Below are 107,814 nucleotides of genomic sequence, written 5' to 3' on the forward strand. Positions count from 1 at the left end.
AAAATATTAGCAACATCGATTCTTCGCGAGCACAATGGTTTAAATTCGAGTTTGAAGTTCGTCCATGAGCGATCGTTGGTTACCCACTCGTTAAGCCAACTACGAGCGTCCCCTTTCAAACAGTTAGCTATTCTAGAAAGGCACTCATTGTCATCCCAACGATTGATATCCCGAGCTCTCTCAACCTCTTCACACCAAGAATCGATGTCATGTAAACTTGGATCAAAATTTGAAATATAATAATGGTTGGATCTTACTTTTGTCAATGCGGTAAGGGCCCCAATGAGCCGGTCAGTAGCATCAGGTGCGCCGATAGAACTCGCATTTGGTTCGCCGACGGTGCTAGCGCTTGATCCGGGTGGTACCGAAGGAGCCTGCGAGCTGGATCCAGGAGTAACGATGTCGAGGCTGCTGACCGCGTCCACGCGGCTGGCGTCCTGCTCCACGTGGTTGGTGGCGCCATTGGCCGGGCTCGGGACCACCGGCGCGCTGTCTTCAAGTGCGTGAAGGCGCGCTAATATATCGCCAAGCTGCTCCTGGAGGCTGTCCGTTCTTGGAACTGATTGATTATTCTGCCTACTCCTACCCCTATTACGAGTGAATCTTTCGGCCATTGTTCTTTTATTTAATTTTTTTTTTTTGACGTGAATAAATGTTCGCTGCTTATCAAAAACTACGATAGGCGATAGGCACTATCCCAATTCTGATTTTAGCGATGGCCAGGATTTAAATAAAAATATTAAGAACAAATCGACTTAATTTATTTCAATTTTCACAATTTTGATTTTTAACACTAAGTAGTAAACTAATCAACTAATCGCAATAATTAATAACTAAAAATAGACAAAATCTAACTGCACAGAATGGACAAGATGCTTCCTTATACAACCCTTACTCCTCGTTGCTGGTGCAGAAAAGAGACCGGTTTGAGGCGTACTCGCGCTTATAAAGGCTTCTGAGGGGGGCGGCGGTTGTGACGTAGCATGACGTCGTACTCAATCGTCATCTATCTCTTTTTAATATTATTTACCGGCACTTGTTTGTGGAGGACTAAAAACCTCATCAATATTCAACTACTACAGTGGCTCTGATGTGAGCTGTATTAACACTTTCGCAAGCGGACAAAATTTTGAACAATACCCCAGAAACCGGTCGTCTATAGCTCGTCGGCAGGGTCGCCATGTGACGTGGGAGACGTGTTAGGGAAACACAAGTAGTAGTGGGTATGGTGTGTAATACTGTCTAATTAAGTGGTGTATATGCTTATATAGTAACGTAACGAACAGTAAGAGGGGAACATACTCCAACATACTCTACACTACACTGTAGACCTCGCAAATCCCCATGGTTCCGACATTTTGAAAAAAAAAAACGAAAAATAATGTTTAATTTTTGAACCTGCTTACAAATTTAGAATTATATTTCTCAAGCTTCATTCTTCAGATATAAAAACCAGGTAGTCCTTTAACCTACTAGGCAACTCATCGCATGTTTAAAGTAGGTAGCAAAAACTTTAACTCAAACAGGTCTATCCCTACTTTTCCTTGTTGGGGCGCGCGGCTTGCCGCCATTGCTCATTCTTTATTCTTGCGAGGCAACGAACGCACGTAAAATCATAATTTTGTTTCAAAGTCGTTTAAAATGCGATTTATACGAGAATACGAGATGTAAGCTGTGGGATTATTCGTTTCGTATTCGTTGTGCAATATAAAATATATTTGTTATTAAAATTGTTCATCATCCTGGAGGTTAGTCGAGAACTAACACGAAGGAATAAATCATCCTGGGGGTTGGTCGTGAATCAACACGAAGGAATAAATCATCCTGGGGGTTGGTCGTGAATCAACACGAAGGAAAAAATTATCTTGGGGGTTGGTCGTGAACCAACACGATGGAAAGTTTGTTCGTACTTCGAACACCGATTGCGCCCGGGGGTTGGTCGTGAACCAACCAAAGGTTTAATTAAGATCGGACAGCGCGCAACGAAACAAAGGGCCCTAAATAATCATATTGTCTTGTGTTAAAGGGACGAAGGAGGCTTTCTTTTTATTTGGTTTTAGATGGCCCAATAGAAGAAACTCAAGCAAAATTGCCGAGTGATAATAGATTCTTCAGATCCTGAAGAAAAATCAGATACTTACTTAAGTGTAACTATTTTAACTATTTTTGTAAAAAACTTACACTTTGTGATCAAATACCTTGCATTTACTTTGTACCGCGCGGGCCGTGAGTCCACGACTGGTAACTATAAACCTGGGGGGCGGCCTAGAGTCGTCACGAAGATAGAACTTGCTTGGGGTTGGCCGTGAGTCAACACGATAGCAATGCATAACACAATTTAATAAATCTATAGCGGTTCTCGATCAAAACCACGCACATTTTAAAACACCAAGTTCAAGTTTTTCTATGTGCAATAAAGAATTATGTTTTAAGTTCAAGTTCAAATATACTTTATTCATGTAGGCCTATTTATGTAATCTAATACCTTACGGGTTTTATTTTGAAAAACATTCAAAGTCTACCCTCGAATTAAAAATATTTCTTTTAAATTTTTTCACCAGCGCTCCGCGATTCAGTTTTGATTTGTGCGTGTCAGAGACACGTCGGTCTAGCTGCCGAAATGTTTGGTACAAGACTACATTGCCTTTTAAAATAAATCCTTACATATAAAATATATTTGGATTTTTAATATCCAATTATATGTGACAGAATAAATTTTACTCACACCTAACCCATAGTACGGTATTTTTATCCGCCCAGAGGTTGAATTTGAATAAACACGAGACTACCTCGTAAATTTATAATTGAAACAATACAATAGTACCTATATTGTTTTTATATTACCCACATAAGTATAACTAAAAAAAAAAAAAAAAATGGCGGCACGGAGAACACCGTCTCCGTTTAATCCGTCCTCGGAAAATAAGTTTGGACGAAAATAACTCTGTGGCTATAAGTGAATACTACGCTTAAGTGCCTTACTAACCTGTGGTGTTAGTTGACTTTCATTAAGTCCCTAGTGTGAAGCAAAACAGTGTATTTTTGTGTGGCGGGTCATAGTGCATAACAAACATTTTCAACCACAAACTAGTTCGCATCACAAACACTTTTGAAACTGGATCGGATACTTTATCACGGCGCGACGTCAACGCATATAATTATTATAATAACTACTGGCGAGACGTTATATAATCGAGTTAGTACTGAAGTGCAGTGCAGGTACAATCGGGTTTTTTTTTGTGCTAACTGGCGGGTGGGTTTACAACTTATGCGTCAAGAACCCGTCATTACTGCAAATACTGCAACCTATCTCCTATCTACTGGAAGCGTATTTCGGCATGCTGTACAACAGCCGTAGTGGTCCCGCGGAGACAACGGCCGGTGATATTCTTCAAAGACGCTAGCGTTCCGGGTTCCAGTCTTCGAGGCGGCGATAATTTATTTTTAAATAATTTCTTTTCGTGTTTTGTTTTTGTCTAAACTTTGGCCTTTGTATATTTTTTTTTGTTTCTTTGTTGTTTTTTTTAATGCTTTTTGTCGTAATGTACAATGTAACAATTTCCTTTGAAATAATGTGTAATTAATTATATATAAGAGGGATTCTTGTTTTTATTGTAAACAATTTTAAATTATTATTCTTTTTCATTTCTCATGCTCTGAAAGAGGGTCATTGTTGTTCTAAAAGGTGCGCAGAAAATGATACGTGTCTGCACTAGAGCATTTTACGTTCGAAGTACGACTTTTTTAATTTTTTTACGATACGCAATTGAAATTTGAGTTTAAATGGATTTGTAATAAATTTTTCATTTTGATATTTGACTCTCCATTCCATAAATAACGATACTTTTGTCTGAATTGTTAATTGAAAGTACCCTCAAGAAATACTATAAAAATGTATACTTAGTCATGTTTAAAAAAAAATACATGCATTTTACTTTCCTCGTATTCGAAATGAAAAGTAGAGTGTTTAACTCGGGTGAAAGGCATCATTTCTGCCTCGGACTATTGGCGCTCTCACTGCATTCGAGCGCCAAAATACCTCGGCAGAAATGAGTGCCTTTCGTCCCTTGGTTAACAATCTACTATTATTTATTTTTATTATGTGTGATTAATGATAAATTGAAACTTAATCTTGTTTGTGTTTTGGAAGTGCATGACACTCTTTTCTAGGTTGAGAATTTCCATTTTGTGACATAGTAAATTTTGATATTTAGTTTTTGTTATGACATGTTCGTTGTTTCTAATTAATTTATTCTCAGTAGTTTACAATACTGTTTTTGCAAGTTTATGTTTTTATGTAAGAATTCAAATTGACATACTGTTTTTATATGACATTTTGCTTTATTGTTTGTGTTTTGGATGTGCATGACACTCTTTTCTAGGTTGAGAATTTCCATTTTGTGACATAGTAAATTTTGATATTTAGTTTTTGTTATGACATATTCGTTGTTTCTAATTAATTTATTCTCATTAGTTTACAGTACTGTTTTTGCAAATTTATGTTTTTATGTAAGAATTCAAATTGACATACTGTTTTTATATGACATTTTGCTTTAATTTTTTTTTTTACTGTTTGTATTGTGTTTAGTAACTGTAACTTTTCCAATGTCACTACAAAATCCCATGAATGCCGCCCCCGACACGTCGCCCACCGTAGTTCCACTCTTTTGTCCATACTGCCCCCAAGGCCCCCAAGTCCGCCAATTTAAGGGTCAACGAGGTCTGAACGTGCATATCACCAAAGTCCATGGCGATCAGGTCGCCAGAGGCACGTCGCCGGTGCGCCCTCCCCCAGCGCTCAATCATTTACAAGCGCCACAGGCAGCGACGCCTTTCGTGCCCGCTTCTAATTCGAGTCCCAATAACATTACTTTACAGAGTCTCCCAGGGCTAAAGAAAAGCGTACGTGTCTTAAAACATATCCCTAAAGGTGCAAGAAACCTCGCTGCGGGCAAATTGTCTGCTTTAATTGAAGCTTGTTTGCGATCGAACGACGTTGATGATTGGTTTCCGCTTCTTGCATTCTCTTTTACAGCTTTGAGGGTTCCTGAGAGTGGGGCGTCCCAGTCTTTAACTTCGAAAGTCAAGCAAAACGTCGTTGATTTAAATGTATATTTCCCCGAGGAACCGAACCAAAAGCCTAGGTCGGTCTACCGCACGATTGAGGCCAAAGTCCATGATGGGGACTTGAGGGGCGCAGTCCGTATACTATTGTCCGATTCATCCCTTGCCCCGTCGAACGCTGATACATTGGGAGCTCTGAGGGACAAACACCCTTCGCCATCTAGGCAACTTACTTACCCACCAGAACCGGACCTTTCAAGTCAATTTCTTACGGTTTCGGTTTCGGATGTGGCGAATGCAATTGATTCTTTTTACAACGGTTCGGCGTCAGGTCTGGATGGTTTGCGCCCTCAGCACTTGAAGGAACTCATCTCTTCCAAAGCAGGAGATAATGGTTCAAAATTGCTAGAATCATTAACAAAGCTGTGCAATTTCCTTCTGCGCGGGATGCTCAATCCCTTGGTTTGCCCTTACCTTTATGGCGCGTCATTGTGCGCTTTAGCGAAGAAAGATGGGGGAATCAGACCGATTGCTATTGGCACTACTTTTAGACGTCTTGTTGCCAAATTGGGTTGCCGTTACGTCAGAGACGAGATGGCGGCCTACCTCCAGCCTTGCCAGGTCGGTTTTGGTACCCCTTTGGGGTGCGAGGCGGCAATCCACGCGACAAGACATTTTTCAATGGGGCATGAGAACAGCGATACTGTTATCGTTAAACTGGATTTGAAGAATGCTTTTAATTCTGTTGAAAGGGATGCAATTCTGCAGCAAGTGAAACTTCGTGCCCCCGCGCTGTACCCATTCCTCTACCAGTGCTACGCCTTTCCCAGTAACCTTTTTTACGAAGACAGTTTAATCACCTCACAGGTCGGTGCGCAACAGGGTGATCCATTGGGACCCCTCGTATTTTGTCTGGCAACCCAAAATCTTATTGCGGCATTGGAGTCACCTCTGAATGTCTGGTACTTGGACGATGGGACCATAGGAGGTGATTCCAATGTCGTACTCAATGACGTCGCCAAGCTTTTGCCAGCACTACAAGCTATTGGTTTAGAGGTGAGTTCCTCAAAGTGTGAGTTGTATGGCTGCAGTCCCCTGGCGATAAGCTCCTTGTCCAGATTCGAGTCTTTGCTGCCGGGCGTTAGGGTCCTTAATAAGTCATCTTTTAGTCTGCTTGGTGCGCCTATTTTCCCTGAGGGCGTGAGTTCGATGCTTCAGGCAAAGACATCCGCCTTGGAGTCTTCCTACGAACGCTTGAAGCATCTATCAGCGCATGTATCACTCACGCTACTGCGTAATTGTTTCTCGATGCCACGCATAACTTACGCTCTGCGGACGGCGCCCACTTGGATGTTTAAGCAAGACACAGAAGACTATGATACCGTTCTCAAACAGGGTCTGGAAAGTCTATTAAACATTCAACTGGTCGAAGAGCAGTGGCGCCAGGCGACACTCCCCGTCCGGTATGGGGGTCTGGGGATCCGTCGTATGCATGACATTGGAATTGTGTCATTCCTTGCTTCCTCTCATGCTTCGGCGGGTCTTGTCGCGAAAATTCTTTCCGTGGACGGTGGCAACGTCTGCCTTCCTTTCAGGCAGGAGGCTCTTGACGAGTGGTCGACTCGGTCGTCTGGAGGGGCGCAACCGGACAACCCCGCTTTGCAGAGACTTTGGGATGACACCTTGTGTGAGCGATCATATGCACAATTACTAGCTCAGGCGGCTAGGGTGGAGGACGCGGCCCGGCTTAAAGCGGTAAGGCAACCCGAGTCGGGGGCCTGGTTACAGGCACTGCCTTCGCCACATTTGGGGACCCTACTAGACAACGATACCCTGAGAGTAGGTGTCGCCCTAAGGCTGGGTTCCAAGGTGTGTGAGCCCCATCGCTGTATATGTGGAGTGTTGGTTGAAGCGAATGGGCACCACGGCCTGAGCTGCTCCCGGTCTGCGGGGCGGTTCCCGAGACACCATGCGATCAATGAGTTAATACGTCGTAACATGGTCTCGGCGAACGTGCCTTGCATTCTGGAGCCTCAAGGCTTAAGTCGTACAGACGGCAAGCGCCCAGACGGCTTGACGCTGGTTCCGTGGGCCAGAGGCCGCTGCCTGCTGTGGGACGCTACGTGCGTGAGTACATTTGCACCTACTCACCTAGCTCCCGCCAGTAGGCTAGCAGGCGCGGCCGCTGAAAATGCCGCGAGGCTAAAGCACTCCAAATACGCCAATCTGGAACCGGCGTACGACTTTGTCCCGGTCGCGGTGGAGACGGCTGGGCCGTGGTGCTTGGAAGCGAAGAAGTTGGTAAGGGACTTGGGGCGGCGTTTGCGTGATAGAGGTTGCGATCCCCGTTCAGGCTCCTACTTGGTCCAACAAATATCGCTTGCTATCCAGCGGGGCAATGCCGCAAGTATTTTTGGCACTTTTGGACAGGGTGGGGGTCGGAATGGGGTTTATGTTTAGTAAAGATAATGTGTATTTTCTAGTTAGTTTTAGTGTTTTTCTTTAGTTTTATTATGTAGTGTTAAGTTACTTTTACGCGATTAAGTCCCGTCGTTGTGAATAATAACCATTTAAAATGTAAACAACTTTATAGGGTTGACACTGATATGAAAAAGTCAATTCTACCAGCTAACATAAGGACACAAAATTTTTTTTTATCTCTTAGGTTATTAAGTATAACTTGTCTCTAAAAGTGGGAATTGTTAACGTACCTACATCACGTCACGTGATGTGAATCTGATCGAAATTCCTTAACTTAAGCTGGATAAAATCTCTTTTACCACAAATGAAATGTAATAAACTAAGTGGTAATACCCTGCACAATGTATATATTTTGGTGACCATTTTTGAATGTTTATATATGCATATAACCATACAAATTATCGGGATACGTACGCCAATATTGTTATGGGATACATGAAAATATAAATATATTTATAATACCGTGATCGCTTAAAGGGCGATGTCAGTATCTAAGTACCTTGTGTCTGTTTAAAAATATGATTTTACTTTTTTAAGTGATATTGAATAATTAAATGATTTGAATCATCCAATTGTAACAAAGACACCTAACTGAATTGAATTACAGGAAAATGGGTTTATTCATCATTATCTATCTAATAAACCCAATGAAACAATTTGTGAGTACTGAATATGAAAGAAAGAAAGAAAATAACTTTATTTTGCATGAAATATGGTACAAAAGGTGGTCAGACAATATTATACATAAGTAACACATATTTCACCAGCATCTGGCAAAAAACTAAACTTACAACTGAAGCTAAGAAACAAACGCAAACACGTTTTATACGTTCATGCCGAAGCCTGACAAAGTGACCATTAGAGTATCATCTAACTGAGTTAATGATAAAGCGGTTTCGGTACAATTTGGCTAAATACACACACGAATATATTTGTTCGCATCTCTCACAGATATTTAATATTTATTTTTATGGTCGTAAATAATGGGTAACTAGGTAAATACCTATTAACCTGTATCAAAACTACAAAACGATTACCTTCCGATTATCTTTTAAAGGATCACCCTCAGATTATGCACATAAAAATATATAGGTAAATACATAATTAAGAAGCTAATAGAAACCGTAAAAAATTAATAAATGACGAATGCACCTATGGTTCAACTCTCATGTGTCGGTCGCGATACTCTTTCAGCCATCATCAATACGATGATACCATGCAATACGTTTTTGCCAAGTTTAAAATATATGTACCTTGATATTATAAGTTTAGTAACTGTAGTTGGTGGGGACCCACCACTTGCAATACCGTTATGTCATTAATATAGCACATTCATGACATAAGTCATGGATTAAAATATTAAGATGAATCCACTTAATATAATATTTGTTTTCTGAACTCTCAATACAACCATAGTAGCAATACAGCAAAGGCAATTTTTTATTATTATTCCGGCTTTAATGTTTACATTTTATAAATATACAACATTACGTCGCACAGTCTTTCGTTCCTTGCAGAGCGAATACTTGAATGGAGGGCATAAGTTTTTAGATTTGATGCTTAATATCTGAATTTCTGTTGATTGATATTCATTTCATTTCATTGATTTTGGTTGGTGGTTGATTGCTGTGCTGTCCTGTTCGCGCTGCGAGAATAGAAGCCGCTACACCAATATTTGTGAAAATATGGTCAATCGCGCCTTGCGGTCAATAATAGTAATTTAAATAAAATAAAAAAGGTTCATATCATTTATATATTCTATTTAAAGGTACTCGTCACATGCAGCCATTTATAAATGTATACTAAATTAATTCCTAATGATGTTTGTTAAACGCTGATTTTACCTACTCAGGTTTAACTGGATATTATTATGCATTTTAATAGCTCGAATATATGTACATTAGGTACGTATATATAATTAAATGATAAATAAATATTCTGTTACCATTAATGGACCTTGGCCCATTCATTATATGTAATATGAGCGCAATAATAAACATTTGAGTGTGAGTAAATTACAATCTTATTTGAAAGATTACTTCGAAAGCTGAGTAGACTGCTAGTCTTATAAATTATTTTTGTTTAGAATACCTTTGGTGATGCCACACATATGACATGCTTTATGCTTAATAACTGAACAGAAAGCATAATTTATGCACGTTCATATATTTTTTAGATTTCAGGAACGTGGTGGATTTTTTAATTTGATAAAAATCAAAATATAATTCTTCTTGGGTAAATCAAAGGACTTAAAAACGACGTTAGACATGTTTCGAGCAAAGACATGGTTTTTGTTAAGTTAAAGCTCGAAAACGCGCTAGGCCGCGTGAGTCTTTGTCCATTGCACGTCGTGTCACTATTCGTTGATCAGGAGCTGCTGTTAGCCGATTTGCGCGTGCACGCGCCTAATAACTGAATTTTCTCATTGTCGTCGTCTGCTCAGAGATCATCGTAAACAGAATGAGTCGTCGTGAGACAGACGTCACACGGCCTACGCGTCATAAGCGTCAAGACGCGGGAAAAGACATCACAGCCACAGCGTATCTCACCCTGTATGGAGGTAACGCTGGGTTGTATCGTTAGCCTAAATTACGTCTTATCTGCGTAGATAATTACACTTAGACGAGCCTGAATCTTGTTATCAATAGTGTACTGTTCTGAGCCTTCAAAAATTCCGTATCGCGGACAAGAACTGCTAGTGAATTTTAATACATTTCACAAAAGGACATATGTCTTATGAGTTTACTCGTATTAAACTTTTTCAAATCGAATTAAACTTAATGCAAAGTTGACCACAAATTGTATGGAATCTTAGTCAATTAGGTTTTATGAAGAACAAATTAGATTTTGTTTAAATATCCTAATACGTAAAAGTATATATATATATATATATATACAACCTGGCTATACCTAATATATGTATACCTTTTTGAACCTGCATTGCTAAACTTTCCCGTGCTTCTTAACAATACCTTATAACTCAATTGGAACAGTAAACTTGTGTATAACATACACATATGTACATGGTAGATAATTATTCCTACAAATATGTTTTCAGAAATAAATATGCTATGATAATATTGATAATGGGAAAGAATGCAGCAAAACTTTCAACTCTTAACATCTACCTGGTTTTTATATCTGAAGAATGAAGCTTGAGAAATATAATACATGATCAAACGAACTTCAAAGTGAAGTTCGATCAGTATTATATGAGTAAGCTTCATTCGAAGATATAACTACCCTCCCTCCCCTATACCCGGAAAGAAAGTTTTGCTTTAGAAAGTAAAGTCTCTAAAAATAATGAGCAATGGCGGCAAGCCGCGCGCCCCAACAAGGAAAAGTAGGGATAGACCTGTTTGAGTTAAAGTTTTTGCTACCTACTTTAAACATGCGATGAGTTGCCTAGTAGGTTAAAGGACTACCTGGTTTTTATATCTTCGAATGAAGCTTACTCATATAATACTGATCGAACTTCACTTTGAAGTTCGTTTGATCATGTAGTTTAACTTATTTTATTTTATTTTTATTTTATTTATTTAAGGATCACCAACGGATAATACATCTACACTAGTACATTAGAACAAGGATAATTAACATTACTGATGTTTAGCCACTTTTAGGTGACCACTTCGCTCAAAAGTTACGTTTCTTTTTTGTTTTTTCTCTCTGTGCACCCACCTTGACGCGTTTCTGTTTAGCCCTATTGACTGGTAGAGAATGCCTATAATGGCATTAAGTCCGCCTGTTGTACACTTTTTATGTGCAATAAAGTTTAAAATAAATAAATAATAAATTTCACGAGAATCGGTTTAGAAATGCGATCTGTACAAGAGAACATCCGGATATACGAAACCATTTGTGTCCAAGATGAACCGGAGATCTTCGCTAACGCTCGGTCAATATAATCAGAAACAAAAAGATGGTTCTTGTACTTTTAGAGTATGTTTTATAATGAGTGTATTTTTCTTAAATTAAATACCAACTCATTTTACAATTCACATTAATATTGTGCCTACATCCCTATGTACTTGGTTGTACAGGTTTTCTCATCGTTGAGACATTGTTGTTATAATGATTTCATCCGAACTGCCAGGATAAACTAGGTACCCCAACAGTAATGGTTGCTGAGGCTGTGAAACTTTAACACCCAATTTTACATTATCTATTTAATTTTTAAGTGTAATTTTGAAATCAAACTTAATTTCACAAAAAAAAATACATTATCTAAACCGTCTTCTGGAATCCAATTAATAGTATCTCAAAACCGGCCAGTCGGCGAGTCGGACTCGCGTTCCAAGGGTTCAGTACATTACACAATATTTACAATGTATTTTGTATTAGCTATTATTGATTGATGAACAACAATTACAATTACCAATTTAGAATTAAATTTACATCAAATACAATCGATCAAAAGGTACATTAAAAAAAATTACATTAAAATTATCTATAAACTAAATTAAAACTAAACAAAGCCACAACCTAGTCAAACAACTCGTCCCGCGCCCTTTCAGACGCAAAGGTGCCCATCACGCTCGCCGCATTTCCGCGCTGAACCGCGATAGACAGCCTCTGCATCAGGAATGACCCGGAACGAGGGTCATGACCTCTCTCCCTCAAACGCCGCCCGAATTCGCTCAAGAATATTTTGGCCTCGGCACACCAACACCCGGACGTCTCCACTACTAACGGGACAAAAATATACCTAGGAAGGAGCGCCGAGTACTTATCGCGCTTCCGAAATGCCGCTAATTCCGCCGCCGCTCCTGCCGTCCGGACAGTTCTGCCAATGTGCGAGGCGGCAAAAGTACTGACACACGTGGCATCCCAAAGCAGACACTTACCCTTTTCCCATGGAATAAGTGTCAGCCCGTCAGGTCTTTGCCATCGGACCGGCTTAGGCCTGGAGGTTCCAGTAAGCACGGCACATTTGCAGACAAAAGTGCCCTCCTCACAATGTCATTTAAGGCATGGTGGTGTGGAAACCTCCCCACACACCGACAACAACTCAACGCATGATGACCATTACTCTCAACCATAGTGCCGCAGATGCATATGTGAGGTTCGCAAACATCGCAGCCCAGGCGAAGAGCGACAGCCACCGCATAGAGTTGTTGTCGAGAAGGGTGCCCATGTGTGGAGAAGGAAGTGCATGTAACCATGCCCCAGCCTCAGGCCTAGACACCGCCATAAGCCTAGCCTTGTCCGCACCCCCAGCGCTTTCAAACAGGCCATCAAAAATCCGCCCCACACCTATGTCGTCCCACAACCTTTGACGGTCCAGTTTATCTGGCATCGGCGCGCTCGGGTTGAGAGCCCTCCAGGCCGCCACAGCATCAGACGCAAAAGGAATTGTCGCCCTGTTACCATCCAAAGATAAAATTTTAGTGGCTAGGCCCACAACCCCCTCTGACGACGCCAAGAAGGCCGGCAGACTGATATCTCGCGCCCGCCGTATGCCCAAACCACCATTCCGTATAGGCAAAGATGCCAGAGCCCACTGATCTGGATTGAGGGAGACATTAGGTAACCGTTCCACCGACTCCTTTAACACAAAATCGAAGGAGTCGATATGACCGGGGTGCAACCAGGCTGGTACAGTCCGCAGAAAATATATATAAAATTTTGAAACGTGTGTGAAATGTCTTTAAAAAACCCGTAGGGGTCGGATCAAAAACTAAGTAATTAAGTCCGACTCACGCTTGACTGCACATTTCTAATAGGTTTTATTGTCATCTACATGTAAAGAATTAATTTAAATAATCATTAAATTAATTTGTGTATTTTTTTATATTTTAGACCCAGTAATTTCGGAGATAAAGGGGCGGGGGGATGGTCATTTTTTGCCTATTGTCGAGGTGTATTTTGTGCTTTGTACTTAACTACTAAGTATGAGGATAATAAATAGTCTGTATGATTTCTTATATACTTACAAATCATTTATTCGAATAAAATGGAAAAAAAATTTTTATTTAGTAGTACTTGGAACAACCGCAGCTGACGATTTTGGAGCCAGAGTTGATGTTGGCGTTGGAGCCGCTCGGGTTGCCGAGCTCCTGTGTGATGGCGACGCAGTCGCCGCAGCCGTACGAGACCGCCGCCGAGCCGCGGGTGTCGAACTGGCCCTGGAACTCTACCGCGCTCAGGTACGGCAGCTCACCGGACAGCTTCAGGTCTCCAGCCAAGCCCAGCTCGGTGGCGACGGCGATGCCGGACGGCGAGATGGGGCCGAGAGCGGTGATGAGCATCTCGCCACCGCTGTTGGAGATGGCGATGGACTGGCAGCCACCGGAGGAGTAGCTAGAGGAGCTAGCTAGCTTGGGGGAGATAGCTTTGTAGCAGCTCGGCCTGCTGATAACCTGTAATTAGAAATTTTAGAATAGAATTGTTTTATTCGTAAGCACAAACAAACGAGACATTACATAATATAAAAAACATAGACAAAAGTGCTTCGAAATGGCCTTATCTCAGCACGTTGCTGGTGGCTTCTAGGCCTTCCAGCACTGATCTTCCGATGAGACCATCAAGTGAGAAGAATCACGGAAGGTAACAGACAAAAATTACATTGAGAAAACCATACCTACTAGCTAAAACTATGAGTAACTATGACCTACTCGTAATTTTCGAATATTCGGCACTCTGACATAGTAAATATGAATTGACGTCGACCGGAATTCAGCTCTCTCTCGCATTAACTAGAATTTTTATGAAATATATGCCTCCATAACCCATAACTATACTATTTTCATGAAAAATATTTAGAATGTTTTTTTCAGGACACTATAATGGTTATGGCCATTATGGCAATTATTTTAAGTTTTGAGGGATCTTATTTTAACATGCAACATGTTTTATAAGTGTAAACAGCACTCTTGTTTAGCTAAGGTAAATAAAACTTTAGGACCTTTCGGCTCAATTTGTTTAGGCGAAATCTAATTCTAGTAAGGTCTTAAGGTTTAAATTCAAATCACTACATAGTTAGTATAAAACAAATTAAGTCGCTTCCTGCTGTCCCTATGTATGCTTAGATCTTTAAAAATTCGAAACGGATTTTGATGTGTTTTTTTTTAAATAGATAAAGTGGCTCAAGAGGAAGGTTTATATGTATGCAGCATTGCACTCGTGTGAAGCCGGGGCGGGTCGCTAGTTTATAATATAATAACATACCTGTCCTATGAAGGCAAGGGTGCAGATGATGACGGCCTTGGAAACCATTTTAGGTGTATTCGTTGTACGTTAACTGTCTTGTAAGCAAACACAGAATAACTGTCAGAACCTGTCATCAGCTTTTATATCCCTCGTAAGCTCTTGCCTCACCATAAAGTAAATAACTATGCAAAAACCATTTGCCCCGATAAATACGTACGTGTCTCTCATTAGGGCGAACCAAATGTCTCTGATTAGGGTGAACCAGGTGTCTCTGATTAGGGCGAACCATTATCTTTGACCTATTTCCACATTTCTCCTACGATAATTTAAACGTATAAATGTGTCAATGGAACTAGAACAATCATTCTGACTTCTATTGCCGAAGAAAGAACATTCAAAATGTCTTGCTACGCAGTACTAGTGTTGTGCGCCGTGGCTTTCCTGGTCCAGGTAAATATAGTAGGGTAAATGGGGTAAGACTAACATAGTTTATTTTGCTTGGGGCAAGACAAACAGTATGAGGATTCTATACAAGTGTTTGTCTTGGCCCAGTGATAGTCTTACTCCACCTTACATTACCAATTTTTTGTTTACTAAAATAAAATACAATGTAAGTAATACCGTTTTACCGTTTTGTCGCCTAAATGTAGTGTTTAGTTTTTGAGTTTATAAAATGCATATATATGTTAGTCTGTAAGGTATTTGTAATATGGGCCCTGTTGCCTGATTTAAATTTTTAAATAAATTATAATTAAACAAATAAATAATCCCTCTAAGCATAATTAGTGATAACTTTGCTCTAAAACAATAATATAGGTCCACTTTTAGCTAGCTAGGCCACGATCACATATGTTAATTTTATGCTACAGAAAATATTCCTACTACATAGTATAAAATATGTATGTTTAGATAGATGAATATTCGGGATAGGACTCTGTTACTCAGTCACGCAAAAGTAAGCTACCTAAGAGTGAATTAAGTTTGGTAGGTACATATGTAGATATTTATTGAATATAAAGGATAATATTATATCGTAATGAATGCTTTCGAGATCAGAAGTGAGGGTTTAAACATGGACAACTAAAGAGAAGGTGTTTAAAAGTCGAATGAAGACGTGGGAAGAGGCGAGTATTAAGTATATTAAACTTTTATGTTTTATTGTCACAGGCTGTGCTTAGCCAGCAGTGCGGTTGCAACCAAATCTCTTACGGCAAGTCCGGAGTCATTCTCAACGGGATCAGATCGAGCTCGTCCAGCAGCTCCAGCAAGAGCGGGTCCAGCTACGCCTCCTCCGCGTCGTACGGCGGCTCGGGCACCGGGCAGGTCGGCGTGTCCGGCGACATCGACGCGTGCGGCACCACCGCCGTCGCCGGCTCCGTGCCCGTGCTCGGCTCGGTCAAGTTCGGCGGCAAAGTGCCCGCGTCCGGCGCCGTGTCCATTTCCGGACAGTGCGGATGCGGATGCAAAGCTTAACCCTTCGCTTGGCAAATAATAACAGCGGGACATATATATTTGAATTTTTATTAATTGACAGAAAGTTTTATGATTTTTGAGATAATCGAAATTTTCTTTATAATAGCACCATACTTCGCTTTATATACCATCTAAGCCATAGGTATGTAAATAATCTAAATAAATAAAATTCCCTTACTAGTTCGAACCCAGGATTTTTTCTTCGTATTATAGGTTCACTACCAAATAGGCTAAGAGGATTTTAAAATCATTTTTCATATTTTATATGTACAAAGTGTCCCATAAATGACACGTCACAGTAACACTGTAGGTAGACCAGGCCAAGAGGACCCATACCAACTTAACATGACCCCAGTAAAAGTGGCACGGTTTTCAAGTTATTGCCAAATTAAGGTTGTTCATGAATTTGGACCGTTTTTAAAATTGTTAGTGCCAGTGTGCACTCGGAAAGGTCTGGAAGTTAGTTTTTTTATGTGTACGGCGTCATGAATAGTTAGTTAACACGTTCACGGACGCTCAGTCACACCAGTTGGACACTTAAATTTTGTATGGAGATTTTGGGACTGTTATAGCATTCCCGTCACTACAGACCTATCAATTAGGTTGCTATATGATGCATTATTCTATGCAAGTCGAATGCTATGCAATCCGCGTCAATATGAAGTATATTTTTTATATGCTATGTGACATCAAATGCTATACAATTTGGATGCTAGTCAAGATGTAATTCTATGTGACACCGCATGTTTAGCATTCATTAATTGTTCTCAACGGCTGATACTTTTGACTTCTAGAGGCGAGATTATTGCTCTAAAGACTCATTACTTACTCCTACAAATACTTTTATACTTTCTTTCTTGTTCCCTCATTGCATATCATCGTAAATATGTGTCCATCTCATACGTGCGCCATTCCAAATACCTTCGACGTTCATTCGACTTAAACTTATGCGATTCCACAACATCATGCGTTAGAGACCGCATAATATATCTAAAGAATCAAAGGGTCTGCTCATGGCATGCCGTGGAGAGCCAAGTTGCAATGTTGAGCTCTCTTAGTATAGAGAAGTTTGTTCTTCTAGCTGTCCAAGGTATACGCCAACCCAACTTCTCGAAAGCGTCAATCTTTGCCACATTTCACTTTTAGAGTCCTCTGTGCGGCATCGCCACGTTAAGTCCTGGAATTAAAGTGTCTACCGCTTTTCCTGCCAGGCTGATTGATGATGATGATTTACCCAAATTTATATTCTTTTTCGGATGCATCTGCACCAAACACAAGACGTGAAATATACACAAAAGTATGCCATAATGCTTGTCATAAGGGGCTTACCTTGTAAGAGGTGATCATCGAGCGCTATAAGGCTATAATTTCACAATTATATCACCAAAACTATGACTACTAACGTAATTACTTGAATAATAGGTATACACATTCATGCCTCACTTTTTTATGTTAACCGTTATCAAAATTTGGTTGTGGTGCAATAACGAGCAAGTACATATGTTTGTTCATTAAAACACAATCAAAAACTTGAAGAAATTGGAAGAAAAACATTAATTACGATATTACAAAAATCCATCAAAATAGCGACCGCGCGCGAAATTCGCCCAAATTGCACGTGTCCACTCCCAGACGCACCTGCTGGGCTACTAAGAGAATCCCGTACAAAGGCGAATGCTATAGCATCCGCGTCACGAAAAGGGGGGCACAATTGCAGACGTCACAGCATAATTTTTAACTGCGATAAAACTATATAATATGACAGTATGCCTTGTGACTCTGGTAACTGGTAGAGGAAAATGTTGGTGAATAATATTATACTGTGACAAAGCGGATTGGTAAGCATATCAAATATCAACCCAGAATTTTAAACCGAAAAACGGATTCAATAGCATCCGCGTCACCAGGAGTAGTACAAAAACGGATGCTATGCAAACCGCGTCCGCGAACGTGTTAAGATAACGGAAGAGGTATTTTATCGATAAACAATGTAAAATGCAAAAAAGGACTAGTTTAATCTTGAATTAAATTCACAGCGAAGCATTAATTTCGACTTTATATTAAGCATGTTATGCAGATTCAAAAATGGTATGATACATGTACCTATTTGTAATAAAATAGGAATTATTATCATCTTTCGAATGCCTCATAAAAAATAAGTTAAAACTGGGAAATCTGCAATCCGTTGCTATGCTTAGTAAAAATAACGTATTTTCTAATGGAGTATCAAAAATTTTACACTTGTAAAGGTAAAAGGTCAATGGAAAGTACCCTATAAATTGAAATAAAACTATGAAAACGGATTATATCGCGTATATTGAATTTATAATACATCCCGACGTTTCGAACTTTTTACAGCGTTCGTGGTCAACGGGTGACTAAGGAAAACTACAAAATGCAAAAATATCCACATACTAAAAATAATGAACCATCATAGACTATAAACTTTAAGGCTGGTTGTACATCCAAAATCGGTTCATAAGTTATACACTACAATTATTTTCAAGTAAAGATATATCTAAACGCGATAAAAAACAACGCCGGCTCCAACCCTACAGCTCGGACCCGAGAAGATTTAATTCCCTCCTAAATTGTAGGAGGGTATCCCAATATGGGACCGGCAACAAACTCGGCGGGACACATCTTTTCAAAACATATTATACTCAGAATGTCCAACAACATCCAACACTAAGGTCTCACAGCCTATGTCTCGCTTGCTCCTTTATCAGATGGACTACAGGACCCCAAGCTGGTGGTAGAGAAAAGCCATCTTCCCTATTAAAGTTTGGATATTTCTTAATCTCAATGGCCTCGCGCAGCATTCTGGGTATGTATCGCTTCTCCTTGCCAAGAACCAGAGGCTTATCAAACTTGATTGAGTGATTGGCTTTACCCGGAAAAAGGACTCCAAGAAATCTCTTCGTGGCTAAATTTAAACCTTCTCACACTTAATGTGGCCAAGACAAACTATATTTGCTTCACAAAATACAAAAGTACACAACCACCTCCTACTTTAAGTTTAAGAATACATGATTGTCGTCAAATAGATTTATCAAACTGCAATTGTAAGAAAATTGCTAAGGTTGCTTTCACAAAATACCTTGGGATAATTGTCGACCAGCGACTATCATGGCACAATCATATTGAGTACATTAATAATAGAATCAGAAAGTTAATATGGATTTTTAAAATATTAAAGCACATTACCACTAAAAATCTATTAAAACAACTATATATTACGTTAGCTCAATCCGTCATGACATACTGTATTCCAGTTTGGGGTGGAGCAAATAAATCTAAGTTTATTGATACCGAAAGGGGACAAAGATGTTTACTTAAAGTTATGTTCTCTAAATCATATAGATACCCAACAGATGAACTATACAACGAGTGTAAACTGCTTAGCGTAAGAAAATTATATATTTTGAACACGACCTTAAAGTTACATAGGACTCTAACCTATAAACCACCTACGTCAACACAAAGAAGAAAAGATAAAGTAGTTGTCCTCTCTAACACAAAGTCTCTTTTCGCCAAAAGGCAATTTGTTTACCATTCTGCCTACTTGTATAATAATATAAATAATATTATCTCGATTTATTCACTGCAATCGTATAATTTTAAGAAAACACTTTTAGAATGGTTAATTAACCTAAGTTACAAAGAAACTGAAAACCTAATATATCACGTATCTTAAATATTGCAACAATAATAAAATAAAAATAAAAAAACAACTTTTTCAAACATATTCATATCAATCAAAATTAAACTATCGTTAGACATATTTCAAAATATTTAAATCACTACGGTTATTATATAAACACATTCACACATATGCACACACATTCACTCACACACACACACACACACACACACACACACACACACACACACACACACACACACACACACACACACACACACACACACACACACACACACACACACACACACACACACACACACACACACAGGTTTTATCTCAATTTTGTAAATTCAATTGTTTTGAGTGCACTAAATTTTACTTAATTGTAATAAATTATATGTTAAACTTTACTTTAGCTAAAGTTCATACTAATTATATAATATCTTCACCTAAATATTACTTCAAATGATATGTTCGGTTACTATTTATAAACCCTTAATAGTTAGTAGCGGGGTCTTCTGCCACAAGTATTTACAATACTTACAAGGAGATTCCAAGCATAACTAAATTGTAAATTGTGAAATGTTTTAACCAAAATAAACAATTTTTCATTTTTTTTCATTTTTTCATTTTCATTTTCATTTTCACCCATGACATGCTAACAGACTGCAGACCTAGGTCGACGGTGCTTGACATCAGCTATGTGTTCCTTAAGAAATATCCAGAGAAGTGGGTAAGGTTTGGTTAGAACTACGACCCTCAATATAACGAATCGTTGCTAGAAAAGTGCGTTAGATTAGAACTGCGACCCTCAAGCAAACGAACTGTCGCCAGGAAAGTGGGTTAGGTTAGGTTATAACGGCGACCCCCCACAGACAGGTCCCTGCTTACAGAAAATGGGTATGACAAAATGATATGGTCAAATCCATACTAGGCTACCTTATTACTAATGTTTAAAGCGCATAATTGTGTAGAAAAATGGTGTTTGTGAGTGTCCATACTGTCCATCTATTATATTATGTAAAATAGGAAATATTAAAAGGTATTTCTGCTTACTTTAACGACGTACATAGGTACCTTCATGTATTTAACAATAAATTCGGAATATCGTTATTCGGAAATTTAAATATTGGGATATTTAAAATAGGAATAATGTTAATTCGGAATAAAAAAATTCGGAATAATGGCAATTCGGAATTCGTGATTTCAAAAATCGTAGATGTTTAAATTCGGCGTTTTCACTGTCGGAATTGTTATAATCGGAATTATGTGGTTCGGAATTTAAAATTTCGGAATAATGGCAATTCGGAATTCGTGATTTCAAAAATCGTAATTGTTAAATTCGGTGTTTGTCACCATGGGAATTGTTATAATCGGAATTATGTGGTTCGGAATTTACAAAATTCGGCTTTTCGGAAATATAAATCTTCGAGATTTTCATCATTCGTAATTACGACAGTCGGAATTTTGATAGGTCGATCATTTAAAAATCGGAATAATAAAATTCGGCATTCTGAAATTCGGCATAACATTTTTCGGAATTATGTAGCGTACCCGACCTGAGTATATGGTTTCCATTTCAACTCGATGCCTCCACGCGTTCCCGAGATAAAGGCAGACAGACGGACGGATGAACAACAAAGTGATCCTGTAAGGGTTCCGTTTTTTTTTGTTTGAGGCACCCTAAAAACGGTCTGTCTAGACATAACCAGTAGACATGTCATCCTCTGTAATGTTCGTAGTAAAAAAAAATATTGTTTTACGGGGTTTCCGTACCTATAGAAACCGTACCGAAAAATTGAAATGTTCTAATTCAATTAACAAATACCACTGCTATCGTTGAGGTATCGTCAGTGAACGTATTTATAAACAAATATCCCACGTATTATGTGTATACCTATTACCTACTCGTAATTGTAACTGTGGAATTGGCTTTTCTATCTAATCTGATGACTTGGCAATAGTTTTATTCTTCTGTATTCAGAAAAGTATTAAACATGCATATATATATGACAAATGAGAACTAAACTTCAATAAAACGTATTTTAATGCATCTTCTTATTATTCATTAATGAAATTAATTGCATCCGCATCCACACTGTCCCTGGATGGACACAGAACCGCAGGCGGGCACGCATCCACCGAAGTCCACGGAGCCGAGCACGGGCACGGAGCCGACGACGCAGGTTTGCCCGCACGCGTCGATGTTGCCGGACACGCCCACCTGGCCGGTGCCGGTACCGCCGTACGAGCCGCAGCTCTGTGAGCTCAGTCCGGACGTACCATATGAGTATTGGTTACAACCGCATGACTGGCTTAGAACGGCCTGTAAACAATCAAACACAAAGCTTGTTAGTAGTTATTTACGTAAGACCCTCGGTGCAAAACTGCGTGCGTCATACTAGGTCAGGATTTGTTGGAGGTACAAACATATTAACTCGCTTGTAACTCGAGAACTAATGAAACTATTTAAAGAGAAAGCTTTTTTTTTGTATATTGACATTTATTGAATAAATAAGTTTGAAGTTTAAAGAGAAACCTATTTTTAATATATACATAATTGTTAGTTATTCCCTTTCCTTTGCTGACAAGATATTCAAAATAAAATTATTAAGTGTCTGTACCCTTATTAGATGCTTATAGGTAATTTTAAAAATTGTTTCATACACTTGTAATGTTTTGCTAAAGGAACTAGAAAAAGCACCCTAATTACGAGTAATTTTCACGCTAATTTATAGTGACATCAAGTTACAGCCTCCTGGCACAACATATTAGTTATCGAGTTAATAACTTAATAGTGACGATCATTAGGACAAGGCAGAATTGTAAGGTTCCTTTGTGATGTAAATAAAAAAGGAATGTTTCTCACCTGAATCAGGAGAGCCTGAACACAGAAGACTAGGACTGCGAAACGAGACATTTTATAAATATTCTTTCGGTAATGACATCAGAATGCTTGAAAAAATCTTTTATAGTAGCAGTTATAAGTATATTTAGAAATAGGTCTGTGATGTGCAATGCGCTTCTAGTGTCTTTCAAAATACCTACATAATTGATTTAACATATCGTTCGCGCCACATCACGTCTGTCTAAATATGCAATCATTCACTTACTCAAAAGTTATAAATAAATGTATATTGGTTTCCTTTACCATGAAGCAAGCGCTGAAGAAGGGTGTATAAAACACGGCGGCTGAAGCTGATAGTTCATTCTCTGTTGGAAAACCAGTGGAATATATCAAAAATGGCATTCAAAACTGTTGTCCTATACGCATTATCTGTCTTGGTCCAGGTAACTATTTTTTTCTGCTTGGTGCAATATTGTGTTCTGTGTTTTGTACAACAAAGATTTTATACATACATACATATTTACAATTACGATTATTTAATGTATAAATCATAAAAAAAGTTTAGTGCACAGTAAATAAGTAAATTATTTTTTAGTTTGGATAAATTTGTCATGTCATTCCTTTGATTGCGCAAGGTCATTTCAATAAGCAGGTAGATATAGTAAAAGTAGCTTTGATTGAGTCGACCAGTTAATAAGCAATGATTATTTATATCTTTTAGAGCATCGCTGCTCAGAGAAGCTGTGGCTGCAGCTGCCAGTCCATCGAGGTGTGCAACAACGGCGGAGCTCTGACCGTGACCAGCGCCGGCCCCATCGCGCCGTCCGGCATCGCCGTCGCCACTGACCTGGGCCTGTCCGGGGACCTGGACCTGTCCGGTACGCTCCCGTACCTGAGCGCGGTGGCGTTCGAGGGCAAGTTCGACACCAGCGGCTCGGCGCCTGTGTCGTACGGCTGCGGGGACTGCGTCGCCATCACCGAGCAGATTGGTGGCTCCAGCAGCCGTTCCAGCTCTGGCTACTATGGCTGCGGTTGTGGTGGACGTTAATTTCTAATCCACTTTTGTACTTATACTAAACTTTTGTATAATAAATAAAATAATTTTGTATAAAAAATCTGTGTTTATGATTAAAAGTAGTCATCATACGATGACTGTTAATTCTCCTCTCTGTTTATGATTCCTAAGTCATGCATATCAGTCATGTAAGTATACCCGGATAAGATCGGATGGAGGGTAAGATCGTATGATCGCAATTGCTACCAAAATAATAGTTACTTTACATCACTAGCAATACAATGTGTAACGCGATTACATCCCGCCCCTCCTGCCGCATTGTAGTAACCGTTCAGTCGTGTCAGTTGTGAGTTACGATCGTTTAAAAAAAAGTGTCTTTTTTACAAATTTTAAGAGATCCGGTCTTCAACCTACAATTTTAAACCATTTTTTTTGATTAGCATTTGGTCTAATATTATAATGGAAATCAAATAATGGGAAGTTTAGGTACACGATGGCATGGCTTGTTTCTCTAAAGTTATGGCAACTTTACGAAGGCTGTAAACTGAGATCCGATCTTTCACCTGTAGGTAAAAGATCGGATTATACCGGATAAAGGATGACTCATGTTAGACCGGGCCGTGTCCGGGCCGGAGCTTCCGGCGCTTCGTTTTCTATGGAAAGCATCACGTATCACCTGTCGTGTCATAGAAAAGTAAGCGCCGGAAGCTCCGACCCGGACACGGCCCGGTCTAACGTGAGTCATCCTTAAGGCCACTGGTTGTCAATCTTTTCTCAGTGACATATTATCAGGCATCGTAAACTGCGAGCGAGTACTATATTCTGTTTTTTTATTCCGTAGACTAAAATGACATTTCATGTGGTACTAAGAAATGTCATGTCTTACACATGAAACGTCATTTTAGTCTACGGAATAAAAAAACAGACTTTAGGGTTGTTACTTAGTCAAGTCAAGTCAAAGTACGTCATTTCAATGGATTTCGCTCGCAGTTTACAATGCCTGCATATTATACTGTTTTGTGACAATTCTATAAATAAAATAAAATAAACAGTTAACGAAGTGAATACTTAGACTGATAATATAATAAAAGTTGATTATTAAAAACAAATTTATTAATACACTACGAACAAAACGGTGCGGTAGTCTGTTACGGCTTTAAGGCATATTTCTGCATTCCCATTCCCACATACCTACTCTAATACTTTAAGACATACAATAGGTAACACTGTAGGATCCGGTCTTACACCCTTTATCAAGAAAATTTTGAAAACCACAAAATCTCCTCAATTTGTTGTGAAGGCTAAGATCTGATTAAAAAACGACAAAAAAAAAAACAAGTTAGTTTCCGCCACAATTTTAGGAAAATAAACCTTATTCTTATAAAATATTATTATTGACAAAAGACCGGACGTTTTCAACGTATGCAACATCCTTGCTTTAGAATTAGAATTAGCTATTAGTCCGATCTTAGCCCGAAAAGGTTTTCGGTTTGGTGTCATAAAAAAATGTAATTCAACTTTGAGTGTAGATTACTCCTAAACTATTTTATTAAGAAGCATTAAGAAAATTAATAATAAACGCTAGTTATCTTTTTTATCATTTGCATTATCTGCCAACAAACCACTGTGTGGTTTGGCAGAAGAACATATGTATGTAGTTGTAAGTAAGATCTTTGAATAAACGTTTTATTTATTATTATATTATTTTTAAATTCAGGTAAAAGTTTCTGAGAATTGTGTAATTTTTTTTGTGGCGTCCTTCTTACTCGCCGAAGAATAGTCCGGTCTTACCCGGGTATAATAAATAATAATAATAATAGCCCGCAGGGCAGCTTGTGGCGAGCTGTTGGGGAGTGACGACCCCACGGACCCGAGTGCTCCAGAGAGTCGGTCTCCGTCTTCGTTCTTAGGGTCTCCGTCTCCGGCGTGTCTTCGTCGGTCGGAGTGGACCCCAAAGGGACCCGCAGGACTCTCAGCTCTGGCTTGCCTTCATTGGCCGTCCAGAGGGGAGTCGTAAGAGCTATATGCTCCAGAGGTGGAAGTGAAAGATGCATAAGACGCGAGTTGGCACAGTGGCTGGTAACAGCCACTGGGTAGAAAGCGGCGCACACTTCTCGACACCCCTGAACCGCTCACACCGGTGTTGCTCCTGGTCGTCTTTACGACGGCAGTTTCAGGGGCCCATCTAGTCGGCGGCGAGTCACCGCCTGCCTCGATAACGTGTACAGACATTGTTATGGCAGGTGTCCGGACCTCTCAGCAATAGCCCAATCTTTTGACCAGCCAAACTTCAATCCATAAACCGGTATACTGTTCACTTTTTCTACAATAGTCCCAATGCCTGCTGCGACCGGTTCATGGGTGTCTATTGTTGCACCTGTGAACGGGTTCCAGCAGGCATTCTACATGACATTAAAGCTCTCCAAGGGGCCTCTACGTGTTGGATCTATATCCCCACGCAAGCCTATCAAAAGACCGGGATTTATAGGCCCGTGAAATCCAGGAGATACTAATAATAATAAAAAGCCTTTTTATTTTCTTATCAACTACTTAAAAACTTGGTAACACTTAATATTGTTAATTTATTTTAATTAATATATATATGTTTACTTTTTAAAACTTATTTTACTCGGTTAGTATAATTATTTTACTTATTTTTATGTTTATGTATTTAAAACTAAAAGTTGACAGAAACCCCACTTTATTGGGTAAAGGCCTCCTCCAATTTGTTTTTTTTTTTGTTACCCGGGTATACATGCATAATATTTGTTGTAAAGTTCTAAATATCTTACTAAATCAAGTGCCTGATTTCCTCTCTTAAATGCGTAACAAAAAATTCTCAATTATATATATATATATATATTTTTTTTTAAAGGCACACTAAACAGACAACATTCAACATAGTTACAAAGAGTACATGAGTGGTAGGTATTGCATAAGAATGCCATCCAAAGCAAGCATGCACAGCAAGAAAGAAATATAAGGAGCAAAAACTATCCTAAAACTACTCAAAATTATACTAAATTACAAATTACAACATTTCGCAAATACTTAATAATTACATTTCAAATTGCGTACTATTATTGAGAAGTGTGATGATTCTATTGATGATGATTAACTAGCTGTGCCCGCGGCTCCGCCCGCGTGGAATTCGGTCTGTGTCAGTAAGCTGCTAATTCACCCCTAATTTCTCTCACTCTCCCCTGGAGGCGGAACTTAAAGTAAAGTTGACAGATTTATACGCTAGAGGATTGTAGTCCAAATAAAATATTTTTACAATTAGGTAAATAAAAGTACACTCCAACATTCGCCCTTATTCAAAACTAGCTGTGCCCGCGGCTTCGCCTGCGTGGAATTCGGTCTGTGTCAGTAAGCGGCTAATTCACCCCTAATTTATCTCCCTGTCCCCTGGAGACAGAACTTAGAAGTAAAGTTGACAGATGGATACGCTAGTATTCAAAATTAAATTGATTCAGCGGTTTAAGCGTGAAGGGGAATTCAAAAAAAGTATTTTTTTCAGTTTTTTGGGTTTATACTTCGGAATGGTATCATTTTGATATCATAAATAAATTCGGCATCCCTGATTTATTCGAAAACGATACCTAACTTGGCCTAGTAGCTTAAATGATATAGATATCAAGATAAAGTTGAGACCCCCCCCACCCCTCTACATATTTACATCACAAAATCTTGGTGGCTTGGTGAAATATTTTGTTCACGCAACACCGTATTTTAGGACCTGCACCTTCGACTAACTCGAGTGTAGTGACTACCCCCCTTTTAGGGGTTGAATTATGATATGGCCGGAGATTTTCTCGACAGATTAGTAAAGTTTGCATCAAAATCCGAGTAAGTAATGACTGAGAAGAGGTTCTAAAAATAAAGATTGTAATGTTAATAAATTTTATTGTGATAAATATTACACCTTAAGCTTTGCACCCACATCCGCACTGTCCGGAAATAGACACGGAACCGGCCGCCGGCACTTTGCCGCTGAAGTCGACAGAGCCGAGCACGGGCACGGAGCCGACGACGACGGTCTGGCCGCTCGCACCGATGTCGCCGGATACGCCGACCTGGCCAGTGCCCACGCCGCCGTACGACGCGGATGCGTAGCCGGGTGTGTTCAGACTGATGCTAGGTGCACTGTAGCTAATGCTGGCACTGGGTGCGCTTAGGCTTATTTTCTCGATGCCGCCGAGATCGATGAGGCCGGGCGATCCATAAGAGATTTGATTACAACCACACTGTTGACTGAAAACCGCCTGTAAAAGGAAAACCAACTGTTATTACTGTTAATTGCTAAGTGCGCTCAAAATGCGCACCGACCCGACCCAAATAGTCTGGAGGATTTCTGCAATTTACGTTTTTTTAATATTAGTGTACTCTAATAATAATGATACTAGCTTCTGCCCGCGATTTCTACTGCGTAGATCTTCGTGAAAGAAAAAAAAATTGTGCCCTTTTTCCATACATCTAAATCGGTTCAGAGATTTAAACGTGAAGACTTGAAGAGGTAACAGGCAGACAGAGATACCAAGTTACTTTCGCAATTATATAAAACTAGCGACCCGCCCTGGCTTCGCACGGGTAGTTTGACTAATTTACACAAAACCTTTACAAATTATACATATAAACCTTCCACTTGAATCACTCTATTTATTAAAAACATCGCATCAAAATCCGTTGCGTAGTTTTAAAGATCTAAGCATAGGTACATAGGGACAGACATACATACAGAGCGGAAAGCGACTTTGTTTTATACTATGTAGTGATTAGGTATAGCAGATTATTTTAAGTCATCAACAGCGATGCCAAGAAAATGAAATGAAATTACCGATTAGGTATTAGTGAAATAAAAGCACAATGTGTTAAATATTTTACAATTTAGTTGTGTTTGCAGATGAATTATAGAGTTTTTTACCTGTATCAGACAAGCCTGGGCACACAAGGCGAGGACGACGAAGCGTGACATGGTGGATGTGTTACTTTTCCTTGTCAAAAGAAATGTAATGTTTTAACCAACCTTTCTGTTACTTTTATACTAACCATTTCAAATGAGGAAATTAGGTCAGTGATAACAAGTCCTGTTGTTCTTACAGTGCAAGGTGATATGCACGTGACAAAATTAAATTACTTAATAACTTTTTACAAAAATATGGCGCAATAATAAGGAAGCAATAGATAACGAGTTAAATAAAAGTAGGTGGCAGTATCCCAGTCATAGTTACTTACATACAAGTATCATTAAAAATGGCATTCAAGTCTGTGGTCTTCTGCATGTTTGCAGTTTTAGTTCAGCAGGTATTATAAATTCTATTTCACAGCATTAAGGATGACTCACGCTAGAACGGCTCCGGCCCGGGCCAAGGCGTCGGATACTTCAGTTTTCTGTAGAAAGCTAGAAAGCACCAAATTATCATCCGTCCCGGCCCATTCTAGCCTAGCGTGAGTCATCCTTTAGTATTTCAATCTAAGTATATAAAGTGACGTCAGGCAGTCGGCTAGCTGTATATACTTTATCATTTCATGAAAAACAGTTTGTTTCAAGGAAATCGAAGAAAATATGTGGTATTTTCTATAAAAAGAGACCTTATTGTCGATGGCGCTTACGCCATTATTAACGATGCTCCGAACAAATACAACGCCGCGCGTCGCTTCTAAGCGCCATCGACAATAAGGTGCCTTTTCATAGAAAATGCCCCATATAGTTTCAGTATATAGAGTGTATTCAAGCTCTATTAATTTTGTGTCATTTTTATAGGACGGTATTTGACGTTTATAATGTTTACATTGGTCTAAGTTGGTGCATAATTAGATTGGTTTGACTCTAGTTAATTAGATAAACTAGGTACCCGAGGTTTCCAATGTTATAGTGTAAATTACTTTTAATAATTAATGGTTTAAGATATAACAGTTGTTTATTTATTTAAACAGTCATGCCTTTTACTAAAGAAAATATTATATTTCAGTCTCTAGCTGGGCCGTATTACCTCCCAAAATCATCAAGCTGCGGCTGCAGCTCTGGGAAAGTGATTGTCAAAGGAGTCGATGTAATCGAAGATATATGTTATAAGCCCATCCAAAGCTACTCAAGCAATTGCGTGTCTATCGATATCCCGAACAATGGAGGGGCACTGGCTATTACCAGCATTGGCCCCATCGCACCCTCCGGCATCGCTGTAGCCACGGACCTGGATCTTGCAGGAGACCTGGTGCTCTCCGGCGAGCTGCCTTACCTGAGCGCGGTGGCGTTCGAGGGCAAGTTCGACACCAGTGGCGCCGTGCCGGTGGCGTACGGCTGCGGCGACTGCGTTGCCATCACACAGGAGCTCGGCAACCCGAGCGGCGTCAACGCCAACATCAACTCTGGCTCGTCCAAGATCATCAGCTGCGGTTGCGGCAAATACTAAAAAAACATTTGTATCATCATGTCAGCCGATAGACGTCCACTGCTGGACATAGGCCTCCCCCAAGGCTCGCCACTCCGACCGATTCTGTGCCGCTCGCATCCACCGAATTCTCGCGACCTTAATCGCACTTAAACTATCGTGAGACATATTTCAAAATATTTATCAGTACGGTTTTTACTCACTATTATTTTTAGTCGCTTTAGTGCCTGAGGATGGATTCCCAAAGAATCCGAAACATGTCGCCAAAAGCGACTAAAAATAATAGTGAGTAAAAACCGTACTGATAAATATCTCGCGACCTTCACCAAAAACAAAAAACATTTACAAAAAACATGTAAAAAAACATTTATATAGAATGTTTTAATAAATTGATATTTATATACGAATTTCTTGTCATTATTTGTTCCCGAGAACATTAGGCACTATGCTATTAGGCACAATGATTTAAGTCTTAACTTTGTTGCATTGAGACACAACCAACTGGTCAGCTAAGTATAATTACTATTACCAACGTAAACTTTTTTTATTAAAATACATAATATTATACATAATATAATACATAATAATGTCTTCGGTTACCGCGATAATTACTCATGAAATAAAACTAATCGGGTCCGTGGTGTAGGGTTGGAGCCGGCGTAGTTTTTATTGCGTAGGTATATAAGAATAAGAATAAGAATAAGAATTGTTTATTGCCACATTATCAAGTACAAAAGAAAATGAAATAAAAGTACAAAAGAAAAATAAAATAAAATTACATAAAACAAGAATAAGAAAAACAATTATTAATTTATAAGTAAGTACAAACAATTGGGCAAAGGGTTTCCAGTCTCAGCGTGTGCCGGGCCGAGATGCCCGGCGCTGGTTTTCAGACCGGTCCCAGACTAGGACGGCCGGAGGGTAGATTAATTATTAACTATATTAATTACAATGATAACATCTGTGCTCGTAATTAAGTACAATTGATGCTATGGTCATTAAAATAGGAACAATGAAAGATAATAATCTTTATTTGAAAAATAGTTGTTTAACTAGCCTTATGAACTGATTTTGCATGTACAACCAGCCTTAAAGTTTATAGTCTATGATGGTTCATAATTTTTAGTATGTGGGTATTTTTGCACTTTGTAGTTTTTCCTCAATCACCCGTTGACCACGAACTCTGTAAAGGGTTCGAAACGTCGGGATGTATTATAAATTCAATATACGCGATATAATCCGTTTTCATAGTTTTATTTCAAAATATAATACAATTAAAAACTAAACTAAAATAAGACTAAATAAATCTAAAATAAAACTATATTAAATTCAAAAAAACTGGCCAAGTGCGAGTCGGACTCGCGCACGAAGGGTTCCGTAAAACTATAAAAACGGCAAAAAAAAATCACCCCCCTTAAATATTTATTTTATTCTGTTTTTAGTATTTGTTGTTATAGCGGCAACAGAAATACATAATCTGTGAAAATTTCAACTGTCTAGCTGTCACGGTTCATGAGATACAGCCTGGTGGCAGACAGACAGACAGCGAAGTTTTAATAATAAGGTCCCGTTTTTACCCTTTGGGTACGGAACCCTAAAAAGGCCCCTGCGGCATAGTACCGAAAACGCTGGCAGCATTTCCTCGCTGGATTGTTAAACTAATACGCTGAGTGATAAAGCTGCTAGCTTTTCGGTCTCCTGTGGCGTCTGAGGCTCTTCGACAGGTCTTTGAAGAGACTCAGAGCGCCAGGGACGCCGGGTCATAACGCCGAATGGAACGCTTTGTCATGAAACTCTGTAGACGGGTACCTACAGCAAAATACCTAATTGTTTGGCACGGCATGCAACTAATATAGGTAATTTCAAATTATGAAGAATAGTTATTTGTTACTTCTCGTGTGTTGAAACACTTGCTACGCTCAGGATTCTATTTTAGAACCACTCGCTTCGCTCGTGGTTCAACTATAGAATCCTTTTGCTTGCTCGTGTTTCAATTCCACACTCGCGGGTAAAATACAACTTTGCACCCTTGTATAACACAAAACTTTTCCCCTCACTATAGCGAGGAAAGTGCAACATCCACAGGCGTTAGATCATCTTCATCACTGGAATCACTAATTTTTTTACGATATTATGACAGAAAACACTAGAAATTCTGATTTTTACGTGAGTCGGTGAGAAGAACAGTAAAAATTTTGTTGACAATGTTGACATTTCTGTTCTGACGTATGAAATGTCTACGATGCGTTTTGAAATTGCATCGACTCAACTTGTGCGTTCAGAATTATATTTAACATCATTACAAAAAATCTAACGTTTCTTATGGAATTTTAAGGTTTATGACTTAAAATTATTAAATAAAGCTAAATTTGGTATTTTTTATTAGATTCTCAAACCATTTATTTAATGATAATTAATATCGAACGAACCATTATCATGAGCGTTTTACGTTTTGTTATCTGTCAAGCTACTTAAACACGCTCCATCCAAGGTCAAATTACTTTCCCCACTAGTGGATAAAATGCGTTTTTCCCCGCTTGTTTTAAAGGATAATAGAGTTGAGATAAGGGTTGGGTAGGGCTGCACCGACATTGAAACCGAAGAAATGTTGGATGGATTTGAATCTGTGCCTAGATGATTAATTAATTATAAAATAAAACTATGAAAACGGATTATATCGCGTATATTGAATTAATTAATTATAATTTATAATTATGTTTTATAATTTCAGTGGACTATTTGTAGTCCAGGATTCAAATGTTGAGTTGAGCTTCTGTATGAACGTCATAATTTTATTTAACTACAACGGGACTTTATCCCGTGCGATTACTATTATATTTGTCCTATATACAGCTACCACCAGAGACCACTTAGACACTGCTAAGGCAGTCGTGGTAAGGCTACTGACATTATGGAAGTTAGTTTAAATCAATGTATGAACGTTGGTGAATCCATAGTTTGAAATTCGCTCAGAAATAAGTTTAAAGATATAAATATACTAACTGTATACTGCCAATACATTTATGCAAATATTGTGTATGTTCATAAACACATTAATAACTTTAAGAGAAATTGTGACGTACATAATATTAACACAAGAAACAAGGACAAGTTAGCAGTGCCAGCCACACGGCTGCAAAAAATTAAAAATTCCTTTGTAGGTAATTGTGTACGGTTTTACAATAAACTGCCAAGTAGTATAGTAACTAAGCTTCCAATGAATAGATTTAAGACATACATTAAAAGTAAATTAATTTGTAAAGCTTATTTTACTTCTCGTGTGTTGAAACACTCGCGGGTAAAATACAACTTTGCACCCTTGTATAACAAATAACTATTGTAAAGCTTATTATAGTACCAAAGATTACATTAATGACAAAACTGCATGGGACATGATATTTATGTTTATTTCTTGTGCTGACAGTTCATTCCATTTTTTGTAAGTATGTAATTTTAATATTGATTTTCTATTAATTTATTAATTGTTACCAATTGTCTGACATTTTATTTTCTTCTTGTATGTAAATTCTCTATTAATTTATTAATTGTTACCAATTGTATTTATTTATTTCTTGTTGAAAATTTTATTTAATTCAATGAATGTTTGTTATATTTTATTTTTTCTTGATTATGACTGTATTGACTTGTCAAAAGTGCTTATTTTTAAGCCTATTTGAAATAAATAATTTTTGAGTTTGAGTTTGAGTAAAATCAAAAAGACAACAGTTTAGTCAAATGTCGGTCACGTCAATCAAAAAGTACCTCCGAACCAAAGGTTAAACCGCTAGCTCACAAAATTACCGAATCAGTTCACTTGTCAGCAATATAATAAATATGGTACAGCCGAGGTGCTCAAAATATCTGAACACATACTCTAACGCCTTGACAATAGAGGCGTGTTCAGATATTTGTGAGCACCTAGGCTGCTCCGATATGGCGGTGGTGACTGTACCTAATAGTTTTGGTAAAGATAATTCTAAAAATAAACAAACATGTCACTGATATCTTACTTTTATTGTGATAATAAATAAAATTTACTTTAAGCGTTGCAACCGCATCCGCACTGTCCGGAAATAGACACGGAACCGGACGCCGGCACTTTGCCGCCGAAATCGACGGAGCCGAGCACGGGCACGGAGCCGACGACGACGGTCTGGCCGCTCGCACCGATGTCGCCGGACACGCCGACCTGGCCGGTGCCCACGCCGCCGTACGACGCGGATGCGTAGCCGGGTGTGTTCAGACTGATGCTAGGTGCACTGTAGCTAATGCTGGCACTGGGTGCGCTTAGGCTTATTTTCTCGATGCCGCCGAGATCGATGAGGCCGGACGGTCCATAAGTGATTTGATTACAACCACACTGTTGACTGTAAACCGCCTGTAAAAGGAAAACCAAGTGTTATTACTGTTAATTGCTAAGTGCGCTCAAAACGCGCACCGACCCGACCCAAATTGTCTGGAGGATTTCTGCAATTTTCCTTTTTCTAATATTAGTGGTCTCTAATAATAAAGCTTCTGCCCGCGATTTCTATTGTGTAGAAAACGATCTCCGTGAAAAAAAAAGGTGCCCTATTTCCATACATCTAAATCGGTTCAGAGATTTAAACGTGAAGACTTGAAGAGGTAACAGGCAGACAGAGATACCACGTTAGCGACCCGCCCTGGCTTCGCACGGGTAGTTTGACTAATTTACACAAAACCTTTACAAATTATACATTTAAACCTTCCTCTTGAATGTATTAAAAACCTCGCATCAAAATCCGTTGCGTAGTTTTAAAGATCTAAGCATAGGTACATAGGGACACACGTACATACAGAGCGGAAAGCGTTTTTGTTTTATACTATGTAGTGATTATGTTAAATATAATTATGTACTTAGATTAATTACTCGTTATGGTAATAAAGAGGCTTATTATTATTATTATTAGTGGTATTTTCTATAAAAAGGGACCTTATTGTCTTTTGACGACCGGTCTGGCCTAGTGGGTAGTGACCCTGCCTGTGAAGCCGATGGTCCTGGGTTCGAATCCCGGTAAGGGCATTTATTTGTGTGATGAGCACAGATATTTGCTCCTGAGTCATGGGTGTTTTCTATGTATTTAAGTATTTATATATTATATATATCCTTGTCTGAGTGCCCATAACACAAGCCTCCTTGGGCTTACCGTGGGACTTAGTCAATCTGTGTAAGAATGTCCTATAATATTTATTTATTTATTATTTATTTTATTATTGTCGATGGCGCTTACGCCATTATTAACGATGCTCCGATATAAAAACAATGCCGCGCGACGCTGTGCTGCGTAAGCGCCATCGACAATAAAAATGGTCCCTTTTCATAGAAAATGCCCCATTTTAATTCATCAACAGCGATGCCAAGAAAATGAAATGAAATTACCGATTAGGTATTCGTGAAATAAAAGATTTAGTTGTTTGCAGATGAATTATAGAGTTTTTTACCTGTATCAGACAAGCCTGGGCACACAAGGCGAGGACGACGAAGCGTGACATGGTGTGATGTGTTACTTTTCCTTGTCAAAAGAAATGTAATGTTTTAACCAACTTTTCTGTTACTTTTATACTAACCATTTCAAATGAGGAAATTAGGTCAGTGATAACAAGTCCTGTTGTTCTTACAGTGCAAGGTGATATGCACGTGACAAAATGAAATTACTTAATAATTTTTTACAAAAATATGGCGCAATAATAAGGAAGCAATAGATAACAAGAGTTAAATAAAAGTAGGTGGCAGTATCCCAGTCATAGTTACTTACATACAAGTATCATTAAAAATGGCATTCAAGTCTGTGGTCTTCTGCATGTTTGCAGTTTTAGTTCAGCAGGTATTATAAATTCTATTTCACAGCATTAAGGACGACTCACGCTAGAACGGCCCGCGTCCGGGCCGAGGCGTCGGATACGGATACTTCAGTTTTCTGTAGAAAACATCAAATTATCATCCGTCCTGTTCCGTTCTAGCCTAGCGTGAGTCATCCTTTAGTATTTCAATCTAAGTATGTAAAGTGACGTCAGGCAGTCGGCTAGTTGTATATACTTTATCATTTCATGAAAAACAGTTTGTTTCAAGGAAATCGAAGAAAATATAGTTTCAGTATATAGAGTGTATTCAAGCTCTATTTATTTAATCGTATGGCAAATATACATTGAGGGCAATCAGAGTGTAGCTTTGAGGTTGCCAAGCCAATCAACCAAGTCAGGTGTCACGGTGCTCAGATCCTCAGCAGGCCCAGGGTATGAGTGGAGTGGGCAGCGTTTAAAAATGTGTTCTGTGGTCTGCTCTTCCTCTCCGCATTCGCAAAGTGGGGAAGCCTTCCATCCCCATTTGTGTGTGGCTGAATTGCAGCGGCCGTGTCCGGTTCTCAGCCTGTTCAGGCGGCACCAGATTTCACAAATCTATTAATTTTGTTAAAGGACGGTATTTGACGTTTATAATGTTTATATTGGTCTTGCTAAGTTGGTGCATAGTTAGCTTGGTTTGACTCTAGTTAATTAGATAAACAAGGTACCCGAGGTTTCCAACGTTAGGTGTAGACTATAATTTAAATTACTTTTAGTTAAGGAATGGGTTACGATATGACAGTTGTTTATTTATTTAAACAGTCATGTCTTTTACTAAAGAAAATATTATATTTCAGTCTCTAGCTGGGCCGTATTACCTCCCAAAATCATCAAGCTGCGGCTGCAGCTCTGGGAACGTGATTGTCAAAGGAATCGATGTAATCGAAGATATATGTTATAAGCCCATCAAAAGCTACTCAAGCAATTGCGTGTCTATCGATATCCCGAACAATGGAGGGGCACTGGCTATTACCAGCATTGGCCCCATCGCACCCTCCGGCATCGCTGTAGCCACGGACCTGGATCTGGCGGGAGACCTGGTGCTCTCCGGCGAGCTGCCTTACTTAAGCGCGGTGGCGTTCGAGGGCAAGTTCGACACCAGTGGCGCCGTGCCGGTGGCGTACGGCTGCGGCGACTGCGTTGCCATCACACAGGAGCTCGGCAACCCGAGCGGCGTCAACGCCAACATCAACTCTGGCTCGTCCAAGATCATCAGCTGCGGTTGCGGCAAATACTAAAAAAATATTTGTATCATCATGTCAGCCGATAGACGTCCACTGCTGGACATAGGCCTCCCCCAAGGCTCGTCACTCCGACCGATCCTGTGCCGCTCGCATCCACCGAATTCCCGCGACCTTCACCAAAAACAAAAAACATTTACCAAAAACATGTAAAAAAACATTTGTATAGAATGTTTTAATAAATTGATATTTATATACGAATTTCTTGTCATTATTTGTTCCCGAGAACATTAAGCACTATGCTAGGCACAATGTTCTAAGGTCAGCTAAGTATAATTACTATTACCAACGTAAACTTTTTTATTAAAAGCTTTTTATAACAAATAAAATACAATTAAAAACTAAACTAAAATAAGACTTAATAAATCTAAAATAAAACTATATTAAATTTAGAAAAACTGGCCAAGTGAGAGTCGGACTCGTGCACGAAGGGTTCCGTACCATTATCTATAAAAACGGCAAAAAAAATCACCCCCCTTAAATGTTTATTTTATTCTGTTTTTAGTATTTGTTGTTATAGCGGCAACAGAAATACATTATCTGTGAAAATTTCAAATGTCTCTATCACGGTTCATGAGATATGAGATACATGGTGACAGACGGACAGACAGACAGACAGACAGCGAAGTCTTACTATACCCCCTATACTACACCCTATTACTATAGGGTCCCGTTTTTACCCTTTGGGTACGGAACCCTAAAAATGCCCCGCGGCATAGTACCGAAAACGCTGGCAGCATTTCCTCGCTGGATTGTTAAACTAATACGCTGAGCGGTAAAGCTGCTAGCTCTTCGATCTCCTGTGGCGTCTGAGTCTCTTCGACAGGTCTTTGAAGAGACTCAGAGCGCCAGGGCCCCACGCCGGGTCTCAACGCCGAATAGAACGCTTTGTCATTAAACTCGGTAGACGGGTACCTACAGCAAAATACCTAATTGTTTTGCACGGCATGCAACTAATATACCTATAGATAATTTCAAATTATGAAGAAAATATTATAACTTGCATAGTCACATGTAGGTAATTAATTTTCTTATGACCAATGTACTTAATGTACTTATAAATTATGAATTATCTCTATGAATTATGTCTGTTTTATAAATTTAATCAATAATGAATTTCAATTTACATAAACTATGATTATGTCTTGCAATTTTTACTTGCATCTGGATTTATGACTATAACTACTGTATTTGAAATGTTTATTATTGTATTGTTCCTTTATTTTAATTGTAATTAATTCCTAGCTTTTACCTGAATGTTTAACTATGTATTTATTTTAGTACCTAATTAGTTTTTAGAATTGTGTTGCTATGCCCTGACAGGGTAACCATGCATGCACTTAATACATGATAACACCTTAATGTAACCATGGTTCTGCAATAAATAAAATGAGATGAAAACCATGTAAAATAATCCGGTATTTGGCTATTTTTGGTCAGCCATAGATTTTCGCTTTTGACATACATTTTAGTCTCAACTAGCTTCTGATAAGAAATATTTCATCGGATAATTTGAAACTGAGTATAGGTTACATATTATATTGATACTATTATATAAGACGATAAAGTTTCAGGCGTTGCTCTTTACGATCTAAGGGCCAAAGGGGGTAGGGATAAAAGAGTTTCTACTTCTTGTTCTGCTGTGATACAATTTCATACTTATTTTTTTCGAATATGAACGATTACAACAAAAAAATGGAAATGCAATCTTGATTGAGACGTTATTATTGTGAATTTCCATCCATAGAAATACCCTTCCCGTCAAAAAAATTTGCTTACTTGATGAAAAAAGAACCATCACCAAATTGCCAAGTTTGCGGTTCTGTTGAAGATGTGCAACATATTTTGACGGAATGTGCACGGAATGAAAGTGATAGACAATCGTTACTAACTACCCTCAAGGTAAATCGATTAGATATAGGTGCTTTTCAGAGCATCTTAGCTGTACCGACCTCAGAAGAGGCTAAACATATATTTTTATATATTATAGATTTTTTCAAACAGTACAATACTATCCCATAAGTAGACATTTAAGAATACTAGTATAAGGTACAATGGGGCTGGCATAATCATGTAACTGGTTTAAGTCCCTAAATAATAAATAGAAAAAAAAAAGAAATACCCTTAACTTGCTACTGTAGGCCTCCCTTCCCTAGTTAAGTTTTATTTATTTAATTGAAGAACGAGTTTTTAAACAATGATAACTATAATATAAGTAAAATGAAAAAAACAACAGTTTAGTCAAATGTCGATCACGTCAATCAAAAAGTACCTCCGAACCAAAGGTTAAACCGCTAGCTCACAAAATGACCCAATCAGTTCACTTGTCAGCAATATAATATTTCATTTCATTTATTTCATTCACAAGCAATATTTACATCGCATTGGAAATTATACATTAAAATACTAAGGCTAACACAAAAAAAATACACAATAACATACAAGGAATAAACGTTAATTTGGTCAAATATAACAAAAATGATTTACTAATGAAAAAAAAAACAATTACAATTATAAAATGTCAGTCTTAACTTGTACCTACAACTACAACAAAAAAAAATTAAAAAAATCAAAATATGTCAATTACGCATAATTCTATATTTATATTGTATATGTATGAATAATTCTAATTTGAGTGTATATAATGTAAATTCAATAAATAATTTTAATTAGTAGGCTGACAAAATTCTTTCACTGAGTAAAAACACTTGCTTAGCAAAAAAGTTGAGCTTAGTTTTAAACCTGTTTACATTGACGATCATCTTCAGTTCAACCGGTAATCTATTAAAGAGAATAATGGCCTGATAGCTTGCTGAGTGCTTAACTATGTTAAGCTTAGCCAAGATTGTTTGTGGCAAGTCTGTTCTCCTAGTAGCTAGACGGAGTTCTCTGTCTTCTGGTGTTTCTATATTAGAAATAGACTTAACTAAATCTGTTAGAAATAGACTTAAATAAATATGGTACAGTCGTCATCAAATATATCGGAACGGCCGAGGTGCTCAAAAATATCTGAACACACACTCTAACTGCTTGAAAAACAAAAAACAGGGATACCATACGGCTTTTTAGTTGCTGATTTCAGGATCTAATCGGTATTGCTAAGAGATCTTGTACCGAACCTTTCGCGCTTTCTCACTCTTATTTTATGGCCACTTCTATTTTTATTTCTATGTTTATGCTTATTTGTTGTTTTATTTATGTATTTTATTTCAGAACTTTCTAACACCACTCAACGACACACTTTTTACAGTACCGTATACTTATCACCGTCATATTTACCCAACTGTAACGTGATCTAGGTTCCGGCAGAATATCAGTGCTTCGCTCAATAGAGTGGAGCGTATAGCTGAGTCGGAACCCTTTTGTTGTTGCTGCAATGCACACAGCGTACAGCTAACCACTAAAAACAAATTTTTCGTTTTTAAGTAAAAAAAATTTTGTTAATTTTTTTTTTCATTTTTTTTTGTAAAGGCACATATACATAATCAATTTCAAAATTACTCGCCAAACTGCGTATGCAGTTTGTTGGCGAGAAAGCGCTCTTTTTTACAATTTTATGCACCTACTTAAGTTGCTATCTTACAATGCTTACCCTAAGTTTAACATTAAAGTTAGTCTTAGAAAAAATATACCTATATAATAAAGTATCCTTTTACAAATAAAATTTAATTTAGTACATAAGTTTTGTTCTGACTGCAATGTATCTACTTATAAAATTGTGTGTTTTTGCAGCATCCAAATAAACGTTTTATCTATCTATCTATCTATCAATCTATCTAACGCCTTGATAATAGAGGCGTGTTCAGATATTTGTGAGCACCTAGGCCGCTCCGATATGGCGATGGCGACTGTACCTAATAGTTTTGGTAAGGATAATTCTAAAAATAAACAAACATGTCACTGATATCTTACTTTTATTGTGATAATACATTTACTTTAAGCGTTGCAACCGCATCCGCACTGTCCGGAAATAGACACAGAACCGGACGCCGGCACTCTACCGCTGAACTCGACTGAGCCGAGCACGGGCACGGAGCCGACGACGGCGGTCTGGCCGCTCGCACCGATGTCGCCGGACACGCCGACCTGCCCGGTGCCCGAGCCGCCGTACGACGCGCTGTAGCCTTGCGAGTAGCTAGGTGCACTTACACTGATGCTAGGTGAACTGTAGCTAACGCTGGCACTGGGTGCGCTCAGGCTTATTTTCTCGAGTTCAAAAAGTCCGGGGGATCCGTAAGAGATTTGATTACACCCACACTGTTGGCTCAGAGCCATCTGTAAGAGACAAATAGTACATTATGATACAAGTGTGCTAAGTTGGTCTTTACACACGAGGCGATATTGTGCGCGCGAGCTGTAAGCGAGCGCCCAATAAGAAAGCCGATGTGTGTAATGACCAATGCACACGCGTTTCATACGACGTTTTTCAACACACTTGCGAGAAAAAAAAAAACTTTCATATTAATCAAATTTTAATAGTTAAAACAGTTAGTATTGTGTGTTTCATCTGTCATACTCGTACTGCCGGCCGGGCCACGCACTGCGCAGCCTGTCGGGCGCGCCCGTGCCCGCCAGTCCGACCAATTAAAGAAGGCTCAATTTCCATGCATAATATTAGCAATCAGTTAGCTTCTTAACTCAGTCGGATAATATAATGAAAAAGCACGAGTGCCACTCGTGCTTTTTCTTTCAATGTACTATTCCACTCGTCGAGTGGAATAGTACATTGAAAGAGCACGCGTGTTTAATATCTATAGGATTATGAGCCAAAAATCGGTGGAATAAAAACGTCGTTTTGAGCAAGTGTGTTGAAAAATATATTATTACCGTTTGTTGCATTATCGTAAATGTGATCAATAATTTTATTTCAAGGAAGATCTATCCTCGTAAGTCCTGGCACTCCTGACGTACTTGTACAAGTAGGTATAAATTTGAGATTTTTAAACTTATAAATATAAAAGGATGTTTAAAAAACGCAAAAATTTGTCTGGGTGTGACGAGGCTACATGGACCTTCATTGATCATCACCCTTAAAATTGCTTTTACCTATTCCTTTCTTTAAGCTGCTATGAAACTAAAACAAATCACTATTAAGGTAAGTAACGCAAACAAAAATCTTGTCTAATGTAATGTTTTTAAGTTTTTACCTGAATGAGGCAAGCCTGGGCGAGGGCGAGGATGGCAAAGCGAGACATGGTGTAATGTGTTACTTTTCCTTGTTAAAAGAAATGTATTGATTTTACCAACATATGAACCATATTTATACAAACCATTTCGTACAACATTAGGAAATTGGGTTAGTGATAACAACTATGTTGCTTTTTCTTTACAGTGAAAGGTGATAATGCATGTGACAAAACATAATTAGTTAATAACAATTGGCATGTACATATATTATTAGTTGAGCAATAGATAACAAATTTACGTAACAAGGGTTAAATAAAACCAGGCGACAGAATTCCTCAGTCACAGTTACCTACATACAAGTAAGATTAAAATGGCGTCCAAGGCTGTCGTCTTCTGTGCGTTTGCAATTTTGGTTCAGCAGGTTAGTGAATTCTATTTTGATTGTCAAAGAGATTTGGATATGTAAAGTCATGCTCGTAAAGTCGTGCGTAGATGACATAAAGTTGCTTATTATGTTCTAGAGCATAAAATAAAATCTATTGCGACCCTTATTGACTTAGCAATAAAGTCCAAATTCTGCCATACAAACTGCCAGCCCTGTCGGCGCACCCCCGACCGGCGCGCTCCCGACCGGGGCGCGTATTTACAAAAGCTAAACTATTTCAGTCACGCCTCAGATTATAAACGGGGAGCTTTTGTTTATGCATATAGTTAACAATATCTATACCATTTCGGTAAAAAGTAGTCACTCAAATGGATTAGCTTTTTGCTTGCATATTTTCAAATATTATTCACGACAAAACCTAGTCGAGTTTAGTAACGTCAGTTATTATATGATATCTAAATTTTAATAATACTTATTTACTCAAATGGATTATTCCTAGCCACGGTTGGCAAATGTTTTGTACCTGTCTACAAAATGGGAATCCAAAATTACACTAAATCAGTAGGTAGGTTAGGTTCGTTAGGTAGCTTTAAATGCCCGAAGGGCAAACCGCCCAGAAATAGGAACCCCGCGAAGCGGGGCTCTGTCTAGTTAGCTGGAGTTCGTCGGACTGTTTCTTTAAAAAAAAAAATACTTCACAACGTAACTAGAGCTCCTATTTCTGGGCGGTTTGCCCTTCGGGCATTTGAAGCTACCTAACGAACCTAACCTACCTACCTATTGATTTAATGTAATTTTGGATTCCCATTTTGTAGCCAGTTACAAAACTTATTTACCAAACAATTCCACTCTGGCCCAATTCGTAACTGGCTACATACAAGGAATTTTAAATTCCTGTTTTGTAGCTAGTTACCAAATTTAGTTATCAAGCGGTAACACGCTGGCTCAATACATAACCGGCTTCAAATTAACTGGGAATCTTGATTCCTATTCTGTAGCTGGTTACGAAATTTTGGTTACCAAACGATACTAAAGGGAGTACTCGTACCTATGAACTGAAATAATTCTAAAACTAAAAAAAAATCTTAGGCATTGTTAAGTAATTTGCATGAACGGTAATTTATTTAATACAATCGGAGTCGGTACTAAAATATGATTCAAATTTTAAATCGCAACAGACTAGCATTTGTAGTAACAATATCCGTATGAATTTAGTTAATAAAGTCTATACGATTTCAGTAAATTTCTATACTATAATAGATATTAGGGTTTTGTTAAGTTTTGTCCAAACAAAAGCTAATCTAGTTCAGTTCGCATCTGAACCATATCAGTATAGCCTTTGTAAATACGCGACCGGGGCGTGCCCCCCGCCTCCGACCGGCCCGAGTACAGTTTATTTCTTTAGTCTTGAATAAATACGGTAAAATAACCTACATACCTATCTACCTATATTACCTACATACCGATATTAGATATTTTTGTATATTTTACTCACACAATCTAGTAGTGTATAACTCAGGCATAAATATCCATTTTTATCCTCGCTGCGCTTGGACCAATAAATTGCCTTGTTGTACAATCTACTATTTTGTGTTCCCTATTTTTCATTACATTTACTGGCAATGAGCATAACACGTGCGTTTTATTTGTGATTTAAAGTGTAAGGAAATCGTGGAATAATATACTTCCTTTCTAGAATTATTAGGTACTTTAAATGTGGAAGTATTACTACTTTGTAGTTTTTACTTAATTTTACGATTTGACAGCATTTTTTTGTTTACAGTCCCTAGCTGGGCCCTATTACCTCCCAAAATCATCAAGCTGCGGCTGCAGCTCTGGTAAAGTGGTTGTCAAAGAAATCGAAGACCGATCGAACCGATTGCTAATTGCACCGAAAAGCTATTCAAGCAACTGCGTGTCCATTGAAATCCCCAACAACGGAGGGTCTCTGGCTATTTCCAGCATCGGGCCGATCGCACCCTCCGGCATCGCCGTGGCTACCGAGCTGGGCCTGGCTGGAGACCTGGTGCTCTCCGGCGAGCTCCCGTACCTGAGCGCGGTGGCGTTCGAGGGCAAGTTCGACACTAGTAGCGCCGTGCCGGTGGCGTATGGTTGTGGCGATTGCGTCGCCATCACTGAACAAATCGGAAGCAATGTTGGCTCTGGCTCCTACAGTCTCTCCACTCTCGGTGGATGTGGGTGCAAATACTAATAAGAATTTTTTTAAATAAATCCTTAAACATGAAATGATTATTTTTATTTCCTAGAACATTATAACAGAATACGAGCCATCTGACAAGCGGTCACCGTCACCCATGGACATAAGCGACGTCGTATAGGCCACCTATGCGTTGCCGACTTGCACCTTGCTTGAGATTCACACGCTTCTGTAGTAAGCGTAGCTCAGTTGGTTAAGACGGTCACTACGAAGTGGTGCCAGTTTGTTGGTGCACAAATAGCGTTTGCACATGTTCTTTGGTGAACACATGTTCGCTCGGCATTATAATAATGAACAGGCCTATCTTTACTTTTGAAATCTTTAGTTAAGAGCGATTAAACCAGTGTTCTAAAAGGTCGCAAATTAGAATCTTGCCAGAAGCGATGCAGTTTTTAGGGTTCCGTATCCAAAGGGTAAAAACGGGACCCTATTACTAAGACTCCGCTGTCCGTCTGTCCGTCTGTCTGTCTGTCTGTCACCAGGCTGTATCTCATGAACCGTGATAGCTAGACATTTGAAATTTTTACAGATGATGTATTTCTGTTGCCGCTATAACAACAAATACTAAAAACAGAATAGTATTAAGTAGGGCTCCCATACAACAAACGTGATTTTATTGCTGTTTTTTTTTCCGTAATGGTACGGAACCCTATGTGCGCGAGTCCGACTCGCACTAGGCCGGTTTTTCATTTTTCCTTCAATTTAAAAATTTGTCTTAATTTTTGTAACGTATCTACTTGATAAAAATGTGTTTAGCCTTCTGAACAGAAAACATTTCGTGTATGGCTTATTATCTTCAAACTACAAACTATGTCCTGGGTTTGAGCTCTTTCCTAAGCCACTGTGTTCACGTACCCATTCAGAATGGCTGAATCTTATTATCATTGTGAGCCCCAGATTCTGTTTTGTTATACTCGTAAATGCGAATGAAAGTATATTTACCGAAATCAAACTATCGTGAGAAATATTTCAAAATTTTTAGATTACTACGGTTTTACTCACTCGCCAAAAGCCCAAGAGCTCGGTCGCCAAAGCGACTAAAAATAATAGTGAGTGAAACCGTAGTAATCTATATAAAGTATTTACCTACTGTTTATCATTAATTGCACTAATTCTACATTTTGATGACTCAATGTCGGTGTTAAAGTATAAAAGTCACATATTACGTGTTTCTGGGTCATTGACGTGACAATGTGTGGTAAACACGTTTTATGTAGACGTCTGTCATTTTATTTCTCGCACTAAAGGTGGTTATTTGCTTTGTCATGGTTTCGAGTATGGATGGTATAGAATGGATGCCAATCTCTTATGGCAAAATTGTTGCAAAAGTCCTCTACCTTACAGAAAACCGCAACCAAATAACACTAGACCCTATTCATAGTGTTGTGTTCCTGCCGGTGAGTAAAGTTGCCAGAGTTCAACGAGGGAGAGGAGTGTTAGGGTCGGCAACGCGCATGTAACTCCTCTGGAGTTGCAAGCGTACATAGGCTACGGAGACTGCTTAACATCAAGTGGGCCGTATGCTTGTTTGCCACCGACGTAGTATAAAAAAATAAAAATAAAAAGTGACCGCTTTTAGCTTTAAATAATAGTTCCTAATCTCTCCGGTGGCGCTAGGTGGGCTCTGAGACCAAAGAGTATTGTAATTTAAAGGAGACTCTATGACATGAACCATAGAGGTATAATAATGTAGAGATGAAATGCGGGAGGGACAGCAAATAACCAGACTAAATTAGTACGTTGTTTCTGGTACGTTGTCAGAAATGTCAAAACGTGCTTTTAATTTTGTGGCATTGCGTATGTTCCGTCCCTCACGGTCGCACGGGTGCACATCTATATAAAATACTAGGTGTATGGTTTTTATTTACTGTTTTTCGGTCACTTTTTGATACATGAAGATTCATTTCCTTACCTCTACCTACCTCTACCTTTCCATAGTTTCGAGTTTTTGATGGCGAATAGTTTTTACAAACAAAGGTTTTTGAGATAGTTAAAGTGGTTAAATAAAATAAATTAATTAAAAAATTAAAAACACGACTGCTGAATTATAAGCGAACTGAAAAGCTAAAAATAATTTTGATTTAAGTTATAGTTACATAACTTTATGAATTTAAATTGGAATATAAATGTACACTTACGGTCATTTACACTAAATACAAAGGTTTATGCACATTTATGACGTGACTGTACTTGTGTATTTTATATCGATTGCAGTCGGGGGACCTTGATGTAGTGCATATTCCCATTCAGAAGGTCCCCCGAGTGCAATCGATATAAAATACACAAGTACAGTCACGTCATAAATGTGCATAAACCTTTGTATTTAGTGTAAATGACCGTAAGTGTACATTTATATTCCAATTTAAATTCATAAAGTTATGTAACTATAACTTAAATCAAAATTATTTTTAGCTTTTCAGTTCGCTTATAATTCAGCAGTCGTGTTTTTAATTTTTTAATTAATTTATTTTATTTTATTCATTTTAGTGACAAAACGAAAGAACCAAAAGTATGATTTATAAAAAAATCCAGACAATTTTTAATGTGGATATTAAATTTGACCTTTTAATTAGCTCAACGTTCCGGAATCGAAATGCGGCCATCTTTTCTGTGGGCAATATACCTATACACGGTTTGGGACATTTCACATCTATATCTTTACATTGGTACAGCTTTTAAGAGGTATTAGTAGTTTTGAATGTTTGAGGCTCAGGAAAGACTCGTAAGTCTCATAATTTAAATTTTTACTTTAAAAGATTTTCATTAAATTATCTTTGACGCGACTTTGGTACGTCCCACGCATGGCCTTCGGCAAAATAGCAGGTTAATAGAGTTAGACAAACTAGACAAAGATAAGTCTGCAGCGATTGTGATTGTCCAGACTGTGCAAGTAAATTTTTAAATGGGAAATTTCTATGAAATTATGACGTAAGTATAATTAACACTTTCACATGCGAGAAGCTCAGCGTAGTGCCGAAGGCCCAAAACGTGCTAGAGAGACGCCCTTCTATGAAAAGCCTAAGGCCAAGCTGCGGGAGGTTAGTGCTGAAACACAAAACCATTGTACAAGTATCGAATTGCGTAGGACGAAAGCCGAGCTCCGCGTAGGGCGGCAGGGCCGGGGCATACGCACTTCCTGCAATATCTTCAAATATTATAACTATGCAAAGGCCGAAGGCCGAGCTGCACGAGTCCCGCAGCTCGGTCTTTAAGCGCGCCTTCGTTATTAAGATACTAGGGGAAATTGCAGGAAGCGCGTACCTGTTGGACACTCCGGGCCTTCGGCCCTAGCTAGGTGGAGCGCGGCCTACGGCCCTCGCATTTAGACACTTGTAACATTTGTTCTGTGTTTGAATACTAAAAGCGCGCTACTCTCAAACTCGAATGCTTCGGGCCTGCGGCCTTCGCATAAATACTTGTACTATTGTTATATGTCTGAATACTAGAGAAAGGCGCGTCTTTATCGGACTCTTTGGGCCTTCGGCTATGTGCGTAGCACTTGACGGTACTTGTCGGACGCACCCGGCCTTCGGCACTTTTACTATTGTTGTGTTTGAGCACTACACCTTGCTCTTCGACTTTTGCAATTAAGATACTAGGGGGAAGTTGCGGAAAACGCGCACTCCAGGCCTCCGGCCCTACGCGGAATTCAGACTTTGGCCTTTGAATTTAGACATTTATACCTACTATCGTTCTGTGTCTGAACACCAAATTATTAAAGGCGCTCCTCTCTCACGCTTTGAGCCTTCTATTATTTAGTCCTTAGATTAATACATACAGTCGACTTTATGTCGCGAGCTTTCTACAATACATTATTAAATCAACGTATACATAGTATAAATAAACTATGTGACTTAAACACTTTTCACAATCATGAAAATTCGTTTAGTAGGTACTAAAGCTAATAAGAAATGGAGTTAGTAGGTACCTATGCAAGAGTTCAAACAAAACCTGTTTTTTTTTTCCTTTACAACCGGGTTAAATCAGTAGGCAAGTAGGTACATTAGCAATACGAATATCATCGCTTAAATCGAAGTTCACATACATTTTAGATTTTAAATATTTCAATAGCGCTATTTTAAAATGTTTGTCTTTAGTTTCAAAATTTACACTATACCATATTATTTTTTTGTATATATTTTTCTGATCTGCAGTAAAATTCTTTTATTTGAGACGTCACTAAATAAGATAGAAGGATTTATTTTTCTTAGCATATTTTGTAAATCCTTATTCTACCAAAGTAAGAATCAAACGCATATGTTGCATATATATTTTGAATCGTCTTTCAAAGCTCTTCATTTTGATACCCCACTCGATAAGTTTGCAAGATTTTTTTTTCCAACTGTCGCGCATTATTGTGTATTACGTCCGCCATATTGATTTTATTATGACGTCACATAGCCTATGTCACCCGGGATGACGTAAGCATTCTAATGATATATCATACTTCTAAATCGGTTAAGGCATTTAGAAGTTATGGTGGAATAAAGAAACTCACATACATATATATACATATATACATACAAACATGAACGCTGAAAACATTACACTCTTTTTTTTGGGCAGTCGTGTAAAAAGTTAAAAATGTTTACGAAATATTTCAATCTAATCTCAAAAAGATTTAGACTACAGGACTAGGCAACGATATATAAATATTAGGACCAGCCGAATAAAGAATCTTAAACTTCACGTTTAAGTCATATGACTATTTAGCTTCTCAAGGAAAAAATATTACAAACATTTAAGAAGTAATGAGCCGTTTAATAAAAAATGAATTACATTATACAGCAGCATATTTTAATTGCATCCGCATCCGCACTGTCCGGAGATGGACACGGAGCCGCAGGCGGGCACGCAGCCGCCGAAGTCCACGGAGCCGAGCACGGGCACGGAGCCGACGACGCAGGTTTGGCCGCACGCGTCGATGTTGCCGGACACGTCCACCTGGCCGGTGCCGGTGCCGCCGTACGAGCCGCAGCTCTGTGAGCTCAGTCCGAGTCCGGACGAACCGTATGAGTACTGGTTACAACCGCATGACTGGCTCAGAACCATCTGTGATAAACAAGCAAATAAGCCATTAATACAAAGTTATGTATATTAATTATACTTACTATATTTTACAGCAAACAAAATGTAACGTAACCTACGTTAATCATTTTACGTATTTAAAATAATGACGGTTGTTAGTCAAAATAATTAGAGGCCTTGTATTTTGAGCTATGGTTCTGAGGTGGTACGATATTATAAATGCTTATTAATGGCATAAAAAAAATTTCAACGGTTACAATATACAAAAGGATCAAATGGAAAGGTAACAATCCTCAATACCAGTATAGTCCGACAAATAATTGAAGAAAATTATTGAAGGCACCAAAACATGGCGACAATATAGTATGGATTTTTTAGTTCCCTTTAATTTAATTTCTACTATTTTATATCGCACTATTACCAATTCAATCGCTTGCGCTACGATAACGATACGCTTTGTCTCTCTATCGCTCTTCCATATTAGTGCGATAGTGACAGTTGCGTTTCGTTCGCTACGGAGCGTAAACGATTGGCATGTTGGCTACGCACGCACCCTTGTCACTAAACAGGTTCAAAACACCATACGGTGTTTCTTTATAGAAAACCATTCATGAATAGAATCAGGCGGTACTTTGCGATAATCCGTAATTAATTATTACCAAAAATATTATTTTGCTAATCCGCGAAGATATAACGTGCACGTGCCTCTCTACGAGGCGTCCTCAGGACTCTCAGATGTTGAGGGTCTGGCGCCCGGCAACAGAAGCCAGACCCCGTTACATGTTTCCGTTGCCGCGCGTCAGACCGTCAACATCTCTTGAGGATGCCTCGTAGAGAGGCGAAACATGTGTATTGTTTTTTTTTTTGTGATGGTTTGTTATATTTATTTGCGTATTTATTTTTGCGGTGGGAGGGCATGTAAAAAATACGCAAGTAAGTATAACGGGTTAGCACTAATTGAGTAGCGCGTTATTTTTTCGCGGATTAGCAAAGTAATATTTTTTTATTTTATTTATTTAAGGTTTACCAACAATTGTTGACATCAATACATTAATAACGTACTAAGCTAATACATGTAAGGAGTGGTGTTACAATTACTTATATTTTTGATATTAATTGGATAACAATTAGTCAGGAATAATATAAAATAAAACACTTATATACAAATGTACAGATTTGTTTACCTGGAGCAGGCAGGCCTGGATGAAGATAGCGAGGACTACGAAGCGAGACATTTTAGAAAAAACGCTAATATTCTTTTAACAAAGAGATTGTAATGATTTCCCTGTATTTTGAAGCCTATTTTATACTGACTTTATATGCATAATGAAGAAATAGGCCAGCGATAACACTGAACTGACTTGCTCCCTTACTAAATGATTCTGTGTCAAAACATCGTTACTGAAATATTTGCGATAAAATACAATTTAGTAACATTATTAATAAAAAAATAACATTATTAATTGTTTTCTTAGTGAGGCAAGAAGGATAAATTTGTAGTATAAAATAGGGATGCTTTAACCTAATTATTCATTCTTATTTTGTGAACAGACTTAGGAAGAAACAAAAATGGTTTTCAAGTTTACCATCATTTGCGCTTTTGCCTTTTTGGTACAGGTATGTATATATCAAGTTCCTCCTACGTCTAATGATCTGACATATTTCGGAATTTGAATATGATATATTTCGGAATTTGAATATTAGAGTAGAAAAAAAGCATAAATGGGTTGTATGCCTAACTACTTAGTAACGAAAGTAACGAAACCAACTTGATTTGTATAATGAAATGAAATGAAGCATTTTATTTCAGATACAAATGGTACAAAATTGCAAATACATCCATATTATGTTAGTAATAAATAAGTTATTAATTAGGTGTACTCTAAGAACAAATTGAATTATTTTCCCGTGAAAATATTTTAATTCGTGCTTCTATAAGTAGTCATACTACTGTAATATTTACATGTGTATTCAGACAAATACATTTCCATAACATAAAAAATTGTATAGGATTTAATTATTCTAGACGAATTAATCTAGATTCACTCTTGAGTAGCCAAACCTGTAAAATGCCAACCTAGTAAAATCTGATTTTTATGAGCGTTCAATTCCTTTGTGTAATGTTAGAATGGGGAAATACATTTCATGGGATATGTTTCTGACTAGCCAAATATTTTCAGAGTATCGCTGGCCAGAACTGCGGGTGTAGCTGCAAATCGATCAGCATTCCTTGCAGCGGCGGCGCCCTAAACATACAGGCTATCGGTCCGGCGACCTGGACCTGTCCGGCGTGCTGCCGTACCTGAGCGCGGTGGCGTTCGAGGGCCAGTTCGACACCAGCGGCTCGGCGCCGGTGTGCTACGGCTGCGGGGACTGTGTCGCCATCACGGAGCAGATCGGCGGCTCCAGCGGATGCGGATGCGGCAGACGTTAATAAGTCTACAACCCAGGATTTATATGACACAATAATAAAGTTCCTATAGCTTGAAAATTATTTTGTTAATTAACATACCTACTCGTTATTTAGCACAAATGTACCTAACAATCGATGCTTTGCGAGTCACAATCCATTTTGTTTGATACTTATTTAATTTTATTTTTGAAGGTGGTTAGGTACAAATGTGTTTGCATGTGCATATAAAAGTTCAGTATCTACAGATGAATAATTAAATTTAAAACATAAATGTTAAACATTAAAAACATAAAGTTGCCTGGGGCATCGTCCTCATGACGCTTGCTGTTGTTGTCCTCGCTGCTAAGCGAAATATTAGCCCGTTCGAAAGTCGCCAGACACCCAGACAAGTTTATTTGGAATTCTTTCTTCAGTATCTTGGCTACATAAATAATTGGGGTATTTTCTATGAAAAGGGACCTTATTGTCGATGGCGCTTACGCCGCACAGGGTCGCGCGGCATTGTATTTATATCGGAGCATCGTTAATAATGGCGTAAGCGCCATCGACAATAAGGTCCCTTTTCATAGAAAATACCACAATTATGAACATGAGTATTCTAGAATTGATAACGAAGTATAAACCAGGTTTTTCGAAGAGACTAGCAATGTGTCAAAGAGAATTTTCAAAAACTGCAGTTCCCATGAAATGTCTCGGCATTTTTTCAGCGCGTTTGACCTTATTATTTAGGTACGTTATTTTCGATTTCTATGACACTTGAAATAGTCACCAATGAGTGACGTAAATGTTAAATGAAACAGTCGTCAACAGTTAAGAACATTGAGTAATAATCCCTAATCTGAACGAGAACTTCCTAAGTGGAGACTTGCGTGAGAATTTTCTTAAGAAAATATCCAGAAATGCACATTGCTAGTTGGTAATACAACTCGATACCTCTGCGTGTTCCCGAGATAAAGGGTCTTGACAAACAGACGGACGGATGGACAACAAAGTGATATAAGGGTTCCATTTTTTCCTTTTGGGGTGCGGAACCCTAAAAAGAGCTACTTTAACGTTACTATTGCAACGTGATACAAGAAAAATAGGTAATTATTTACTGAATTGGACAAACATTTATAATGGCATAATGCACCGACATTGACATCTTTTTAAAAGTAGTTATGAAATTGTTTTTCATTTCTCATGCTCTGAAAGAGGGTCGTTGTTGTTTTAAAAAGTGTGCAGAAAATGATACGTTTCTGCTGTAGAGCACTGTACTTCTATGTACGCTTTTTTCTTTATTTTTACGATAAGCAATTAAAATTTCGTTTTTAAATTGATTTTCTGTTTCAGTTTATAACATTAAAGTACCTAAATATCAGAATGGTAATAGTACAAAATCAATCCAAAACCAAATTTGAATTGCTTATCATAAAACAAAGAAAAAATGTAATACGAAAGTAAAATGCTCTTAGTGCAGAAACGTATCATTTTCTGTACACTTCTTAGAACAACAACGACCCACTTTCAGAGCATGAGAAATGAAAAGTATTTTGTGTTTTACAGTAACACTGGTATGTATATGAGTTTTTAGGCAAATAAGTATCGTCGCAGTTTCGTGGAAGGCCTAAGCATTGCGATTTCTTCTTCAAAGATCGTCTTGGTGTATATCCGAGAGAATAAAATATTAGATATTTAATTTACTGTATTTTGTATTTAAGTACCTTCTGAATACATTATAATAGTTTTTACGTTGCTGGATTCGGCAATCTATGCTTTGAAAGTTAAATTGGCCGTTTTTGGTTTGGGTTCATAGATCGACGTATAAGTATAATAGAGTGATTCTTGAGGAATATTTAAGTGTATAATTGTTACGTTCTCAATCAAAAGGTACCAGTTTGTTGCTTACCATAAAGACGAAATTGGCTTGTATCTTTATACGAATAACCTGTCAGTGTCCTTATGGAAAGCGACAATGTGGTACCTTTTGATTTGAGAACGTCACAATTTGTTGAGGTTTACCCGTACAAAGCCGAGGCAGGTCGCTAGTTCAAGTAGGTATAAGTTTATTGTTATTTATATGACTTATATTGTTTTCGGTACCGGCTAGGTATAAAGGAAAAAAATAGTTATCAGTGAAGAATTAAAACCAAAGACCTATTCAATGAATATTCATATTTAATTCTCTCAAACCTCAATTGCAATCGCACTCGCACTTTCCATTAATAGTGACAGTGCCACAAATCGGTGAACATCCGCTGAATTCCACGGAACCGAGCACGGGCACGGCGCCTTCCACGCAGGTAACGCCGCACGCGTCGAAGTCGCCGGACACGCCCGCCTGTCCGGTGCCGGAACCCCCGTATCCGGCTCCACTGTCCAAGCTGATACTAGGCTTACTCAAGCTGGCTCTTGAACTTCCGCTGAATCCCACGGAACCGCGCACGGCGCCTTCCACGCAGGTAGCGCCGCACACGTCGATGTCGCCAGACACGCCCACCTGTCCGGTGCCGGTACTCCTGTATCCGGATCCACTGTTCAAGCTGATACTAGGCTTCCTCACGCTGGCTCTTGGCTTACTCAAGCTGGCTCTTGAACTTCCGCTGAATCCCACGGAACCGCGCACGGGCGCGACGCCTTCCACGCAGGTAGCACCGCACGCGTCGATGTCGCCGGACACGCTCACCTGTCCGGTGCCAGTACCCCTGTATCCGGATCCACTGTTCAAGCTGATACTAGGCTTACTCAAGCTGGCTCTTGAACTTCCGCTGAATCCCACGGAACCGCGCACGGGCGCGACGCCTTCCACGCAGGTAGCACCGCACGCGTCGATGTCGCCGGACACGCTCACCTGTCCGGTGCCAGTACCCCTGTATCCGGATCCACTGTTCAAGCTGATACTAGGCTTACTTAAGCTGCTTCTTGAACCTCCGCTGAATCCGGCGGAACCGATCACGGGCACGGCGCCTTCCACGCAGGTAGCGCTGCACGCGTCGATGTCGATGGACACGGCCGCCTGTCCGGTGCCAGTACCCCTGTATCCGGATCCACTGTTCAAGCTGATACTAGGCTTACTCAAGCTGGCTATTGGCTTACTCAAGCTGGCTCTTGGCTTACTGACAGCATTCTTACTTAGACTGAAGCTTGGCGTATTTTGGCTGATGCTTGCACTAGACGGACTTTTTTGTCTGATACTAGGTGCGCTCTGGCCAAGCCGGGCATTTTGGCAGGCGCAAGCACTGCTGAAGCTGGGTGAAGTCTTGCTGATCCTGGAACTCTGGCTGATAATAGGCGTAATGCGTGCAGACTGTCAAAAGAAAACACAAATTTAAACACAAATAGTTTTGATTTATGCAAAAGCATTCATAATTGTAAGGTGAGGTGGTGATGATGAAGGTGAGAGAAGCTGAGAATAATCATTATCCATAGGACTGCCGTTCAACTGAGACAGAGATGAATGGAGATGAGAGAAGACGTGCGAGGATAAACCAACTCAGTGTAAAGGCAGCCTAACTCTTAACATTAAGATATAGGTTTTAGGTTTTGTCTGTTTAAACGATTAACTAGATCACTAAGCTGCTTTGGAAAACTTTGGACGATAACATAATCCCGACCCCAGCTGAACTGGGAAATGGGCAGGACAAAGAACATACTATTCACCAGCAATTGAGGGACGACGATGGAGAGGTAGTGTAAGTAGGTGTTATACCTGCTGCCCTGCTGCGACTGCATTAGCGTTACTGCTACCTGACGGGATGTATGTGGATGCAGAAGATAATAATGTCTGTTCAGACTGGCAGCCTGTCTGTCGAGAAATTTCACAATTTAGAATTATAAATAATAAAGCATCAGTAACACCGCTGCTGAAAATACGCTGCGTCAAAAGAAGTGATTACATAACACATACTATCTATAGTTCTATATGGACTATATGGTACCACACGAGTCGGCACTAAAATCGTGACGCGTGAGGGCCCAATTCGAACAATGCTTATAAAATGTCACACTGAACTGTCTGTGTCAAAAGTGACATTTCTTCGTGATAGATATCGTATCGGTGTGACATCTTATAAGCATTGTTCGAATTGGGCCGTGTCATGTCGGCGTTGGTTACGATGCGTCAGCGTAATTTGTGGTATTTTCTATAAAAAGGGACCTTATTGTCGATGGCGCTTAAGCCATTATTAACGATGCTCCGATATAAATACAATGCGCGACGCTGTGCGGCGTAAGCGCCATCGACAATAAGGTCCCTTTTCATGAAAAATGCCCCATTTGAGCAGCGTTGTGGCCATTATACATTATAAGTAGTCACGATCACAACAGGTCATAACATTAATGAATCCACGTATTCTGTAATCTCTCTTTTTTGTGTGGCAATAAATGTTTTCTTATTCTTATTCTTATTCTAGGCCAATGTGGACAGATCTGGTATTTATTTACCAGTTTTTAACTTTTAAAAAGACAAATGAGCATCTAAAGGTTCATATGTGTCATTTTCAATCAAAAGGGTACTTATTGCCGATTGTCAATAAGGCGCTATTTCCATACAGCTTTAATTTGAAATCAACCTTATTGACAAGCGACAATGTACCTTTTGGTTGAAAACGACACATATATAAACCGCATGCATGCTTAGAACCAATTCCACCGAATTAGTATAACGATAACATAATCCCGACCCCAGCTGAACTGGGAAATGGGTTGGACAAAGAATCAAAGAATGAGTCTAAAATCTGTGTATGATTCAGACTATAGGTATTAAGTACTAAACCGCTCACCGCAACCACACTGTCCGGAGATGGAGACGGAACCGCTGGTGGGTGCGCAGCCGCCGAAGCAGACGGAGCCGAGCACGGGCACGGAGCCGTCGACGCAGGTGGTGCCGCACGCGTCGATGTTGCCGGACACGCCCACCTGGCCGGTGCCGGTACCGCCGTACGAGTTGCATTCGCACGATTTGCTCATGGCAGTCTGTAAAAATATTTTATGACAATATTTGAAAGAAACCGCCAATCGAAACCTGAATAATGTATGGAAACAGTCACGTGAGTTTTCGTAGCTTCTGTCACCTCGATACACTTTTCTATTCGTTTTGTGTTTGTTGATGTACTTAATACGATTTGCTATAATTTTCTAATCCTATATTTTTTTACAAACATAAAAATATATATGTATCTACCGTAAAATGTGCCTATTTTGCTCCCCACTGGGTAATTGTGCTCCAACAGTATAATAGATGGTGGCAAAAATTAAGTGCATTCCCGTTGCCAGGAAGGTTTTGGGATTATAGTGAGCAACTTTTACTATGGGACCAAATACGTAATCGCGAATAAAAAATTTGCCCTCCCATAGAAAATGGACCAGCCAAAAAGCGCTGGTGGCCTAGCGGTAAGAGCGTGCGAAATGCAATCCGAAGGTCGCAGGTTCAAACCCTGGCTCGTACCAATGAGTTTTTCGGAACTTATGTACGAAATATCATTTGATATTTACCAGTCGCTTTTCGGTGAAGGAAAACATCGTGAGGAAACCGGACTAATCCCAACAAGGCCTAGTTTCCCCTCTGGGTTGGAAGGTCAGATGGCAGTCGCTTTCGTAAAAACTAGTGCCTACGCCAATTCTTGGGATTAGTTGCCAAGCGGACCCCAGGCTCCCATGAGCCGTGGCAAAATGCCGGGACAACGCGAGGAAGATGATGATAGAAAATGGACCAGCCAAAATGTATGAAATAGCCAAATCTTTTTTCGCGATTTCGGGGTTGGTCCCATGCTAAAAGTTGCTCAGTATACCAGACTTATATTGACCGGGATATAGACCGTGATTACCTTTTGTATTATTATAAGTCTGGTGAAACTAACCGTGAATCGTTCAAAACTCTAATTGCTCAATATAATCCCAAAACCTCGTGTATAAGAAAACCATATCACAACTTCACAACATTCAAGTGTTACAATTACAACATAGGTAATAGTAGTAATCGTCTACTTTAAATGGGCATATATGTGACGTTCTCAATCAAAAGGTACCACTTTATCGCTTACCATATAGACGAAATTTGCTTTTATAAAAACTAATAACCTTTTGATTGAGAACATACCTATACCACAATATGTGGTATTTTCTATAAAATGGGACCTTATTGTCGATGGCGCTTACGCCATTATTAACGAGACTCCGATATAAATACAATGCCGCGCGACGCTGTGCGGCTAAGCGCCATCGACAATAAGGTCCCTTTTCATAGAAAATGACCCATATAATAATTTTAAAATTTTAATCAAATTTCGAATTTTGGGCCAAATTTTTATGGAGCCAAGCATTTTCAAGCCTAGATTCTGCAGTGCATCTGGCATGTTCGCCGACGCACACGTAGAGGACTTCCACGCCATTATGCGTAAAAAGATCATGTCCATCAGAAGCAGAATACAGGGGAGTGCCAACAGCATACTAAATATGTTAGCGTTATAAATTTATAATGTTAATGTTAACTTTATTTACTTCTCTTAGTATAGATTTAAAAAAAAATGTAATTCTGGAAGAGCGAGGTCTCCTGATACAGGTACTTCATACCTAATAGGAGGACTCGACCACTATGTATTTACCAACTAAGATTGAAATGAAATAAATTATTATCTTATCTTATCTTATTATCTTATCTTATCTTAGCGTACAGGCCAGACAGTCTTTTACAAAGACATTGGATGTTCTCACTTATAAACTCCCATTTAGGAGATATATATTTTAAAAATAGTTTAGTATAAATAACCTAGCTTTTAAGTAACAAACTAATTTGGAACACCGTATCTGAATAAAGAAATTATTTATTATTATTATTATTTTACAGTACTCACTTGAATCAGACAAGTCTGAAAGCACAGAATTAAGACAGCGAACTTAAACATTATAATGTTTATATTATCTCAATAGGATTACACTACCGAAATAATATTAAGAATGTTTGGGGTAAAATTTGGAAACTCTTTTATACCAAGATAGTTATGAAAATTGGTCACTGATATCACACAATTCTGCGTAATTACTTAAATGGTGGTTAGTGTCAACACGTCGTTTCTTCATTAAATGGTTGCGTTTAAAAAACACTAAGATTATATTGTTTTACTGTTAAATGACGCAACAGTCGAAAATGGAGTGATAAAATACGACAGCTAAGGCTTTATATTTTATTGTTATTTTTTTAATCGACACGTGCACATATGCTACCATCAAGTGGGGTAACTGTGGGGACATCAAAATTCAAATCGTTTATTTACCAAATATTTTACAAGTTGACATCACAGGTTGAACAAAAAATAATAAATTAGATTTTACAATTAAGTTAATATCCATCGGCCCCAAACTAGGCGCAGCCTGTATCTCGGGAACCGGGTAAATACAATTTACTGAGAAATTTTAACAATACTGAGTATGATGGCCGTTGATTGAACGAGAGATATCAAATATGAACTATAAATTAATTGAACTACAAAAAAGTGCATGCAGGAAAATATATGCAAACAAAAAAAAAAAAAAATACAATCAAAATAAAGCATTCAGGAGAGACATGCGTGAGGGTTTTTTTTTTTTTTTTAGGCGTAGTGTGTGTGTGTGTGTGTGTGTGTGTTAGTGTGTGTGTGTATACGCTACCTAAGTATGAATAATTTCTTCTGTCTGATTGTAAGACTGAGAAAGAAGCCATTTCTTAGTTTTCGATTTTAAGATAGAGAAAGAGAAGTCATCAAAGTTACATAATTTAGAAACCCTATTGTAGACTGTAGGGTGTAGGAAGAATGGAAAGCGTTTAGCGAAAGCAGTATTAACTCGAGGACAACAGACAGTCAGGTGATTAAGACGTTTTTGTCGTCGTCTTACGTGGTCTACTGAAGCTACAGCAGTTCGATGAGATTCAGTAACAGCTTTTACTACGAAAAGTTGACGAACTCTGAGAACTGATGATTCTCCGTACAACTCGTCGGTGGGATAACGGAAAGGTTTCCTCAGCATTACCTTCAGTACAGCTCGCTGCGCCCGTTCAACCTCTATCATTGCAGTTTTGGCAGCGCCACCCCAGGCCGCAATACAATACTGAATAATAGATTGGCAGAGTGCAAAATATACTAACTTTAAAATATCTCGGGATGCCCCACCCCTTATAAGCTTCATAACGTAAATTACTTTTCTAACCCTGCTAGACAGTGTTTTAATGTGTTGTCTAAAGGACAGACATGAGGTGTAACAAAGGAAATATTCCCAATTATATGAACCGTGGCTGACAGCAGCGTACTTTTTACGATCTTCATCAGAATCAGAATCGATCGATCAGAATTTAACAGTATATAGGGTCAATTTTTGAACTAGCTTTTTTTTTTTTTTCTTTAATATATGACATCTATTACAGTTTTTAGCTAGATTAGTTCATAGTCATAAAAAGTCTTAAGAGACTTAAAAGAGAGAACTGAATTGAAAGAGTATCTAGGAATAAAAAAAGTCTAAAGTTATCCCCCTGTCCCCAGTTATCCCACTTGATATATTTGTTTTATTTCACATAAATCCCATGCCCTTGCTATATACTGTAGGTTAGGTTTACCTGTCTTTTAGGAAATTAAATATTTTCTTTTATGCCGTTTAGTACATCTTTGATGTCTACCGTTCTCCAATTCTCCCTCAATTGCTCAAAGGTTAACTGGAAGAGATCCCTGAAAGGGATAAGTTCGCCTTTGTACAAATTATGCGTTTTTCTCTTGTTTTATGTTTCTTTTTGTACAATAAAGAGTTTTACTACTTACTACTTACTACTTGAGTATCCCACCATGCTTATCACCGTATAGTGCACTGCTTTATGGAAATAAAGTTCAGATCCGGAAACCGCTTTCAACTTTTAGTATGTTAAATATATTATGTTAGTTTTTAGGGTTCCGTACCCAAAGGGCAAAAACGGGACCCTATTACTAAGACTCCCCTGTCCGTCTGTCTGTAAGCAGGCTGTATCTCATGAACCGTGATAGCTAGACAGTTGAAATTTTCACAGATGATGTATTTCTGTTGCCGCTATAACCACAAATACTAAAAAGTACGGAACCCTAGGTGGGACTCGACTCGCACTTGGCCGGTTTTTTAGTATGTTATTTGGCATGGTATTGGGTCTCCAAAACTGCCGGGAGACAGCGGCGCCATTGCGGCCATCTACTTCAACGGAAACACTACATCAAAATGGTTCCCGCCTCGTTACGAATATTGCATATTGCACCCAAACTATGCATTGCACATACATGTGTGGGATATTAAATGAAAGCCAATTAAATATACTATATCAAATTTTTATACTATGTATTTACAAAGAAATCAAAATAATGTAAAAAATAGATTGTTTTAGCCATGTTAAACTGCATGATAACCAACTAGGTTTTCGACCACAGTTATCTACCTATACAGAGTCGGCGATCCTGTGTCTTAAGCACACTGTCAGGTATTATGCCAAAAGTAAAACCCCGGTGGTGGCCTGTTTCCTCGATCTATCTAAGGCTTTTGACCTGGTTTCCTATGACCTACTGTGGAAAAAGCTGGAAAATACAAGTTTACCGCAGGAAACCATTCGCATTTTTAAGTATTGGTATGGAAACCAGGTCAACAGCGTTAGATGGGCAGACGCGTTGTCCGATGAGTACAGGTTGGAGTGCGGGGTGAGACAGGGGGGGTTGACCTCACCTACGCTCTTTAACCTGTACATCAACGGACTAATCGAGGCGCTCAGTAGAACCCATGTCGGCTGTCATGTGGATGGAGTCTGTGTTAATAACATAAGTTATGCAGACGACATGGTTCTGTTGAGCGCGTCAGTGTGTGGAATACGCAAACTCTTGAAAATTTGCGAAGCGTATGTTACTGAGCATGGCCTTAAATATAATGTGGCCAAAAGCCAGCTCATGGTGTTTGAGTGCGGTCGCAAGAACACAACGGAAGTCCCTGGGGTTTGCCTCAATGGTACCCCTATAGATAGAGTGGACCATTTTAAGTACTTAGGCCATGTGATCGCGACCGACCTCAAAGACGACAGGGACATAGAAAGGGAACGAAGGGCCCTGTCGGTCCGGGCGAATATGATCGCTCGCAGATTTGCAAGGTGCTCCAAAGAGGTGAAAGTTACATTGTTCAGGGCGTTTTGCACTTCCCTCTACACCTGCAATCTGTGGGCTCAGTATTCGCAACGGGCATATGGGGCTCTTAGGGTCCAGTACAACAATGCGTTTCGGGTGTTGATGGGGCTGCCTCGTTTCTGTAGCGCATCGGGGATGTTCGCGGCGGCGCGCGTGGACTGTTTCTACACTACCATGCGTGCACGCGCGGCATCCCTGGTGCGCCGGGTGCGCGGCAGTCCCAACAGCATTCTGCGATTGATAGCGGACAGGGTTGACTGTCCCTACTTGTCACACTGCGAGGGATTGCATTCTCCCGTTAGTGTTATTTTGTTTTAAATTTAAGTCTAGCTGTACCTACCTACTAACCCCTTAGTCTTGTAAGTGTTACTAATAAAATGTGTCTTGGTTACATGAAATAAATGTATTGAATTGAATTGAATTTACATTACAACGGTTCGGACCAAAACCTTTTCATATAGTTTTCGTCGGCTACACAAATTTGTGGTATTTTCTACAAAAAGGGACCTTGTAGTCGATAGCGCATGCCGCGCGACGCTGTGCGGCGTAAGGGCCATCGACAATAAGGTCCCTTTTAATAGAAAATGCCCCATTTCTGTTTTGACATTTAGCTGGGGCTGTACTTCAGTTACCCGCGACCACGACAAGGGAAACCTGGCGAAACGTCGGAAATAAAGGTAACAAAATAAATTAGCGTTAGAATATGATTTAATGACCCAATTTTACATATAAATTTATTAAACAGCAAATGACAAATACAAACATCCAGATACCTACCTGTACCTGACCTAGATAAGTGAAAGAAGGCGACTTTGACTTTCACGAAGTAGGCAGTGAAAATCATATGGGGCATTTTCTATGAAAAGGGACCTTATTGTCGATGGCGCTTACGCCGCACAGCGTCGCGCGGCATTGTATTTATATCGGAGCATCGTTAATAATGGCGTAAGCGCTATCGACAACAAGGTCCCTTTTTATAGAAAATACCACATATTTGCTAGCACCTAGAATTTATAACATAGGATAGGATTTCTGGCTGTTGCATAGATTCTGATAGGTTCAAAAATATTGCTAAAAATTCTAATTAGGAAATCCTTTACTCGAACGTGATCGACATTCACTCGATTATTTGTGGTATTTTCTATAAAAAGGGACCTTGTTGTCGATGGCGCTTACGCCATTGTTAACGATGCTCCGATATAAATACAATGCCGCGCGACGCTGTGCGGGGTAAGCGCCATCGACAATAAGGTCCCTTTTCATAGAAAATGCCCCATTTTTGTAAAAAAAGTAGTTTTGTGAAAACAGCGATGAAAGAATTTTCGTATTATCGTGACCCATTTCCACATTTTCACAACTTATACTATAAAAGTGGAGGTAAAATGTTTCTTCATGGACATTTTTTTTCTCGATAGCTGTAGTCCAAGATGTCTGGCTTTTTTGTTCTCGCTCTGTGTGCACAGGCGCTTCTGATTCAGGTAAGAAATAACGCTGCTCGCCCTAATCTAACATCGTGCTGGCAGTAAAATAAGAAAGAAAATTGAAAGAAATATTAGGACAACGTTTTTATGCCAGCTGTACACACCCGTCGAGCGCCTTTTGCTTAGTCTCGGCAATAAACCTACCCAAGGAACAAGACGAGATGAGACGAGTAAGAAAGAACGGGATGAGAGGATGGGATAGAATTCGTTCTCGGCCTTTCTCTGTGGTCTCTCGACGAATGTGTACCGACTTATACCGAACTTACTACTAAGACTTATAACGAAATGCTTTATTCTAACAGGCTGTGCTCAGCCAGCAATGCGGTAGCCAAATCTCCTACGGCAAATCCGGGGTCACTTATGAAACTGGCAAGATTGTATCCAGTGGGTCTGGCTACGCGTCCGCGTCGTACGGTGGTTCGGGCACCGGGCAGGTCGGCGTGTCCGGCGACATTGGCACGAGCGGCCAGACCGCCGTCGTCGGCTCCGTGCCCGTGCTCGGCTCGGTCGAGTTCGGCGGCAAGGTCGCCGCGTCCGGCTCCGTGTCCATCTCCGGACAGTGCGGATGCGGTTGCAAAGCTTAATTATTTCTTGTCAAAGAACTGATGAAGGCGCAAGGATATTTTTTATAATAAAAAGTATAAAATAAATTTACTTCGTCTTTCTCTGTTTTTTAAATAAGACTTTTCTATCATTTAATTGTCACGCAAGGTAATAAATATTTGTTTTATGTTCTGTCCCACACGGTCGCACGGGTGCACATCTATATAAAATACTAAGTGTACGGTGGCACCGCCTACTTACTGTTTTTTGATGGATACTTTTCATATACATATAGAGATACATAGTTACCTTTTCAGGATTTTCCTAAGGTTATAGTTAGGTTAGGTTTGTTTTATGGCAATCCTGAAAAGCTACGCGTTTCTGAGAAAAACCAAGTTTTAAGTCATAAAACTTTATGGGAAACATAAGAGACACGATCTGTCACATATACTTTTTAAAACTATATTTCCATAGACAATGATTGTGGCGCGAAAACATTTACTTTGTTTTTAAATCTTCTTATTAAAAAATTTCAACTAGATGAAATTAAAATGTTGTATAAAAAAATATTCGTAAATCGTCTGTAGCCCACGCCGACGTTTTTAAAATTTAAGTCTAATTTTTATAAGTAAATTTAAAAAGAAAGTAATTGTTTTCTCGCCAAACACTGTCTATGGAAATATAGTTTAAAAAGGATATGTGATAGACCACCTCTTTGTTTCGTATTTGTCTATTGCAAAACTTATCTAGAGTCTGTCAAGCCATTTCCGTCAGTATTAGAAAAAGCGGCAAATTTAAAAAAATTAAGCGCGAAGAGTATTCGTCCCGTAGTCCCATAGAAATGGATATTACGTATCATTTTATGATTAATATGTACCGTATCTGCAGTACAGTTCCATAAGTCTAGTGAAATAGGTATTGAAGTAGAACTGTGTCACTTTGTAAAATTGAAAAATTAAAAAAAAATTGTTAATGATATTATTTTTAAAATTGCTTTCTTGGGGTTAGACATGAGGATATCACATATCATTTGTGGTATATTGTACAAAAAAAATCAGCCATATCGTGTCTGGAGGAGCCCAAACTTGGTATGTTTCGAAAATTCTTTTTGTTTTAATTAAAAAAAAAATGCCCGAAATGTAATGATACAAAAAAAATAATGTTTTACCACTCCCCCCCGCAGCGAAATTTTTTTAGGAACTTCGGGTCAAAAAAATTTGTTTTGTCCTCTAGTATGTGTGTGCCAAACGGCTAACCTGTACATCGATTTGCGGTATTCCTTTGAAATTGGGGTCGAGCGGCTTCCGCTATAAGTGGACGGATGGATGGAGTGAGAAAAGACACGTTCAAACTTCAAGGATTATTTGTTAGTTTCAGAATACTAAAAACAATACGCCCTACTTCTAACGATAATTATTGATCATCGTACTTCAGGTACAGTTGCCATCAGATCTATCGGTGCGGCCAAGATACGTCTCTATTGCTAAGGCCTTAGAATGCGTGTTCAGTTATTTTTGAGCGCTTTAGCAGCTTTGATATATATCTGATGGCGACTGTACACTGTTGCTATTTCTAAATAACACATCTAACATTGTTTCATATTTTATAAGCACGTATATTTCGACCATAGTTGTGTAAACTATAGTTACCTGAGTTTATGCTGGTAAGTATCTAAACGTAGGTATGTACTTAACCAGAAAACACTTAGTTAAGCGTGCTAAATTAATTATTAGTACCTACTCATTATACCCATGTTCTCCAGTCGACCATTAGCAAAGAAATAATGTTAATAATTTTATTATATCTATTTATTTTGAACTTATACATGATGAAACAAATGCTGTTTGGAAAATATTATCGCATTCGCTTGCCTCAGTCGCATTTGTAACTATATTGCGATATTATTTGAGCAACGCAAACTACATATAAATGGGTGTAAATATTTATATATTAGTCAGCTTTTAGTTGCAGCTGAAATTATTTTAAAATGCTCGGAAAATTCGGTCTCGTTCTGTGTCTTCAAGCTGCTTTATTGCAGGTAACTTTTAAAATATTATTTTCTAATTAGAGTAATTAATTTAGTAGTTAAGATTGACACAGCCTGTTGTGGATTATATTAATTGTTTGTGAAGCTTGTAGCTGATCTGTTTTTGTGTCCATTTGACCAAAGATAGATATAGCTCCGTAATAGATGGATACAGTCTAAGGAAAAAACGTGCCTCGAAAATCAAGAAAATTTGATTCTCGTTCAGAGGGCGCTACTAGTTCTAGCCTACAGTCGTATAGATGGCGTTGACGGTTTCGTTTGTTATTTAACAATTTTAACGCATATCAGTGAAAGAACATGGGTCAAAATCATAAAAATAATTAATGCAAATAAAAAAAATCATTTATCTATATTTAAATACATATTATCGTATTTTTATAAATCTTCATTTTTAGTTTTAAAGTGTGTCGACAGATGGCAGTGAATTTACTGGGGTTACAAAATTTACTATGACAGTACCGCTCTAGTATAAGTTACTCTATGATTTGACCAAGCCCGCGATGCTGATCACGAAATATGACGAGGACTTGTTTCTACATATTTATAATACTTATATATATACATGATTAATAAATTAACTTATTTATTATTCATCAAAGTATATTCAATTACAGATGAAACGCTGATATACATTTAAAGACATTTTGTAATTCGTTTGATATTTAAATGCAAGGTCCACATAAAAAATAGCATTCAATTTGCTTTATTTTTTGGGATGTGTGCAAAAAAATAGTAATTGAAAGTGTGTGAACAATATAAAAATCCTATGTCAGTACTAACATAAACCTACAGTTCATACATTAAGTCCATGTGTGTTAAACTGTTCATGACGCGGAAGGGTTTGTTTTGGGGGCAAAGGGGGTTTATTTCGCTTTCTCGTATTCATTTCGGAACTCATGAACTAATTATAGCTGTTAGGGTTCCCTACCCAAAGGGTAAAAACGGGACCCTATTACTAAGACTCCACTGTCCGTCTGTCTGTCACCAGGCTGTATCTCATGAACCGTGTTAGCTAGACAGTTGAAATTATAACAACAAATACTAAAAAGTACGGAACCCTCGGTGGGCAAGTCCGACTCGCACTTGTCCGGTTTTTAAGTATCTATCTTGCTATTTTCCAGTCCATCTCCGCCACAAAATGCGGCTGTTCCTGCGGAGAATATGAGGGTTTCTCCAAAACCGCCACCTACTCCACCGGCGGGCCCCTAACCGTCACCTGCTCCGGACCTCTCTCCAGCAACGGAGTGTCTCTTCTCTCCGAACTGTCCATGGAAGGTTCTCTGGACGTGAAAGGCTCCATGCCTTTCCTGAGCGCTGTCGGTTTAGAAGGCACCCTGGCAACATCTGGCAGCGGAAATGTTGCTTACGGATGTGGAGACGGCAACATCGTAATTGTCCAGGAGAATGGAAACCCGAGCGGCAGCAATGCGGCGTCGAAGAATGGCTTGTCTCTGGCTAATATTGCCCAGTGTGGATGCAGATATCGATGATTTAATTTTTTTTAATAAAGGTTTCTTTGGCAAAGTTTTTAAATATGTTTTATTGAAAATGATGAGTGAAGCTTAAATATTTGTTCCAAAGGTAACTTACTGTGGGTCATTGATAAAGCATTACTGCGATAAGGATGCAATTAGAAACCGCTCGCTCTTATCTACAACCCACACCACAGATAATGTCACATTTATTAATTTGTGTCACAGAATAAATAAGTAATTACTATTACCGTACAGAAAGGAAACTTCCTACAAAAGCGATTCAGGGACGAATCATGCTGACCCTTTCTTATGTATGGTACTATCTCTTTCGGCTATTTAGGGTTGTCAGAATTCAGGGTATTATCTTATCTATGGTCGTACACCCAAAGGGAAGTAAAGTTGTGTCAACCCTAATAATTGCTCGGAGCAAAGATAGTTATAACTCCGTAATAGATAGATACAGTCTAAGGAAAAAACGTGCCTCGAAAATCAAGAAAATTTGATTCTCGTTCAGAGGGCGCTACTAGTTTTGGCCTACAGTCGTATAGATGGCGTTGACGGTTTCGTTTGTTATTTAAAAATTTTAACGCATATCAGTGAAAGAACATGGGTCAAAATCAAAAAAATAATTAATGGAAATAAAAAAAATCATTTATCTATATTTAAATACATTTTATCGTATTTTTATAAATCTTCATTTTTAGTTTTGAAGTGTGTCGACAGATGGCAGTGAATTTACTGGGGTTACAAAATTTACTATGACAGTACCGCTCTAGTATAAGTTACTCTATGCTCGGAGCAATGCTGAGCCGAACGGAGCCGAAAAAGCCCGATTGCTCTAGTTTCCTACCCCTGTTTGTGTATCAAATCCAAAGGAGAATGTTTTGAAAGATGATTTGTAAAAGAATTATAAATACCAATAAGTACCTAAGTAAGAAAATAATTCTTTTTTTTTAAGTTTTTGGAAACAAATCAAATTATTTTATATGTTGATTTGTGTTTTTCACCACTTCACTACTGGAGGGCTTCGTCACTTTTTCTTTAATATATGATATCTATTATAGTTTTTTTTGTCAAAGTACTTTTGGACCCCCCAGTAGGCCTTAGGCCTTTGTGCTGATGAAAGTCAAAACCAGAGATTAGGCTCTAGTATCCGCAACGATTGTACAAAAGATGACTCACGATAGAATGGTCCTACACTTCGTTTTCTATAGAAAGCTTTATAAAGTCTGACTAAGCATTACGAGATCGTCGTTCACCCATCACAGAAAACAAAGTGTCTCGGAGGCCTCGTCTCGGACCCGAACCTTTAGAGCGTGAGGTCATCCTTTTATCATTACATATATACGAAAATGTGGACAAACAAAAAAAAAGTCAAATGTGTTTTATGACTTAAAACTATATGGGAAACAATAGAGACCCAGAGAATTATTGTGGGCGCCACTTTCTACGTAAGCGTCACATTTTAATGTGTTTTATGACTTAAAACTATATGGGAAACAATAGAGATCCAGAGAATTATTGTGGGCGCCACTTTCTACGTAAGCGTCACATTTTCGAAGTAACATGGCAACAATTTAGTATGAAATTTTAGCACTATTTATAGTTACCATTAGGTAGTAGGTACAGTTGCCTGCAAAAATATGTTGAACGAAGATGCCTGCACAAATGTATGCCATTGATTGTACCTACCTTTGTTTTGTGCTACTAAGGTAAGGTAAGGTAAGGTTTATGTCATAAACTTGTGAGTTTAGATTTCATATTAGTAATAGCTATTATTAAATGTTTTTGTTTTAAACTTCGTAAGGTAAATATGACGATCAGCATAAACACAGGCAAGTAACTGTGTCAGCAGAAGGTTAATATTAGACTTATATGTATACTAGCTGTTGCCCGCGACTTCGTACGCGTGGATTTGTATGTTGGTGGTTATAGTATAAGTCTTTTACATGAGCATAGAACATTATGCAGCAAAAGATATCAGTAGGGACATTTAATCATAATTATACAATGCATGAAATTTATCTTTCACAAACTACGAAGTTTCAAGACTTTCAAGTCCCTAACTATAAAAAAATGTTCTCGATACCCACTCAACCCTCTTCGAAGATTTTCAAGTCCACTACTTATTTAAAAAAAAAATTCGCTCCCGATGCAAACTCTATTAATACAAACTTCAAAAAAGGGTAAAAGAAATCAGTTTTCGTCTATTTTAATATAATGCCCTTTTACCAAGTTTCAAACTCCTACCTTAAAATAAAACTTGAACCCCATACAAACTTTCATCCCCTTTTTAACCCCCTTAGGGGTTGAATTTCTCAAAATCCCTTATTTCTTGTACACAATATAAATGTAACCTGTTGTGCAAATTTCAACTTTCTAGTTTTTGTGGTTTCGCCTCTGCGTTGATGAGTCAGTCACTAAGTCAGTCAGGACACGTGCATATATAGGTATATATATAGATGTAAGCATAATTATGCTTAATTGTTTACTTAGTGACCTAAAGCAGGGTGAAAATAATCGATCCAGACATTTTTTGTAGGTATACATGTATGGTAGACCTTACATGACCCACTGGTTGCCCACTGGTAATGTAAAAACATAAATTTTCATACAAAAAATTGTCAGGCAACAAAGGCACATGTACACCTTACAGATTAACCTACACCTAACAATTCTGATTAAAAAACACACACCTAACAATTCTGAGAACACCGTGAACAAGATGCATGCAACTGCGTCGAAATATCGGGAGGTCGAAAATAATACAAAAGGTAATCACGGTACCACAGATTATATAATACTACGGTACATATCCCGGTCAATATAAGTCTAGTGAAACTAACCGTGAATCATTCAAAATTGATCATCATCATATATTTAACACTTGTCGGTGGAGCGATTTCCATATGTGTTGGTCCTGTGCCTTCTCCTTGACAGCCTGATACGACACGACGTTGAGTTTTTCCTTTACTTGATCTATGTATGTTCTCCTTAGTCTCCCCCTCCGTCTCCTTGCCTCAACTCTCCCTTCAATTATGTTTTTTTTTATAGGAAGCGAACGAGCAGACGAGCCGCCTGATGGGAAGCAGTCATCGCCGCCCATGGACATAAGCAACACCAGAAGAGCCACTTATGCGTTGCCCACCTTTGAGAACCCTAAATACCTGCTTTTTGAAGAACCCCATGTCATAGCGCAAGGGAAAAACCTCAGAAGGTAGCTCATTCCACAACTTGCACGTTCTGGGCAAAAACGAGCGAGTTTGATAAATTCGTCGTTTGAATTCGTCGTGTCGTTACCTGTCGTAGCAGGTGTCCAAGCATCTTTCCTCTTCAAAACTGATATTTGTACCTAATTGTGACGTAGTAAAAATATCAAGGTTAAAACTGATAATGTTATGTATTTCATTATGTCAAGTTCATTACAACTCGACTTATCTGTCGTACGTGTCTAACGTGGGATTGCATTTCACTCACATCGAGAAAGACTGACCGAGTAACTGACATACATGATCTTTAAGAAGGGGCTGACGTACAATTATAGTTTTTATACCAATTTTCTTTTTTCACGTTTTAATTTAGGGTAAATGCCGTGCAAAAATCACACGGAAACTACTACTAACTTTTACTATTACTCCAACCAAAACCTTAAAAGGTCTAAGATGTGTCATAAAAAAATCTTTTTTTTTATATTATTTTCAGATGTATATCGTTACCCTGCACATTCTTCTTCTTCCTGCCCTTATCCCACGTTATGTGGGGTCGGCACAAGATGTTTTTCTCTTCCATTCTCCTCTATCTTTCGTCACCTCAGCACTCACTCCTTTCTTTCTCATATCCTCTTTCACACAATCCATCCATCGCTTTTTGGGTCTACCATACGCTCTCCGTCCATCAACATTCATCCCTAACATTATTTCGCCTATATGGCATTCATTCCTCCTCATCACATGCCCATACCACGCTAACCTACTACTTACCCTGCACATTATAAAAGTATAATATTAAACAGAGGGAACAAATCAAATAATTTTATGAAAATATTTTGAATCGTGTTTGTTTTAGTTAGTCAAAGGTGCCTAGCCTTTCAAAGATATACGTACGGCAATAGTTATTTGTGCAACAAGAGAGGAAAGTTGGTTTTTCTTGCGAGTGTTGATTTTGAGCGTAGCGAGGGACCAAAAACGAGATGTAAATTAACTTTGCTCTCGTGTGACACATATATTTAATTTTTCACCGTAATAGACCCCGAAGTATGAAGTGGCAGTTCATGGCCTTCACTAAATTAAAAAGCTACTTTGTTACACTCCCTGGAGTTGCACGGAAGTGCGACTTTCGTCACTCCAGAGAGTGACGAAAGTAGGCTTGTTCGAGCTGCTGAGGCAAATATTATTTAATATTGTCTTCGGTTACCGCGATAGTTACTCATGAAATAAAACTATGAAATATTATTTATTTATTTTATTTTGTTTTATAATCATTTTGTTTGTTTCTTTCTTTCACAGATGGTTCTGAGCCAGTCATGCGCATAGATTAGTATTAGTATATGTTATTTGGTCACGGGTTCAAACCCCGGATCGTACCAATGAGTTTTTCGGAAGTTATGTACGAAATATCATTTGATATATTTACCAGTTGCTTATCGGTGAAGGAAAACATCGTGAGGAAACCGGACTAATCCCAATACTGCCTAGTTTTTTCCCCTTTGGATTGGAAGGTCCAATCCAAGATAAAGAAAGAAGAAAAAAAAAGAGAAAGAAAGAAGAGGAAGAAGGGAAGATGGCAGTCGCTTTCGTAAAAACTAGTGCCTACGTCAATTCTTGGGATTGGTTGGCAAGCGGACCAGGCTGTCATGAGCCGTAGCAAAATGCCGGGATAATGCCAGGAAGAAGGATAAATTTACTTCAAAGACTTGTTAAACATCTTTTTAGGATGCACTTTCCTCTCCATATTGCGAAAAATATTATTATATATTTTTAAGAATTTATGACTTCTACATCAATAATACAAATTATTTAACACATTTTTAACTCATTTTTTTATTAAAATTTTTGAGTCAAGTTAGAAAAATCACTGACATCCGCATCCGCACTGTCCGGAGATGGACACGGAGCCGCAGGCGGGCACGCAGCCGCCGAAGTCCACGGAGCCGAGCACGGGCACGGAGCCGACGACACAGGTTTGGCCGCACGCGTCGATGTTGCCGGACACGCCCACTTGCCCGGTGCCGGTGCCGCCGTACGAGCCGCAGCTCTGTGAGCTCAGTCCAAGTCCGGACGAACTGTATGAGTACTGGTTCTGGTTACAACCGCATGACTGGCTCAGAACCATCTGTGAAAGAAAGAAACAAACAAAAAGATTATAAAATGAGAAAAGAATAAATAAATAATGTTACCTACGTATATAAACTATATTCACAATTAAAATAATTAAGCCGCAAACATAAACCTTACGTAGGGTTATTAGAAGCCATGACAATCCGGATAAATATGTAGGCAGGTAGGAGGCCAAATATTCTGCGCTCGCAATTGGTAAAAAAAATTAAGGTTTAATACATTATAAGCAGGCACTATATATTAAAAATGAATAAAATTATTTACCTGGAGCAGGCAAGCCTGGATGAAGATAGCGAGGACTACGAAGCGAGACATTTTAGACAGAATACTAATTCTTCAAACAAAGAACTTAGAATGATGTCCCTATATTTTGAAGGCTCATTTATACTGACATTGAATTGAGAAATTAGGTCAGCGATAACGCCGGAGTGGATTGCTCTCTTACTAAATATACTTAACTAATAGTTTTCTGTGTCAAAATATTTGCGATAAAATACAATTTAGTAACGTATTTTATTGTTTTATTCGTGAGGCAAGAAGGATAAAATTGTAGTATAAAATGAGGATTCTTTAACTTAATTATGCATTCTTGGTTTGTGAACAGACTTAGGAAGAAGTAAAAATGGTTTTCAAATTTACCGTAATTTGCGCCTTCGCCTTCTTGGTACAGGAGGTATGTACAAGTTTCAATTTAAATCTAATCCGCGTTGTATTTTAGCAATCTTAACTTTCTGGATTCTAACGAAAGACGCTTTTTTTGTGAAGTTACAATTTCTAGCCGTTTGAGATTATAAAAATATGACGACAACAATTTATTTACGTAATTAAGATCTGACGTACTTGGCTAAGACGAAAGAATCAAAATGCACTTCTGAAAAGACAGGGTAACTTAACTTTTGTCAAAGTCACTCAGTCACTTTGTATTTTTAGGTACTAATTTATAGTGATAGAAAACTAGCAATTTTTCTAAGGACTAAGTGTAAATCAGAAAAAAACTAGTTTTCTCAGAAGCTTCGCTTTAAAATACTTTATGGTCAGAATTAGGTGTATAATTCTAAACGCACGTACAACGTTGTACATAATTGGTCATGTTGGTTTTAGAGTATCGCCGGACAGAACTACGGTTGCAGCTGCCAATCGATCAGCATCCCCTGCAGCGGTGGCGCCCTGAACATACAGGCTATCGGTCCCATCACTCCGTCCGGCATCGCCGTGGCCACAGACCTGGGCCTGTCCGGCGACCTGGACCTGTCCGGCACGCTGCCGTACCTGAGCGCGGTGGCATTCGAGGGCCAGTTCGACACCCGCGGCTCAGCGCCGGTGTGCTACGGCTGCGGGGACTGCGTCGCCATCACGGAGCAGATCGGTGGATCCAGCGGCTGCGGATGCGGCAAACGCTAAAAGTGCTAAAACCCATTTTTATACAGTATAAACATGCAAATATAAAATACATTTCACTTTCCTTACAAATTGTTGTGTAATGAATACTGAGCCTGTTGGTTTTCGAGTTCCTCGAAGCGAATTTTACAACCAAGCAAAATTAAAGCTAGTTTTGATAATTTTAAAGTTAAAACTACCGGTGGTTAGACTGCTGTGATAAACACTTGTCACAGATGGATGGCCAGACACGTTTTGCTTATTTTGTCACATAACACTGCGTAGAATAAATAAGTAAGTATTTTCATTTCTAAAATGCTCTGAAAATGGTTCATTGTTTATCTATGAAGCAGGTTGAAGGTTTTACATGCCAAGTTGCCAAGTATATGGGGCATTTTCTATGGCGCTTACGCCGCACAGCGTGGCGTGGCGGGGTCCCTTTGTTTGACATAATTATTGATAGTCATAATGTAATGATTGTCATAATGTCATTAGTCATAATTCTGAAACCGTTAACTTTTCAGGATTTTCCTCGGGTTATCCTATAAATAGATAGGTTAGGTTAGGTTAGGTTTGTTTTATGGCAATCCTGAAAAGTTACGCGTTTCTGAGAAAAAAACAATTTATGACTAATGATAATATGACAATAATTACATTATGACTTCCAATAATTATGTCAAACAATAGAGACCCTCGCGCGGCATTGTATTTATATCGGAGCATCGTTTATAATGGCGTAAGCGCCATCGACAATAAGGTCCCTTTTTATAGAAAATAGTGAAAATACCATATATATTAGTCGTCTAGTTTCCATTTTATTATTGAACTCCTGGATCCATAAATAACGATCCTTTATTTTCAATTGATTATTTTATACTTTAGTCATTTTTTGTAAAATACACATGTATTTTTCTTTCCTCGTACTGTCGTGTCGTGCTTTGAAGCAGGGCAACTGAACAGGTCCCAGGTTTTACTTCTGGTAAGGGCATTCGTTTGTGTGTTTATCACAGATATTTTTTCCTGTCTTGAGTTACGGATTTATTCTATGTATTTACATTTGGATAAATACTCATGAACTAGATAGGTATATAAACCTATATCGTCTAGTACCTACCCACAAGCCCTATTATTTATGGAAGTAGATCGATTTGTGTAAGATTGTCCCATAATAATTTTTTTCTGATTTGCTGAGTGCCAGGTATGTCGGATCGGACATATTATTATTATATTGATGGGTTTTCTTAAGAGCGCATGGCTGTGTAGGTCAAATTTAAACTTGGATTAGATAGTCATTACAGTTATTTTGAGCCAATATGAACTTACACTAGAAGTGAACACAATTATCTACTGATATTTTATCTTGATTGCTGTATAGGTATGTACATTTCCCTATGTCCAATTGACGTAGGAACGTAGATAAAAGTGGCAAGTTAGAAATAGAAACATTTTCTACGTGATACACAGCCTGAAACAAATAAAGGTAAATTGATTCATATAGATGTACCAGATTACTAAAGTATCTAAGAACTGTAAAAAAAATATAGTCATAAAAGTACTCCTTTTCGCGTCGGACCTCTACTAGACTCTCGTTTTAATAAGTAGGTAATGTTGTTTCTCCCAACCTGACGTAATGTACTATTTCTATGTAGAGTCCCTAGCCAATACGACAATTTGAAAATCGTGTTTCGGCAAATGCCGGTCGAAAAGCAAAAATATATCTTTATGACATCCGGATTTGACGACCGGTCTGGCCTAGTGGGTAGTGACCCTGCCTGTGAAGCCGATGGTCCTGGGTTCGAATCCCGGTAAGGGCATTTATTTGTGTGATGAACACAGATATTTGTTCCTGAGTCATGGATGTTTTCTATATGTATCTAAGTGTTTGTATAAGTATTATATATATCGTTGTCTGAGTACCCACAACACAAGCCTTCTTGAGCTTACCGTGGGACTTAGCCAATTTGTGTAAGAATGTCCCTATAATATTTATTAATTGTTTATTATTATTAGATATATATTAGATGACATATTTATGCTACAAACAGGCGCGTCATCATTTCCATACATTCATTACATTCCGATTGGTGTTGTTTGTGTGTGTTTACTGCGATTGTCATCTGCGAGCGTGTATAATCCAAAATCCGATCGCTCTCTAAAAATTGTGTCACATATATTGTAACTAGCCCTAGCACAGGCCCCGGTCTTTTTGGGCTGTTACTGCACACTATGTCTTTAAATGCTGGCTTAAATTAAAATGTATAATTAGAAATAGTGAAAAGTTTGTTGTATATATTTAATGAATAAAAAAAAAAAAAAAATTGTAGGATAGGATATCGTGTTCTGTATGTGTTTATCTGTTTTAAGTTGTCAGAGGAGGGTCTGTGAAAGTCTAAAATCTGTCATACTGCCGGCAGTGTATATTGAGAGGGAGCGGAGGGCCCTGGCCGTCAGGATTTATGATAGCTCGCAGGTTCAGCCGGTGTACAGCGCAAGTTAAAATAACATCGAGCGTTCTGTACATCGCTGTACACCTGCAGCCTGTGGACTCGGTACACGCAAAGGGCTTTCAACCCCATGCGCGTACAATATAATGACGCGTTCAGGGTACTGTTGCGGCTGCCTCTGTACTGCAGTGCGTCGGGCATGTTCGCGGATGCTCATGTGGACGGATTCCACGCGACACTGCGCAAGCGCTGCGCCGCGACGCTTCGCAGGGTGCGCGACAGCCGCCACACAGTCTCCTGACCGTCGTGGCTGACAGATGGGACAGTGGCCTGATAAGACACTGGTCCTCTCTGTATTTATCTTTAGCACCTAAGATAGTTATTTAAGTTTATTTTTAAGTTAACCGTAGTTATAAGTTTTATTTAACAACTAACAAAATATGGACAATGTCTCAAATAAATGAATTTTATTTTATTTATTATTTAATGTACGGAACCCTTGGAACGCGAGTCCGACTCGCACTTGGCCGGTTTTCTATTTTACAATAAAATTTACATAAGTTTTATTTACATCCGAGATATATATAGGTACAGTGGCACTACGTAAACGAAATTAATAACTAGCTTAAATCTAAAATAGGCCCTTGAGGCATTGTACCAAGGATGCTGATGCTGGCGGTATTTAGCATTTTTTCTTATTTTTATGAAGATATGTAACGTAGAGGCTCCAGTGCCCGACACCGCTCCAATAATCGACATTTTCAATCATAATGTCATAGCAATAAAGTTGACAGCAAATACATCCACCACCTCGGTCAACATTTAATATTTACATCCACAACCGAGGTAAGAAGAGCCATAAGACCTAGCGCCGATATTTCCTCTAACGCAGGAACCAGAGCCAGCAATGCCTCCGATTTGTTCCGTGATGCCGACGTAGTCTCCACAGCCGTACGCCACCGGCACGGAGTCGCGGGTGGCGAACTGACCCTCGAATGCCACCGCGCTCAGGAACGGCAGCTCGCCGGAGAGCACCACGTCTCCCGACAGATCGAGGTCTGTAGCGATGGCGATGCCGGAAGGCGAGATCGGCCCGATGCTGGAAACAGCCAGGGAGCCTCCATAATTGGGTATATCGATGGATACGCAGTTGCTCGAAATGCTAGTCGGTCGAATAGCAATCGGATTGTAACTTATCTTTTCGATCACTTTACCGGATCTGCAGCTGCAGCTAGGTGGTTTAGGAAGGTAACAGCTAGCCAAGGACTGAAAATAAAGACATATTATCATTTATCAGACATGAGTCGAAGGACCAAAAACGTCAACGTGCTTCTGTTAGTCCCTACCCTACTATTTAATCCTACTAGAAGTATTTATTAAAATATTAAGTAGGTACCTACTTACTAGGATATAGATCAGTTAGAATAAAACCTCATAAAATTTCGGCGACGCTTAAATGTTACACCCATGACTAAAAACGTATGACGTAAGAATGAAAACAAAATAAATCCTACCTGCTGAACCAAACACGCGACCACGCAGAATAAGGCTACCTTGAATACCATTTTGCTGCTTTCTACTCTGCTCTGACAGTTCCTTTAGTTATGTTTATTCTAATGCATCAGCCACCTGCTTTTATTAAAATTGTTATCAATTTCTCATATAAGTAGTACACGTACGTCGAATAACTAAACAAAAGATAGATAAATACCATATTGTCACGACTTTTCTATCACCTTTCTTTTTCAAAGAAAGAATATAACACAGGTGTATTATCTACTGACTAATGCTACCTGACCTAATTTCCAAACTTGATGATAATGCCAGTATAAAAGCAGTAAACATTTTGGTGGTCATCATCTTTTTTGAGTAAGAAAAGTATCAGAGACATGTCTCGTTTTGCTTTCCTCGTGTTGTGTGTCCAGGTTTGCCTGATCCAGGTAACATTTAGCTTATTATATATTTATTAAATCTCGCCTAGAGTTAAAGTCGGATGTGAAATTATACTCAAACTTTAAAATGGCCGGCAGTATTTCATGTGTAGGACTCCGATCCCGAAATAATTAACCTAGATAGTTTCTAACGTATTTTTCGCTTTATCTGATTTGTAATGGCTGATTTGAAAAGAACCATCAGATTTTAGAGCTCCACAGTCAAGTAGGATCCCATATAGTTTCGCCATGTCCGTCTGCCCATCTTAGTTGCGTTTCTCTGAGCCAGATGTTTCCTTTGGCAGAATTAATATTTCTGTTCTTAACGTCTGAGGTTACTAATTGTTTAAGTTTAGGTACTAAGTCAAGTTTAGTATCATTTTCAACTAAATCAAAGATACCGTACCAAATTTCATCAAAATCGGTTTAGCGGTTATTGATTCCCCATACAAACTTGCTCCCCCCTCCCTATTTCACGCCCTTAAGGGATGATTTCTTGCATAGGTGTCATAATTTTTTTTTATAAGTGTATGTTTCAAACTTAAACCATAGGTAGATTAAAAAATATACATATGGCTTAAAAAAAACAATTTGTTTGACAGACTGTTCTGTGCGGGTTGCCGTGCGGATGCAATCTGGCCACTTACGCGCCCTCCGGCTGCGTCCAACTCGGCGAAGTAGAAAAAGTCATCGAGATGTTCAGTATTAGTGCACCCAGCTGCAGCATTAACGCATATGAATACAGTGCACCTAGCGTCAGCTACAGTGCACCTAGCGTCAGCTACAGTGCACCTAGCGTCAGCTATAGTGCACCTAGCGTCAGCTACAGTGCGCCTAGCATCAGTTACAGTGCGCCTAGCATCAGCGTGAGTGCGCCTAGCATCAGCGTGGGTGTATCTAGCATCAGCAGCGGCCACGGCGCGTCTTACGGCGGTTCGGGTACCGGAGTGGTGAGCGCTGAAGGTATCATCGGCGCGTACGGCGAGACGGTCGTCGTCGGATCCGTGCCGGTGCTGGGCTCGGTGGCGATTAATGGCAAGGTGCCAGCGAAGGGCTCCGTGTCCATTCAGGGACAGTGCGGCTGCGGCTGCAAGGCTTAAGTATGGAAGGTGGAAACACAAATTGGTTACTGAAGAAAGCTAAATGTAGTAAAACTTGAATCAAGAATAATAAACGGAACCATGCAATCAGTAAAACCTTGTTGTTTGTATGTTTATTTATTTTTATTTCATACATGGAAAACCAACAGCTGTAAACATTTCTATAAGCTACAATAGAATTACAGAGCCAATTACAGGTTCTCACTTAAAGTTAAAAATTAAATATACAAAGATCAAACATAGTACAATTCACTTACACACACAAGTACCTACCTACAGCACACGCCAAGGTTAGTATGTACTGCCAGCTGTAAAACTGAAACTCTGCGTAGGGGGCGCCGCTACCACAACCTGAGGGTCTATCGCGAAACAAGAAAATCGAAATTTCGTAGTCTAACATCTCTTTCACTCTTGCATATTTGAGCGATAAAGAGGCTGATAGTGAAATTTCGGATTCGCGTTTCCCGGTAGATCCTCTGTAAACAAACCGCCTTGATACATCACTGTCATATTTTATTATCTCTGTAAACTTGTCAAAAACCTGTTAAAGGTACTCTAATAAAAGTACTCTATGGTTTAGTAAAAAGCCTAGTGCTGCACTCTGGTGGCAGAACATTGCAGTAATATCCCCTACTGTGTCGACATTGGTTCATTTTAACCGATTGCATTCATGAGTTTAATAGTTACCGCCGTATTCAGAGGAGAAAAAAAATATCAGTGCATTTTGCTGTTTTATTATAAAATATGGCAATACGAGTACACAAGTCCTTAGCGTCTGCCGCATCCACAGCCACTGGAACCGCCGATCTGCTGCGTGATGGCGACGCAGTCACCGCAGCCGTAGCATACCGGCGCCGAGCCGCTGGTGTCAAACTTGCCCTCGAACTCCACCGCGCTCAGGTACGGGAGCGTACCAGACAGGTCCAGGTCCCCGGACAGGCCCAGGTCAGTGGCGACGGCAATGCCGGACGGCGCGATGGGGCCGGCGCTGGTCACGGTCAGGGCTCCGCCGTTGTTGCACACCTCGATGGACTGGCAGCTGCAACCGCAGTTCCTCTGAGCAGCGATGCTCTAAAACATTAAAGAAAAGATACAGCTTATGTATAGGCTGAAAAAATGCGAGTGTTTCATGGGTAATTTACAAGTACCCGAATCCAGTTGTTTTAAGTAAGTCAAAAGGTCCCGGACCACTTAGTCAAGAAATTATGGAAGGCATTCAACATAGGTATATCTATCATATGTCAAAATTTTGCTTTTTGGTTTGAACTCCTTTGGGCTACATGCCCTCTCTTCTACTTATTTTAATAAGTAGGAGCGAGTTTTTTCTCTAGTGAGTCGAAAATGGGTTAATTAATATCAACTTGTAAATATTTTTTTGGATGCCAAATAATAAATAAATCAAACTAGAAATCAATTCAATACCTAGGCAATATGCTCATAATTACCTGAACCAATAAGGCTGCAGCACAAAAGATTACAGCCTTCAAAGACATTTTGTATGTTTCTTTTAAGTTTGTTAGCAAACTAAGAATGAATATTCACATCGAAGGCTTCAATTTTTATACAACTCCAATGTCTTACTTAACTTCGACGAGAAGCAATTAATTAATAATATGTATTGGGCATTATCGCAAATAATGAAGTAATAGTCTTGACACAAAAACCTAAAATTAAATGTTTAGTATGAACGGTATTTCAGCCTTATCTTCGACCTATTTCTACATTTTCATTGCGATGTTAGTAGGTATAAAAATAGGTTCAAATTCTGAGTTGATCATTCTGTCAAAGAAGTACACAACTCAAAACAATGTCTCGCAGTATCCTTGTTCTCTGCGTCATGGCTTGCCTCATCCAGGTAAATTAAGTTTAAAATTAATAATTGAGAAAGCAAGTAGATTTTGATATAAGCACATCTTGTTAATAATTTAATATCCAAAATGACCTGTAAACTTTTTTTTTTAATTGAAAAATACGCTTTATTTACATACAAGATATATACAGTGGTACTACGTAAACGAAATTAATAACTAGCTTAAATCTAAAATAGGCCCTTGAGGTATTGTACCAAGGATGCTGGCGGCATTTCCTCGCTGTATCGCAATGTTGATACGTTGTGCGAGGAAGCCGCCAGCTCTTCGGTTACCAGTTACGTCAACCAAACGCTTCGCGATTTCTGCAAACAACTTAGTTTTATTAGTTTACTTTTTAGAAAGACTTTCGGCAAGAATATTTTAAAAGTTTTCAGAGTATTACTGAGAAATTTAAGACTCAACTTGCACTATAATTCTTAAAAAATCCATAATTAAATTGCGCGTTCACGATTTTCAAAATGAAATAATATACTGAGACCAGACTACTTTGCAGGTCCTTTCATCGTGAATTTTTTGTTTTATCCATTTTCAGTTGTATTTATATATAGTCTGTATAGTTGATATAGTTGTTATTCCATTCGGTTTTTTTTTGTATATGCGTTCAGTTGTTAGTGGCAACTTCATTGGTTCGTGTATTAATTAATACCTACCTACCTACCTATAATAATTATTGTACCGTTTGTGCCCAAATAAACCATTTCTTCCACAAACAACACTTTAGATATTCGTTTTACATGTATGACTTTATTACAGATGGCTTTAAGCCAAAGTTGCGGTTGTAACCAGTACTCATACGGTTCGTCCGGACTGAGCTCACAGAGCTGCGGCTCGTATGGCGGCACCGGCACCGGCCAGGTGGGCGTGTCCGGCAACATCGACGCGTGCGGCCAAACCTGCGTCGTCGGCTCCGTGCCCGTGCTCGGCTCCGTGGACTTCGGCGGCTGCGTGCCCGCCTGCGGCTCCGTGTCCATCTCCGGACAGTGCGGATGCGGATGCAACTAAATGGATTTTTACCGATTATACATTATTATTTAATAGGAACTGGTTTTGTTTTTAATGTCAGCATGCGACTGAATTTTTGGGTAGGTACTAATAGCAATAGGTTTCCAAGGATGACTCACGTTAGACCGGGCCGTGTCCGGGCCGTGTCCGGGCCGGAGCTTCGTTTTCTATGGAAATCATCACGTGATCACCTGTCATGCCATAGAAAAGTAAGCGCCGGAAGCTCCAGCCTGGACACGGCCCGGTCTAACGTGAATCAGACCTTAACGTTAACGTTGGTTAACGTTAATGTCTGATTTCTGGAGTTGTAGGTAATTTCATACGTGACCAAAGCTATTTGCATGTTATTCGAGTCTTACGTTTACCTACCTAAGAGGTACCTAAGAGTAAGTAAATTAAACCTAATTTATTAGCAGAAACCGAGACTCAGTTGCGTAAAAGTGAAAAGTTACCACTTGAATACCATTCTCCTATTCTCGAGCTTCCTCCTCAAATTTCGTTTCTAGCCAATTTTAAAAATATATAGGCATATTGATACATATTATATACTTAATTGTTGCACTTTTTGCATTAAGTCTAAGAATTGTCAGTTATCAGTGTGGAGGATGGTACATATTGTATTAGTTGCACCTAAATTTTTTGAAACATAAGTCATACTTAGCAGTTTTGTGAAGAGGTAAAAACTTAGGAATGCGCGTTATATTGTCAGAATAAACTTGTATAAAGTAAGATTCCCACCAAACGGGCGGAGTCGGCGCGCATTCAGCCCCACGAGCCCCACGAGTCTAACCGGGGATCCGGCAGACCTCGTCGGCGATGGCGGGATAATGGACTCCTGATTGAAAGGCTGGCCAGATATAGCACTAAACAGAGACGAGTGGAAAAAGAGGGGGGAGGCCTTTGCCCAGCAGTGGGACACAGTGGGCTCTGAATATAAATAATAACGGCCGCCAGCCGGTTGGCTCCTCGCAGACGTTGACGACTCCAGTCGGTCGGACTCCATCGCTTCTGCCATACATAAGAATTAGAATTAGAATTAGAATTGTTTATTGCACTCATATTAGTATACAGTTCTTAAAACTATTTAATACAGTTCTACATGAACCCTGTAAGGGTATAGCAATATACTTAACACTAACTTATGACATAACATGCATCATAGGCATAAGCCAATTCCTAAAGACTAGTGTATAATTTATAATGGTCACTCTTGTAACCTTTTTTCAAACTTTTATCGGTGCCGGTAACGTTATTAGTCCATATTATCGATCGGTCCATATAATGTATTGGCCAGTGGTTCCTAACCTTTCAAGAAAGAATATTAATGATTATGGAGGAGGGGTAAAATCGAGTTCCCTAGTTAGTCAAAGGGGTGACAGTACTGAAAAGGTTAGGTCTTTGTTATCTTTGATTTTGAACCCCGTAAAATACCAATTTTACCCCCGTAAAATGCCAGTTTAACCCCCGCGGGGGTAATTACCCCCAGGTTAGGAACCGCTGGTATAGGCACATTGCACATTGAAAATGCGCTCCGGCGCGGCCCGACTCCGATGGCCGGTGGGAAATTGGGAATCGTACTCAATCTCAGATCATTTAAATCAATTTTAACATTGAAAAGTTTGCACTAAGTAGAACGTGTAATCTTATATGTATATTTACGTGTTTTTTAAATGGAGACGATGACCTAGAAACATCTAATACGTGACATACTAATTAAATGCATTATATTGAAATTAGAATGGCGTCATCATTACGTAAAAATACTTGCAACGATTGATAAAAATAATGCACCTACCGAGCTACCTAGTATATCATCGTCGCGCAACATTTTTTATCAAGTTTTAAAAGGGAAGATGTCTAATAGTTAGGGTTTTTTGACCGACTTAAATTTTCGATTTAGGGTATAAATTCATTGGGATCTTCTTCTTCTTCTTTGTCCTACCCTTATCCCAGTTTATCTGGGGTCGGGTCTTCCCGTACATTTGCGCCAAAGAATTCTATTTCGGGTTGTCTGTGGGTTAATGTTCTGCTTCTGGACCTCTCTTTGCACGTTAGACCACCATGTAGAAGGTGGCCTGCCTTGTCCCTTCGGCTGTTCTGGGAGATTAAGGACCCGTTTTATGGGATGAGTTTCTTCACGCCTCATTACGTGCCCGTACCAACGTAATCGTCCTTCTTTCACCTTGGCATCTATAGGAGCTACTTTGAACGACCCTCGAACATACTCATTGCGGACTTTGTCTAAACGAGTTACTCCGCCTGCCCTGGGATCATAGATTTCTTATGTAGGTACCTACGTATGTTCTTCGATTACTCGGCTAAGGCAAGTTTTATGTAATCAGCCCCCATCCTTAATATAAAAAATCGAAGGAACTCTTTAAATACATAATATCATTGGCACAACTTGTCTAAGCCACGGCCGCCACGGGTATAAATGGTGGTAATGGTTTTTAGGGTTTCGTACCTCAGAAGGAAAAAACAGAACCCTTAAGGATGACTCACGTTAGAACGGGCCGTGACCGGGCCGGAGCTTTCGGCGCTTCGTTTTCTATGGAAAGCATCACGTGATCACCTGTCATGTCATAGAAAAGTGAGCGCCGGAAGCTCCGGCCCGGACACGGCCCGGTCTAACGTGAGTCATCCTTTAGGGTATAAATTCATTGGGATCATAGATTTTTTACGTAGGTACCTACGTATGTTCTCCGATTTACTTGGCTAAAAATCGAAGGAACTCTTTAAATACATAATATTAATATCATTGGCACAACTTGTCTGAGCCACGACTGCCACGGGTATAAATGGTGGCAATGGTTTTTAGGGTTTCGTACCTCAAAAGGAAAAAACTGAACCCTTATAGGATCACTTGTGCGTCTGTCTGTCTGTCTGTCCGTCTGTCACAGCCTATTTTCCGAAACTACTGGACCAATTAAGTTGAAATTTGGTATACATATGTAAGTTTGTGACCCAAAGACGGACATGTAACGTAAACAAATGAATTTTAAACACGGGGCCACTTTTGGGTAAATGATAAAATTCAAAATAAAGTTTTTTAAACTATATTGTGCTACATATCAAATGAAAGAGCTTATTGTGAGAATCTCAAATGTATCTTTTTATAATTTTAAGGATTTTATAGTATAGAAGTTATTCAAGAAAATAGGCAAAAAATTACCATTCCCACTCCGAAACTACTGGATCAAAAATTTTGAAAAAAAAAAATAGATCTTTACCTATAGATCACAGGAAAACCTATTAGAAATGTGCAGTCAAGCGTGAGTCGGACTTAATTACTTAGTTTTTAATCCGACCCCTATGGGTTTTTAAAGATATTTCACTAACGTTTCACATTAAAAATACATTGTTTAAATTGTGTACGGAACCCTTAGAACGCGAGTCCGACTCACACTTGGCCTGTTTTTTTTTATACATTACATGAACGAATATTTGTGGTAGAATAAAACTTATTAGTTATTTAGAAATTAATATTCATTTATTCAGTCGACAAAATTAAATAACTAACAACATTAAACAAAAATAACACTAAGCCTCAATACAAGCTGCGGCCAAACTATTTTTGATAAAATTATGTCCTTGTTAAAAAGAACCAAACATAGGCATTTCGAGTTTTATGAACAAGAAGATTAGTTTTTGCCACTGACAAAAGGGGTAAAACCAGGGTTCCCTCTTATTTCTTCCGTGATAGCCACACAGTCGCCACACCCATACTCCACAGCCGCCGCGCCGTTGGCGTCAAACTGTCCTTCGAACGCCACGGCGCTCAAATACGGAACGACGCCGGATACCTCCAGCTCACCGCCGAGACTCAGGTCGGACGCAACGCCGACGCCGGACGGCGCGATCGGACAGACGCTAGTCACGAAAAAAGTCCCTCCGTTATTAGGTACGTCGATAACAGAAATAGGTTGGTTGTACTGGTAGCTGTCTTTTTCGTAAGATCTGCCTGAAACAGGTTTATACCTGGGCTTTTCGGAAACACTGACATAAGGTTTTGAGCTGTATTTGTAGATTTCTTTTTCGGATGAGCTGATATAAGTAGGTTTGTAATTCGGTTGATAACTTTCTTTTTCAACCCTGACGGAAATAGGTTTGTAGCTTGATTGGGCGTCTTTTTCGGAAAAGTTGATAGAAATAGGTTTATAACTGGGTTGGTAGTCGATTTCGGAAATAGCGACGCCATCAGTACTGTACACTGGGGAGCTGAAGTCTTGGGAGCACCCGCAATTAGATGGACCAGCAAAGGACTGAAAAGAATAGTGATGTTTAACTTTTATTCTTTCTTTAATGATCTATAAAACATACAAATTTATATAAGTACAATTATCCTGTGTTATCTTGAAAAAAAAAATTAGGTTACAAGTCTTTTTAAATTCGAAAAGTTGATATTATTAAATAATTTCTTATTTACCTGACCCAAGACGGCAAAAACACAAAGAACAACTTTAAACGGCATGTTATCACTTTCCTTCAAAGCAGTGTTCTAAACAATGAGTTAGATTGCTAAAAACATTCGTTTATATGACCGATATCTATTGCCAAATTAAAGATATCTATCGAATTTTGACTGTATTGTGAAAAGCTATTTTGTAATTGGCTTTGGGGTATGCTTATCACCCTCACTGAAAGAATTAAAAGAATTTATCAATGACCTATTTCTTCATATTATTTACTTAGGTACATGAAATATTTAGTATTAACAAAGAGGATATAATAAGAAATAGTAAATTTTGTAACCGCTGTAAATTCACTGCCATCTATCGACATACTTTAAAACTAAAAATAAAGATTTATAAAAATACGTTAAAATGTATTTAAATATGGATAAATGATTTTTTATTTGCATTAATTATTTTTATATGATTTTGACCCATGTTCTTTCACTGATAAGCGTTAAAATTATAAATAACAAACGAAACCGTCAACGCCCTCTATACGAGAGTAGGCCAAAACTAGTGGCGCCCTCTGATCGAGAATCAAATTTTCGTGATTTTTCGAGGCACGTTTTTTCCTTAGACTGTATCCATCTATTACGGAGTTATATCTATCTTTGGTATTAACAAAGACCTATGTAGTAGAGTCCGACTCGCCCTTGGCCGGTTTTTAAGTAGTAATGATTTATGAAATGCATAAATAAATACAGAGAAACACATATCTTACATTTTACTTCCTTCCGACATCCGATATCGGATCTGACAATGTGAAAACGCTCTAAAGGGGGTATTACTGCAATGTTCTGCCACCAGAGTGCAGCATTAGCCCGTTTAGTAAACCATAGAGTAACGTATACATACTGTGCCTTTGACAGTTTTTAGGGTTCCGTACCCAAAGGGTAAAAACGGGACCCTATTATTAAGACTCCGCTGTCCGTCTGTCTGTCCGTCTGTCCGTCTGTCACCAGGCTGTATCTCATGAACCGTGATAGCTAGACAGTTGAAATTTTCACAAATGATGTATTTCTGTTGCCGCTATAACAACAAATACTAAAAAGTACGGAACCCTCGGTGCGCGAGTCCGACTCGCACTTGGCCGGTATTTTTTGACAAGTTTTCAGAGACAATAAAATATGGCATTGATGCATCAAGGCAGTTTGTTTACAGAGGACCTACCGGGAAACGCGAATCCGAAATTTCGCTATCTGCCTCTTTATCGCTCGAATATGCAAGTGACAGAGATGTTAGATAGCAAAATTTCGATTTTCTTGTTTCGTGATAGACCCTCAGATTGTAGTAGTGGCGCCCTCTACGCAGAGTTTCGCCTAATATTCCCTATTGCATAAAATAAACCTATAAACCTAAGAGTTACCATGGTTACCAGTGCAATTAGACACTGGGTTAACGGTTTAATCGCTTAATCCCGGGTTAGTGGGCGGGTGCAAGTGGGCCTTATAGACATTGCCATCCTTTCTCTTTCTGTCTAAATCGTCTTTTATAATTACATGACGTAGATATTTCAATTTATTTACGACATTAAGGGGTACGCCTCCCAGCACGACTTTAGGTACAGTGGTCGGGTTACGCAGCGTCTTACGTAAGCGAATAACTCGCGAACGCGAAGCGAAGCGACGCGGCGCGGCGGGCCCACGGCGTTCGCGTTCGCAACGAGATCGCCCACGTAGGCAGGGGTACGGAACTCCTCGCTTCGTGCAAACTCGGCTCCCTTCGGTTCAGTATTGCTCCGAGCAATTAGTAGGGTTGGCGCAACTTAACATCCCTTTGCGTGCACGACCACAGATAAGATAGGTAATGACTTAAATTTTGACAACCCTAAATAGCCGAAAGGGATAGTGCCATGGTATATTAGAAAGGGACAGCATTATTCGACCCTGAACCGCTGTCAAACTTCGGATGTGTAGAAAGTTTCCTTTCTGTACGCTGTAAAATGCTCTTTGTAAGACCTTATGTAAACACATGATTATAAATGCAATAAATGAATTATGAATTATGAATTACTATTATTTATTCTGTGACACTTCTATAGGTATCAAAGGATTGATTCATCCCGCGCCGCATCGCTTCGCTTCGCGTTCGCATGTTGTTCGCCTACATAGTACGCTGCATTATACTTTCGTAACTTAAATACCATTACCTTACTTTTGCCTGCATTGTACCTAAGACCATGCCGCTCAGCGTAAGCCGCCCTCGCAAGTAGTTTCCTGATCGAGTCATCCGAGACTCCCAAATTCGTTTAAACATAGTGTTTAAACAAAATGTAGTGAAAAATACTGTCTTTTTAAACAAAATGTAGTGAAATAAAACTATGAAAACGGATAATATCGCGTATATTGAATTATACATCCCGACGTTTCCAACCCTTTACAACGTTCGTGGTCAACGGGTGACTGAAGAAAAACAATATTCATATTCATATTTTTTATTTGTATTAATCATACATTGTCATGGAAGCGTAATTTACATTATTAATATTATTATTTACAATAGATATGTCAGAAATATGTGCAATTAAAATTGGGTTTCATTAAACATTAGAATAACAATAATAACAAAAAAAAATTAATAATAATTCAATTGTCAATAAAATAATCACACCCCGTTCCAATACGTTAGGAGTGATCCCAATTAGCCTTCCAGAAATTCCTTAACCGAGTAATACGCCTTTTGTATCAGGAAACACTTGAGTTTTCATATAAAAATGGGCTCTGATGCAACATCCAACTATACAACAATACAACTATTCTCAAGTAAAACGTCGTCGGGATGTAGTATAAATTTAATATACGCGATATAATCCGTTTTCATAGATATAATTTCACAAAATGTAATGATTTTTTGATTGTTTTGGAATAACATCCCAACTATCCCAAGTTGCCTGCTTGGATTTATAAACGCAAAAAAAATAGGTAAGTGCTTTCCGAGTTTTTACACATTCACTGGCAACACTTCTTCATTATTATTCGCTTGTATTGGAAATGGGGAACTTAGTTGTAATGATGACTTAGCACTTACTATGATTAATTTCAAAATTAATATCATAATATGTATTTATCTCCCGTAATATGGAATCACTACATAGTATAAAACAAAGTCGCTTTCTGCTGTCTGCCTGTCCCTATGTATGCTTAGATCTTTAAAACTACGCAACGGATTTTTATGCGGGTTTTTTAATAGATAGATTATAGAGTGATTCAAGAGGAAGGTTATACATATATGTACAATACATCAGCATTGCACCCGTGCGAAGCCGCGGCGGGCTGCAAGTTTAAAAAAAAAATTACAGTGTCGGTTTTTGCTCCTCTATCGATTTCACAAAAAAAAAATATTCTCTTTATTTGTCTTAAATCTAGTGGCGATCAACTTTAAATAAATAAATAAAACATGTTTTATTGCCACTACCAGAAAAAATAAAAAAATAAACAAAAGAAAATACAATACAATACAATACAATACAATACAATACAATATAATACAATACAATATAATATATTTAGTACAAGAGAAAAAACAAAATACACAAATTACAAAATACAAAACCATGTGTCGTGGCAGAGAATAGGCGCTGGCTCAGCATGATGATGCGGCAAGCCACATCGCTGATATTTTGCCAGGACCTTACAAAAATTAAGAGACTGTCTACAGCTTAATTCTTATAAATCTTGACTAATCTTCATTTAGGTATAATGATGCTCATGTTGTGTGAGTAGTTGTGTACTCGCATGCGCTTTTGTGCATGAGATGTAGCAATATCCTTTCCCGTACTTACGGGTACCTGCTATTAGATTTCGATGTTTAATATCTATTGAATTATAACTTCCAGATATGGCTTCAAACGCAACCGATGAAAGCATGTTATCGAACCAAAATAAGGAACTGCCAAAATTAATAGCCCCCCAAGCAGATGATTGGAAATTCAAGATTTCATACATAACAGTCGTTATTGTGAGCTTCCTGCATTTGTCCGCGATATACGGACTTTATTTGAGCTTCACATCAGCTTATTGGGCCACAATAACTTTTGGTAAGTAAGGTTGTAAGGTAACTTAGAAAACTGAAATAAATGTCATATATATAGGTATATAGGTAATTAAGAAAAAGTCACTAAAAGTGGCGGAAGAACACAAATCAAAAAACAATTTGGTTTGTCCCCAAAGTTGTAACTTAGGAAAGTTTGTATAATAGGTAGTTATTTGTTATACAAGGGTGCAAAGTTGTATTCAACACACGAGAAGTAAAATACATTTGCGCCCGTGTGTAACACAAAACTTTTCACCTCACTATAGCGAGGAAAGTTCAACATCCACAGGCGTTAGATCATCTTCATCACTGGAATCACTCATTTCTTTACGATATTATAACAGAAAACTCTGGAAGTTGTGTATTTTTACGCGAGTCGGTGAGAAAAGGTTTTAAGTAAAAAAATTGTTGACAATGTTGACATTTCTGATGTATGAAATGTCAACGATGCGTTTTGAAATTGCATCGACTCAACTTGTGCGTTCAGAATTATATTTAACATCATTATAAAAAAACAAACGTTTCTTATGGAATTTTAAGGTTTATGACTTCAAATCATTAAATAAAGCTAAATTTGGTATTTGTTATTAGATTCCCAAACCATTTATTTAATAATAATTAATATCGAACGAACCATTATCATGAGCGTTTTACGTTTTGTTATCTGTCAAGCTACTTAAACACGCTCCATCCAAGGTCAAATTACTTTCCCCACTAGTGGATAAAACGCGTTTTTCCCCGCTTGTATTGAAGGATAAACGACAACTTTCCGAGCTAGTGAGGGGAAAAACTATTTTATCCTTTAATGACCTGATTCAACCAAGTCTTTCCGTCACGGTTTCTGAATGATATTTTTATGGGTAAAAACAGGACCCTATTACATTACTAAAACTCCACTGTCCGTCTGTTTATCCGTCTGTCACCATGGTGTATCTCATAAACCGTGATAGCTAGACAATTGAAATATTCACAGATGATGTATTTCTGTTGCCGCTATAACAACAAATACTAAAAACAGAATAGAATAAACAAACGTGATTTTTTTGCCGTTTTATGCGTTATGGTACGGAACCCTTCGTGCGCGAGTCCGACTCGCACTTGGCCGGTTTTTTGAATGAACATCTGATTTGTCAGCTAAAATTGTGCACGTACACGCGTGCAAGCTTACATCCATTTCAATCTGCAGGATCTCCCAAGTCATATCAAATTAAATGATTATTTCTATCACATTTTAAACTAGAAGTATTTTCCAGACCTCATCCTCCTGGAAGCCAGTATGCTCGGCGTGTTGGCAGGAGCCCACCGCCTCTGGTCCCACAGGAGCTACAAAGCAACCCTCCCCCTGCAAACCATCCTCATGCTATTCCAATCATCAGCCGGCCAGTACACCGCCCTCAACTGGGCCAAAGACCACCGGCTGCACCATAAACATAGCGACACTGATGCAGACCCTCATAACGCTGCGAGGGGTTTCTTCTTCTCTCATATGGGCTGGTTGCTGGTCCACAAGCACCCGGAGGTCAAGAGACGCGGGGCCAGCATAGACTTGTCGGATTTAATGAGCAATCCTGTGTTGATGTTTCAAAAAAAGTGAGTACCTGCAGTTCTTTTTAAGCGCTTGATTGGTTCTGTTCTGGTTATGCAATCGCGCTAAGACAACTTAGCTACCAGCGTTTAACCTTACAATAAAACTCATATTAAGCGAAATACCTTAATTTATATTAATAAGATTGTATAATCTTAAACTCCCAATAATCTTAAATAATTGACTTACTGTAAACATAGTAAAAGCTACTCTGAATGTATCCTTTTATCATTTAAAGTGGGTAAGGTAAAGGTTCATCTTTATGTTCCACTAGCTGCTGCCCGCGACTTCGTACGCGTGGATTTGTATGTTGGTGGTTATATATTCTACATGAGCATAATGTCATAGAGTAACTTATACTAGAGCGGTACTGTCATAGTAAATTTTGTAACCCCAGTAAATTCACTGCCATCTGTCAACACACTTTAAAACTAAAAATAAATATGTATAAAAATACGATAAAATGTATTTAAATATGGATAAATGATTTTTTTTATTTGCATTAATTATTTTTATGATTTTGACCCATGTTCTTTCACTGATATGCGTTAAAATTGTTAAATAACAAACGAAACCGTCAACGCCATCTATATGACAGTAAGCCAAAGCTAGTAGCGCCCTCTGAACGAGAATCAAATTTTCTTGATTTTCGAGGCACGTTTTTTCCTTAGACTGTATCCATTCCATCTATTACGGAGTTATATCTATCTTTGATAATGTACAACAGTATGCAGCAAAAGATATCAGTAGGGACGGTTAATCATTTGTTAATAATTATACAACGCATGAAAATTGTCTTTCACATACTACGAAGTTTCAAGACCCTAACTGAAAAAAAATGTTCCCGATATAATCCCTCTCGAGCTCTCGACCCTCTTAGAAGATTTACAAGTCCACTATTTAAAAAAAAAATCGCTCCTGAAACTATTAATACAAACTTTTCAAAAACGGTGTAAGTAATCAGTTTTCGTCTATTTTAATATAATGCCCTTTTTACCAAGTTTCAAGTTCCTAGCTTAAAAGAAAATTTGTACCACATACTTATAAACTTACATCCCCTTTTTAACCCCTTTAGGGGTTGAATTTTTAAGAACGGTGAAATAACTTTTTTGGAATCTTATACAATGCCTTTCTAAGAAGTTTCAAAGCATTTGTAATAGATTCACTTTCAACCCCTTTTTAACCCTTTTAGGGGATGAATATTTAAAAACGCTTAAATTACTTGTATTCTAATAATATGCCTTTATACAAAGATTCAAGTCCCGCACTCAAAAAAATATTTGATCTCCATACAAAGTTTCAACCTCATTTTTACCACCTGATGAATGAATTTTCAATAATGCTGAAATAAGTTTTTTTCTCTTTTAATTATATATATTTCTATGAAGTTTCAAGTACCTAGTTTAAAATAAAATTAGGACCACGACAAACTTTCAACCCCTTTTTAACCACTTTAGGGGATGAATTTATAAAAACGCTGAAATCACTTTTCTTGTATTCTAATAGCATGCCTTTATGCAAAGATTCAAGTCGCGCACTTAAACAAATGTTTGACCTCCATACAAACTTTCTACCCCTTTTTCACCACCTTAAGGGATGAATTTTTAAAAACGCAGAAATTAGCTTGCTTCTGTTTTAATGAAATACCTTTCTACGAAGTTTCAAACTCTTAGCTTAAAATATAATTTGGACCCTATACAAAATTTCAACCCCTTTTTAACCCTTTAAGGAATGAATTTTTAAAAACGCTGAAATCACTTTTCTTGTATTTTAATAATATGCCTTTATACGAAGTTTCAAGTTCGGCACTCAAAGAAAAATTATGATCTCCATACAAACTTTCAACCCCGTTTTCACCACCTTAGTGGATACTAACGTCATAAAAGCTACCTATTGTGAAAAATTCAGCTCTCTAGGTCCAACGGTTTGGGCTGGGCGTTGATTTAAGTGAGTCAGTCAGTCAGTCAGGACTTTTACGTTTATATATATAGATTATCGTTCTAATACTTAAATATTTTGTACTTAACTGTATGTCTAAGTAAGCATTGTATCAGTCATGTTTCTCCACAATCTTCATCATGATTGAGATCAAAGAAAATATAATACATATACGAGTATATGAATTCATTTCCATTGTTATTAATGAAGTGTGAGTATGAATCTACTGACTATCAGTCCGCCGGACGATATCGGCCTGTCAGTTAGAACAAACATTTGACAGTTCCAAACAACTGACAGGCCGATATCGTCCGGCGGACTGATAGTCTGTGGGCCCCTTACAAAAGAAAAGCGCCTACGAAAAATTGCCCGTAGAAAACTTATGAAGGAGCATAATAATGCAGAATAGACTAAAATAGACAACGGAATTTTGACGCAGTGTTGTATTCTTTTTGTCATACATTTGCTGCGTTTACGGTATCTACTTCAGCATATTTTGAACAACGTTGAGCGTTTTACCCGATCTTAATATAGCTAATATACGGATATGTAAATTGTTACGGCTTTACGACTTTTTCTTTACAAATTTTTCCACATTTGAATTTCTCTTTTTTCAGATACGGCATCTACATCATCACCCTATTCACTTACGTTCTCCCCACCCTCTGCCCGATGTACCTCTGGGGGGAGACCTTCCACACTGCCTTCCATGTCAACATCCTCCGCACCAAGTTATGTCTCAACTTCACCAGTCTCATCAACAGTGCCTCCCACGCGATCGGGAACAGACCTTATGATAAAGAAATCCGAGCTACAGAAAACATGGCTGTGACCCTAGCTACTCTTGGCGAAGGATTCCATAACTATCATCACGTGTTCCCGTGGGATTATAGGGCTACAGAACTAGTCAGTAAACTTAACTGGACCGCGGCGTTTATAGAATTCTTCGCGCGGATCGGATGGGCGTATGATTTGAAGACAGTGGAGAATGGTATGGTTGTCAAAAGAGCCAAGAGGTGTGGGGATGGGACTTATGAAAAATCGGAATTAAGAAGAAAGGCGGTTTTTAAACTTTTTAAGAATGAATAAAGGTTGATTTGAACAGTTTTATTGTCTTTTATTAAATTCGCAGGTTATCTGTATTTATTAATTGATGGCATGACAAAGACATACAAATTCAGTGGGACACCTATATAAGTAAAAAAAAGTTGATAAAGAGCAACATGTCAGGCTATGTCTCAGGGCGGACACGCTATAAGTATATCAAAAATCACTTGCGTTTCTATATGTGTGACCGGCACTTCTGTACACGCGTCATGCGGTCATAGTGTGAGTAAGTTGCTTTAAAAAATTGTACCGAGCGGCCGGCAAACGGCCGTCAATCTGCTGTCGCGGGGCGAGGCAATTCGAGTCGTGGCGGGGCGGTGCGTGGTCGTTCTTTATAATAATACTATTTATTACTTATTCTGTGGCTATGTTCTGTGTATGTAGGTTTTAGTGAAACGAAGCGAAATGCAGCAAGCGTCATGGGCATGGCTTTCCGTGGCATTATGCTGAGTGGGGATTCTGTTAAGCATCTAGTTTGTGTTGTAGGTAAGTGTTATTTTAAAGTATATTGTCCAATGTTTATGATGTTAAATAAGTAAATGTATTTCGTTCTTTCTTTCAAAATTCGACAATGTCAATCACTAAGACCTTATAAAACAGTCCCCCGCCACGCCTGTGCCTGTCTGTACGTTAGCGATCAACTCAAAAACTACTAAGCAGATTTTCATGCGGTTTTCACCTATCAATATTCTTGAGGAAGGTTTAGGTGTATAATTTGTTAAGGTTTTGTGTAATCCGTGCGATGCCGGGGCGGGTCGCTAGAATTATTGGATCTGTTAAAAAATCTACTATTTTTAAGGAAGCTTTTGAAGTTTTATATAAGCAAAATAAGAAGTTGAAATAATAGTGACTAGCTAATTTTTTTACTATAAATATGATACATTTATCTAAAATTTAAGAGCGTCTACCACCACACGTGCTAATAAACGGGGAGCCTGAATTGACGTTAGCATTGTCCCCGCTCGGGTTCCCGCGCTCCTGCTTGATGGCCACGCAGTCCCCGCAGCCGTACGATACTGCTGCCAACCCGCTAGTGGGGTGCTGGCCTTCGAACGCCACCGCGATCAGGAACGGCAGCGCGCCGGAGAGGCCTAAGTCCCCGGCTAGAGTTAGCTCCGCGCCTAGCGCGAGGCCGGAGGGAATAATGGGGCCGTTGCTGTTCACGGTTAAGAGGCCGCCGTTGTTGGGTGATGTGATGCAGCCACAGTTTTGGCCAGAGATGCACTAGAATAATGGAAGTTGTATTTGAGTACTCACATAATAGTTAATGCAAAACGCAAATTTATGCCATGGCCTAGGAGACCAGACAGGAATGTGCGTTTTTCTAATACGAAAGTCGTGAATTCAAAATGTTCAAATGATTGATTGAAACGCAAAAAATATTATTTTATATTTAGCACCACAGCACTAAACGCGCAAGGTAATCAACGCCTACAGTTTGAAACAAGCAATATCGTTATCCAAAGTTTTAATACATGTAAAATATTATGTTCAATGCACAATTGTTTTTGCTGGAGTTTGGTGTTGTTGTTTCGGTACAAATGATAATACAAATCTTAGAGTGAGCGTTTATTTAAATAGGTACTAACTTCTCTAAAAATATGCGTAGTGGCAACTTACTTGTCTTAAACTAAACAATTGAATTTTCGTATAGGTAAGTAGCTACAATAATTATCTTACCTGGACTAGGAAAGTAGCGACACAGAGTACTGTGACTTTGAAACTCATTTTCAATTAAAGTCCTTGTTTTAGAGTAATGACCTACTTTACCAACTGGTTTAGCTTATGTTATGTAAGATTTCGATAACAGTAACAAAATTAACGATAATATGCTGCAAATTTTTAACACTCCCGCGCTAATATTTTTAGATTCTGAACTTAATTTACTTACTTATAGAATTTACAATTCGAAGCATTTTCTATATAAAAAAGTATAAAAACTGCCACAGGTTGATCGGTGGTATTCAAAAATATTTGCTTTTACGTTGTATCTGGGCCAATAATTGCATAAAACTCAAAGGCATTTGACTTACGTGTAACATATTAATATTATTTTGTAAATATTTCTTATCATATGATAAGGAAAATTTCTAATTTAAAAACGTTCGATTAAATGATTATACAAATTATAAATTGCCAATCGTGGACGTAACGTTGACCTGCATGCCATTGCTGTTTGTATAAAACGGATGTCATTGTTATGTGGAATCATTCTAATTGTTTTGAATAAAACAGCACAATAATTATAACAAAATGTCTCCCTTCATCGTTTTTGCTCTGTGCGTGCAGGCTTGCTTGATCCAGGTAAATATCATGATATTGCTAACGTTATCCTGGTTTTTGAGCCATGGCTAACAAGGCTACCGGTGCCTACATGTTTGTTACATTATGATTACTTTTTTGCTATTATCATCATCTTCAAACTGATACCGTTCACAGCTGATAGGCCTAATCCAGAAATGTCCAGCAATCAACCTTATCAAGCAAATGTCGTCCACCCGTCCATAACTTGGATTACTATAATACTCTTCCCCGTACAAACTTCTATTCGTTTCCGGATAAAAAATGTCCTCGTATATTGCTACCTTGCGTATTTTTTAATGGCAGTTCTTAGCTTTTATGAAAAACTGTTGCCAGCGCCCAGCCTGAAGTAAAGCATCTACCAACTTACAATTAGTCAGGTTGACTTTGTGCCCAAAGAGGTGGTGCTGGTCGGGCTAGTTAAATACCTCCCCTAATGTGTCCTGCTTTGTTCGTAGTTATAAATTAAACAGCAAATCAAAATACACAAACTTTCACATTTCAACTCGTTTATTTACACTATCATCAGAACATTTAAACTATCAGCAGAACATACCTATAGCTGTAGCTAATTTTATTTCTGCTTTCACAGTCTGTCCTAAGCCAATCATGCGGTTTCCCGCAACTACCCTACTCCGGAATCGGCGGGCTCAACAACAAACCGCCGCCGACACTGGCGCTGGCCCAGTCGTGCGCGTCGTACGGCGGCTCGGGCACCGGGCAGGTCGGCGTGTCCGGCGACATCGGCGCTAGCGGCCAGACCGTCGTCGTCGGCTCCGTGCCCGTGCTCGGCTCCGTTGACTTCAGCGGCACTGTGCCTGCTTCCGGCTCCGTGTCCATTTCTGGACAGTGCGGATGCGGTTGCAACTAGTCGAAATCCCAGTATTTTTGTTTAATATAGTAAATTTTAAATTAATAGTGCTGTTTTTTAGTTCTTAATCTTAGCCTCCTCAGTCCCGATGTTATTTTAAAAGGAAAAAATCAAATCGAATTTTGAACTATAATGGAATGAATGGCGTCGGATCGCACAGGATAGGAACGAATGGCGAAATCTAGTAACGAGGCCAAGATCCACTTCGGGTCGCTGAGCCAGCGAAGTAAGTAATGTAAGTAATGGAATAATATAAAGTCCCAAATTCAAAATTACTACAATGACTTCGGGGCTTAGTAGGGTATAGACTATGGAACCTATCGTCCACATTACTGAATTAACGGCCTCCTAGCCTTGTCGGTGACCCTGTCTATGAATTAGGAGGTCCCGGGTTCGAATCATGGTGACAATTATTTGTGTGTTTGTCACATTACTCAATGGCATGTGTCATGTTACTTCCTCGGTTTTTCAAGTGGTTTTCCATCGCATAATTAATGCTAATAGGTACTTATTGCACGGAAGTTTATTACAATCACTTGATAAACAATGCATAGGAAAACCAGCTTTAAAAGAACTCTCATAATACCCATTCGGATGAAATCTAAACTTGATTTTTTTAACTCCGGTAATCAATCAATCAATTGAAAGTTGAAACTCTAGGTCCATGGGGTCCCAGCGCGCATAAGTTGTTTGCAGAAATCGCGAAGCGTCTGGTTGACGTAACTGGTGACCGAAGAGCTGGCGGCTTTCTCGCACAACAGCATTGCGATACAGCGGGGAAATGCCGCCAGCATCCTTGGTACAATGCCTCAAGGGCCTATTTTAGATTTAAGCTAGTTATTAATTTCGTTTACGTAGTACCACTGTATATATCTTGTATGTAAATAAAATCGTATTTTAACTAATATTCAGACATAAATATCCATAACATTGTTAGTAATTACACATTTACAAGACTTGTCAAACTATGGTTAGTAACATAGTATGTAAGTAAATTATCACACTATATATAAATTATAAACGTACTACTTATAAAAGGCAGTCTTTTTAGAACATTTTGTTCACAGAAGACTGCCTTTTAATAACCGACGACAGTGTTATAAAAAATATGTATAATTAAAATTATATTATTCACAAGTACTATTTAAAAGCGTTTGAGATTCAAAGCACCTAAGCATAATTCTGGGTTATAGGTACCGAAATACACATGTTGTTGTCAATAATGACATTGTCAAGTACTGCCATAGACAGTAGACAAGATGGCGCTGGTCGCTGCTGCAAAGGCTGCGTTCAGCTTATGGTTGGGCCGTGTCGTACGGCTGCGATCGTGACCCAAAATGGTCCCGCCGGAAGATCAGCGCTGACCTTCGGTTCAGCATTATGCTGAGGCGAGACCATTTCGTGGTAAACTTCAACTCCTACCTATTTTATAAGTTTCTATAGCTTTAGTATACTTTTGTATGTAATTTTAGTTTTAAGTTTATCATGAATAAAACATTTGAATTTGAATTTGAAATTGTGATAATCTGTGTTTAACCTCTGCGTATAGAAAATACTAATTAAAATCTAATTCTATATATATATATAAAATAAAGAAGAAATTTTTAAATTAAAAGACATGTTCATGTATATATATATATATATACTTTTTAATTCTGTGCGTAAAATTTAGAAGAAATTATACTTATATTGACCGGGATATAGACCGTGATTAACTTTTGTATTGTTTTTGAACTCCTGATATTTAGACGCAGTTACATGCATACATACATACATACATCTTGTTCACGGGCATAGAGTAACTTATACTAGAGCGGTACTGTCATAGTAAATTTTGTAACCCCAGTAAATTCACTGCCATTTGTCGACACACTTTAAAACTATAAATTAAGATTTATAAAAATACGATAAAATGTATTAGATATGGATAAATGATTTTTTTTATTTGCATTAATTATTTTTATAATTTTGACCCATGTTCTTTCAGTGATATGCGTTAAAATTGTTAAATTACAAACGAAAGCGTCAACGCCATCTATACGACAGTAGGCCAAAGCTAGTAGCGCCCTCTGATCGAGAATCAAATTTTCTTGATTTTCGAGGCACGTTTTTTCCTTAGACTGTATCCATCTATTACGGAGTTATATCTATCTTTGTTCACGGGTGACGGGTGACGGGTATAATATAAGTCTAGTGAAACTAACCGTGAATCATTCAAAACTTAGAAATTATAGAATAAAAAAATATATTTTGTAATCATAATCATAATCATTTATTTGCACATAAAAAGGGTTTAAATGTAAGATATTTGACAATGATTTCAATTTTGTTCGAATAAAATAAATAAATAGGCATCCAATTTCACATTAAATAAGAACCTTAGATGTCGGGTGTCTGCCCTCTACCAGAGGGCAGACGGTCATCATAACATTCACGTTACAAGCTAAAATTAGAAAAATCTCCTTTTTTGCCGTTAGTTGGTAAGTAGATAAATAAAATATGTGGTATTTTCTATAAAACAGGGACCTTATTGTCGATGGCGCTTACGCCATTATTAACGATGCTCCGAAATAAATACAATGCCGCACGACGCTGTGCGGCGGAAGCGCCATCGACAATAAGGTCCCTTTTCATAGAAAATGCCCCATTTATCGCGGATTATATAAATAATACTGGCTTTTGCCCGCGACTTCGTCTGCGTGGACTTAGTAAGTAGGACTCAAACAATCTCTATGCTAAATTTCAACTAAATCGGTTCAGCGGTTTAATCGTGAAGAGGTAACACACATAGAGACAGACAGACAGACTTTCGCATTTATAATATGGAAGTATGGATCGCTTATCCAAACATCTCTTTATAGTATAAGCGAAATAATTGACGTTATTTTTTTAGGTGTTATAACTTTAATGCACATTAAAAATAAGTATATTGGCGGAATTATTGCCTGTTAGAATCACGAGTAAAATTATCTAAATATCAAAATTAGTGGTACCTATTTCTAAAATTAATTTAGAGTCGGATCAAAATAACTTTGTATGGCATTTGCAATGACAAAGTGTGAAAATGTCATCATTAAATATCAGATTACTATGAAAGTATGACATTCATAATGACACCGTCACTTTGTTCTATTCAAATATTTTTAGATGCAAATACTGACTCTAAAAAGGTACCACATTGTCGCTTACCATAAGGATGAAATTTGCAGGTATCTTTATACGAATAACCTGTCAGAGCGTCCTTATAGCAAGCAAGCGACAAAGTGGTATCTTTTGCTTGAAGAGAACACAAATATCCTTTTTTTAGTAGGTAAGTAGGTACGTTACGTATCTATTATTTGTTACATATTTAGAACTACGTGATCTACAAAGACAATGTCATTGCCATTTTGCTTATCGTTCTAAATACCGGACTGATAACCCAATATGGGGCATTTTTTATGAAAAGGGACCTTATTGTCGATGGCGCTTACGCCGCACAGCGTCGCGCGGCATTGTATTTATATCGGAGCATCGTTAATAATGGCGTAAGCGCCATCGACAATAAGGTCCCTGTTATAGAAAATACCACATATAATAAATGCAACATCACGTCCGATTATCATTCAACATTATGACATAGATTGCTGATATGGAAAACAAGTGCATTGTGACATTTTGATAATCGGAAATGCCCTTTTGAACCTTATTTGGGGCATTTTCTATGAAAAGGGACCTTATTGTCGATGGCGCTTACGCCGCACAGCGTCGCGCGGCATTGTATTTATATCGGACATATGTAATATTCCTCCATAAACTGCTTCAGTTATGTAACCTATGTAGGTAAATTGGGTAAAGACCAATGTTTAGATTTTTTAACGATGACTTAGCGTTCGTAGCATGTTAAACATTTCTTTGGTACACAATTTCCACACCCCCATAATAATATTTGTCTCTCACACATTTTCACAACGTTTTATTATCAAGGTATATAAATTACAACAGAAATAAATTACAATACATCACGAATCATTTATTAAACTTATGAGCAACCGCACGCATGGTTGACGTAACCCGTTCCTGCCGAAGGAACCGCTCCGTCAACGGCAACCACTCCGTAAACCGGGAAGCAACCGGTTACCCTGATGGTTCCTCCAATAGGCAAGTCACCGGTTACGGACACATCGCCGCATTGGAGAGAGGGGACGACTTCGGTGACCACTTGGCTGCAAGGTTCGATTATTACGTTGTTCGTGAGGCAGGGCTGGTTGCCGACTTGAAGGTTGCCGGGTAGGAGGAGGTTGTTACCCAGCTGCAGCATAGGGCCGGCAAGGGCTTGCTGGAAAATAAAATTTGGTAAATTAGACGACAACCAACAGTAGTATCTACTGCAACCCATCCGTTCTGTACAGTAGGTACATAAGATAAGTACAAGGTTTTTTTTACTATAAATGTCTTTCTTTCTTTCAAGTAAATTAGACAATTAACAGTACTGTCATCAATTACCTTTAATAATAGACGCGTGACGTCCATAGTTGACAAAACTAAAATGCAGGCAATATTTAGTAGATGATTTTGACAATCTTGAGACATTGGCGTCAGCCGTACGACTTTTTCAATATAGGTTCCGGAACCTATATTTGATGGCTCACGATCGAGCGCCGGGTGCCATATCTACCTCCCTTTACTTACATCCAAGACTGTCATCCATCATAGGTACGTGTTAGTAATCATCGATTTCGTCTACTAAAAGGTTGATGTTGAAAAAAGCGTTTTATTAAATTATATAGGAAAATAAAATGGTTTTTTTTTCAGGTACCTATATATAACCAAATAAAAAATTACCGGTATAATATTAATTAAATATAAAAATTGCGGTAATTACAAAACAATCTATGTATATTTTAAAATTGTATTAATTACACTTAATTAAATTCATTCAGGCACTGTAGAAAGGAATAAATATTTAAAGCAATTAATTAAGTATTAATTTAATTTTAATTTCACTAAATTGTTGTAAAACGGGTCATTAACTATGCAAAATTTAATAGGTATTTTCGAATTATAATCTAAACTTTCCCTAGTTACTTACATTCAATAAAAATGCTTGGAAGCACAAAAACACCGTCAACCGACACATTTTTGAGAAGGATTGATAAATAATATTGAAACATTAACTTTTATACAATTCATGTGTTATCAGTTTTCTGTGAAATTACTTAAGTAATTTTGAGCAAACGTTGGAAATAATTATCAATTTTCGTTATGAAACGGAATATATACCAATTAAAAATATAGAATTATATTGGTTGCAAATTAGAATCAGGATGTGGTTGCGGTGTAAACGCTACAATAAGCGGAGGCGTTTTGAATATTCCCTTTTACAAAAAAAAGCGCGCCAAGCGGGACGTTCTGGAAACTCAGTATCGCTTACGTCACGTCACGCTATCGAATGATATTTACACTAGGGCTACTGCTTGCTGAAAGTCATGTCATGTACATAGTCAACCTAAACAATAGGGGATATTACTGCAATGTTCTGCCACCAGAGTGCAGCACTAGCCTTATTAGTAAACCATAGAGTAACTTATACATACTGTACCATTAACAGGTTTTGACAACTTTTCAGAGATTTTCGCTATCTGCCTCTTCATCGCTCGAATATGCAAGAGTGGTAGAGGTGTTAGATAACGAAATTTCGATTTTCATGTTTCGCGATAAACCCTCAGATTGTGGTAGTGGCGCCACCTGCGCATAGTTTCGCGTAATATTCCCTATTAGGTTAAACGTTTGCATTATGTCCTAATAACTAGCATTAAGAAACAGCGTTTTATAATTAGGCCAGTAGGCCACGCAGGTGACCATTAAATAGGTCTCCTCGAACACGTTTCAAATGATGTTTCGTTGCATAAGTGGACTCACAAAAGTTTATGACTCTGGTACACAGATATCCCGTTTTTAGGGTTCCCTAGGAAGTGGGAACCCTTATAGTTTCGCAGTCTGTCTGTCCGTCTGTCCGAGGCTTTGCTCCGTGATCGTTAGTGCTAGAAACCTAAAATTTGGCATGGATACATAAATCAATAAATCCAATAAATCTAAAAAACCTCCCCTACATAAAGTGGGGGTGGATTTTTTTTTTCGCTTCAACCCTACAGTTTGGAGTATCGTTGGATAGGTTTTTCAAAACGAATAGGGGTACTTAACAAACATTTTTGATAAAGTGAATATTTTCGGAAATTATCGCTCCGAAAGAAAAAAAATGTCCCCCTCCCCTCTAAATTTTGAACCGTGGGTCAAAAAAAAAATGAAAAAAATCGTAGAAATAGCTTAAAAAGACATTAAATGAAAACTATAGCGAACATGATCAGTTTAGCCGTTTTTGAGATATCGCAAAAAGTCTCCCCTTCATAGTAAAAAGACGTAAGTACCTATAGCCACAGTTAAACCTTATAACGAAATTAAATCCTGGGTTTCTTAAAGTTATTTGGCATTATTCCTGTAAATGTAAAATGTAAGATAAAAATCGCCTATTTCACTCATTCAATTGTTATTTATTATTTAATTTCTCTAAAACAGTTTCACTGGCCGAATGAGTAATGCCGTTGACTATGGCAGTTTTAGAACGAATAAGTAAAAAAAATTGTATACATCTTGCTCGCACTAATATGCCAATACGAGCGAGATGGATCGAATTACACACAAACCCGCTAATAGCTAATATGTGGTATTTTCTATAAAAAGGGACCTTATTGTCAATGGCGCTTACGCCATTATAAACGATGCTCCGATATAAATACAATGCCGCGCGACGCTGTGCGGCGTAAGCGCCATCGACTAGAAGGTCCCTTTTCATAGAAAATGCCCCATATGTCAGTGTGAAACTCATGGTATATACCTAAGGGTAGCCTTTTAGGTACCACGAATTTGACACTGACCACTGAGATATTCCCATTTTATTTTACATGTCTAAACTGGCCATATTTAAGTTAGGAACTCGCTAAAAAGCCGAAATACAATCGAAGTTATGCTCTCATTTTTTTGATGTCGATCGGATTGAAAAGATTTTGATTACGATCGCTACAGCATAATAATTATATATAATTGCCATTTTCAACCAAAAGGGTACTTATTGTCGGTTGTCAATAAGGCGCTATTTCCATATAGCTTTAATTCGAAATCAACCTTATCGACAAGCGACAACGTGGTACCTTTTGGTTGAAAACGTCACAATAATTCTAGGTTTATGTTTAACTTTTTAAAAAAAATTGCGAATTTTGAAAAAAGGAAAACCTATGAACCTCTTTCATTGTGTCAATAACGTACTAAAAAATCATGGAAAATGAAAAATATTTAGAAGTGGAAAAACATTTTCTCTTTTTGTATTTACGAGTACGTAGTAGGTATTCTTCGCCACTTAATGTGCACATTAAGAAAACGTTACCGTGGCGTACTTATAGATAAATTCATGATATTGCTGCAGCGGATTAGCCGTTTCCACGTCCATCTTGAAAAACGAATAGATCACAAATCACAACTGAATGTCGCCATCGTGTAGTTGCGTTTCAACCATCGCATAGCCATCTCGCTGGGCCATCGTAGCCTCCTAAGACCCCGCGTACGAATTTTTGATCACCACAATCTATTACTTAAACATTTGTTGAGTAACTGCGCAGTTTCGCCAACGTTGCGTCGAGCAGTATCCATAGAGTAACTATCGCCGACGCTCGGGAGACGCTAGTGTGGGGTGACTAATGGCTCCTCTATACGACGGCCCAGCGAGATGGCCATGCAATGGTGCAAGCTGAGAAAAGAACTTCTGTCTTTCGTGTTTTGGTTGCCTAAGTATTTATTTTTTTGTAAAATTGTAGTTTTTTTATCTTTTCTTTAGGCCGGTAAATATTTACATAAGTCTTCAAGTAAAATAAAAAATGGTGGTTTATGTTCTAATTAATATATTTTCATAAACATTATAGATATTTTTTGGAAGTACACAATTCACACACTGAATAAATAACAACAATAATTACACTCGAAAGAGGGTCACCTTTAACGGTTTTATTTATTCTTTAGAATGACCCATATGAATTGCTCTTAAGTGTATAATCATAAATAAATATTAGAGGACATCTTACACAGAACAAACCTAGCCCTAAACTAAGCAAAGCTTATACTATTGGTGCTAGGCGACGATATATATACGTACTTATACTATACATAAAAAACACCCATGACTCAGGAACAAATATTTGTGTTCATCACACAAATAAATGCCCTTACCAGGATTCGAACCCAAGACCATCGGCTCCACAGGCAGGGTCACTACCCACTAGGCCAGACCGGTCGTCAAATAAACATAAATAAATAATAATTACTATATATCACTGCAATAAGTAAGTCAGAAGAACTTCATTACCGTTCTGTATAAATATACATAAATATAATACATACAAAATATTGTCTTCGGTTAC

At 38.5% G+C, this 107,814-nt stretch overlaps 21 protein-coding genes across 28 annotated transcripts; 10 read left to right on the forward strand and 11 right to left on the reverse strand.

Annotated features, from left to right (window-relative positions):
• Positions 1-13,502: 13,502 nt before the first annotated feature.
• On the reverse strand, positions 13,503-14,852 carry LOC134752886 (chorion class CB protein M5H4-like). Its single transcript, XM_063688662.1, has 2 exons — positions 14,716-14,852; positions 13,503-13,907 (listed from the first exon to the last, which is right to left on the reverse strand). Exons 1-2 carry the CDS (start codon positions 14,761-14,763, stop codon positions 13,521-13,523), a joined length of 435 nt encoding a protein of 144 aa, XP_063544732.1. The 5' UTR covers positions 14,764-14,852; the 3' UTR covers positions 13,503-13,520.
• Positions 14,853-15,006: 154 nt separating this feature from the next.
• LOC134752897 (chorion class A protein Ld2/Ld41-like) lies at positions 15,007-16,206 on the forward strand. Its single transcript, XM_063688676.1, has 2 exons — positions 15,007-15,147; positions 15,865-16,206. Exons 1-2 carry the CDS (start codon positions 15,097-15,099, stop codon positions 16,168-16,170), a joined length of 357 nt encoding a protein of 118 aa, XP_063544746.1. The 5' UTR covers positions 15,007-15,096; the 3' UTR covers positions 16,171-16,206.
• A 5,639-nt stretch (positions 16,207-21,845) lies between these two features.
• Positions 21,846-28,739, reverse strand: LOC134752619 (uncharacterized). Its single transcript, XM_063688289.1, has 4 exons — positions 28,604-28,739; positions 27,609-27,944; positions 23,460-23,681; positions 21,846-22,142 (listed from the first exon to the last, which is right to left on the reverse strand). The coding sequence occupies exons 1-4, from the start codon at positions 28,652-28,654 to the stop codon at positions 21,894-21,896; spliced, it is 858 nt and encodes a 285-aa protein (XP_063544359.1). The 5' UTR covers positions 28,655-28,739; the 3' UTR covers positions 21,846-21,893.
• LOC134752895 (chorion class CB protein M5H4-like) lies at positions 22,949-23,828 on the forward strand. Its single transcript, XM_063688674.1, has 2 exons — positions 22,949-23,107; positions 23,386-23,828. The coding sequence occupies exons 1-2, from the start codon at positions 23,060-23,062 to the stop codon at positions 23,710-23,712; spliced, it is 375 nt and encodes a 124-aa protein (XP_063544744.1). The 5' UTR covers positions 22,949-23,059; the 3' UTR covers positions 23,713-23,828.
• Positions 28,740-28,856: 117 nt separating the features above from the next.
• LOC134752747 (chorion class CB protein M5H4-like) lies at positions 28,857-30,478 on the forward strand. Of its 2 annotated transcripts, XR_010128767.1 has the most exons (3): positions 28,857-28,983; positions 29,652-30,209; positions 30,392-30,478. XR_010128767.1 is itself a non-coding variant. In XM_063688436.1 (2 exons), exons 1-2 carry the CDS (start codon positions 28,933-28,935, stop codon positions 30,090-30,092), a joined length of 492 nt encoding a protein of 163 aa, XP_063544506.1. In that variant the 5' UTR covers positions 28,857-28,932; the 3' UTR covers positions 30,093-30,478. The 2 variants fall into 2 exon arrangements, 1 of the variants encoding a protein (XP_063544506.1); XM_063688436.1 differs by having other exon boundaries at positions 29,652-30,478.
• Positions 30,479-34,066: 3,588 nt separating this feature from the next.
• Positions 34,067-35,666, reverse strand: LOC134752892 (chorion class A protein Ld12-like). The gene is made up of 2 exons (XM_063688668.1): positions 35,532-35,666; positions 34,067-34,449 (listed from the first exon to the last, which is right to left on the reverse strand). The coding sequence occupies exons 1-2, from the start codon at positions 35,580-35,582 to the stop codon at positions 34,111-34,113; spliced, it is 390 nt and encodes a 129-aa protein (XP_063544738.1). The 5' UTR covers positions 35,583-35,666; the 3' UTR covers positions 34,067-34,110.
• A 123-nt stretch (positions 35,667-35,789) lies between these two features.
• On the forward strand, positions 35,790-37,372 carry LOC134752881 (chorion class CB protein M5H4-like). Of its 2 annotated transcripts, XM_063688656.1 has the most exons (3): positions 35,790-35,914; positions 36,728-37,164; positions 37,319-37,372. In XM_063688656.1, coding segments are annotated over exons 1-3 (489 nt in total). In that variant the 5' UTR covers positions 35,790-35,863; the 3' UTR covers positions 37,320-37,372. The 2 variants fall into 2 exon arrangements, with proteins under 2 accessions (XP_063544726.1, XP_063544725.1); XM_063688655.1 differs by having other exon boundaries at positions 36,728-37,372.
• A 3,696-nt stretch (positions 37,373-41,068) lies between these two features.
• On the reverse strand, positions 41,069-73,757 carry LOC134752893 (chorion class CA protein ERA.1-like). Of its 3 annotated transcripts, none has more exons than XM_063688670.1 (2): positions 73,619-73,706; positions 41,069-41,446 (listed from the first exon to the last, which is right to left on the reverse strand). In XM_063688670.1, exons 1-2 carry the CDS (start codon positions 73,667-73,669, stop codon positions 41,108-41,110), a joined length of 390 nt encoding a protein of 129 aa, XP_063544740.1. In that variant the 5' UTR covers positions 73,670-73,706; the 3' UTR covers positions 41,069-41,107. The 3 variants fall into 3 exon arrangements, with proteins under 3 accessions (XP_063544740.1, XP_063544741.1, XP_063544742.1); XM_063688671.1 differs by lacking the exon at positions 73,619-73,706 and adding an exon at positions 42,319-42,524; XM_063688672.1 differs by lacking the exon at positions 41,069-41,446 and adding an exon at positions 73,030-73,349 and having other exon boundaries at positions 73,619-73,757.
• LOC134752672 (chorion class CB protein M5H4-like) lies at positions 42,631-44,930 on the forward strand. The gene is made up of 2 exons (XM_063688349.1): positions 42,631-42,719; positions 44,467-44,930. The coding sequence occupies exons 1-2, from the start codon at positions 42,669-42,671 to the stop codon at positions 44,893-44,895; spliced, it is 480 nt and encodes a 159-aa protein (XP_063544419.1). The 5' UTR covers positions 42,631-42,668; the 3' UTR covers positions 44,896-44,930.
• LOC134752906 (chorion class CA protein ERA.1-like) lies at positions 49,642-51,226 on the reverse strand. Its single transcript, XM_063688687.1, has 2 exons — positions 51,114-51,226; positions 49,642-49,953 (listed from the first exon to the last, which is right to left on the reverse strand). The coding sequence occupies exons 1-2, from the start codon at positions 51,162-51,164 to the stop codon at positions 49,699-49,701; spliced, it is 306 nt and encodes a 101-aa protein (XP_063544757.1). The 5' UTR covers positions 51,165-51,226; the 3' UTR covers positions 49,642-49,698.
• Positions 51,453-74,766, forward strand: LOC134752900 (chorion class high-cysteine HCB protein 13-like). 3 transcript variants are annotated; one of them, XM_063688679.1, is made up of 2 exons: positions 51,453-51,546; positions 74,456-74,766. In XM_063688679.1, exons 1-2 carry the CDS (start codon positions 51,499-51,501, stop codon positions 74,753-74,755), a joined length of 348 nt encoding a protein of 115 aa, XP_063544749.1. In that variant the 5' UTR covers positions 51,453-51,498; the 3' UTR covers positions 74,756-74,766. The 3 variants fall into 3 exon arrangements, 2 of the variants coding, with proteins under 2 accessions (XP_063544749.1, XP_063544748.1); XR_010128772.1 differs by lacking the exon at positions 74,456-74,766 and adding an exon at positions 52,110-52,374 and having other exon boundaries at positions 51,456-51,546; XM_063688678.1 differs by lacking the exon at positions 51,453-51,546 and adding an exon at positions 73,891-74,027.
• On the reverse strand, positions 54,480-59,334 carry LOC134752829 (uncharacterized). Its single transcript, XM_063688588.1, has 4 exons — positions 59,173-59,334; positions 57,103-57,295; positions 56,031-56,122; positions 54,480-55,628 (listed from the first exon to the last, which is right to left on the reverse strand). The coding sequence occupies exons 1-4, from the start codon at positions 59,221-59,223 to the stop codon at positions 54,516-54,518; spliced, it is 1,449 nt and encodes a 482-aa protein (XP_063544658.1). The 5' UTR covers positions 59,224-59,334; the 3' UTR covers positions 54,480-54,515.
• Positions 63,872-99,404, forward strand: LOC134752903 (chorion class CA protein ERA.1-like). 2 transcript variants are annotated; one of them, XM_063688684.1, is made up of 3 exons: positions 63,872-63,950; positions 64,256-64,310; positions 99,171-99,404. In XM_063688684.1, the coding sequence occupies exons 1-3, from the start codon at positions 63,900-63,902 to the stop codon at positions 99,365-99,367; spliced, it is 303 nt and encodes a 100-aa protein (XP_063544754.1). In that variant the 5' UTR covers positions 63,872-63,899; the 3' UTR covers positions 99,368-99,404. The 2 variants fall into 2 exon arrangements, with proteins under 2 accessions (XP_063544754.1, XP_063544753.1); XM_063688683.1 differs by lacking the exons at positions 63,872-63,950; positions 64,256-64,310 and adding an exon at positions 98,360-98,499 and having other exon boundaries at positions 99,089-99,404.
• LOC134752889 (chorion class CB protein PC404-like) lies at positions 66,418-68,070 on the forward strand. The gene is made up of 2 exons (XM_063688665.1): positions 66,418-66,534; positions 67,665-68,070. The coding sequence occupies exons 1-2, from the start codon at positions 66,484-66,486 to the stop codon at positions 68,031-68,033; spliced, it is 420 nt and encodes a 139-aa protein (XP_063544735.1). The 5' UTR covers positions 66,418-66,483; the 3' UTR covers positions 68,034-68,070.
• Positions 77,967-78,811, reverse strand: LOC134752661 (chorion class B protein PC10-like). Its single transcript, XM_063688337.1, has 2 exons — positions 78,690-78,811; positions 77,967-78,441 (listed from the first exon to the last, which is right to left on the reverse strand). Exons 1-2 carry the CDS (start codon positions 78,738-78,740, stop codon positions 77,998-78,000), a joined length of 495 nt encoding a protein of 164 aa, XP_063544407.1. The 5' UTR covers positions 78,741-78,811; the 3' UTR covers positions 77,967-77,997.
• LOC134752568 (keratin-associated protein 5-1-like) lies at positions 78,974-83,114 on the forward strand. The gene is made up of 5 exons (XM_063688237.1): positions 78,974-79,115; positions 79,709-80,200; positions 80,486-80,496; positions 81,995-82,061; positions 82,831-83,114. Exons 1-5 carry the CDS (start codon positions 79,065-79,067, stop codon positions 83,077-83,079), a joined length of 870 nt encoding a protein of 289 aa, XP_063544307.1. The 5' UTR covers positions 78,974-79,064; the 3' UTR covers positions 83,080-83,114.
• LOC134752699 (chorion class high-cysteine HCB protein 12-like) lies at positions 80,925-81,719 on the reverse strand. Its single transcript, XM_063688380.1, has 2 exons — positions 81,652-81,719; positions 80,925-81,277 (listed from the first exon to the last, which is right to left on the reverse strand). Exons 1-2 carry the CDS (start codon positions 81,697-81,699, stop codon positions 80,975-80,977), a joined length of 351 nt encoding a protein of 116 aa, XP_063544450.1. The 5' UTR covers positions 81,700-81,719; the 3' UTR covers positions 80,925-80,974.
• LOC134752720 (uncharacterized) lies at positions 86,522-87,575 on the reverse strand. Its single transcript, XM_063688407.1, has 2 exons — positions 87,506-87,575; positions 86,522-87,341 (listed from the first exon to the last, which is right to left on the reverse strand). The coding sequence occupies exons 1-2, from the start codon at positions 87,548-87,550 to the stop codon at positions 86,721-86,723; spliced, it is 666 nt and encodes a 221-aa protein (XP_063544477.1). The 5' UTR covers positions 87,551-87,575; the 3' UTR covers positions 86,522-86,720.
• On the forward strand, positions 91,381-96,177 carry LOC134752570 (acyl-CoA Delta(11) desaturase-like). Its single transcript, XM_063688238.1, has 3 exons — positions 91,381-91,569; positions 92,819-93,155; positions 95,706-96,177. Exons 1-3 carry the CDS (start codon positions 91,398-91,400, stop codon positions 96,175-96,177), a joined length of 981 nt encoding a protein of 326 aa, XP_063544308.1. The 5' UTR covers positions 91,381-91,397.
• On the reverse strand, positions 97,069-97,928 carry LOC134752894 (chorion class CB protein M5H4-like). Its single transcript, XM_063688673.1, has 2 exons — positions 97,876-97,928; positions 97,069-97,419 (listed from the first exon to the last, which is right to left on the reverse strand). The coding sequence occupies exons 1-2, from the start codon at positions 97,921-97,923 to the stop codon at positions 97,090-97,092; spliced, it is 378 nt and encodes a 125-aa protein (XP_063544743.1). The 5' UTR covers positions 97,924-97,928; the 3' UTR covers positions 97,069-97,089.
• A 3,901-nt stretch (positions 99,405-103,305) lies between the features above and the next one.
• Positions 103,306-104,539, reverse strand: LOC134752653 (uncharacterized). Its single transcript, XM_063688323.1, has 2 exons — positions 104,439-104,539; positions 103,306-103,685 (listed from the first exon to the last, which is right to left on the reverse strand). The coding sequence occupies exons 1-2, from the start codon at positions 104,484-104,486 to the stop codon at positions 103,389-103,391; spliced, it is 345 nt and encodes a 114-aa protein (XP_063544393.1). The 5' UTR covers positions 104,487-104,539; the 3' UTR covers positions 103,306-103,388.
• Positions 104,540-107,814: the final 3,275 nt, after the last annotated feature.

This window comes from Cydia strobilella, chromosome 25, assembly GCF_947568885.1.
Source record: "Cydia strobilella chromosome 25, ilCydStro3.1, whole genome shotgun sequence".
Taxonomy (NCBI): domain Eukaryota; kingdom Metazoa; phylum Arthropoda; class Insecta; order Lepidoptera; family Tortricidae; genus Cydia; species Cydia strobilella.

What these genes read in the sequence shown, in the direction of transcription:
- LOC134752886 (XM_063688662.1), bottom strand. Translation starts at nt 14,763, where the DNA reads ATGGTTTCCAAGGCCGTCATCATCTGCACCCTTGCCTTCATAGGACAG. An exon ending in CCCTTGCCTTCATAGGACAG is followed by an intron (nt 13,908 to 14,715) that starts GTATGTTATTAT and finishes TTCTAATTACAG; the next exon opens with GTTATCAGCAGGCCGAGCTG.
- LOC134752897 (XM_063688676.1), top strand. Translation starts at nt 15,097, where the DNA reads ATGTCTTGCTACGCAGTACTAGTGTTGTGCGCCGTGGCTTTCCTGGTC. An exon ending in CCGTGGCTTTCCTGGTCCAG is followed by an intron (nt 15,148 to 15,864) that starts GTAAATATAGTA and finishes TTATTGTCACAG; the next exon opens with GCTGTGCTTAGCCAGCAGTG.
- LOC134752895 (XM_063688674.1), top strand. Translation starts at nt 23,060, where the DNA reads ATGGCATTCAAAACTGTTGTCCTATACGCATTATCTGTCTTGGTCCAG. An exon ending in CATTATCTGTCTTGGTCCAG is followed by an intron (nt 23,108 to 23,385) that starts GTAACTATTTTT and finishes TATATCTTTTAG; the next exon opens with AGCATCGCTGCTCAGAGAAG.
- LOC134752619 (XM_063688289.1), bottom strand. Translation starts at nt 28,654, where the DNA reads ATGTCACGCTTCGTCGTCCTCGCCTTGTGTGCCCAGGCTTGTCTGATA. An exon ending in CCCAGGCTTGTCTGATACAG is followed by an intron (nt 27,945 to 28,603) that starts GTAAAAAACTCT and finishes TTCCTTTTACAG; the next exon opens with GCGGTTTTCAGTCAACAGTG. An exon ending in GCGGATGTGGGTGCAAAGCT is followed by an intron (nt 23,682 to 27,608) that starts TAAGGTGTAATA and finishes CAGCCATAGTAG; the next exon opens with CCAGAGCTGGAACGGCTGCT.
- LOC134752747 (XM_063688436.1), top strand. Translation starts at nt 28,933, where the DNA reads ATGGCATTCAAGTCTGTGGTCTTCTGCATGTTTGCAGTTTTAGTTCAG. An exon ending in TTGCAGTTTTAGTTCAGCAG is followed by an intron (nt 28,984 to 29,651) that starts GTATTATAAATT and finishes ATTATATTTCAG; the next exon opens with TCTCTAGCTGGGCCGTATTA.
- LOC134752892 (XM_063688668.1), bottom strand. Translation starts at nt 35,582, where the DNA reads ATGTCACGCTTCGTCGTCCTCGCCTTGTGTGCCCAGGCTTGTCTGATA. An exon ending in CCCAGGCTTGTCTGATACAG is followed by an intron (nt 34,450 to 35,531) that starts GTAAAAAACTCT and finishes TTCCTTTTACAG; the next exon opens with GCGGTTTACAGTCAACAGTG.
- LOC134752881 (XM_063688655.1), top strand. Translation starts at nt 35,864, where the DNA reads ATGGCATTCAAGTCTGTGGTCTTCTGCATGTTTGCAGTTTTAGTTCAG. An exon ending in TTGCAGTTTTAGTTCAGCAG is followed by an intron (nt 35,915 to 36,727) that starts GTATTATAAATT and finishes ATTATATTTCAG; the next exon opens with TCTCTAGCTGGGCCGTATTA.
- LOC134752672 (XM_063688349.1), top strand. Translation starts at nt 42,669, where the DNA reads ATGGCGTCCAAGGCTGTCGTCTTCTGTGCGTTTGCAATTTTGGTTCAG. An exon ending in TTGCAATTTTGGTTCAGCAG is followed by an intron (nt 42,720 to 44,466) that starts GTTAGTGAATTC and finishes TTTTGTTTACAG; the next exon opens with TCCCTAGCTGGGCCCTATTA.
- LOC134752906 (XM_063688687.1), bottom strand. Translation starts at nt 51,164, where the DNA reads ATGTCTCGCTTCGTAGTCCTCGCTATCTTCATCCAGGCCTGCCTGCTC. An exon ending in TCCAGGCCTGCCTGCTCCAG is followed by an intron (nt 49,954 to 51,113) that starts GTAAACAAATCT and finishes TGTTTATCACAG; the next exon opens with ATGGTTCTGAGCCAGTCATG.
- LOC134752829 (XM_063688588.1), bottom strand. Translation starts at nt 59,223, where the DNA reads ATGTTTAAGTTCGCTGTCTTAATTCTGTGCTTTCAGACTTGTCTGATT. An exon ending in CTCCGGACAGTGTGGTTGCG is followed by an intron (nt 56,123 to 57,102) that starts GTGAGCGGTTTA and finishes CTCGACAGACAG; the next exon opens with GCTGCCAGTCTGAACAGACA. An exon ending in CAGTCGCAGCAGGGCAGCAG is followed by an intron (nt 55,629 to 56,030) that starts GTATAACACCTA and finishes TTCTTTTGACAG; the next exon opens with TCTGCACGCATTACGCCTAT.
- LOC134752889 (XM_063688665.1), top strand. Translation starts at nt 66,484, where the DNA reads ATGCTCGGAAAATTCGGTCTCGTTCTGTGTCTTCAAGCTGCTTTATTG. An exon ending in TTCAAGCTGCTTTATTGCAG is followed by an intron (nt 66,535 to 67,664) that starts GTAACTTTTAAA and finishes GCTATTTTCCAG; the next exon opens with TCCATCTCCGCCACAAAATG.
- LOC134752893 (XM_063688670.1), bottom strand. Translation starts at nt 73,669, where the DNA reads ATGTCTCGCTTCGTAGTCCTCGCTATCTTCATCCAGGCTTGCCTGCTC. An exon ending in TCCAGGCTTGCCTGCTCCAG is followed by an intron (nt 41,447 to 73,618) that starts GTAAATAATTTT and finishes TGTCTCTTACAG; the next exon opens with ATGGCTCTGAGCCAACAGTG.
- LOC134752900 (XM_063688678.1), top strand. Translation starts at nt 73,977, where the DNA reads ATGGTTTTCAAATTTACCGTAATTTGCGCCTTCGCCTTCTTGGTACAG. An exon ending in TCGCCTTCTTGGTACAGGAG is followed by an intron (nt 74,028 to 74,455) that starts GTATGTACAAGT and finishes TGTTGGTTTTAG; the next exon opens with AGTATCGCCGGACAGAACTA.
- LOC134752661 (XM_063688337.1), bottom strand. Translation starts at nt 78,740, where the DNA reads ATGGTATTCAAGGTAGCCTTATTCTGCGTGGTCGCGTGTTTGGTTCAG. An exon ending in TCGCGTGTTTGGTTCAGCAG is followed by an intron (nt 78,442 to 78,689) that starts GTAGGATTTATT and finishes CTTTATTTTCAG; the next exon opens with TCCTTGGCTAGCTGTTACCT.
- LOC134752568 (XM_063688237.1), top strand. Translation starts at nt 79,065, where the DNA reads ATGTCTCGTTTTGCTTTCCTCGTGTTGTGTGTCCAGGTTTGCCTGATC. An exon ending in TCCAGGTTTGCCTGATCCAG is followed by an intron (nt 79,116 to 79,708) that starts GTAACATTTAGC and finishes TTTGTTTGACAG; the next exon opens with ACTGTTCTGTGCGGGTTGCC. An exon ending in TCATGGCTTGCCTCATCCAG is followed by an intron (nt 82,062 to 82,830) that starts GTAAATTAAGTT and finishes ACTTTATTACAG; the next exon opens with ATGGCTTTAAGCCAAAGTTG.
- LOC134752699 (XM_063688380.1), bottom strand. Translation starts at nt 81,699, where the DNA reads ATGTCTTTGAAGGCTGTAATCTTTTGTGCTGCAGCCTTATTGGTTCAG. An exon ending in CTGCAGCCTTATTGGTTCAG is followed by an intron (nt 81,278 to 81,651) that starts GTAATTATGAGC and finishes TTAATGTTTTAG; the next exon opens with AGCATCGCTGCTCAGAGGAA.
- LOC134752720 (XM_063688407.1), bottom strand. Translation starts at nt 87,550, where the DNA reads ATGCCGTTTAAAGTTGTTCTTTGTGTTTTTGCCGTCTTGGGTCAG. An exon ending in TTTTTGCCGTCTTGGGTCAG is followed by an intron (nt 87,342 to 87,505) that starts GTAAATAAGAAA and finishes TATTCTTTTCAG; the next exon opens with TCCTTTGCTGGTCCATCTAA.
- LOC134752570 (XM_063688238.1), top strand. Translation starts at nt 91,398, where the DNA reads ATGTTATCGAACCAAAATAAGGAACTGCCAAAATTAATAGCCCCCCAA. An exon ending in TTGGGCCACAATAACTTTTG is followed by an intron (nt 91,570 to 92,818) that starts GTAAGTAAGGTT and finishes AGTATTTTCCAG; the next exon opens with ACCTCATCCTCCTGGAAGCC. An exon ending in GTGTTGATGTTTCAAAAAAA is followed by an intron (nt 93,156 to 95,705) that starts GTGAGTACCTGC and finishes CTCTTTTTTCAG; the next exon opens with ATACGGCATCTACATCATCA.
- LOC134752894 (XM_063688673.1), bottom strand. Translation starts at nt 97,923, where the DNA reads ATGAGTTTCAAAGTCACAGTACTCTGTGTCGCTACTTTCCTAGTCCAG. An exon ending in TCGCTACTTTCCTAGTCCAG is followed by an intron (nt 97,420 to 97,875) that starts GTAAGATAATTA and finishes CCATTATTCTAG; the next exon opens with TGCATCTCTGGCCAAAACTG.
- LOC134752903 (XM_063688683.1), top strand. Translation starts at nt 98,449, where the DNA reads ATGTCTCCCTTCATCGTTTTTGCTCTGTGCGTGCAGGCTTGCTTGATC. An exon ending in TGCAGGCTTGCTTGATCCAG is followed by an intron (nt 98,500 to 99,088) that starts GTAAATATCATG and finishes CTGCTTTCACAG; the next exon opens with TCTGTCCTAAGCCAATCATG.
- LOC134752653 (XM_063688323.1), bottom strand. Translation starts at nt 104,486, where the DNA reads ATGTGTCGGTTGACGGTGTTTTTGTGCTTCCAAGCATTTTTATTGAAT. An exon ending in TCCAAGCATTTTTATTGAAT is followed by an intron (nt 103,686 to 104,438) that starts GTAAGTAACTAG and finishes TTTATTTTCCAG; the next exon opens with CAAGCCCTTGCCGGCCCTAT.